The 135,989-nt window shown below is 40.7% G+C and overlaps 1 protein-coding gene across 1 annotated transcript; it reads right to left on the bottom strand.

Moving 5' to 3' along the window:
* Positions 1–52,366: 52,366 nt before the first annotated feature.
* On the bottom strand, positions 52,367–111,675 carry DNAJC15 (DnaJ heat shock protein family (Hsp40) member C15; the record flags this gene model as incomplete). Its single annotated transcript, XM_080719944.1, has 6 exons — positions 52,367–52,437; positions 63,680–63,750; positions 72,179–72,255; positions 88,196–88,269; positions 91,702–91,753; positions 111,571–111,675. 6 exons carry the CDS (start codon positions 111,673–111,675, stop codon positions 52,367–52,369), a joined length of 450 nt encoding a protein of 149 aa, XP_080576070.1.
* Between the last annotated feature and the right edge of the window lie 24,314 nt (positions 111,676–135,989).

Raw genomic sequence — 135,989 nt, forward strand, 5'->3', positions numbered from 1 at the left:
TATATGCTACAAATTAAAATTAAGTAACTAGTATCTGTCCCCTTATTCTTTTATGCAAACACACATTTCCATTAAAGGCATCCTTTCCCATATACACCATTAAATTTGAAGTAGGTAAATCTTTTTCATTATAGGCTGCTGTACCAAAAAAAAAAAAACTACATGCAGAAGGCTAAAAAATTACCTAGAAATGCAAGATTTGGTGCTGGTTACAGTAACTGGACGATTCTGAGAGTTTTTCCTCTTGAAACAATGCAAAAGACCATTGTAGCATAATGGCTATGGTCTGGCAGCCAATTACAGAGCTGGACCCTGGTCAACACCTTGGCAGATCAGCCACAGACAGGCCAAACCTTCTCTTTATGTGTGTACCTTCCATGGTGAGGACTAAAAACAGAAGCAAGTATTCACTTTATCAACTTCTTGTGCTGCTGGGACAAAGGGAAAGTATGATGTTGAGGCTTCTCGAAAGGTGTTTGCCATTCTAATAAAAGGAGAGATATACCCAGGGAGAGCTCTGATCTGCTGCAGGATATAAAACCAGGAACCACTACTTCCAGATAGCTTATTAGGGAAACAACTTGGGATTTTAGCCATTGCTACTTGGTTTTCTGTTACCTGCACCTAAATTCACACTTTTCTAAAAGAAGCATCACCGGGTCTCATGTTATTTTGGTTTTTTATAGACATGCATTGATGTTATTTTTTTTAAGAAATTTAACATATCTTCATATGGACCATATAAAATAATAGAAAATAAATCTAAATCATAATGTTGTGAAGTTTTATTTCCATAAAGTTTTGTAATCACTGGTTAAGAAATATATCATCTAAACATCAGTGCTTGGTGGTGCATGCCTGTAATTCCAGTACTTGGTAGGCTGAGACAAGAGGATCACAGGTTCGAGGACAGCCTCAGCAATGTAGTGAGACTCTCAGCAACCCCAGTCTGGGGGTATAACTCAGTATAAAATGCCCCTGAGTTCAATCCCCAGGATCACATTAAAAAAAATCATCTATGCATTCCCATGTTGTCAAATCTCAAATCACTGGTTCAGTTAAAAATCTAGGTTCTATCCAGGTTCACACATTAGCTGCAATAGAGCCAACCTGGCACCAAGATGGTTTCTTTGGCTTTACCAGCGGACGGAGATAACTAGAACCCAGCAGATTTCCCCCTGGTACTGAGAGACGGGCTCCTGCCTAAGTTAACTTTGCACTGGGTTCCCCTACCTATTTACCTCATAAGAGGGCTAGAGTTGTATAGGTACAAAATGTTATTAAGCCCTCTGGCCAAGCAGCTCTATTAATTGGGGGAATCAGCTGGAACAATGACTTTCTAACTCCAAATAATATTTTTATATCATCCAACCTAAGACCCTCACTATACAGACAATAAACTGAGGTCCAGAGCTGTGGGGTGACTCACTAAGTCACTCTGCTACTTACTGACAGAGCAGGGCTATGAAACTAAACCCAGGTCTCTTGTTGTCTTATCTGCTGGATCTTTCTTCCAGAAGGTCAAGGATAAGCACAATCTTTTCTCTTGAATGGATCCTTTCAAAATATTTTATCCAGAACTGTCATAACCATATTTAATAAGTGTTGAATAAGGGTTTATTGAATGAATTAATGAATGGCTATAATATTAAAAATGAGAGAACTGATTTATCACTGCTAAAGTCAGACTTGAGAGTCCAAACTTGTTTTTATAGACTTTTCATCCCAAATTATTCCATGCAAATGAAGCTCTCTTTCTATTGCCACAGTAGGGGCCTTGAATATCACAGGCATTTAATTAACACTTGCTGAATTAACTGAATGGCACTGAGTCTTTATGGGATCAAAAGTATCATAGTCTTACACATACTTAGACAAATGCTTTTGCTTTGCAATTACATTATTAACAGAACCATTGGAAATCAAATTTTCTGAGAATGTTATTGATGGAGCCAAGCATAGTGACACACCTGCAATCCCCAGTACTTGGAAGGCTGAGGCATGAGGATAGCAGGTTGAAGACCAGCCTCAACAATGAGATCCTCAACAACCTAGACTTTGTTTCAAAATAAAAAAAATCAAAAGGGGATGATGATACAAACTAGTCCAGCCACTATGGAGGTCAATGTGGAGAATCCTTAGAAAATTGGGAATGGATTCACCATATGATCCAGCCATACCACTACTGAGTATCTTTCCAGAGGGGTTGAAACCAGAGAACTATAGCAGTATATGCATACCCATGTTCATAGCAGCACAATTCACAATAGACAAATTATAGAACCAACCTAGGTGTCTATCAACAGATGAATGGATTGCAAAATTATGGGAAAAGCACACAATGGAATTCTACTCAACAATAAAGAAAAGTAAAATTACATCATTTGTAAGAAAATAGGAGAACCTGGAGAATATTATGTTAAGTGAGATTAGCCAACCACAGAGAGTGAAGGGTTATATGTTTTATTTAATATATACATGATAAGGAGTAATTAGGATACAAAAGAGACTCCATATCATTCAGAGAAACCTCAGGGGAGCCAGGGAGGAGATATAAGGGTAGAGGTGGAGGAAGACTTAGTTCATTAGTAGAAATACTACCATAGACTATGTGTATACACGTGCATACATACCAATGTCAATCTGGATACTCTGTTTTGGAAGAGAGGGAAGTGAGGAAGGGGCACCAAGAGTATGTGCATGTATGTCATTGTCAACATGATTTATATTATGATGTGAGACTATAATACACCAATAAAAGCATAAAAATATTTAAAGGGCTGAGAATATAGCTGAAGGTAGAATGCTCGTGGGTTCAGTCCCCAGTATCAAAAATAAACAAGTAAAATTAAATAAATAAAAATATTATTGCCGGGTGTGGTGGCGCCCGCTTTTAATCCTCGCGCTTGGGAGGTGGAGACAGGAGGATTGTGCAGGTTCGAAGCCAGCCGTGCTGGCTTAAGAGAACCTGTTTCCAGAAATAAAAAAATATAAAATAGGTCTGGGAGCATAGCCCGGAGGTAGAGGGGCTTCCAGGAACCCCAGTACCACAAAAAAAATTGATAGATGAAGAATTCCATTATTTCTCAGAATACATTAAAAATGTTTTAAAAATAACTTGCACATGACTTAGTAAATTCAATAAACTTTATTGAGCATCTCCTACCTATTAATGTATGTTTAAACATTATGAGGGTACTCAAAGGTGAAATAGGCACACATTTTGCTGTTCTCAAAGAAATTAGTCTCTAGAAATATATGTAAGGCATGAATATCTACAGCTAACTAATAATCATGTTATGAGGAATACACAGGGCCATAAATACTCGCACACACCTGAGTGCCCAGAGAGGGTAGTTCATGGGCTTGGAGGGTGAGGGTCGGAGACGCAGCACATCCCTATTCATCTCCCTAGGATGCTCACTAGCGTCATACTTTCTGCCTTTCTTCACTTGGTAGAAGTTCTGTGTAGGCAATTAAAGGACCCAGACCTCACCTAGGGACCATGAGGAGCTCGTGGGCAGAACAAGGAGTAGATCAGGGAAGATCTTTCTGTGGAGGGACCACTGAGGTGACAAGAAAGGATGTAGGAGGAAGGTGAGGGAAAATAGAATGAAGAACACTGACCTCAGAAGCAGCAGCAGGGCTCAGCGAAGAAAGAAGGGAGGTTGGGGCAGGCAGCATCCTCAGAACCAAGTCAATGATATTAGTCTTTACAGAAGAGAGGTAGAAAGCCACTGAATAATATTAATTTTTATTTAATTTAATTTTATTTTTCGGTACTGAAGATTGAACCTTGGGTCATTCTACCTCTGAGTTACACTCTCAGTCCTTATTTTTAAATTTTGAAACAGGATCTTGCTGGGTTGATGAGAGTCTCACTGAGTTGATGAATTTAGCCTCAAACCCGCAATCCTCATTGTCTCAGTCTCCCAAGTACCAGGATTTTACAGAAATGCACCACCATGCCTGGGTCCATTGAGGAATTTTAACTGAATGGTTTCTTTGGTATGTATTTAAAAGTACTATTCGTGAGTTAGGGCTAAGATTATCTACTTAACTACCTTGGCCAGATAGTAGGAGTGGGATATTGGTGAGAGACCCTGCCAATTGTTCTCAGAATTCCTTCTGTAGACTTGATGGTGGTGGAGAAATTCACAGGTCGCCTTTCTGTCAGCTGGCCTTCAGTAAAGGCTGGCAGAGCAGTGGTAGGAACCTGGCTGCTTGTCTGAGCTCAGTCAGTGCTATGTTTGTGTCACGACTTAATATATGCTGGCTCACGGCATCAACGCTTTTTATCAGAGGAATAAATGGAAAGTTATTCTGGGCTGAGAGGGTAAAGAGCTCAGTTTATGGAAAAGAGAGCCTCCTTATGCACACATTCTGTAAACTACAGATCAAAAGCCAGAGAGGAGAACCAACCATGAATAATGAAATCACGCATCCCAAGGTCTGGATGGACTCAGACATCCTGATGATTTCTTTTTAAGAAAAAAAAAGAAAGAAAAATCAAGGCTTCTGCCTTCTGCAGAATTCTTTGAAGATAAGTGCTCTAGAGGCAGAGCAAGATAGCTATCACACTTGGTAAAGCCAGGTGAACTTTCAAAACCGGGCTCATTTTAATAACGTGCCCTAGTCACAGAAAGTAAAGGGTCTTATGTTTTCTCTCATATGCGTAAGCTAGGGAGCAATTGGGATATAAGAGAGACTTTAGATAATGGGGGAGAAACCCCAGTGGGACAAAGGAGGGGGTCTAAGGGAGGCTGGAGATGGGGGAGAGAGGGAGAATTAATGCAGGAAACATTTCCTCTGTATTATGTACATACGGGAAATTACCAATGCCAATTTCTATATGGGGGAACAGAGGGAGTGGGGAGGAAAGGGAGGAGGGAAGCTCACCAAGTGCTGTGTGCATGTACCCGTCACTCTGAACTACATTAAGATGTGAGATCACAATTCATCAATCAATCAATCAATCAATAATTTGAACTTCTCTCTTGAGAGGTAATAATAAGGTTAAAGATAACAGATAAAAGAAAGAAAAAGAAAGGAAGAGAGGGAGGGAGGGAATGAGGGAGAGAGGGAGAAAGGAAGGAAGAGAGAGAATATGCCCTAGAGTGCCCCACCAGTCAGGGACAGACATAGGGGCTTTCACAGCATACGAGGAACATCTTAGTCTCCAGTAATCTGTTCACTCCATGATGTCAGGTGCTGAGGGTCTGAGCTGACCTCACCTGAACAGTTTTCTTTGGACCCATCCCCCAAGCCCACGTCCTGAGCAAGAACCTTCCAGATGTGGTTGAAGTATCGGGACAACCACCCCAACCAGAGCCCAGCCCAGTCCAGTCCAGGCCACAACTCAGCCTGCAGAGCTCAGCCCCATCTCTCCTGCCTCCACTCTCACTGGACTGCTAGCACCAGCGTAGGACCACAAACAGTTCCCTGTGCCCTGAACTGTCCCACTCAAAGTTCTACAGCCTGGGCTGCCCCTCCAGTCATGGACAGACTTCAGTGGTTGGTCACTTGCTGCACTTACCAGGACTCTGGTGGACAGGTGCAGGGACCTGCTTGCTTTCCACCCGCGTCCACGGCAGCTGCAGGTGACATTAGCCCTGTGCTGAGAGCAGACCCCTGCCCGGGACTGCTTTGCCTACTCTCCCTCCCTCTCCCTCCCTTCCTTCTCCTGTCTCTCTCTTTCTCTCTCACTTCTCTCTTGTTCCTCTCTCTTCCCCCTTCTCTGCTGTACTGCCCTTCTAACCACCAGAATACCAGGATTTCCCATGACTCTGCCCCCTAGCTTTCTTTTATTCCTCTTCACCATTGCATTGGGTTGAATAGTGACTTCCCCTCCCCTATTGTCCACTCAGAACCTTAGGATGGGGGCCTGGTTTAGAACTAGAATCTTGGCAAATGAGATTAGTGATGAGCGCATCATACTGGATCAGGGTGAACATTAAACCCAAGAATACTCAGACAGGTATAAAGACTTGGAGAAAACAGCCATAGGCTGATGGAGGCAGAGACAGGAGTGGTACAATCTGAAGCTGACAAATGCCACAGACTGCCAACAACTACTGGAAGCTGGAGAGGGCAAGGAAGATTCCTCCACAGCTTTCACCAGGAGCATGGTCACAGCAGCACTGTAGACTTCTCGCCTCCCAAGTCGTGAGACAATACATTTCTATTGTTTTGTGCCACCCAGCCTGGGGATCATAGGCTTAGAAGTATAAATGCAACCATCTTCTTCTGTAAGGAGGTTATTCAAAGCCCGGTACAGTAGTGCACACCTGTAATCCCAGTACTTGAGAGGCTGAGGCAGGAGGATCAGGTGCATGGCAGGTTTTAGGTAACTTAACAAAAGCCTGTTTCAAAATAAAAAATAAAAATAGGGCTGGGGGTGTAGCTCGGATGTAGAATGCCCCTGGGTTCTATCCCCAGTACCTCTCCACAGACACACTAAATTAAAAAAAAAAAAGAAAAAGAAATAAAAATAGTGCCGGAGTATAGCTCAGAGGTAGCATCACCCTGGGTTCAAATAAGGAGGAAGAGGAAGAGGAGATTCAACCGTTGTATTTTCAATTCTACATAAAGTCTGTACTATCCAATTCATAGGTCCTGGACTTAAGCTATTTTTCAAGTTCTATATGTACTTCCAAACACCTGCTAACATAGGGTCCCCATGTCCTGCATGCACCATCCATGTAACATCCAACTGTGAACATTTCTTTTCCATGTACTTGCTCTCCCTTGTTTATCTTCTGTCTGGCTCTGTGACCTCACTGACCACCTGCCTCTCCAACCTCAAATCTTGATATTGTCCTTGATTCTCTCTCTTCTTCTCTGGCCACAAAAGCCTCAAGTCTTCCATCAGAAATATCTGTCTGAAGAGTGTTGAGTGAGGTAGAAGGTATGTCCAGCTCAAGTGATCTTTGTGGCTTTCATATGTGTCTGAGCATGTTTGGTAGCCTGGGTGGGTCCTGGGTTGGGTGTGGAAGGTCCATCCAGGAACCAGTTTGGATAAGAGATTTGTGTGAGTTTGTAAAAGTTTACATGTTCCCAGATTCATCAGCCTAGAAATACAAAATGAGGTCATACTTCCCTTTTATCATCCAAATGGTTATGGCAGAAGCCCTCCTCTGCTTGCCTATAGAACATGAGTCTTCCTCAAAGTGTCCTTGTGTTATTTATTTCCTGAACTCCCTGAAGGAATGTCTCTTCTGTATTCACAAATCAAGCTGGCACCTGCTGGCTTCAGAAAGTGCCATAGTCGGGGCCCTTTGGGCTGTGTCCATCAGAACTCATTATAAAGTAGTTTGTATAAGACAGAAGAATAACTGTCTCCAAATCCTAAGAAGATGCTGAAGAATTTTCATATAGCTGAAGCAGCAGCAGAAGAAACTGTGGTTTCAAGGACTGTGCCACTATGGCACCTCCACAGTGCTTCTCTTTCCTTCTGTCCCTGACTTCAGTTGTCCCTGTTCCTTCTGCTCTGGCTTCATTTGCTCCTTTTCCACATGGAACACAACTTGCTCAGTGAACCCAATGGAAAGAAAGAGCTTTTTCTTTCCTGACATCCATCTCCAAATCAATTCCAGGGTCAATCCCTGATCAAATCTGGATGGGTCTTGTACCTAACCCTGGGCTGATGGCCAGGAAAAGGTGACACAATTCACAAGGCCTGGGTCAGATGTGCATCTCTGCAGCTAGGAGACAAGATCTCTTACTCGGGGAGAAAGAATGAGTGATAGAAATTAATCAATACCACAGACTACCACACCTGTGTCTAGCTTTGTCTTCCCTTCCTGCTCTAGCTCCTGTATGTCCACGCCCCACTGCCTCCAAAGTCACATGCAAAGTCTTGTCACTACTGTCATGAGACCCAGAACACGAGCAGCACGTCTAGGCTCAAGTGACAAGAGCATCGCTGAACAGGGCATTCCTCGTGCAAACCCCTGGTCTGACATCCTAGAACCCAGCGAAATCAGCAGCAATATCTAGTATAGGATATGAGAGGAAAAATGAGGAGGGAATATGATGATCGTGCCCAGGGTACTACAGAGAAGAGGTAAAGGACAAAGGACCAAGATCCGCAGTTCAGTCAGGACCAAATGAGGCTGAGAGTTGTGGACTCAGATCAAATCTGCAGTCTTGCTGACCTAGGATTTATCTTAAAGGGTAAGGAGATGTGTGTCTATGTCCTTTGGAGAGCTGAACACCTCACATCAGTAAGCCAGTGGGATCCAGAGAGATTCAAGGTTCTGTAGCATTAGAATGCCTAACTTTCTCTCTGTCTTTCTCAAAGCAACAGATCATGGAGGTTCTCCTAGAATCCCATTGCAAACATTTGCCTTCCACTTTTAATGGGCAAGAAGAGTGTGACACCATACCCTATGTGGATCAGGGCCAGCAAAGAGCCAATGAGATGGAAGCAGTGCTGTGTGAGCTGGATACCTCTCCTGGAGTGGGAGCTCTGGGTCCCCCCTGTGGCCTGTCATAGGATGTGAGGCTGACAGTCCCACTGCATCCCATTCTGGTCCAATACAAGTCCTGAGCTTTGAATGGATCAAGTCAACTGAGCCAAAGTTGGCAGCTGAGTCTGATATAAAGGGACCATTTACATTTATCCTCACTTGCAGCATAAAATACAAATGCTTGTACTCACAGAGAGAGGCTCAGGGAATAGAAGTTTATGGCTTGACAGAGTGTAATTAACACATCATCTACACAAAGCCCAAAGACGGACTCCACAGCACCACTGTGATTACTCCCAGGAAACACCCTGTAATTGTATCAGCCCATCCAGATGCACCGGGACAAGCAGCATGTGTTGGATGAAAGTCAAGGAAGATTAGGAAGTGCTTATACCAGAGGTGGCTCCCCTGACCAGCAGGAGGAGGAAAGAGGTGAGGAGAAATGGGCAGGGGGAAATAACTCCACAGCTGTATTGTAGACTGTGATGTATAACTAGAAACTACATTTTGGAAGAACAAGTAATGATGTAGAAGATGCTTATATGGAAAAAATGTTATTTCTGTGTGAGTGCTTTTGAGGTATTTCTAAAATTATGCATATGGGTTACTTGTATAAAGAAAATCTTGACTAGTGTTATTTTGCTAAAACAACCCTAAAGGACAGAAAGACTTTTCTCTAGCCAATAGACTTCATCCCATCATCCCACCCCCATTCTTTAGCACTGAATTCTGCCAAGGAGTCATGACTGAGTTGTCCTTTTCCCTTTTTTGTCCCCACCCATAGTTGGAACCATCCAAGGGGCAGAAAATCCCACAGTCTCATCTGACATGGGAGGCATGTGCTGACACATACATGGTCAGCAGGACCAAATGAGGCTGAGAGTTGTGGACTCGGATCAAATCTGCAGTCTTACTGACCTGGGATTTATCGTAAAGGGTGAGGAGATGTGTGTCTATGCCCTTTGGAGAGCTGAACACCTCACATCAATAAGCCAGTGTGATCCAAATGCACACACAGAGCCACCTCTAAGGGACCTGGAAAAGAGACTCCTTCACAAAACCCATTAAGTCCCCAAGTTTTCAATTCAGTGAACATAATATTTAAATATTATTTTGAAGTTACCATAAGTGCTATATTGGTTGCTCAATTTAAGTTTTTATAGGTGTCACACATCTGGGATGATGAGACAAAATGGGATTTGATAACGTTCTATAAAAACTGATTACTAAAGGAACTAAATCATAACAACGGCAACACTGCAAAGGGTCGCCATGCGCTGCTGAATGTTGGAAAGGAGATTCCTGCATGCAGAAGGAGTGTGAGCCTAATTAGCTTTCAGAAATCCTCTCATTCTCACATTCTATGAGCTAGCCACAATATAAGGAAGTACAGAAGAGAAAGCAACGTGAAGAAGCATGCCACTCTGGCCTGGCATGCATTCTGTGACTCCTGGCTTCATAGCCGCTCAGCCTCAGACTAGATCTTTCTTTGTGTTTTAAAAAACTCACCCGTTTCTCCTTGAAGGAAACCTGGTCTTCACCATGCGTCAGTCTGCTCTATTCCTTGGACCATTCTGGTGGCAATCCCTGTTAGCCTCCAGATGCCTGAGAGCGTCCTCTTCCACACTCCACCTAAGGGCTCACCTGAGTGCTCCTCCTTCCTCCACCCTAATCGCTCAGGCAGAGGCATCAAATACCAGGGTGCACCTGGGGGAGCTTCTCAGGGCCAGAGTGGGGAGAGAGGATGCACATGTGCTTCAGGCTGGAGGAGTTAGTGCTTCACACTGTGTGGCCTGTGATCTATTTTAGGCCAGTGTGTTTATGTGTGCTATGTGTGGCTTTGAGGAATTATTTATCAGCTCTACAATAGACCCTTCCCTCCTGTATGTTTTTTGGAAAAAAAAAAAGAAAAAGAAGTGGAGCTAATGTTGACCAAGAACTAAGAGTAAGACTTTAGGTATGGATATTATTTCCTTTTATTACTAATTTTTTATTTTTTATATTTTTGCGGTACTGGGGATGAAACCCAGGGGCATTCTACTTCTGAGTTACACCCCCAGCCCTATTTTTTATTCTTTATTTTGAAACAGGATCTCACTGAGTTGCAAAGGACCTCACTAAGTAGCTGAGTCTGTCCACAAACTGTGATCCTCCTGTCTCAGCCTCCCAAATACTGAGATTACAAGTGTGTGCCACCATGCCTGACTTTATTTTTGTTTTTTATACTGGGGATTGAATTCAGAGGCATTCTACCTCCAAGATACACCCCCACCCCTATTTTGTTTTTATTTTGAAACAAGGTCTCACTAGGTTGATGAGAATCTCACTACTTGCTGAGGCTGCCCTGGAACCTACAATCTTCTTGCCTTAGCTTCCCAAGTACTGAGATTACAGGCGTGTACCACCATACCCAGCTTTATCTCCTTCTTCTCTAGAACTCCATGGTATAGAGTAGGAATTGTGACCCTCAGAGTATTCAAACATCTTGCCCAGGGTCACAAAGCCAATAAGTGGAAAAGTAATTTGTTAGAACCAGGCTTATTGGTTTCTTACAGTTTTATTCAGCCAATTGAAAGCATAATTTTTCTAAATTTTTCTGACTGTCATGTCACTTGGAAATACATTAATGAGTGAACATAAAGGTCATGCTTGTGCCTCCAGAATATTTCCCACTTAAATTTCAAGTTATGTGTAATTAAATTGTATAATTTAGACTATAATAATGCTGCTGTATTAGCGAGATAGACACACTTAGTGATGCTTACTACTGAACACAAAAAAGCCATTTAATTTAAACAAGATAATTCAAATGTTTGATTTGCCTAACATTCATAAAATGTCATTTCATTAAATCATGTTTTCATTTATTTAAGCTGATGGTTATAGAAAAGCTACTTTATTGTTGGGGAAGTTAGAATTGTATAGCACGTCATTATTAAATTATGAACATATAAGGACAAATACTTTCTGGAATAAAATACACTTGATTGTATTAATCTGTTTATCCATTTCATAAATAATAATTGAACATCTGCCATGTGCTGGGTATGATTCTAGGCACCTGATATGCAGTAGATTTTCTCCATAGAGTTAAGTGAATGGAGGTAGAAATCGTAGGAATCTGGGTAACAGCCCCCCAAAGATGTCTGTTCCTAACCACTACATCCTGTAAATGTCACCTTACATACAAAGAGGGCTTTGCAGATGTAATTGAGTTAAGGGTCTTGACATCCTGATCTACCTGGAGCGGGGGAGGGCTCTAAATGTAGTCAAGTGTATCTTTCTCTTATTTTGTGTGTGCTTTTGTTGGTAATTATACCTAATAGTGATGTTCAAAGTAATACAAACATAGATGCACAAGGCACTCCGTGTATTTCCTTCCTCATCCCTCTAAGAGATCTTGACACAAAGAAGAAAGCAACGTGAAGATGGAGAAGAGAGAGATTTGGCCTCAAGGATCAGTGTGATGCTCACACAGCCAAGGATGCCCACAGCCACCAGAGTGGAAGAGGCAAGAAGTGAGCTCTCCCCTGGAGCCCCTGACGGCATCGTGGCCATGCTGACACCCCAATTTCTACCAAGTGATGCCAATTTCGGTTTGTGGCCTTCAGACTGTAAGAGAATAATCTTCTGTTGTCTTACGATACCAAGCCTGTGGTCATTCGTTAGCACAGCAATAAGAAATTGATATACATGCACAAAAAAACATGATTTCATCAGTAGTCATTGATAAAACTGGGAGATGTGATAAAGGACAACTGGAGGGGACACTTCAAAGGGCAGAGCTCAGGCAGGCACCTCTGTGGGTGAGCATATCAAAGGGTAGGTGGGGGTGGGGGCTGTGAGCCTGGCGTAGGGCAGAGGGAACTCGCTCACAGGGCTCCACGGGAATGGAGAACAAACAGAAAGCCAGGGAAGTTGGAGCGAGCTGAGCAGGAGAAAGGGTAGGAGACGGTGTCAAAAAGACAGGTTGGGACACCTCCTGTAAAGTTCATTGGCCACAGTAAGGGGACAAGATTATAGATTTGTTAGCTGCAAAGACATTGAAGCGTTTTAGCAGCAAATAAATATTATGTAGATTATAATTCAAAGAACAGGTGTAAGGAAAAGCCAAAGAGAAAATAAGAGGGGAGGATTCCCCGCCCAGTGCATATACATTTTCATTGTGAGAAGGAGATTTCTACTTTGCTATCAGAAAGAAGTATCAGAATGCATATTTGTGGCCCTCTTTCTCACTTTCTCTTCCCTTTCCCCAATAAGAACTGACCTTATTCATGATCCAAAAGACACAGGAATCCCTGGGATCATGTCCCACATACAAGTGGGTGGCGATGCTTGGCTATAAAAGTACAGAACAGGCTCAGCCCCTTTCTTACTCTCTTGGCCCAACTATCTTGGGAACGGTGGGTCTTTTGTTCCCAGCCTTCGTGATGAGTCACAAACCACGCAGACACTTGGTGGGAGGCCTGGCAGACTCTGCTCTCTGTTCTGCCTCCATCTGTGACTCACTGAGGAGGGCAGCTGGCCTTCACTGGGGGCCACACAGTGCCAGTTCAGGGGGAGGGAGAAGACAGCATATTCTGGCTCCAGATGCCCCACAATGCTGCAGTTCATAACTACCCCAGGCCCTGTTCTCACAATCACCAGACACTTGCTAAGCCTACAACAAAGTGGATTCTACCTTCTGTTCTGCAATGTGGAAGCTTGTACTATTAGTGAATCCATCAGAGACCAAACCAATAACCACTCAGGCAGGAGTTCCACATGGCTACATGATAACTTTATTCACTGGGCATGGTGCCGCACATCTGTAATCCCTGTCCTTAGGAGGCTGAGACAGGAGGATCATGGGTTCCAGGCCAGGCTCAGCCACTTAGCAAGACTCTTAGCAACTTAGTGAGACCCTGTTTCAAAATAAAAAAATGAAAAAGATATGGGGGTGTAGTTTGGAGGTGGAATTCCCCTGGGTTCAATCTCCAGCGCCAAAAGGGGGGTGGAGGGGGGCATTACATTTGTAGGATCTTAAGCAAGGTTGGCCCAGGAAGAAATATTGCTGGTCTTTTTGAGTGAGCTACTTCTGAGAGTTATCTGTAGAATCAACTGCATAGAAGATACTCAGGACCAAGTGATCGCAGAAAAGTCCCAGGGATGTAAGCATGTGGTTTTCAAGGATCAGCAAAGGGTTTATCCCAAAAGAAAAAAAAAATGTAGGGACCCAGCCACATCTGGCAATGTCTGAATCCCTGGAAGCCCTTCTACCTCCAGGATACACTCCCAGACCTATTTTATACTTTTTATTTGGAAACAGGGTCTCTTAAGACAGTGAGGCTGGCTTCGAATCTGCGTGATCCTTCTGTCTCCGCCTCCCAAGCGGGGAGATTACAAGCGTGCGCCACCACTCCCGGCGAGACTATAAGCTTTTTACAACCTCGAACCATCAACCCTCAAACCTAGCATAAGGTAGGAATTTCACCCATATTTATTGGACTGAATTAAAGCTGGACTGCCTATGTGAATTTCAAGATGAGGTTCAAGGGCATGGGCTCTGTCAAGGTCAAAAAGACCCTCAAAGGATGTATGAATATAATGCACCAATAAAATTTTTTTTAAAAAGACCCTCAAATATCACTGGTCATTGCATTTGGATGAGAAGTAAATGGCACCTCCAAATAAAACCAGAATCTTCAAACAAAGAATTATAAAAAGAGAGAGAAAACTTACTAAAAGAATCGAGGACCTCTCTGGTGATTCAGACATTCCTTCTGCCACCACCCAGATATTTTCCTCTTTTAACTGCATTAGAGATTCTCCATCACCCTTCAAGTGGCTGGTCCTGAACCTACCTGCGCTCTATGTACTTGCCCCTTTCAATCAAGTCTGTGCACTAAGTTGCTATTGAGAATGAAATTCAGGAAGAAATAAAGGCTCAGGGAGATTATCATCACAAACCTTATCCTGGGTACCGCCCTGTCCCGTCCCGCCCCCTGTGGCCTCTTAGATACAGAGCCATGATCCAGAGGCCAGCCGTTTCTTGGTGCCTAAGAACCAGGTAGGCTAAATTGATGACCTGAGATTCTACCTTGGGGCATTAACTTCAGTCAAGTATTGAAGTTACTGCTAGCTCTGAAATAGTGTTTGCTTTAAATCTCAAATAATGTAAATCTCACAGGCAGGAACAGTCCCTCCGCATCCATCCCAGCTCCAGTGAAAACCCAGAAAAGACATAGAGAAGTCAGGAGGTTGAGAAGACCAGGGCCCGTCATCTGACTGACATAACAATCATCTTGAGAGCGCGTGCACGAGAATGAAGCCCTGTTCCGTTCCATTCGTACTGCAGAGAGAAGCTCCTGACCTGATTTAGGTTTCAAATTATGGCATAATAGTTCATTTATACAAACCATAAACCAGCTCATAGAATGTTTTCATGAATAAAACACACACACACACACACACACACACACACACACACACCAATCTAGACAGGCATTTCTCCCTTGTTAATTCTTATATTTTGTTTGTATTTAATATACCATTAAGATCTAAAGTCCTAAAATTTGTTCATTCAACCAAAATTTACTGGCATGCACTGTGCTGCTGGACTCCAGGGAATCTTCAGAGCTTCCAGTCTATCGAGTGAGATCAGATATGCTTACAAGGAAATGCAATTACATCCTGCTGTACGGGCCAGAAGAGGGGGTATTAGTTTCTCAGAGCTTCCATAACAATACCACTGGATGGCTTAACACAACAGAAACCTATAAGCTCTGGAGGCCAGAAGTCCAACAAGAAGGCGTTGGCAGGGAGCTGCCTCAGAATGCTCTAGGGGGAGATCCTTTGTCTTCCCAGCTTCTGTTTGTCAGCAATCCATGGCTTCCTGTGGCTTGGGCCTCACCCTAACATGGCATTCTCCAACTGTGCCTTTATGTACCATGGCATTCCTGTGTGTGTGTGTGTGTGTGTGTGTGTGTGTGTGTGTGTGTGTCCTGGGGATTAAACTCAGGGGCAAAGGAGCAATCTACTGCTGAGCTACACCCCTAGCACTTTTTCCTATTTTTTTTTTAATAGAATCTCACTAAACTTCTGAGGCTGGCCTCAAACCTGCGATCCTCCTGTCTCAGCCTACCAAGTATTGGGATGACAGGCAAATGCCACCATGCCCGGTTCCCATGGCCTTTTAATAAGGACACCAGTCACACTGGACCAGGGGCCTTTCCCACTCCAGCCTGACCTCATCTTAACCGATTACATCTGCACTGACCCTATTTTCAACTAAGGTCACATCTAAGGTATGAGGGTCAGTTTCAACATACCTTTTTTTGTTTTGAGGGGGGACATAATTCAATCCATAACCAGGGGATCTTTAAAACTTGGTGCCCTCACCACAAAGCATTAAGGTTTCACTCATACTCTGTGCACAGAACTCAAGCTTTGAACCTAACACAGCTTGTCTGGCCAAGGGGGCAGCATCTCACTGGACTGGGTCACACGTTTGTCCTCCCAGTGTGGGAGCATCCCGAACCTCCACGTGCCTGAGGTCTATGACAGCAGGAAGCACACCCCTCCCCTCTCCTCCCTCTTTCATTTCCCCTTAACATCTTATTCCAAGTCCCAGTACTTCTTAGATGTGATCCAACCATTTCTCACCAGGAGTCTTGAAAGCTTTAGTGGGCTTGGTAGTTTCACTTCCTCTCATCTGTGAGATGCCGTCACAAGTCCTCTCCTGGACCTACCTGTGCTAAAGGGCTGCCTGCACATGGCCACCCAGGGCAAGCAACGCCTCGGGCCCTGTGAGCTTGTGGCACAGGCGGGGGCCACTGTCTGGCTTGCAACTACACGGCTTCTCTCAAAGGAGATCAATTTGCGAAGCCGTCAAAGAGAAAAGGACTTTGCAAACCAGATAACTCCCAAGGAGAGTTATTTGGAGAAGTTTTATTTCTTATAACAACCAGGACAAAGCCACAGTCATTGCTTGAGAAGGGTTACTGCTGGAGTTATCCTGGGGGAGCATGCAGACAGCTCTAAGGATGCAGAGGGCAGCTCCCCACAGCTCAGGTGGAAAGTTCCCCCTCCTGCTCCCTTCCCCCAGTCCAACCTGAACCTAAAGCCAGGGCAGGTGGGGAGGGCGGAAGACATGTTCTCCCCTGGCATGCTTCAGAAGTAGAGTCTGGCCTGAGCTTGGGGTTGGGGGCTTTAAAAAGGATAAGAGACTGTTCTTGTACTATCAGGTTGTTTTGCAGTTTTTAATATCTGACAATAAGAATGGACATTATTACCTAGAAGTGACCAGAAAAGCTACAGGCTATGTTTTAGATATCACCCAAGTTCAGGAAAGAGGGAGATTGAAAGACATGGTGAAGGAAATGAAGTGGTTTTCTGTGGGTGCCACACTGTGTTCAGCTGCAATGTGTATTTAACAAGAAGATTATGGTAGGGCTAGGAGGAAGTTATTTATTAATGGGTCAGGTGCAGCTTGAACTAGCGGGATCATGAGGGGAAAACAGAAGCCCTTGGTGGATCTAACCACTGAACTCCATTACGAAGAACAGACTCACACATCTGAGTCTGAGAGTGGTGGTGGTGAAGGGCTTCCTCTGGAGACATCCTCCCTGTCTTTCCCCTCCCGTGCTAACACCCTGGTCCCCCCACTCACATCAAACACCTTCAGATGCTCGGTGGACACCCCTTCCTCCATTCTATCTCTCAAAACTCCCATCCTTCCCGGGGGGATTTCAGCCATTGGTCTCTTCCCTTGTGGTGTAAACTTAGATATCCAGGTGCTAAAAAGGTAGGCAGCTCCGGTCCACCGACGCCAGAAAGAGAAGTCCAGTGTTTGTTCTCTTCCCAGGAGTGGAGAAGATGGCTCCACAGTTGGACTGTTACGGGGAAGCTTGGGAGAGGCTAGGAAGATGAATCTTAACCCCACCCAACCCACTGGACCAGGTCTTCATTCTAACAAGATCCTCCTCCAGGGATTCACGTGTGCATGAGCATCTGAGAAGTACTCTCTCTCTCTCTCTCTCTCTGGTAAAAATCAGAAAGGTGATGCTATCTGGTTTTAGCATGTGCCCTTGTTGGTGTCAAGGACCTGAGGAGAAACCACCAGGCCAGACACCGCTTACTATTGTCTCCTGTGAGGCTGGGGATTCAAGAGCCTTCCCCCTCTTGGTCATTCTTCCAAAGGCAATTTCTCAAAACCAAAACCAATCTGATATATATATTCTGATATTTATTGTGTATAATATATAAAATTTTGATGATACCATTCTACCTCTAAACTACATTCCAAGCCAACCCCCCCTCGTTTTAGAATCAGGGTCTCACTAGGTTGCTGAGAGTTTGGGTGAATGGTTGAGGCTGGTCTTCAAACTTGCAATTCTTAGCCTCCCAAGTATTTGGAGTACAGGTATATGCCACCATGCCTGGCTTATATATAAAAATTTAAAAATTCTTTCTATGGTTTCTGCAGTCATGCTCTCTCATCCCTCTTTGGCAATGCGTATGGCTACAGAAATTTACAACTAAGTCCATAGCAGGGACAACCCACATGACTGCAGAGCTGGCTTTTAGTCTTGTTTTGTGGTACTGAGGACTAAACCCAAGGGCATTTTACCTTGGGGCTACACCCCAGCCCTATTTTTTATTCTTTATTTTGAAACAGTGTCTCACTGTGCCTAGACACTGTTTGAGAGTTTAAGTAGCTGAGGCTGGCCAAACCTGCAATCCTCTTGTTTTAGCCTCCCTGGTACAAGGATTATAAGCATTCACCACTACGCTAAGCATTTTTTGTTTATTTTGAAAGAGGGTCTTGCTAGTTGCTGAGCCTGGCCTTGAACCTGCAATCCTCTGTCTCAGCCTCCCAAGTACTACGATTACGGGCATGCGCCACCCTGCTCAGCTCAGTGCTGGCTTTTGAAATCACTCTCCTGCCAGGTAACCAAATGCCATGTGCTCAGCGGCCCTCTAAGCACAGGCCTCTGGAAGCGGCAGGGTGTAAAAGAGACTTTGGGATGCCACTGTCCTTAGAGTACTGGCACCTGAAAATCCTTAACTCTTCTCAACATTCCTTAAAGAATGAATATCATAGAACTTAGTGGAACATTCCCCAGAATTCAAAATGTATACAAAATACAAATCTCTGGCTTAAAGTTTTGGAGGTCTGGTTTTGTTTTGTCTTGCAGTTAACTATCCATAAAGCTTTTAAGATGGTATTTGGGCACCACTGAGCACTTCCTTCCAGCATATTTTAACACTTTATTTTAAAATCTTGAACTTTACTGGGGCTTCCTCCCAAGCAACATGCGGCATTAAATCAATGTATCAGCAGTCCAAACTTCAAACCCTTATTAGGGATATGGAGCAAAATACATTTGAAACACTGTAAGATACAGATCATTCACGAACTAATCAAGAACACCTAGGAAGCTCACGCTCTTCTTCTCAAAATGGCTTCTAACAAAATATATGCTCAGACATAACGAGGCCATTTTTCCTCATCTGAATTGCAATTCCAGTCCAAGAAGTATATTCATTTGCATGAAATATTCTTTCCAAGAAGTTCCTTCCAGGTGAGGAATTTTAAACATGCTTTTTACAACAGAGAAGGCAGACGAATGGCTTTGGCTGGTCAAGGGTTATATTTCTCATAGCCAGGATATTCCAATTGGTTTCTCACTCTGTGGGATCAATAAACAGCCAGACTTATATGCATAAAACTGCCCCGGCCTCGCCAATGCTAACACAGGCCATTTCTTCAGCTTCCCCTGAGGTAGAGCCTTATAAAATCCTGACATCCCTGAAATATGTACAGGAACAAAAACAATAAAAGGCTGAACACGGGAGAGGAACTCGGCTCTGGGTGTGCCCTCGAGGTAGCTGTTCAGTGTGGCTCACACCTTCTTCTGCTACAGAGGAAACGCGTGCCAAATTGAACTCTGCAAGAACAAGCCCTGACTGCTGTCACGGTCATATCTGCCACAGATAGGACCAGTAAGAAAAATGGCCTGGGTGAGAAGAATTAACGTGACAGGGCAATCACTCTGAGTCATAAAACCCCTCGAAGGGCCTCAGATCTGCAGAAGAACACAGAGCTCAAATACGTTTAAATGCTGTAATCTCCCATGAGAGACTTCCTTAGCACCTCAGCTTGGGGCGAGTGGCTGGGAGTCCACACAGTTCTGGAAGCCATGCCTGACCCTGAGATCAGCCACCGGGGTCTCCACCCATTTACCCGAAGGACAGGAGACTCAAGGGAGCATGTGTTTATACCAAGAAGCAGAATCCTGGGGAAATTTGCCTATTTACCTCCTGCGAGCCATTTCACAGGAACGCAAGCTCAACTCAGAAATGCGCATGCTTGTAATCCCGGCACTTGGGAGGCTGAGACAGGAGGATCACACAGGTTCAAAGCCAGCCTCAGCAGTAGCTCACTAAGTAAGTGAGGCTCTCAGAAACTTAGTGAGACCCTGTTTCAAAATAAAATAGAAAAAAAAATGAGTCTGGGAGTATAGCCCGGAGGTAGAAAGCCTTTGGGTTCCACCCCCAGTACCACCAAAAAAAAAAAAAAAGAAAAAGAAAAAAAAGAAACAAGCAGACATTCCAAAGGAGCTTTGATGAGAAGACAGGAACCCTGCCATCCTGATACTGCTCACCATTTTTCATTGACATCCTCTTTTTCCTCCATGGAAACAGACTTAGACACAATATTGAACACCCCCTAATCTGAAACTCCTCTCAAATCCAAAACTTGCTGAGAACCACCACAACATTATAAGAAGAAAGTTTCACACCTGTTCTGATGGGACCCGCTGCAGTCAAAATGCAGGGGCAGTTGGGTATGGTGGCACATACCTGTAATTCCAATATTTAGGAGGCTGAGACAGGAAGATCACAGGTTTGAGACTAGCCATAATAACTTAGCAAGAATCTCAGTAATTTAGTGAGACCCTGTTTAAAAATAAAAAATAAAAATTCTGGGGTATAACTCAGAGGGAGAATATCCCTGGGTTCAATCCCCAGTACCACCTCTCTAAAACTGCAGGAGCACTAAAAATATTGTATGAAATTACATGCAGGCTATGCTTAAGGTGCATATGAAACAAATGAATTTTGTGTTTGGACTTGGGTCCTATCCCAGGATATCTCAATATAGATATGCAAATATTCCAGAATTGGAAAAATCTAAAATTTGAAACATTTCTGATCCCAAGAATTTCAGATAAGGGCTAATCTAACCTGTGATATCTAAGAAGGGACTTACTGTGTTTACTGTGTGCTGAGCAATATTCTAGACCCTGCAGCTCAACAGAGACACACGTGGTAGACAAAGGTTTTGACACTGCCCTTGTGGACCTTTGGACTAAGGAGGACACAGAAAGGTGAATGGTATTTTTTTTTTTTATTGCCCAGTGGGGAAGGTCTCCAGCACAGATGGGAAAGAAAGCATCTGAGAGCAGAGAGACACCCAGTACTTTCAGGGCAACCAGGGACTGTTTCTTGGAGGATGTTCATCCTTCAGGAATTTTAAAAAACAAAGACGACAACCAGCAATGTATGCAATGCATTTGGTTTACGGAGTCCTGGGTTGGAAACCAGATCCTGAGCCCATTATTTAGCCTGGTGGACCTCTTTTTCTGAATCTGCAAAATGGAGATAATAATATCTATCTCACAGATTATTATAAGGAGAAGGGCATGTTGGCACACGCTTGTAATCCCAGTATTTGTGAGGCTGAGACAGGAAGATTGCAGGTTTGAGGTCAAAATCAGCCATTTAGTAAGGCCCTCTGCAACTTAGACCCTATTTCAAATAAAAGAATAAGATCGGGCTAGGGGTGTAGCTCAGATGTAGAATGACCCTGGGATGTGCCCATTCTCTGTACCACACGCATACCAAAAAAAAAAAAAATTATAATAAGGATAAAATACCACAAAATGTACACAGTCCTCATGATATTGCCCAGTACATTTTAGGCTTTTAATAACAAGTGATATCTATGATTTTTGGTATTTTGTGCTTGGTTGTATTAATTAATTAATTTATTAATTAATTAATTTATTTATTGTGGTACTGGAGATGGAACCCAGGGGAATTCTACCTCTGACCTATACCCCAAGCCCTATTTTATTCTTTATTTGGAAACGGTCTCACTGAGTTGTGGAGGGCCTCACAAGTTGCTGGCTATGAACCTGTGATCCTTCTATCTCAGCCTTCCAAGTCCTAAAATTATGAGTGTGTACCACCATGCTCAATATGCTTGGTTTTTAAGCTGGATAACACACCTAATAGAGGCCCAAAGGAGAGGAGACAGGTGTGGTTACACTAGAAACCCTCCCAACTTGGCATTAAAAAAGAGGGATGAATAAAGACAATGTGGCCTATACACACAATAGGATTCTACTCAGCTATAAAGAAGAACAAAATCACGCCATGTGCAGGGATACGGGTGAGACTAGAGAATATTATTCTGAGATCAGCCAGTCTCAGGAAGTCAGGGCTTGTGTGTTTTCTCTCATATGTGGAAGCTAGAGAGATAACAGGGAACATAAAGGACTTTAAATAAAAATTTGGAGAGAGACCTATAGAGCAGTGGATGGGGACTGGGGGAGGGAGTTAGGGAGGGAAGGAGGGAGGATTAAGAAGGAAACATTTCATATAATCCTATGGCAATATGTGAGCGTATTACTAGCAATTTCACCATCTCATGTGGGGAGGTAGGATCTATCTCACAAATTATTATAAGGAGAAGGTGGGAAACACACCAGGATCTGTGTGCATGTACGTTCTTATCACACTGAACCTCACTACCACATATGATTATAATGCACTAATAATTTTTAAAATAGAAGAATGAAGTGGGTGTGGTGGTGCACGCTTGTAATCCCAGCATTTGGGAGGCTGAGACCGGAGGATCATGGTTCGCAGACAGCCTCAGCTACTTAGTGAGGCCCTTTGCAACTCAATCAGACCCTGTTTCAAAATAAAGAAAATAAATAGGGCTGGGGGTGTCCCTCAACAGTAGAATGTCCCTTGTTTCCATCCCCAGTCCAAAAAAAAAAGAAAGAAAGAAAGAAAGAAAGAAAGAAAGAAAGAAAGAAAGGAATGTAGTTCCCCAAGGCTTTGCAAAGCAAAGGTATAAACTTGCTGGGTTTTCCCTTCACACCTGGCAAGCCAGGGGAGGTGAAGCTTGCCTATGACATCCACTTGAGCAAGCTGCCACCAGCAGCACCAGCGGGGCCAGTGGGCTGCCTCCCGCCCCACCCCACACCTCAGGTCTGCTGTGGATTCCTAGCCCTGCTACCTTACTGCTGGAGAGTCAGGATTCTTGGTTTCACTCCAGAGCAGCAGATTTGAGGAGCAGGGCTGAGCTTTGGGGAGGCACCTGACAGTTCTCACAGATAACCCAAGAACCAAGGCTATCGAGATGCGCTGGCCAGCTCTCAGGGAGGCCAGGAAACGGGCTTCTGGTTTTCATATCTGTCCAGGCCAGTTAGTGTAACAGAAGGGGCTCCACCTTGGAATTCAGAGCCCACAGTTTTAGCAAACTGCATTTATTTAGCACCATCTACTAGAGCTAGCAGATGAGCAAACAAAAACATAGGGTGTTGAGTTAAATTTGAATTTCACATACACAGTGAATTTTTTTTAGTATAATTATGCCTCTAATATTGTACAGGACATAATTATACTGATTATATTTTATTTAAAATTCAAATTCGCCAGGCATGGTGGTACAAATTGTAACCCCAGTACTTGGGAGGCTGAGACAAGAGGAGTGTAGGTTCGTGGACAGCTTCAGCAAGTATGAGACTCTCATCCAACTAGTAAAACCCTGTTTCAAAATAAAATAAAATAGGGCAGGGAGCATAGCTCGGAGGTAAAATGCTCCTGGGCTCAATCCCCAGTACCTCAAAAAAATAAAGGAAAAAAAAACAACAACTAAAATTTAGCTAAAGAATCAAGAAACAAGAAGCCTAAATTTAACTGGGTCTCCTGCATTTTCTAGCTGGCAAGGCTAACACACACATATGCGTGTCCAAAGGAAGGGGCCAGGCTCTGCCCACACCCTGCCACCCAAAGCAGAGAACACCCTCAGCCAAAGTCCAACGTCTCCGCCCTGCCTGTCTTCTGAAATTTCCACAATCTGCCCTCTCTTTGCTTCATTCTTTCCCAACAAAACCAGGCACACGGTGCACACCTGTAATCCCAGTACTTGGGAAGCTGAGATAGAAGAATCATAGATAGGTTGGGGGCCAGCCTCAGCAACTTAAAGAGCCTCTCAGCACCCTTGTGAGACCCTGTTTCAAAATTAAAAGTGCTAGGGGTGTAGCTCAGAGGTAGAACCCAGGAGTGTTCTACACACTCTGCTAGTCTAGACATTCCTCTTTCTGAACCTCCGAAACATGCAGAAATGCCTACTGTCCCTACAGCAGGACTTGCTCTTATCTTGCTCTTACTCCTGTTCACAGACGCAGCCTCCCCCTCCTGAACACCACGATGACCCCTCGCAGCTTTCTCCATCTGCCTCCCCGTGGCCCTTCCTGCATGGAGCCTGCTCTCTCCCTCACAACTTGGGTCACCTTGCCAGGCCACTTTCTTGCTTTAAATTTTTTTTTTTGGTGCATTGTATTCATACATCATAATGGTTTTTTAAAAAAACACTTGTGTAGACATACATGCACACATCGCCCAGTTAGCCCCCACCCAACCCCCACCCCATTCCCTCTGCCTCATGCTTGGCTTAGTGATTGACTTTGATATGTTTAAGTATATCCTGTGCTTTAGAGTTTCCTTCTTTCCCCCCTCACATCCCCTCAGGTGGTCTTATTTGCTCTTCTATAGGATCTCCTTTTTCATCTAGAATTCCTCCTGTTACCCATTTCTCCTTAACTGTGGGATATGTACACAATGGAAGTTTCTTGTTTCTTTGACATGTTTTAATAGGAAACTCTCAGGTGTAAGAAATGACATGTTTCTTTATTGTCTGCATCTGCTCCGGGCTGGCAGGTGGAGCCACCCCCATCTCGGTCAGGTCCCTGCCACGGCATAACCTCTCACTGGGGAACCTAGCAGCTGTGAGGCCCAGGCTGGTGGCAAGCCCGCGTGCATGGGCCTAACTGAGAAAGGAGTAGGAGATCGGGTGCCCACCACACTGAGTCTCAGGCTGCAGACTCCTCCTGGCAGGCACATATCTCCCAAAGGACATGCGCCTGCTTCCAGGGGCGTGCTAAGAAACAAAAGCGACTCAGCCTTTGATATCCAGAGATCCGAAGCAATGTCTTTCCCGACTCCTTCAGAAGCCAAAGTTTTACAAGGACCTGGACACCCCCAGCATCCCTCCCTCTCTTCCATCTGCCCCAGCAGTGCCAACCCTTCTCTCTTCAGCCCTGACCTGAGCTGCCCCTTCTGCCCAAGTCCTCCCCTCCGCAAGGCTCAGGAGCCCCCTCCACATCCCTGACATGATGACAGTTTTTTGGGGTTTTTTTTCTTCTGCAGTACTAGGGATGGAACTCAGGGGCATTCTACCTCCGAGCTTCACCCCCAGCCCTGTTTTTTATTCTTTATTTTGAAACAGAGTCTGAGTGGCAAAGGGCCTACGTAGCTGAGGCTGATCGCGAACCCAGATCCTCCTGTCTCAGCCTCCTGAATGCTGGGATTACAAGCGTGCGCCACCATGGCGGCTTATAGCAATTTCATCTGGGTCTACCCTGGCTGCCTTTTTGTACTTAGAATTCCTCACCAGCAACCTCTGGGCCTGCTTTCCTACTTCATGTTTCTCTGCATGAAGCATACGAGATTTCCCCCCGACTTTTCTCAAGACTTGTGGATCATGACCCCACTCCCACCAAAATATAAGTTCCACTGGGCAGGAATTTTCAACTTGCTTTGTTCCCTGCAGTACCTCTGGTGCCCAAGACATAACAGGGGAATCAATATATATTTGTTGACTGAATATGTGATTTTTTTTCTTGTATATTTTCACAACACATACCCAGATCTATAACTCCACCTGGTTTATTTCCTGAGGTCTACTGACTGTATGTCCTAGCAAAAATAAACAAATAAAAGCCTAGGGAATCAGGACAAAAGAAGAATGTCAGAGTCCTTAATACCTATTAGATGGTCCGTAAATACTTGCAGATTGAATGAAAACGGAGAATTTGAAAAACACGGGCACGCATACCTTAGCATCAAACAGGTAGTCCTGAGCACTCCAGCGCTGGCCTGTGCCTTCTCCCTCGGCTGTTTCTCCAGTAGAGAGAAGGGCAGGCTCCCCATGCTGGCCTGTTCTTCCTCTCCCCCCAGGGCCCTTGGCACTGTAGAGCACAACACACAATCCAACCAGAGCCCTGGGTCACAGCCCATTTGAGGACTGTGCCCAGCTGCTGGCTTACTAGCTCTGACTGCAACCAACCCACCACGTGGGCCTCACTCTAACTGTGATCACGAGGTAGCAGGGCCACGGGCATGATAAACCCACACACCTGTGAGCAGTGGAATGCTTACAGGAGGCACAGAGTGGAAGAGGGGGATGGACTTTCTTTCCCTGGGGCAGGGAGGGCGCTGCCACCTCGGTGGGTTTTTAGATGGGCAGTAGGTCTCTCCAGTCTGACAGTATGGGCCGAGTGTGACTCCTTGGGGTGCTGATGCTATTGATAATTATTCTTTTGACTTTTCAAAGAAATTTCTGTTTTAAGGAAAACTAATTGCAAATTAAAAGAATTTTTTTCAAAGGGCTGGGGTTGTAGCTCGGAGATAGACTGCCCCTGGTTTCATTCCCCAATATCAAACAACAACAACAGCAAATTGTAAAATAGCTAAGTGCGTTGGCGGACACCAAAAATCCCAGTCTTGGGAGGCTGAGACCTGAAGATTGCAAGTTTGAGGTCAGCCACAGCCACTTAGTGAGCTCCTGTCTCAAAATAAAAAATAAGATAGGGCTGAGAGTACAGCTCCATGATAGAGTGCCCCTGGGTTCAATCCCCAGCACCTCCATAAAATTTACCAGTGTTCTGCAGAGAGGAGCCCCGCGTGGGAGCCGTGTGGGCAGAGTTCTCATCCTGGTTCTCCAAACACAGCCTGAGGCAAGCGTTAGAGTACAGCCACTTCTTTGGGAGATGAAACCCTGGAGAGGTGGAGGTGTGGATGGGAAGGAGGAAGAAAGGCAGAAAAGGCCAAAGGGATCTATTGCAACAGTGCTGGTGGGGATAACTCACCCCCACTCTCCACCTCCCATTACCTGCCTCCAGCTTCACCCCTAGGGCTGTCCCCTGGTCCCTCAGGAGCTACTCCCTTCCTAGTACCTGTGGCATTTTATCTGAATCAAGGAGGAAGGGCCGCTGGAATGAGTGTGCTCAGCACGGGGGTGTGGGTTACAGGAGTCCAGGGCTACATCTGAAATTCTGGGCAGTCCCAGAACTTGGCAAAGGTGGTGTTGCTGTTGGTTGGTGGAAGGGCTGTGAGGGGGCCGGCGGCACCTTCAAAATAAAGTGGCAGGGAAGGGCACCTGCAGAGGCTCTCAACACTTGTGTCCAATACTGTGAGTTCTGCAAGGAATTCTTACTTTCAAATTTAGTGTAAAATTGCTTCACAGACGACACTGTGAAAACTGACAGCCAAGGTGTGTGCGTTTGTGTGTGCACGCACATGCGTGTGTGTAGTTGTGCGGTATTAGGGATTGAACCCAGGGACGTTCTACCTCTGAGTTACACCTCCAATTAGTTAATTAATTTTTTGAACAGGGTCTCTAGGTTGCTAAAAATCTCGTTAAGTTACTGGAGTTGTCCTCGAAACTGCAATCCTTCTATCTCAGCCTCCCAACTACTGGGATTATAGGCATGAGCCTCTGTGCCTGGTTCAGCCATGCCTTTTGACTAGGTTTTTCTTAAATCCTAATCGGGTCAGAGACTGACCTGGAAGGTTCCTACTGGATGCTACCTCCCCTGTCAGAGGCCCCAGGGCATTCTGCTGTCTTTAAATACCCTGTTCCTAGATTCTGCTTGCCCAGGTGGTACCCCTTTTCTGCCCAACCTCTTTCCTAAACAGAGGAATGATGTTCTCTGAGTTTGGATCTTAGGTTTCAGGATTATGTCCTCAAGTGACAAGCCTCGAGAAAGACTGCTTAATTCAAGGTAGCAGTATAGGGCAGTTGGCCCCAACTGAGAAATGGATCTAAGGTAGGAAGGAGGGCAGTTCCCAGGCCAGATTTCCTTTTCCCAGTCTTCATTTCCTGTGGTCCAAGTACCACGCTTTTCACTTGCAGAGACGGGACTTAGAAGTCAGATCCAGCCGGGTATAGTGCTGCATGCTTGTAATCCCAGTACTTGGGAGGCTGAGACAGGAGGATCCAGGTTCAGGGCCGACCTCAGTTACTTAGTGAGGCCCTCCGCAACTTAATAGACTCTATTTCAAAATAAAAATAAAAAATTGGGCTGGGCTATAGTCAGGGACCCCTGGGTTCAATCCCCAGCATCACACACACAAAAAAAAGTCAGGTCCACAGCGTTAGCAGAGCACAGCACAGCACAGCACAGCTTCAAGGGCTCAGTGCGATGCTTCAGTGTCATGCCAAGTCAATGTACACAGTTCCCCGCAACATTCAATAGATGGTAGTCTGGGATCCATTTAGCAAAATATTTTTTAAAAAAGGTGATATAACATGCGTATTTTTCCAGATGGAACATGCATTTCCCCCCAGACCATATATTGATCTGTACCTCTGCATTGCTATGATGTGTGTGTATGAGGAATTGTAAGGTCAAAAAATGAGACAGGGATAAAATCTGACCCTTCCCCGCAACAACACAAAGCAAATCAATGCAATGGGCTATTTCAGTGGCAGCAGATGAATGAAATCTCTCTGCCATCACCCTGCGCTCAGAAGAGACAGGGACCCTTCTTGCCCTCTAACTGCTCTGCCTACAAGATCCATTATAATGCTTTTTTTCAAGAGGAATTCAAAATTAATTTGGTTTCCCAGCATCTTGTTCTATTTTTATATAAGTGCTAACTGTTCATTCAAAAATAAAAATAAAGGATCATATGAGATGCATGCAGCTGCCTTTTATACTTAAGGATGAAAAACTGGTTATGAAGAAGGTTAATGTTGTTATTCCAGAGAGATAACCCTGGTTGCTATGGTGAAGGATCATCTGTCAATCATCCCAATGAAGTTGGCTCCTCTTACAAAAACGGGCTCTATTAGAGTTGCAGTTGGAATATTTATTTGCCACTGAGCTTTGGCTCAAATGTTTACTGGACAGGTCTATGTTTTATCAATTGGAATACTGTAGACTTTAAAAGTAGTGTCGAAGAAATGCAGCTGGTTTTCTCCAAATGCTCTCAGATGGGGCCAGTTTCACAATCAGTCCAGGTAGTCTTTAATGTCTAGAAAAGTATGGATGGATTCAGACAAAAATAGAGCTGACCAGAACCGGCAAAGAAAAAACTCCGAGGAATACATTAATATATGAGGTGTGATTTTGTTTGTAAAGCGGGAAATCCTTTGATGGATTAGTTGATTGATTGATTTTTTTTTCTTAATTCAATGGTTCTGATCTGTGATGCTCACAACTTAATGATCTGCCATTCCGGCTGAAATTTATTCAGGCAATAATCCACAAGAAATTGGTTGTTTTCAGCAGTTTATGACTTGTTATTTAACATTTAACAGAATGGCTATTTATTTTGGAAACAACCAATTCTGAGAGGTTTATTGCCATTGTAAACCATAATCAACTGCTTGTATCATTACTAGTTTTGCAAGAGATAAAATGGGCAGCTGCAAGGGGAAAACTGTTGAGTAGCTTTAAATATGCACGTCTGTGATCGTGCAGAGGAGCGACTTCACCTTGATGTCTGCCGGCATTCAAAGCCACGAGGCACCTGCCTTTGGCGTGAAATATTCCTCGTTGTGATTAAAATTAAATCCGAATAAGATAATGCTCCTAAAGGTCTCTGAGATTTTTTTTTCCAATTTCTTAAATGGAAAAAGATGATAAGGCTCAGATGAGCTGGGACAATGCTGTAGATTACATTTTGTTTATCCCAGTATCATAGCAGAAATTAAGTTTTGCTGCTTTTGTAGAAATCCAAGTGTTTGAGTAATTTATTCTACCGAACCCTCAGAGAGCTCCTCTGTCTAGAGTTCCTGCTTTAGCACTTGCTGTGTGGCTGTAAGATTCACTGCTGGGGGCTGAGATGGGACGTGATTAGATCTCTGAGCTGCTCTTCAGCCTGGAGACAGCTGGGAAGATGATTTATAGGGATATGATGTACGTCAAAGCCACACAGGTTCTCTTGGATGTGTTTGGTCTGTGAAGCTTGGGGTTCCCGGTAGGAACCAGACAGTGCTAGAGCCAACAGGGGAATGAAGGGGGAAGCGGGGGTTGTGATCTAAAGGGTGAGCATATTGGGCTCTGGGGCAATGAATCTGGAATCTGAGGGTAAGAAAATTATCACATCTTTCTGAGCCTCAGTCCCCATTTATACAATAGAAATAATAATTATATCATCTCTCCTACTATGAAAGGAGTTACCCCAAAGAACAGAGTGGAAAAGTCAATTGTGAGATAGGATAAAGTTTAATGCTTTAATTATCAACAACTTATTCTTAATTGTTCTGCATGCCTATAAGTAGACTAAATCAACTTAATAGCTGCAAAGATTTTTGCTTGCATACTTTTAGTGTTTGAAAGTTTGATTTGCAAGCATTGCAACATGACTTCCTTGGCTAAAAGCTTTTGCAGGTGAGACCTCAAAAGAGAGAAAGAGAGAGGTGCGGGGACTGGAGTGTAGCTCACTGGTTGAGTAGTTGCTTGGCATACGATCTACTTTCTGACCACCAGGTTTCTCCAGAGCACCTCTAACAAATGCCTGCTGAGGACATGGTGGTGATCCATGAGGTCACACATCCTTCTAATTACTACCCGCTCTCCAGATCACAGTCCCCACAAGGGTCTGAAAGACTTAAAGAATACAGAGAGACAGGGAAAAAGAAAAGAACAGATGCATAGAAAGTGGAAGAAAGAAATACAGAGAGCAGGACATGGAGAGAGACAGAGAGAAATCCGATGAGAGACATGAAGAGAGAGAGAAAGATTACAAAGGCAGATAGGAAAAAAGAGAAAGAGGAAAGAAGAGACTGTCATGAAAAGGGCCAGCAGACACCAGAAAGAAAACTGGGGAGTGTCTATATTTTGTATAGATTTACTTCAAAGGGAAAGTTCATTTGCAAACATGACAGATTTGAATTAAAAAGAAAAAACCACCCCTCTAAATCCCCATGGCTGAAACCAAGAAGCATAAAAAGGTAAGAGAAGGTTAGTAACATCCTCTAGCTGGAAACAGCACTGGAGACTTGGCTAGACTGCCCTGTGGGGAGAGGCTGGCCTGACTCCAGGCCCAGAGCCTTCCCCTCCCCTCTCTACGGGAGAGGGAAACGCCATAGCAAGAGGAGGACACCAGAAGCTCCACTCTTGTCTTCACGTAGCTTTCTAGTACAATAAAATAAGAACCTTGTGCTTAGCATTTTTCCTGTGCCAAAGGCCATGCTAAATGTTTCTTGCACATTATCTCATTTAGTCCTCATGCATCCTAAAGAGGTAGATACTGTTACTGCTCCCAGTTCACAGAGCAGAACAATGCTAACCAATCTGATATAGGTATTCCTAACCACTCTGATATAGGTAACAATATTTCAGGATTTTTAAAAGAAAAAAATTGTCATAATTTCACACATCGTTTCACAGGCAACTATAATTCTAATGAAAGTCTACTCCCCATTTCCATCTTTTCACTGACATGCATTGTACTCATTAGCATCATTATAATAGTGTCTCCTTCCCTCCTTGTACTATAGCATAAGAATTATCTGACTATCCTATATCAGGTCCTCTGGAATCTATGTTAGATCCACCTCAACCCAATGACTGCTGAGTATATGGATGTGTCTAGTGCTGTGCTAGGTCCTATAATGAAGCCCCTGCTCAGCCTAGGTTGAGAGACTTGAGATTGCAAATATACTTCCCCAGTGCCATGATTTGAATGTTCCCTCCAGAGCTCAGGTTGACTGTAATCTTGGTATTTGGATGGTTGATGGAGGATCACAGGCCCAAGGCTAGCCTCATCAACTTAGCAAGGCCTTGAGCAACTTAGGAAGACCCCGTTTCAGCATTAACAAACCAAACGAACTGGGGATGTAGCCTGGGGTTGGAACACCTTTGGATTAAATATCTAGTACCCAAACCAAAATCAAACCAAAGAAAACAAAATAAACAATGGAAACAAAACCAAAATTCAAGTTGAAATTTAATCTTCAAATTCATATCTTGGCGATATTCAGAGGTGGGACCTTTGGGAAGTAATTGGGATTAAAGTCATCTCCCCGTGACGAGACTGGTGGCCTTATGAGAAGAGGAAGAGATCTGGGCTGACTATGTGTGTCTGTCTCACAATGTTATGCCCTCGACCATTACAGGATGCAGCAACAGGCCCTCCGAGATGCCAAGCAGTTGTAGTGCTATGTTTTTAGACTTCTTAGGCTTCAGAACCATGAGCTAAATACATTTCTATTTTTAAAATAAATTATCCAAGCTAGCCAGGCATGGTAGTACACTCTTGTAATTCCAGTACTTGGAAAGCTGAGACAGGAGAATTGCAGGTTTGAGGACAGCACCAGCAAGTAGTGAAACTCTCATTAACCTAGCAAGACCCTGTTTCAAAATAAAAATAAAGCCAGGTGTGGTGGCGCATGTTTATAATCAGAGCATTTGGGAGGATGAGATCAGAGGATTGTGGTTCATGGACAGCCTCAGCTACTTAATGAGGCCCTCCACAACTCAGTGAGACCCTGTTTAAAAAATAAAAAGTAAATTTGGCTGGGGGGTGTAGCTCGGAGGTAGAATGCCCCTGAGTTCCATCCCTAGTACTGCAAAATAATAAATAAATAAATAAATAAATAGATAAATAAATAAATAAATAAATAAAAATAGGGTATAGCTGGGAGGTAGAATACTCCTAGGTTCAATCCCCAGTGCCACAAAAAATAATAAAGAAAGAAACAAATCCAGGCTCAGGTATTTTGTTATTGTCACAGAAAATAAACTGTCATCTACATAGGGGGAGAGCCCATGCATTAGCTCAGGCTGCAGAGCCTGGTATAGGCCGAGGATGTTGAACATGATGGTGGGTGAGGCATCAATTTGAATTTGTTTTTCTTCTATTTCTCCTGAAGCCAGCCACAAGCTGTGCGAGGGACAGGAGAGGAAGCTGGGGCAGGTAACTGGCACCCCCCATACCTCCACCCTTTCTCTTGGGCACAGCCTCATGCGCTGTGGTCCTAAAAGCAGGTATGGACTTGAGGCCACCAGGAAAGCAGAACCCCCGCCTCACTGCCTGGACTCCCAGCCCCGTCAGCCACCAGGAATGACAGATGCGACCCCGCAAGGCAGTGAGCCTGCTGCTCTGCCTGGAATTTCTAGGTTGTAGTTGGTGCAATGAGAGAAATGTTCAGTATCTGTGCTCTGCAAGATGGTAGCCAGTAGGAGCGTCTATCTATTGAGCTCTCGATAGATGGCTAGTGTGTCTGAGGAAATAAATTTTTAATTTTATTTAATGTTGTTATCTCTGGGCTAATTTAAATAGCCACCTGCCACTACTTTCTACTTTATTGGACAACACAATTCTAGGCTTCCAGATCCCAGGTGGGCCGGCACTGAGTCTTTTTTTTATCCGAGCTTGTGCTGCAAGGTCTGTGAGTTTCTATCCACGCCCCTTAGGCACTCAGTGGGCAGACCTGGCTTGTGTCCTTACATCTTTACAGATCCTTGGTTTTCCCAGCGATCTCACTTTCCTACGCTCTGCATATTAGGTGGGCAGGAGGCAGAGAAAAACAGTGGTGTGCGTCAGGCAGGATCTTTCTTGTAATTGGAGCCAACTCTGGCTGATTTAAGCAGAAAGCAAACTCATTACAAGGATATTTAGAGATGCACAGAATTGCCAGGAGGGTAGAAGAACCAGAAGCAGGGCTCCTACAGCCAGGACCGTGGCTCAGGTTGAGTGAGGAAGCACAGTCTGTTCTTGACACTGCTAGCTCCCATCATGGGGGAACCCCAGGCGGTTCTCAGAAGGGCATCCTTCTGCAGCCACTGCCAGCTTCCTCCTCCCCATGCTGCCTCTGGGGCAGTGTGTCTGGCTGGTAGTAACTGGGTCGTCTGCCCACCCACTAGTTGCAGAGGAGGCTGGCAAAGCAAGTAGCTGCCACTTTTGGCTTCTGTCGTCAGAGGCAAGATCTGTCTTAGTTCAGGGAATTCCACAAAGCCAGGATAAGGCTCAGATGCCCAGGATAAAAAGAATGCATATTCATAGGTGATTCCTACACAACACTTATCTAAATATCTGCTGAGGCCAGGAAGAGCCGCAGCGCCTCTAGAGTCAGTAAAGCTCATTTGTGAATCCGGCCAGGCTAACAGAAAACAGGACACAGCCAAATCTCATGAGAACTGCTTATCCCAAAGGGCACCGTGATCTGACACCGTGGGTAGATGGAAAGGATATATATGACATACCCACAGGTTCAGCAACTAGAAATCAGTGTTATCCGGACCAATGGTAAAGAGTGTGAAGCAAGGAACCCAGAGAGAGGTACTATCTGCCAGAAAGTTTAGGGCAAGGGCCATGACGCACATGAAGCCTGAGGAAAACCCCAGAGTATACACAAAACTCATTCTCCTCCTCCTCCTCCTCCTCCTCCCCCTTCCCTTTTTCTCTACCCTCGTTTTTGTTTGGTATTGTTTGAACTCAGGCATTCTACTTCAGAGCTACACACCCAGCTCTTTTTATTTCGAAACAGGGTTTCACTAAATTGCTGATGGATTTCGCTAAGATATTGAGGATGGCATTGAACCTGCAATCCTGTATCAGCCTCCCAAGTACTCCATGCCACCATGCTCACCCTTTTTCTGTCTTTTTTTTCCTTTTTTGTTTGCTTTGTTGGAGGTTGAATCCAGAACTCCATTCATACAAAACATGTACTCTTCCACTAAGTTACATCTCTAGCTTTTCTTACTTTTTAACACTATTTCTTTTTGCTTTGATTTTGTCAAGTAGCTTATCTTGCCCTTTTATTGTATGTTTGTAATTAATCACCTTAACTCCTTTTAGGATCAGCTCAAAATAAAAATGCTTAATAATTTTGGCCCATAATTATGCCAAGAGGCAACTTCAACATCCCGAGGGCACACAAGGAAGGGCAGGGGCCCTGTGTGGGGAGGAGGGCAGTGTCCTCTGAAGGATGAAGTGGAAACTGTATATTGATGAAAAGGACCAGGCAAGAAAGATCCTTCTGTCAGGGTGAGAAGGGTCTATTCCTTACCTCAGGAACTCAGGATCAGCGGGGTCCTTGGCTTCTGTGGCAGAAGAGTTTTAGCACTTGCCAGTGAGAGATGAAGACAGAGGTTTATTCAGGCAAGTTGGGGATATACATTCAAGGGAGATTGAGGGTCATTTCAAGAGGAAGAAAGCAACTTTGGGGTCTTTACAGTTCTTTTTATAGGAGACCCCATGAGGGGGTGGGAAGGGGTACATGGCAGCGAGGGGGATCTGGATCCCATTTTTTTTGAATCCTCAGGTTCCTGACATTTTATTGGTGGATGCTGGGTGATGTCTGGGCTTGACCTTCTGTCAAACAATTTGGGAATCCTTTGTTTACCAAGCATCTCAGGAACTTCAGGTGGGAAGATAGGTCAGTATGATTAAAAAGTGTGGGCATATGGAGTGCCTCTGCTTAAGATCAGACAGACCAGAGAGGTCATTATGATTAAAGGTATGACTTAGCCAGGCGTGGTGGCGCACGCTTGTAATCCCAGAGGTTGGGAGGCTGAGACAGGAGGATCGCACAGGTTCAAAGCCAGCCTCAGCTACTTTGTGAGGCACTCAGCAACTTACTAAAACCCTGTTTCCAAATAAAGAATAGAATAGGTCTGGGAGTGTAGCCTGGTGGTAGAAAGCCCCTAGGTTCCATCCTAGTACCCCCCCCCACACACACACACACAACTCTAAAAGTGTGGCTTATTAAAGGCTTTTGCTGCCAGGAGTGATAGCGCACGCTTGTAATCACCGCGCTTGGGAGGCGGAGACAGGAGGATCACGCAGGTTCGAAGCCAGCCTTGCTGGCTTAAGAGACCCTGTTTAAAAAAAAAAATTTAAAAAAAGAAAAAAAAAAGGCTTTTGCCTAAGAAGCAGCAGACCCTATAAACATCATGAAGTTTCTAGATTTTCAAACTGTTTTTTCATTTTCCTTCCCAGTTTGTCTCCTTTCTACCTATATTTTATTTATCCTACTCTACCTAACTTCCAAGCAGCATGAATACAACCAACACCTATTTTTTCCCCCCTAAATTCATTGCTGTGCAGTCGGGAGGTGAGTTTTTAATACACAGGCTCCTGTATTGTTTTCTCTGGCTAGTATTTTTGCCTTCATGCTCTTCCAAATTCTAGGGGGTCCTGGGCAGGGTGGGAGAGGATGCTGGCACTCAATTAGAAGGCTCTCTGCTCACCCTGCTTCCGTTCCATTCGCCCCATTTGGCTCCTGTGTTCTCAACAGGTGGGCCTGGCCAGCAGCTCAGGCCTTTTAGTTAATTGTGGGAGGTTCTGGGGGGAAAAAAAATCTGTTCATTCGCTTTGGAAAGAAACACCCAAGTAAACCCACCGTCTTTGGTGGCTGTAGCAGTCAAAGCAGCTTTCTGGAGAGCAAATGGTGCCAAACCAATTTCCTTTCCTTGTCCGCTGGAGTGAAGGTGCGTGCAGATAAGGACACGTAGATGCAACCTCCTGGGGCTGCAGGGCAGCTCTCCACTCGCCCCAGGTGATGTTCTCATCAGCTGAGCAAAATGGTAGGGCAGAGTGGAAGGAAGAAATAGGAGAGGGTCAAGTGGCTCGACAGTCCACGTGCCAGAACCCTGGAGAGCCCAGTGTGGACCAGGCTGTGGGGCCTCGCGTGTGCAGAGACTAAAGGACTCCTTGATTTGATGACTTGGTGATCTTCGTGATGGGCTACAAGTGGGGTGCAGAGGCCTCTCTCATGAGGTGCTGCTGCTGCTGTAGTGTCCTTCAATGTTGAGAAGCTTTAGGGGGGCTGCCCCACTTGCCTGGGCATGGCATCTAATGTGGTACAGCACTTTGTTTTTTATGTTTTATTTGTGTCAACTAGTGGACTTATCTTTATTTCTGTAATTGCCAGCGCTGTGTGTTTTAAAGTTTGACAGTAAGTTCTCCAACATAACTTGTATGCACAGCATAGTCGTGGGGCCTCTTTTGCATTTTTCCAGACAGCCTAAGTCGTTTTAGGGACCTGTGAAGTTTCAGCACCTTGGTTTTTAAAGAGCCTGGCCTCTTTAAAAAAGGCCAGGTGTCAGTGTGACAGAAACTCAAGTTGCCTACCAGCTGAGAGAGTTGTCAGTTCCTATCAGCTGGGAGAAGTCAGGCAAGTCACTTTCCTTCTGCAGACCTCAATTTCCTTGTCTGTGCAATGGGCACAATTCTGCTCACCTAGCTGTACACTGAGCATAAGGAGTTAGGGTGAAAGTAACACGCCCAATGCCTGGCAGTCAGTAGGCACTCAGTAAATGTTGATTCATTCTCTCTTAACCCCAGTGCTCCCCACGTATTTTGTTGCTAATGAACCAATCACATTAGCCCCGATGTAACACTGCTGAAGGGGCCTATAGAAAAAAGTCTCTCAAGGGTCCAGCGCCCCAGAAAAGCACAAAGGAACATAAGTGGAAATAGCCAATTTGCCAGGGTTCTCCAGAGAAGCAGAATCAATAGGTGTGTGTGTGTGTGTGTGTGTGTGTGTGTGTGTGTGTGTGTAGAAAAAGAAATTTGGTTTAAGGCATTGCTCATGAAGTCATGGAGCTCAAAAGTCCAAAATCTGCTGGGTGGGCTGACAGGCTGAAGACACAGGGAAGAGGCGATACAATTGAAGTCTCAAGGCCATCTGCTGGCAAGCATTCCTTCTCTGCTTGGAGGAGCTCAGTCCTTGTTTTATTTTCAGCAGATTGACTAAGGCCCACCCACATTATGAGGACAATCTACTCAAGAGCCCTGCAATCTAGAAGCTGGGGTGCACCTCAGAGGCAGATTATATGATTGACACATACAAGGCCCTGGGTTTGATTTCCAGCACCAACTTCCAATATAAATGTTAACCTCATAAAAAAAAAAAAAAAAAAAAAAAGTCACAGTGAAGGAGGATCAAAGATGTAAAGACACCCGGAAAAGTGACATGAGGGACAAAGCAAGAGTGACCAGGGTCACAAGTCCAGATTCAAAGTTTACTCTCATATACTTTGATCAAAAACAGCACTATTAAACCAATTATTAAACCTTATGGGGAGCCGGGTGTGGTGGCGCACACTTGTAATCCCCGCGCTTGGGAGGCTGAGACAGGAGGATCGCACAGGTTCGAAGCCAGCCTCAGCTACTTAGTGAGGCTCTCAGGAACTTAATGAGACCCTGATTCCAAATAAAATATAAAATAGGTCTGGGAGTATAGCCCAGAGGTAGAAAGCCTCTGGGTTCCACCCCCAGTACCACCAAAAAAAAAAAAAAAAAAAACCTTACGGGGAGATTATCTGATTACTTAAACTGTGGGTCATACCTTTGACCAAATCCTCAATGTTACATCAACCTACTACTGTTTTTAAGTTTCCAAAAACAATTAAATATCTGATAGGGAAATTATTAGATACTTTTCATTAAGAACAAAGAAGAAAACAAGCTCTAGTAGGTATAAGTAACATATCTCACCTCCAAAACAAAGGAGAACTAAGAACACTCTCCTAGGTCATCTTCCTATACTATAGATGTTACAGTATAAATATGTCTAGCTAAGATGTAGCTGGTGCATTTCACTTCAATGCCCTGCTCTACCCTGTCTCTGTGCTTCACTGTAACTCATCCTGAAAGTCCTTTCTATTGATGATGTCAAGAATCCTCAAGACCTAAGTCAAAGGACCTCCTTGGAACCCTTGTCCCACTGACAACAGAAACATCTAGAATGTTCCACCAACCATCTAGGCACTGTGGCCCAGCCAAGTTGACATCATCGCAGAACACACCACCACAGAATGTACACTGCACCCGCGTTCACAGGGCACTTTCATTTCAGACTTCACCTTTTGCCCTGGGTTAAGGGGTTCCCCCTGTCTTTCCAGGTCACACAGGATCTTCTCAGAGGCAAGAATCAAGAGCAACCCAGCTGGGTACCCTAATGACTGACACAGGGCCAAGCACAGAGTAAGAGATTGTAGGTAAGCCAAATGAGGTAGCAATGCCTATAATCCCAGTACAGGGATGGGAGGCTGAGAGGAGGATCACAGGTTCAATACCAGCCTCAGCAACTTAGTGAGATCCTGTTTCAAAACAAAAATTATAGCTGGGCATGGTGGCGCACGCTTGTAATCCCAGCATTCAGGAGGCTGAGACTGGAGGATCACGGTTCGCAGGCAGCGTCAGCTACTTAGAGAGGCCCTCCGCAACTTAATGAGACCCTGTTTCAAAATAAAGACTAAAAAATAGGGCAGAAGGTGTAGCTCGGAGGTGAATGCCCCTGGGTTCCATCCCCAGATCCAAAAAAAAAAATTATAAAAATAAAAAAATGGGCTGAGGGTGTCTGTCACCTTCTTGAACTAGGAGAATGCAAGGATTACTAATCTCTCCACTTCCACCTGGATTTCTTAGCTACACTCAGAAGTGTGCATGGCTGTACGGAGGCTAAATACCAGCTTTCCTACTTACTAGCTGTGTGGTTCTAGATAGCTTCCTAGGGTAGGGGATGTAGCTCAGTGGTAAAGTGCTTGCCCAGCAGACATGAGCCCCAGGGTTTGAGCCCCAGCACTGCAAAATAAATAGACAGCTTCCTTCCCCTCTATAGCACAGAGCAGCTATCCAAGCACTTTTATTCAATAAAACTAGAATTAGCCAGAAAAGGCATGCAAGAAAGGTAACCAGACAGTGTTTTTGTTTGTTTGTTTGTTTATTTGTTTGTTTTTTGTTTTTTTGTTTGGTGGTACTGAGGATGGAAACCCCAGGGGGCATTCTACCACTGAGCTATACCCCGATCCCTATTTTTTATTCTTTATTTTGAGTTGCAAAGGGCTTCACTAAATAGCTGAGGCTGTCTGCGAACCCAGATCCTCCTTTCTCAGCCTCCCAAATGCTGGCATTATAGGCATATGCCACCATGCCTGGCTCACAGTATATTCTGACCCCGCCTTGGAAAACAAAGAGAAAGCTTGGGTCAGGACTTTGGACAAAGCAAGGTGTTGCAATGTAGAGGAGGACAATCAGGGCACTGCTCTTTGAATCTCCACCAAGTTTTAGACAGGAGTCCATCATTTAATCACAATAGATTACAAGGCAGAGAAGGCTTTTTTTTTTAAACACTTTTTTGTGTCTGTAAGCCTACAGATCCCTTTTCAGAATAATGTTTTCAAATGCATACTCAAAATAGTAATAATTACAAAGGAAACCAATTAGTTTAAAATGCAATTTTCATAAAATTAAAAAACCTTTGTGATACAGTATAATAGTGTACATGCCTCATTATTAATGCATTAAGTATCACGATCTAGCACCAGCTAAAAACGACTGTAATTTCAAAGTGGATGAATACAAATGGTACTTAGAGATGTCTGCAATAACTATAATACAGACATGTCTGTGAGCTCTAATGGTGACAAAGTCACAGGCTGCTAACAAATCTTGCTTGTGCTAGAATCAAAGAAAATGCTAACTTTCAAGTAGATATTAGTGAAAATAAAAAGGATTATCTTTTCTATTCCTAACCACAGTCCTCTTTTTATACCATCCACAATTTCCCTGATGATCCAGGATAAAGGAAAATCTTTCAGCCCTGATTTACAGATGAGGGAACAGGAGTTCAGGGAAGTTAAGTCACCTTAAAAAATCATTAAAAAAAAAAAAAAAGCGCCAGGGTTCAAATGTAGAATCCAACCTGCCCTCTAAGTCTATATTCTTAACTCTAGCTGCCTTCCCATGCTAGTCACTTAGGAACAGTGTTACAGCTTAGTAGGGGTCTGCAGGGCGTCTGAGGTGCTGCAATTTTGAGCAGCCCCCTAGGGCTACTGTCCTGAAGGTGCTGGGACAGCCAGAGTCAGTCACCTGGAGCACTGGGAAGGCAGCTGCCCTCCCCTGCAGCCAGGCTGCCCTGCCCACTCCTTTGACTGTCTGCTTGCCTTTGGAGGTGAAACTTCTTCAGACTTCCTTCTGATTCCAACTGAAGATGCTTTTGAGGGAGGATAGGAAAAATTAAAAAATAATAGATAAACAAGGAGAAAAACTGGAAAGGAAGATGGAATTAGTTTTAAAATCTAAACTTCATAACCTTCACCCTTTAGGGCCTGCTTCTTTCTTAGGCAGAAAATCCTCAGTAGGCCCCCACATCCTTAATCCTAATGCCCCCCCCCCCATTCCTGAGATGCTTAGTGAACAAAGGATCCACCACCCAGCTATCACCAATCCACGCTGGGAACCCGAGGATTCTGAGGAACCCCAGACCTCACACCTCCACTGTGTGTGCGGCCCTCCCCACCTTCCCAGCAGAGGCTCCTATAAAATAAGAACTGTGAGGCCTCAAAGATGCTCTCTCTCTAGAGAATGCTCGGGTTCTCCCTTGAATGTGTATCCCCCACTTTCCTAAAACCTCTGCCTTTGTCTCTGACTGGTGCATGCTAAAATTCTTTTCTGCTATGGAAGCCAAGGCCTCTGCTGATTCTGAGTCTTGAGGTGAGGAATGGACCATCACTCCTTGACACTTCCACTTGGGTAAAAGTGCTGCAGGGGAAGGAAAGGACCCAGGGCAACTCGCCCCAATCAGGCCCTTGGGACAGCCCTGCCCACAGCTCTGGTAGCCTTGGGGTCTTTCCCAGTATGCCCTGGAACACAAGCCCTGTGGCCTTAGAGCTGCGTTCCTGCAGAGCCCTGGCAGACAGGCCCAGCTCTGCACCCAGGCCTCCCTGAGCCTGAGTCCAGGGAAGGTTGGCTTGGCTGGGCAGGGAAACAATAGAGGAGCCCTGAAAAATATTGCTGCCTGGCTCCACCCCAGAAAGCTGGACAGCCTGCCGAGCACTGGGAGTTATAAAAGCTACCAGGTGATTCTGCAAAACAGGCTAAGTAGGGAATCACTGGCTTAGTGAAAGGGAATCCACTGTGCTCACGATGATGGAGCGCCAGCCCTGTGACATCTCTTCATCCTCACTGCAGTCCTGTGAAGTGGGTGACCTTATCCCTACTTTACAAGTTACGGAGAGGTCAAGTAACTTGTCCAGAGCTACACAGCAAGTAAGTGTATGACCCAGAACTGAAATCCACATAAATCTGTCACCAAAGCCTAAATTCTTAGAATTCTGCCACTTCCCAGTGGAGGTGACATAAATGTGGTAACATTCTGTTTTACGCTAAGATCTGGTGCTTTCCTTTTAACTCACAATGTCGATCGTCTTTGCTGGGGTCAGCATTTAAGAAATGTCATGGATGTGAAAAGGAGTTTTGAAGATCTACAGGTTCTTCTGTCTCCAGCTCAATCTTCTCAGGTCTGTTTGCCACAAAAGTACCTCCCGGGTGTTTCCCTGGACCAGATGCCCCCTCTGGGGTCAGAGATGCAGCATGTCAGGTGACGGATGCCCCGGGAGGTAAAGAGGTCCTTGGACCATGTTCAGTGTAAGGGTGAACAACTATCCTAAGTAGGCCTGTTAAAGTACCCAATATCTGCTTTAAACTGGAAACAAAATTTTCAGGAAATCGGAGTACAAAGTGTAAGGGCAAGGCGCGTACTCCCTCAGGAATGCTCTCTAGAAGACAGCAAAAGGACCGAAGATAGGCTTTGGGGTTAGGTGACGTTGGAGCAGACCTTACCCTCCTGCTTCTGACTGTGACTTTGTGAAAGTTAATGAAGCTCTTGAACCCCTTCCTCATACAAAATGGAGATAAAAATGATGGCTAATTGGGTCGTTAGGATTATAATATTAAAATGACACCAACATCAAGGGATTCAATACTTGACAGCTTTGAATATCATCTTGCTTTGCTATGAATCTAGCCAGAAAACTTTCTTCTTTAAATGCTTTTGGATCGCTTCAACTGTCAAACAGTATTCTCACTTAGCCCTAAGTATTGTTGATCAGTTATTTACCTAGTAGAGATGTCCAAATTTTATTACAATGTCTATGTAACATACTGTAGTGTGGTTTTGAATCTAGAGATCTGCATATTTGTCCACAGGCATTTCCTATAAGACAAATTCCCAAGGCTCTATATGAAGATGGACTGGAAGGGATCTTAGAGAAAAAGAAAATGACTGGGATGAGGATGTTGGAATTGTTGCCATTTTTTAATCTATTCTTTTAAAACTTAGCTTTCTATTATTGTAATATTTGTATAGTCCTTGAAATAAAAACAGGGATATTAAAAAGATATGCCATAAAAAGAAATATTTGTGCAAAAGCTACTGTGTTGCAGCACAAAGCAGACACATTTATTTAAATTACACAAATAACCCTGCAGGGGAGGGGGATACATGTTATTGTGGGTCAGAAAACCAAGACAGCTTAGAAAACTTTGAGATCACCGTGCTAATTCAGAGTGGATCAAGGAGTTTAGCTTATATTGGTATGATTCAGAAAGATGTGCTTCTTCTACAGACTGTCCATTAGTGAGCATCTAATTCAAGAGGCTCACAAAAGCCTGCCGCAGACACTGTGCATTAGCTGCTGAGCTCAGTGACTAGGATCCTAGTCCTCACTCCTCAGAGATGTAGGCTCTCAAGGCGTTCTTTATTATAAACTGCCATCTGTACATTCTTTAAAAAAAGAAAACACCAAATTCTCAAATAAATCTCTATTGGATAACTTAGTTGCATAGTAGTCAGAAAATGCCTGGATGATATAAAGATTTGTTGCCTCTTTCTATTTCAAAAGCACTTTGAAGGAGATGCAAGGACAGTTTCCCAGGAGGGATCAGCATAAATATTAGCATCCTGAAGAGGTAGACTGGGCCACACCATCCTCTGAAGGCAGATCAAATCGACAACATGTGTGCACGTGTCTGTCTAATGGAGTGGGGAAAGAACAAGGCCAAAGATGACTGCATCAAATGAAAACCCGCTCCATGTAGAGCTGAACATGTGTGGATCCCATTAGAACAACCAAAGTCACTTGCAGCTCTTGCCTGGAAGTTTTGTACCTGACTCTGTGAAAAGTATTAACTGGCTTCAAGGTACATTCTGACACCTGACTGACTGGGTTGCAAAAGAAAATTTCAACCTATAGATGTGGTAGGTTTGAGGCATGGCAGCTACCTAGGGCATTCTATGTACCACAGAGTATGTATGTGCTTAACCTTGGGGACCCCTTTCACAGAGGTCCAAATAGAAAACTTCAAGTGATGCAAGAGTACCCAAGACGGATTTAAGCAAACAGATGGCTTCTCTGCCGCTTGCAAAATATAGTGAAGATTCAATCCTGGAACCTGAAATAAATAAACAACCAATACAAAACTGTGAATTCTGGGTTGTTAGGCAGTAGTAAGCAAGGCACTTTTCCCATGTACAAATGAGAATGGTTCAACACTAGTGACCCTGCAAATCCAGAATGGTTCTCGGATGAAAGAGGGGAAAAAAAAATCAATGCCGCCGTGAGTTGCAAAGTTATTACAGATGCTTGGAACAAACACCTCTCTTCAAGAAATCGAGAATATGCCATATACCTCTTCTCATTACTCCCCGTGCCGTCTCTTTAGCCTCACAGTCTCACTCTGGGAAGGCAGGTAGGTGGGATCCCCAGAGGAGGAGATGAGGGAGACACCTGGGGAGCTGGACTGTGGGCCCAGCGCTCACGGGAGCCAGCAGGACCCGACCTTGTGGGTGCCTAGCAGGCGGATGCAGGTTTACCTGGTGCAAAAGTGGTAATAGGCCAAGAGTAGGAGAGGACACAGGCAGACGGGCTTCTTAGGAGAAAGGAAAGATTTCACTGCCATTGTAGATTACAACAGGCAGACAGCCAAGACCAAAAGTTCTGTCTTGGGTTAAAGTAGTCCAGAGAACAAAAAACGGTTGCTGTTGAGGGTGGCAGGAAGACAAAAACCTAAAGAAAATTAGAGTCAACTGCCACACATTTCATCATTTAGTCTCGAGAGTTGGAACCCCTGCCAGAAACCGAACAGTAAAAGTTGTTAAGCCTCTTATAGTTGATCAATTTGCGCCTTAAAGCCAACTTACACCACAGCAATTCCTACTGCTGCCAGTGAATGAGGCTCTGAACCATTACTGCCCGACCTACTGCTGACCGCCACTAGCCAGGTGCTCACGGAGCCAGATATTTCTGGTCTGCTTAGACTGGTGACAAATTTGTCAGCCAGATTGCTCTTCTTTCCCCAGGAGTAACTGTCAGTCAGTCTATGAGGGAAAACCCCCGACTCTCTTGACATTATTAAATACAAGAGGCTTCCAACCTGCTGACACTGGACACTTCACTAGAGACCTGAGGGTCAAAGCTAGAAGAACTGAGAGGATTTCTGAGCATCACACCAGACCCAATGATCTGCCTGAGGTGTTCCTGCTCTATTTAAAAATCAGCCCAAACCGGGGTGTGGTGGTGCATGCTTGTAACCCCAGCATTTAGGAGGCTGAGACCAGAGGATCATGGTTTGCAGACAGCCTTAGCTACTTAGTGAGGTCCTTTGCAACTCAGTGAGACCTTGTTTCAAAATAAAGAATAAGCCAGGCGTGGTGGCACACACTTGTAATCCCCGCGCTTGGGAGGCTGAGACAGGAGGACTGCACAGGTTCGAAGCCAGCCTCAGCTACTTAGTGAGGCTCTCAGCAACTTAGTGAGACCCTGTTTCCAAATAAAATATTAAAAAAAAGGGTCTGGGAGTATAGCCCAGAGGTAGAAGGCCTCCGGATTCCACCCCAAGTATCACCAAAAACAAAACAAAACAAACAAACAAACAAAAAACAATCAAAATAAAGAATAAAAGATAGGTCTGGGGGTGTAACTCAGAAGTAGAATGCCCCTGGGTTCCATCCCAATACTTCAAAATAAATAAATAAATAAATAAGTAAATAAATAAATAAATCACAAGGGAAAATGGTAACAGATTAAAATCATCTATTTGTATTTGCATTTCTATATAAAAGTGAATGCAGAGAATAGCTGCTTTATGAATACTCCGAACAAAAAATATTCGGCTGAAAATTCATCTGTTACACTCATTTTCAGGTTTTCTCTGGCTTTGTCGATACTTCATGACATTTCTTAAAAGAACATCTCCAATACCATACATATTCTCACATGGTTTCATATCATGGCAGTATGTATTTGATTATGTCTGTACAGACAATTGATGTCCTACACACCTACACATAAATCCCATCAACAGAGTAAATAGAACATGCTCATCATGTGATTCTGTATCTTGATCTTAATTCACCGGACTGCTGTGAAAAAACATATTTCTTCTATGAAGAATAAATCCAAGACAAGGCATGGTGGTGCATGCTTGCAATCTCAGTACTTGGGAGGCTGACAGGAGGATCACAGGTTCACAGCCAGCCTCAGCTAATTAGTGAGGACCTCCGCAACTTAGCAAGACCTTATTTCAAAATAAAAAATAAGAGTTTGGAGTGTAGCTTGGAGATAGAATGTCCCTGTATTCAATCTCCAGTACTGCCAAAAAAAAAAAAAAAAAGAATAAATTCAAGCTCTAATTTTTTAGTAGATAGACCATTTATGTTATGTTAGCCCAATAATGACACTTCTCCTTCCTGTATGGATTTGAACATAGGACACGACAGCACACATGACAACATGAGACCCCCCCACCCCAGGCCAGGTGAGACAGCAGCATATACTGAATGCCCAGTGAATGTCTTTCTGGCCTTAGTAGCTGTGATTACTAAGATGCAACCACTTTACAGGGCAAGTGTGAATGCAGGGGTGGAAATGCATGTATTTCCATACACACATATACAAGAAATGGGGACAGATTATGAACAGATGTGAGAAGAGAAACTGAGAGCACGTCTCTCTGCTTTCTCCTCTTGGAAGCCAAAAACTGAGCAATGGCCTCATTCTTCACTTATCTTTAAGTATGGGAGCCAGGCATTTGTGCAGACAAATTAAATAATATATTCTAGGGGTGACAGCTCAGTTGTATCAGCATTTCTATTACCAAGGTCTGTTTTGAATTCTTTATGCAGTTCAAAGTGCTGAAGGTCAAAAATTGAAATGAAGGTACTCAAGGCAAGAAATAAAGTAAACAAACCAAGAAACCAGGCACTTTTTTGGTATTATATTAGAAGATAAACACAAAACTCAGTTTTGAAGTATTGTTGGTATGATTTCCATTTTTCCCCTTGCTTAGTTTGATATAAAAGGTAAAAATCTGAATTTTAATAATCACTCCTGAGAAAACTTATGTCTATGATTTTGATATTTCTAACAGCTGTCTTTAGGAGTCAGTATCGTGTCTTGACGGATAACCTGGCTGAGCATCTCATGAAGAAGTAGATGTAAAAGATATAAAACACTCTACATAGTCTTTTAATAAAGAGCTTACAATGTAGATGAAATTATATAACACACAAGGTGTTCTTCCAGAGTCCTACAACAGAATACAGTTATAAATTTAGTTTTGTTAAGTCAGATTTTATTTTAACTGTATTGGGAAAATGATATAAATAAAAGGATCTTAAAGTTTATCCTTTATGATTTTAAAACAAATCAAACACACCAGCATTTCATTTCATTTCTTTAAAGTTCCATATATCCATGTTTTCACATATTGGCTTAAAAAAATCCCGGTCTATAAGAAAGAAAAAAATAAAAAAACCAAAAGAAAAAATAAAAAGTATACGAGTGAGTACAAGGTATAATAGAGTAGAAGGCAAGAATATCTAAGTATCAAGAAGCCAAGGAACTAGGCACAACCCCATCCAAGTGGGGTTAATTATGGAAAGCTGCATCTAGGTATGATGCTGCTCTCTGCAACACTGCACTCTACAACACCCTAACATAGCCTGAGATGCAAACCATGCAAATCCAGCCTTCCATTTCACCACAGAGGACAAACATTAAACTCATTCTATTTCAGAGGGATGGGAAGCAAACTGTAAACACTTTGAAAATCCACTCTTGATCATTCACATTCACAGAAGGAAAGAGCAATGTTGTCACTCATTCAGGAGGGGGTTCATACCTGGTTCTGTTTGAATGTAGGTATGCCCAATGTTTGAAGAGTGCACAAGTTTGCCATAAATATTTGTCGCACGCAGTTAGAAATCTCTTCACGTTTAATTATAGCCACCGGAGACAGTTAAGTGATAATCTCAAGACACATTCTTAAATTGGTGGCTAATGTCCTACTGATGGCATTGAACATCCCTAGAATTGTGCAACTATAAATCTGAATTTGGCAACAAAGCATAACATGAAAAAATAATCCAGATTACTATTGGGAAGCCATTTTTTTAAAGATTCTACTACGGCACTGTAATTCCCTTTCAGTTGGCGTGAGTTATCTTGTTTCGGTATTCTTACTCCTTAACCATAGTTTTTTTTTTTTTTCTCATTACATCTCTGCTCTTTTCAATAAATTCAGTCTTTTTGTTATCATTAATATGTTGAGCTATCCCTTCATTGCTCTCCCAAGATCTGCTGCTTCACTTTCATGAACCACTGTCTGAACTTTGCTCTGCATGTTCTCCTTTGAAAGCTCTTGCCCATGAATGTTTCAAGAAAAATCTCATCAAAGTTTCCTCCATCCCCTCTGAATCAGAGAAACCCACACTGCGAAACTTCAGTATTGAAATTTTGCTGTGTGCAGTTGGATGGACATCATAAGCTTCCAGGGCAGAATTAAAGACATCAGTTACCCTTGCTTGTGATGCACAATGATATTGCAGCATTCCATCAACCTACGCTCGCTTTTAGGACCCAAGGTCTCAAGCATCAAAGAATGAGCCCAAAGTGATGCAAAGCCCCATTCTATTGCTTCCCACATACTGAGAATTAGTGTAATATAACAGAAAGATAAAGAGCATATGCTTCAGTCTAGTCAAACTGAATGTGGATCCTAGTCCTACTCAAAAAAGTTACAATCTTGGAAGAGTTCCTAAACTCCATTGAGCTTTTGGGTTTTTGCCTGTAAAACAGGATAACAGTATGTATCTCTTCGGGTTGTTATGAAAATTATGAGATAATGAAGGTATAATGTCTGGCACAAGTATGCAACAAACATTAGCTATAATTACCAAAATATTAGGCTTATGAAAATTAACTATATTCTTGGTTTTTAGCACTGTAGCTTAGTAGGTGTTAGTTAACAATTACTTCAACCTGATTGGCACAATAGAAGTTTTCCACTGCTGTTTTAATTATCTGGTGGGCATCTTCTCATTTTAAGTCGAGGTACTAATTTGAAACTTATGGCCAACATCTAGCCTGAGTGATCAAATTACATCCATGTGAAATTGAACTTTCACTTAATGTTGGATACTGCATATCTGTATCTCTCTAATTTGTCTAGACTCACAATGTTGACCGGTGCTGCAAGGCACTGTTGAACAGACCAAAAGGGGAAAGGGTTATTATGGCAGGAAGAGAAATGACTACTTAATGTACTTGCATTTCAATTGAGCAGGGTTTTTAATAAAACAGAGCTTTTTATAAATTCTTTTGCTCAGCAACAATAAAAAGAGGAAAAGAGCACTCAACTGGGAACAATAGCTACTCAGCTCATAAAAGATCATTAGAAGGAACATTTTCTTTGTCTACCATGCCTAGCAATTTCGTTGGTGGGCAATGATCCAGATCACTTAGATTCCACCTATATAGATGAGCCCACAGAACTTTCTTAGCTAATAAATTATACTAACAAAAATTCTGATTTTTCTAATGTGTACAACTCCACCATAAATAAGCTTTGGCTCATAATTCATGAAATGTTTTTGAAAATTAGATGATACTGATCTAGGGTTAACAGGACATGGGTTGCTTTTCTGTCAAAAGGGAAGGAGGATGCTGACACATTTACTCACTCCCATCAAATCCTGTGTCTGGGAAGTGACTGCTGGGCGAGGTATATAGTAGGTATGGCCAGTGTGTCTTTCGTTGACCTCTCACTATAGTCTCTATAACTTACCTAAGTCAGTTGAGTCAGAGAAATACATTTTTTTTGACATTTAAGGGCCTGGCTGATTCATCTTCTCCAACAAATGTCATTTAAACTCCCTAAAGCTAATTGTGAAATGCGTTGAAGATAAGTCATTGAAAGCTCTTTCCTGTGTTCAAGGTTACCCATGACAACCAAAGATTTTTGCAAAGATAAAATATACTGTCTCTCATAGCCCTGCTGGGTAATAACAAGTAATACAACTCTTAATATTTCTTGTTAATTAAACAATATGAGGCAAAAACGTCAACTATATTTAAGAATACTTCTCTTTTTACTTTGAACATGAAATCACTCTGTATTTTTTACTGCCTGACACAGTTAAGTGATCAATTATGTACTAAGTGACTAAAATGCTTTTCAAACAAAAGAAATGCTTTAGAGACTAAATAAAACAGGATTTGCTATACTCCACATTTTTTATTCCTTACTAAACTTCTTTCCGCTTTCAACTTTATGCTGCAGATTGGCCCCAGTGACTATAATCTGAATGGCCTTTCATGCTCCCCTTTAACTGTCCATCTTACCCTCTGCAGTAATTGGTGTTTTTAAAAGGTCTTTCCTGCTCCCTCCGACTACATCTAAGATGTAAGAATAAACAAAAACTGCAGCATCAACAAAAAACTTAATTAAGCTGAATATGCAATGACAGCATATATGTAAAAGCAATCTTTACTGATGATAGGTAACAATTCAAATAAGCTTTTTACAAAGAATAAGTTGAGGGTGTGTAGCTGGTCGAGTACTACTGAATTAAGATGTGCCTAAAATAGTTGTACCATCTGAAAATTCCTGAGTATATACGCCTAGGTGAAGTTAAATATACATGACTGATTTAGAAAGTAATGCTTGCCTGATTAAGGTGAAAAACCCCCAATCTTGTCATGCTACATACCAAAGACTACCCCTGATTCCTTCACAATCCTCTTTTCTTAGACTTACTAAATGCCCCAGCAGTCTCCAGACCCAGGATGAGTTTAGCAGCTTCTACTTGCTGTCTTTGGGACAACTATCTCTCTCGCTCAGCTGCTATGGTGTGAGGAAAGCTCTAGCAGTCCCGTGAAGCTCCCGTGCAGGAGTGGAAGCTCTCAGGCAACCACCAGTTCCTACTCGCAGCCACATGAAGTGGATTCTCCAGCCTGAGTCAATGCCGCATGGGACAGAGTGAGCTGTCTCCACCATGTCCTCCCCCATCTGCAGATTCAAGGGTAAAGTAAGCGATTATAATAAAAAAAAATACCTTGAACCTTCATCCGAGGCATTCTAAAAGATAAACTAAATGGGGCAGTGAAGGAAATAACCTTCCTTTGAATGTTTGCTTCAGGACTAAATGATTTACACATCCTTATCCCCTACAACCTTACTAGAATTATTTTTTTCTACTTTATAGAAGAGGGTTATAGACTTACAAATTAAGTAACTTCTCATGACCCCATAATGGGATGACACTATTCAAACCAGACTTGTCTGACGCCAAGGCATATGCTTGGCAGGAAAACAGAAATAAAGGAAACTCCAGGCTAATGCTGGGGTGACTCAGAATCTCACTAAGTTACATGGCTGGTCTTTTGTGACAACTCTGTCCACACCTTGTTTTTGAGAAACTCGTACTCTACTTGTACTAACTGGAAAATATATTTCTGTTACTTCTGATCTCAGGAGAAATACTAACTCACCAAACATAGGGTATCCCATTTTTTTAAGGCCCAGCTCTGTATCACTTATTCCACATAGCTCCTCCCCACCATATACCTGGTTTAAAATATTCGTTTCTTTTGAACTTCTTTACCATATCACCTGTATGTACCTCTCTAACAATATTCATTGTGTATGTGATTTACCCTTTCTCTATACACAGCCTCTGGGTGAGGACCCATGGCTGACTCATACTCCTAACTCTCAGAGGACTCACCACAGTGAGTCACTTACACATCATGGGTGGTCAATAAATTCTTGTTGAATGAATAACTGACTAAATACACAGCATGGGAAGACTACCATTAAACACAAGCTCCTCAGTTTTCTCCCAGCTCCTTTCAGCCTCATAGGGCTCATTTTATAAATCTTTAATCATGTTAGTGGCTCTCCAGGTTCTCATGCTTCAGTTATAGGGTCTCAGAGAGAGAGAAAGCAGAGCTTTAACAAGTCCTAACCACTACTTTACAAATCACCCTTTAGTAAATGCCGCTACCTTTCAGATCACCTCCCCATGAGGCTGCTGCCAGTGTTTGGTCTCAAACATTTAGAGCACCTTATGTAGGCAGAGTTCCAAATTCTTCTGAAGAGACAAGGGAATGAGGGTACAAGTGTAAATAGTAAGAAAATTTCTACTCATTGATCCCAAACTCTACTTGCATCTGTAAAGGTCTTGTTTTTGTACACACAGGCACGTACTGGGGGCAGATTTAGGACTAACATAATAACAACAAAAATTTTAAACCTATGAATATTAAGGAAAATGATAAGTCAAAATATTAGCTACAGAATTTATAGCATTCCTTTAAAAGAAAATAAAATGCAAGACTATTTTCTTTTATTGTTATATAGTTTAATAATGGGAAACAGACCACTTTTTACATCAATCTGCAGGGGTTTTCTGATTTCTAAGCCACTCCTTTTGCTTTTTCATCAACTTGGCCTCTGAGCATCAATTAATGTTTGGTGGTTGCTTCTAGCAAGTCTTTTGCTTCATTGATTTTGGTTGCTAAGTAAGGAGATCCACCTGAGAGGACAAAGAAACAAATATATTAAAAAGACCTCATTATTAATATTTTTAAAAGTCCTGAGTATAGAAAAAACACTCAATTATAATTTTGGTATTTTCCATACATTCATACTCTCACAAATTATGTTATATGCTTATAAAAAATCAAACAGCACAAGTTAAACTCATTTAGTGAAGTACTGTAGATATCCAACAATCAAAAACAACTTCTGAGAAAAATGAGAGTTATGATCAGGAATAATCTGAAAAACTTTCACTAGTCAAACACCTACCATGCAGAGACTTGACTAGAGAATTTTCTCAACTTAAGTGGATGGTTAGGTAAACAGAATAACTGTTTTTCCATGGCTTTGTTAAAAAAAAAAGCGCAATATAGATTACCTTTAAAGAGATAAATCAATCCAAGAAATCTTTTAAAGTCTTAGGATTTTACAATAATAAAATCCATGTTAAAAAAGTCAACTCTGCTTAAAAATCATATTTACTTTTAATAAAGATGCACTAATACTAAAAAGGTGTGATAATAAAAATAAAAGAAAATCCTCCTTGTTCTCTGAATTGGTCCTATTAGAATATTTAGAGTGCAGACTTGGATTCACAGTGTCATAAAGTAAAATTGAGTCAATTCTTTTTTGGAATTCTTTCTAATGCAGAGCAAGAAGAAAATGGAGGTGAATTTCAAATGCAGAATCATTATAAATTACAAACAGTGTGTAATCTACATGCGAAAATATGAGCCCCAAACTGTCACATTAAAGGTATTTAAACACCATACTCCTAACTTCTAGTCCTGAATAATGCCCTTGTTTAATGCTTGAGCTAATAACCACATTATAGTTCACCAGCCTCTTTATGTTTGTTTTTACTCTGTATTCTCCCCTTATGTGCAAAGCACCCGTAGATGTTGAAAACATCAGAAGACCTCAGTAGCTTACAACAAACTAAAACATATTTAGATAGGTATAAATTGTTACGACTTTCATTAATATATGGAGGGGAAAAAAAGCAGAAAAAACAGACCAATAAACATGAGTCTGTATCAGAAAGGGCAATGCTTAGAGGAAGCTAAATTTAACTTTTTGCCCTTGAGGGAACCAATCACATTTTCACAGTAAGATCTCAATTGGACAAACACTTATGAACTATAAAATACAATGTCCTTGATTATATGATAAGAATAACAAAGAAAAGTCATAACCTACTTGATTATGAAATAAGTTGATTTCATCATTATCTTTGAAATTGACCTTGGAATAGGTCATTTAAATCTTGGTAAAGTGATTAAACTTTTAGAGTTGCAAGGAGATACCAAGCATCTTATGTATCCTCAAATATTAAAATAGAACCAGCACGGTGGTGTATGCCTATAATCTCAGTACTTAGGAGGCTGAGACAGGAAGATTGTAGGTTTGAGGACAGCGTCAGCAACCTAGCAAGACCTTGTTTCCAAAAAAAAAAAAAAAAAAAAAATAGAGCTAGGGTTTAGAATACCCCTGAATTTAATCCCAAGTACCAAAAAGAGTTAAAATATTAATTGATCTTAAACATAATCTTTAATTGACAGGCATTCTGAATACATAAATCACAAGCCATAGTATCTTAATTTAATGTTGGAAAAAAATCAATGTCTTATTAAACAATATATTCACTGATGACAGTGTTAGAGGGGGAAAATGACTGTTTATTCAGAATACTGTTGAATTCTCTCCTACTTGACCTCCTTTAGCAGGGTACAGGACTTGTAATTCATGTGCATGTAGAAAGTTTAGATTGGCTCTGTGACTCCCATTCTACCTCCTAATATTTGGAAAAACTTCTAAACCAAAAACTGTAAGTGCTATATTCCCTTCGAGTGCGGTTGACTGAGATCAGCCTCCACTGCCGAGTGGCGCTCTGAGAGCCCTGAAGACTGCGGCGAGGGCGAGGCTTTCTTGCTGGGCCTGGTTAGTTCTGCTGCCAGCAGGTACGAGTGTGGTGCCGCGGCTGCTTCTCACACAGTGTGAGTGCCGGTGTCTTTGAGGCAGAAGCTTCCCTGACAAGCAGTTCTGTAACTGGGGACTCATGCTCGAGGCCAAGTGTAGAACTTGTTCCTTCATATCCTTCAAACAACTTAGAACCTGTACTAAATGCTTTCCTGCTTTTGTTCTAGTTTCTGGCACTGAAACCTGACTGATAGCATAAAATAGGATAAATATCATATATAAAAATACGTGTACTTTGGTACTGGGGATTTAACCTAGTGGCATTCTACCTCCAAGCTATACCCCCAACCTGATGTATTTTTATTTTTATTTTGAAACAGGATCTCACCAGGTTAATGAGAGTCTCACTACTTGCTGAGGCTGCCCTTGAATCTGTGATCCTCCTGTCTCAGCCTCCCAAGTACTGGGATTACAGGTGTGCGCCACCATGCCTGGCCATATCCTATATTTAAGAAAATCAATATGCTCTTAAATTTTTCAGTCCTTCTCAGTTTTCTGGAGGGATCTCCTGGATTCCATTTACTTGGAACACTCACCTACACCCTTGATATCTCTGCACCTTTATACTTCTAAATATTGCTAAAATTCTTCTACTTCTGGCTATGATAAACTAGCATGTTTAAGACTAATTAATCCTTCTACTGACACCAACTTAAAGAGCTGAATAAAATACAAACATCAAAATGAAAACACTGAAAAGCTGCCAAGTTAAGCAGGTCTTGAGGGTATCTTGGAGATAAGGGAATATACTGTGTGAACCCAACATTCTGCAATGCTTTTTCCTCAAAGAAATCACACATTAAACTTATACAATTCCACTTAAATGAGATTTTAGAAAAGCATGTCTAACCTCCAGTGGTAGAGAGCAGAATGTGATAACCCAAGCAGTGGAGGGACTGGCTATGGGAAAAAGCACTAGCGAACCTTGGAATTCATGGAAAAGGACTTGACTATGTCGGTGACTACATGGGTGTTAGCATTTGTCAAAACTCATCAAACTGAGAATTTAAATGAATGTGCCTTATTTTATATAAATTATTTCAAATAGTTGATTCATAAACACCAGCAAATGATGTTGGTTATAATAAATTATTTTTTAATAATAGAAAAACATTCTAATGTAAATAAAGTACAGAAGAAACTTTCTTTTAAATTGCAAACGGAACACTTTCTAAAATTGACTATGTGCTTGAGCTAGACAACAAGTCTTGATGAACTTCAAAGATTAGAACGACAGTGAACAGGGCTACTTGGAGTGAATTCCATGGACTAATGTACTCTACAACTGCTACTGGACTAAAACCAGGTAGATTTAGAAACTAAGTGTTTAAACAATATTATAGCTTCCTTAGCAGGGCATGGTGGTGCACACCTGTACTGAACAGGAGGATTGAAGGTTCGAGGACAGCCTCAGCAAGTACGAAGACTCTCATCAACCTAGTAGGAATCTGTTTCCAAATAAGAAATAAAATCGGTCTGGGGGTATAGCTCCAAGTTAGAATGACTCTGGGTGCAATTCCTAGTATCACAAAAGGAAAATATTATAACTTCTTGATATAGTAGAATATTTTTATAGAATCTAATAATGTAACTTGGTGTCCTAGGTCATATATACTATATAAATTGTATAATGAATTTATTTTTATTGTATTTCTGTGTGTGTTTGGGTATTAGAAGGGATTGAACCTACGAGTATTCTACCTTTGAGATACAGCCCAGCTCCTTTTATTTTGAAACAGGGTCTCACTAAATTAGTGTGCTCTGGCCTCAAACCTATCCTCCTGTCTCAGCCTCGCAAGTACTAGGATTTGAGGCGGGTGTCACCAGACCCAGCTCATTGTATTATGTTTTACAAAAGATGTCAGTCCACTAAAAATCGAGGAGAAAAAAAAAAGCCTTCCACCATAGAGAGTTTCAGCAGTACTTATAAAGACTATGTTAACTGACTATTGTAAAATTATTCTAGAATCAATAACACATTTAAGGTATCAGGATGTTTGGCAATAAATTTAATATACTTGTAAATAACTCATTTATCAAGGAAGATACCACAAAAGGAATTTGCAACAAAAAAATCTATAAAGTCAAAGATTAGTTTTTTGTTTTTTTTTTGGTAGCACTGGGGATGGAACCCAGGGGCATTCTACCTCTGAGCTATACCCTATTTTGAAACAGGGTCTCACTGAGTTGCAAAGGGCCTCACTAAGTAGCTGAAGCTGGCCGAAGCTGGCCGTGAACCATGCTCCTGTCTTAACCTCCTGAATGCTGGGATTTCAAGTGCGCGCCACCACTCCCAGCTCAAAGATTACTTTCTTAAAAGAAAAAGAATCAACTCAACTTTATGTCAAAGCTGAAATTGTAGATGAGAGATAAATTCTAGAAAAACACAACCCATCAAAACAAACACAGGAAAAATAGAAAATTAAAAGCATTGCATCTATTTGAGAAACTTATATGTAATTAAAAACCTTCCCACAAATGAAATTCCTAGCCAGGATTTTATCAGTGAATTTTTCAAAAGATAAGAAAAATAAAAACAGATTTTATATATTTTTTAATGTGGCCAGCATATCCTTAATAACAAGCCCTAATGAAGATAGCATAAGAAAGGAAAGTACAGGCCCATATCTTTCATTATCATAGATATAAAACAAAATGCTCTTATTAAATCATATTAAATATCATGACCAAGTTAAGCTTCTATCAAAAATAAAATACTAGTTTTAAAATTAAGATATTAATCAATGTAATTAATCACATAAACACAATGAAGATAAGTATATCATCTCAATAACTGAAAATATACTTATAAAAATACCTTCAGTAATCTAAGAACACAAGGAAACCGATTTGATAAAAGATATAAAAATTAACACATATCATCATTAATAGCAAAATGTTGAATACTATGGCTCTGAAATCAGCAACAAGAAAAAGATACCATCAGGGCTTTAACACTAATTAGAGGTTCAAGCTATTGTAATAAGTGTTCCCTCTCCCAACCTTAATACAAAAGAAATAAGAATTGGAAATAAATTGTCATTGGTCATAAATGACATAATGTAAAAAATCCAAAATAATCTAAAGACAAAAATCACAAAATGTATAAATAAATTTAACAAGTTGTTAGATATAATATATAAAAAACCAATATAACTATGACTTAGCAATAGTATAAATAGCATTAAATCATATTTAATATTGATAATAACAATAGTATAAATAATAGTACTGGAGATTGAACCCAGAGACATTCTACCTCCAAGCTATACTTCCAGCCCTATTTTATTCTTTATATTTGAAACAAGGTCTCACAGAGTTGCAGAGGGCCTCACATGTTGCTGAGGCTGACTGTGAACCTGAAATCCTCCTGTCTTAGACTCCCAAGTACTGGGATTACAAGTGTGCACCACCAAGCCCAGCTTAATGACAAATTTTACAACAACACAACTTATAATAACACTTAAAAGCTGGTACCTAGGATATAAATTATGTATGTGATTTTGACCTAGAAAGCTATAAATCCTTGTTGAAATAAAGACAACTTAAATAAAAGGAAGGATGTATCTTCTTCATGGGTTGGAAAATTCAATATTGTAAAGGTGTGATTCCCCCCATCTACACATTCATAGTAATTTCAACCCAAATCCCAGACATGTGTATGAATATGTATGCTGTGTTTATGTGTATATATGCAAACTGACAATTCTTAATTTATGTTAAAATGCAAAGGGCCAAACATAGCTAAAAAACTTTAACAGAAACTTTGAAGGTTTATACTATCAGAAAGAAACTTTCTGTGAAGTTACACAAATTAATGCAGTGTGGTACTGGCATAAGCATAAAGAAAATGGAGCCTGACTTGTGGCTGAGTTTTCCCTCTAAATATGAAGCAAACTCTGAACTTGCACAAAGAAGAAGGCTCAGAATCAAAGGAGATTGTTTCTGAAAGAAGTGGGAAACCTCTGACAAGAAAAGCCAAGTTGGTGGAAGTTTCAAAAAACTAAGCCAGCAAACGGAGGACAGAACCTACCCCAGTGACCTCGAGGACCTCAGTCAGACCCCTGGAGCAGTGGTTCCCAAACACTGTGTCCCTGAGGATCTCCTAGAGGGTTTGGGAAAATACAGACTGCTGAATCCCAACCCCAGAATTTCTGATTTAGTGAGTCTGGTGAGCCCAAGAGTATGCCAATCTAACACGTTCTCAGGGGATGCTGCTAGTCTGGGGATTATATCTTGAGAAATATTGGGCTGGGCGTGGTGGCGCACACTTGTAATGCCCGCACTTGGGAGGCTGAGACAGGAGGATCGCACAGGTTCGAAGCCAGCCTCAGCTATTTAGTGAGACTCTCAGCAACTGAGTGAGACCCTGTTTCCAAATCAAATATAAAATAGGTCTGGGAGTATAGCCCGGAGGTAGAAAAGCCCCTGGGTTCCACCCCGTACCACCAAAAAAAAAAAAAAAAAAAAGAAAGAAAGAAAGAAAGAAAGAAAGAAAGAAAGGGAAATATTGGCACAATGAAATGCATTAACATTTGGATGACCTAACATTTGGATGCTCAGTGAAGCAATAGTCTACAAATGACCAATGAACGATCTTACAAAATCCTGCTTGGGTAAATTAACAACAACGACGATGACAATGATGATAATTCTTTAAAGTATATGTCAGACCAGTAGATTTTATTGTAACAGACTTTAAAATTGTTTAAAAACCAATTGGTATGACTGAAGATTCCACAGCTACCACACTAACATGGCACCACCCCGCCCAGCTCTCACACTAGTCTTTCTTTAAGTCCTTAACCACACTAACTTCCTTCCTCCCCAAAGCCTTTGAACATGGGAGCCCCTTACTGTCTTACCACTCTTCACACAGTTAACTCCTTGGTATCCTGTGGGTTTCTGCAGAAGCCTTCCCAGTCATTCTATGTAAAGGGGCGTCTCCCAGACCATTATCACTAAGTGCAGGTCAACTCAAAATAGGTTTTCTTGTCTTTATATGCCCTTTCATTACAATGTATGTTTTATGAAGAGAGAACTCTAGTTGTCTTGTGCCACAGTTGTAGTCTTGAGATTTAGTAGCACAATATCTAACACATAATGGATGCTAAAAAACTAATGCTTGGAAAAAAAAAACCTAAAAGGACAGTTTTATTTAATCAAGTTGTTTGATATCAACTTAATAAGCCTTTTAAAATTCTGACATAATCATTAAATGAATTAATTTTCACTCCCCATTCTGTTTTATCCACACATTTGCATGCCTTCATTTTTTTCCATTTGTTTATTTATTCAGTCATCCAAAAAACAAGAGTTTTTATGTGTGAGCTATACAAATTATCAACATGAATAAGCTATGTTCTTCACTTTTAATAATCTCACCATTTATCAAAGAAAATCAGTACATGATAAAAACAAGATGATGTCTTAAGAAAAACTCTCAAATACAAAGCCTTAAATCTAATGAAAATATAAAAACAAATAGGCGGGAAGAGATGAGTCTTCTGAAAAAAGTAGTCCAGTACATTTCTCAGAAAAGAAAATCAAGGCCAGGCGTAGTGTTGTACATTTGTAATTCCAGTACTTGGGAGGCTGAGACAGGAGGATGGCAGGTTCATGACCAGCCTCAGCTACTTAGTAAGACCCTGTTTCAAAATGAAGAATAAGCCGGGCGTAGTGGCGCACGATTGTAATCTCAGTATTCAAGAGGCTGAGACCGGAGGGAGGATCGCAGTTTGTGGATAGCCTCAGCTACTTAGCGAGGCCCTCTGCAACTCAGTGAGACCTAGTTTCAAAATAAAGAATAAAAAATAGGGCAGGAGGTGTAGCTCAGAGGTAGAATGCCCCTGGGTTCCATCCCCAGACCAGCAAAATAAATAAAAATAAAAATAAAAAAGAATAAAAAATAGGGCTAGGAGTATAGCTCAGAGTTAGAATGCTCCTGGGTTCCATCCCCAATACTGAAAACAATAACAACAAAAACAAAAACAATAACATCAACAACACTGAGAAGCTCTCCACCACAGGCAGGAAGGTTTCATCTAAATATAAAGAAGAGAGTTGGCCTGGTGGTGCAAGCTTGTAATCCCAGTACTTGGGATGCCGAGACAGGAGGATCACAGGGTTGTGGCCAGCCTCAGATACTTAGTGAGGCCCTCTGCAACTTAGTGAGTTCCCATTTTCAAAATAAAGAATAAAAAAATAGGGCTGGGGGTGTAGCTCAGAGATAGAAAGCTCCTGGGCTCTATCCCCAGTATAGCAAATATATGTGTGTGTGTGTGTGTGTGTGTGTGTGTGTGTGTGTGTGTGTGTATAAATAAATATATATATATGCATATGTAAGTAAATATACATATGTATAGATATACATATACATATATAATGTATTTTATGTATGTATAATATATATACAGAGAGAGAGCAGAGCAGAGCAGAGGTTTTGAGTAGGCAGAGCTGCTCCCAGTGGTGTGGGTAGCCTTGCAAACCAGGAAGCCCTTCACTAAATTATTAAGGAAGGAGGCAGCACTAATGAGATCAGTGTCTCTCAAACTGTAATGAAGTACCTTTTTTCAAAATTTACCTAGTCTTTCCTCCTCTATGTGCATAGGGTATTAATATCTACTGATTTTAAAGTCGGGCGTGGTGGCACATGCTTGTAATCCCAGTACTTGGGAAGCTGAGACAGGAGAATCGTACAGGTTCGAAGCCAGACTCAGCTACTCAGTGAGGCTCTCAGCAACTTAGTGAGATCCTGTTTCCAATTAAAATATAAAATAGGTCTGGGAGTATAACCTGGAGGTAGAAAAGCCCCTGGGTTTCACCCCCAGTACCACACACACACAAAAATTATCTACTGATTTTATAACATGTAACCTCTTTCTCCTCTTTCTACACCAATGTAAGAAAAGCAACAATTTAAAATATATTATCATAAAATAATTCGATTAAGGACTTGACACTTTACTGCATTTATCCTTTATCTTATTAAATTGGAATAATAAAATTTACTTTTGACCAAAACACATCTGAATGCTCATTTAAAACTAGTTACAAAAATTTTATTTTCAGCCCTTTCCCACACTTAATTTTCTGGTGTCAATTTCATTGCACAACCTGATAATGAAATGTGTAACAAATTATAGTTGATCACACATTTGAAGTTAAAAATTTATTCTACCAGCTGGAAGCAAAACCAACAGAGAAGTTACTTAGGGAAGAGGTGGGGGAATATTTCATGCATTTTATAGTCACTGGGTAGAACTTTTAAGTATTTGCAACTTTTAATACCCAACAGTGACACAACCAAAACAAATGTAGTTAAGAATTACTTTAGAAGGGGCACGACATTAAGATTTGCCCATTCTCAATACTCCGGGGATTTCTGTATCCAAGGGCAGTGAGATCTTTTTGTCTGAAATGTTATCTACTTCCCGTATGAAATAAAACAAATCTTCTGAGATAATTTTCAGATTTACAAGCTATCATTCCAACTCTCTCATACACAGTAGGTTTTAATACTCCTTAATCCACTGTACTTCCACTAAAACAGGATCCCTGTGAGTATGAATGAGTTTTAGAAAATCCGTGAGTTCTCCAAAACTCCAATATTTTAAACTTTGGATGAATAAGCAATTACATGGATAAAATATCAACACTGTCAACACATTCTTAGAGTATACAATACTATGAAAAGGTTAAGAATGTCACCCTTAAGTTAGAAATGTGAGTAGAAACAGAAGATACAAGTTCTTCATTAACCGAGTAGGCATAAAAGATTATTACATTAAATTATGTAACTAAAAGAACTTTAAAAAATAAGTCTCTTTATTTTATAGATGACAACAATGGCATTTGGAGAGGCTCTGAACATTCAAGGCCATATGCTAACTGGAAGGCAAAACTCAGAGAAAAGTGCTGGCCTCCTGCTTGCAGGTCTATTCCCCCACCCAGCTGCCCACAGGAGGCCAGATGCGAAGAAACTAATAAGCAAACTAGAGTCAACAGCCCCATCTCTGAAAAATATACAATCTCAGAATAAAACAAGGAAGCCTTTAAACACCACTAACTGGGAAGATATACAAGCTTTTTTATGCATGATGTCTAAAGATACATATTCTCTTAGATACATTTTAGAACTTGCTTCCTTGCTAGCAGGCACAATCAACTTGTCAATCATCTGAAAGACAGAGTGCTGGATCCTACTGCAATCAACTGGAGCCAAGGGCATTCACTTGACCTGGATGGGACAGAGGATGCTGAAGAGACAGAGGGCTTCAAGGACGCACTTAAACTCTTTCCTTTATCAATTACTCGGAAATTACACAATGCAAAGTAAATGAGAAGAGTGGATCTTTCAGTAACTGGAGAAGCTGTTTAAAAAATTTAAGCAAACCCACTTTTCAAAGTTTATTCTCTTGTTTATTCACACTAAAGAACAGCAAGTGCAAAAACCAACAGAGATGATGTTCAGTGATAATTTTTATAGTAATTAAGTTTAGAAAGCAGAAAACGAATGCTTTGTTTTGGTGTCAGGATGAAGAGGAATCCAAAATTTGCTTTTAATTTTTTTCTAAATAATCACAAATCTGAAAGTCTGTAAATAATCCAAGGAACTCTTCACTGCTTTCCCCCCTTTGACTTCTGAAATACAGTGCAACTTTCTACCATCTGTTATTTTAAAGCAGAAACAGTAATGAACATATGGGCTTTCTCTACCAAGCAGCTGTAGTGTAGTTAAAGTTATAATAATTGTCTTTCTGTAAGATAAATTTACATTAAAAACCTGGACGGTTAAAAACAAATGGCTCAGCCTCAGAGCCTTTCAGGATAAAATACAAAAACTCAGAATCATCTATAATATATTACATTCAAAGATGTAGGGAAACACTCCCAATCTTGTGCTTTTATGCTTAAAGATAAAAGAATACAATCCATGACACCCAAATCAGTTTATTCCACCAGAGTCCACAACTATGTTTTCTTTATTTTTCAAAATGGTAGGAGCATCATCCAGGTTCAAGTACCTATGTGTAAAAGGCAATTAAGAGGGTCCTGAAAGCTAATATGAACCCAGTATTCTGGGAGTCATTGATCTACAACTTAGAAGGCCCACTTACTTATCAGGAAGCTCTCAGTACAATGGAGCACATCAATTTCCAAGTCAACTACGTTATTTGTAATGAGTTTAAGTAAATTGAAAGAAATCCACAGCATATTATGACCCATATATTATGAAAAATGCAAATTCTACCAACCTTTATCTGGATGGTTCAAAATCATGATTCTCCTATGAGCCATTCTAATCTTGGCTTTGCCAGCAGATGGGCTGTAAAAAGAAATCAAGTTGCTTATAATAAATAGCGCCAAATGCAGATGATAAATTAGTGATTTATATGAGTTTGAAGAAATTAAAAACTAATGAGAATTTCACCATCTTGTGGACAAATACAAAATTACAGCTCGCCACTTAATTTCACTAACCAAAATAAGTAATTGATTAAACATTCTATGTGCTTTTCTTCAGTTCTTTGTAATCTTAGTCCTTGTTCTCAGTTTAAAAGTAAAAACACAAACCAGGGGTGGTAGCAAAGGCCTATAATCCTAGTATTTGGGAGGCTAAGACAGGAGGGTTGCAAGTTCTAGGACAGCCTCAGCAACCTGAAAAGACCCTCAGCCAACTTAGTAGTAGAGACCCTGTTTCAGCCTCAGAAAATCAAGTCTCAATGTTTTCTCTCAAAAGTAGAAGCTAGAGAGAAAATTGGAAACAAAAGGAAGAATTAGTGAAAGAAACAATTCACATTACACTATATCCATATACAAAAGTATCACTACCAGTCTCACTATTATGTGTGGGGAAGAGTAGGTAGCAGAGGAGATCTGATAGGAAACATAGTTTGTAATCCCAGGATTTGGGAGGCTGAAAGAGGAGGATCCAGGTTCAAGGACAGCCTCAGCTACTACTTGGTGAGGCACTTTGCAACTCAGAGAGTCCCTGTTTCAAAATAAAGAAGGGTGTAGCTCAGAGGTAGAATGCCCCTGGGTTGTATCCCTAGTAACACACACACACACACACACAAAGACCTGTGCCCATATGTTTGTATAACTTGGAACCTCACTAGGATATATAATTACAATGCACCTATAAAGTATATAAACACACACACATTAAAAAATAAAAAAAGAGCCGGGCATAGTGGTGCACACTTGTAATCACAGCATTCGGGAGGCTGAAACTGGAGGCTCGTGGTTCACAAGACAGCCTCAGCTACTTAGTGAGGCCCTCTGCAACTTAGTGAGACCCTGTTTCAAAATAAAGAATAAAAAAATAGGGCAGGGGATGTGGCTCGGAGGTCAAATGCCCCTGGTTCCATCCCCAGACCTGCAAAAAAAGTAAAAATAAAAAAAATAAAAAATAAAAAAATAAAAAATAAAAAAAGGGCTACAGGGGTAGAATGTCCCTGGATTCAATCTCCAGTACTACCAAACAAACCAGCAAAATATATTATGTTAGGACAGTTATAAGTTTCAAAACTTAGGCTTCCATGTTATTTTACGAGAAGGCAGACATCTGGATTCCAGAGAGCTGGATTTAATCCCAGTATTGCTACCTATAAATGGGAAACCTTGGTCAAGTTTTTAATCTTTTTGTGTTCAGTTTCATCACACAAATAAGGCTAGTAACAAAAAATTCCTGATAGAGCAGATTTAAGAACTAAAGGAATCCATGCCTACAGAGTGCTAGAACAGCGCCTGGCAGGCAGCACGTGCTCTGTACTAGGTAGGTCTCATTATCTTCCAACAGAGGATCTCAAAACCACTTATATTTCATTATTCATTTAACTTTATGAGAAACTTATGGGGAAAGCTAGGCTGCTGGAGCCTATTCTGTACACAAAAGTTAAAGCAGAAAGTCAGATAAACCTAAAAATGTCTTGGTAAAAGCTAATTTATCCAGTATTGAAAATATTTTTCATTAGTACATTTTCTAGGCATGAAAAAATGAATACAAACAACAAAATCCTATTATAGCTACTTAATAGTTACACTATCTTATTTAAGCTACTTAACTTTTCTGGACCTCAAACAGGATAATAATAGTTGACTTACAGTACAGGGTGGTAGTTGTGAAGCTCAAAATAATCTGATTTGTATGGATGAATCATATTGTAGTGGCTAAAAGCATGTACTTTTAGAGCTACCCCATATAAATTCACAATCCTAATTCCAGCCACTCATTTGCCATGAAGTATGTCTTGCTTACCTAAACTGAACTACAATTTCTCACAAGTAAAATTCACATAATAAAATTTACCTCACAGATGAAAGAAGAATTAGAGAATACAAATGGAAAGATCAGCAGGACCCAGCATTCGGTGAGTGACCCAACAGTAGCTATATTAGTGAAATATATATTCATGCTTTTAGAAATGGGGTGTAAGTAATCCAGTTTAACATTTCTTGAATGACTCAGAAGCATTATCATGAGTGTCAATTAAATGTAAAGGCTCAAGGCTAAAGGTTCAAGGTCTGAGGTGTTGGCTTGCCTTCTTCTAAAGGACCTAGAACTTCTGTGTAACAGCTTCTGTTTTGGGCAGTGCCCTCTTCTTGTTATCAGTTGACAATCCTTGATTCTGCTAGTTTTCCTTGATTCTCTAGCAGTTTTTAGCAATTACTTGCTACCTCTAACCTTCTATAGATAAATAACTGGCCCCTAAATATGTTTAAATGTACTATCATATTCTCCCATGCCTAAAATGAGTAAGTCTTTTCATATAAACACTTTATAAAGTCCTTTTGGCTACTTACAGAAGTCTTTTGGGGGATCATTCACTTCAAATTCATTTTGGTTTGTTGGTACCTCCCAGGTAGATAATCAGATACTGCTTTATTACAAAGACTACAGAATTTTGAGGAAGTAACTAACAGGTGTTATAGAAGAGATCTAAACACTATACTATATAATTGCCCATGTGGAAATGAAAAACATATTACTCTATAAAATTCCAGTATAGTTTCCTGTAACTAATCTATATTTATCATTTTTTTTTGTATTCTCCAATACTTCTTTCATTTATTAGTTGATTTTTTAGTTCAGTATATATTTAACTTGTCTCCTTAGGTTAATTCTAAATTAATTAAGGGAAGAGCTATGACTTATAGCTTAAAGTAGTATCTAGGATTGAACCCAACACAATGGGTAATTATTAACGTATTTTACACCACTCTCCAAAGAAGATGTAAAAAGGTAAAGTTCTTAAAAGAACAAAGTTTCTATATTAATAAATATTAACATTATAAAAGACTATTAATTATAAAAATTTTGAAGTTAAGCATTAGAGAGCCGGGCGTGGTGGTGCACATTTGTAATCCCAGCATTGGGGAGGCTGAGACAGGAGGATTGCAGTTCACGGGAAACCTCAGCTACTTAGTGAGACCCTCTGCAACTTAGTGAGACCCTATTTCAAAATAAAGAATAAAAAAATACAGCAGGGGGTGTAGCTTGGAGGTCGAATGCCCCTGGGTTCCATCCCCGGGCCCGCAAAAAAAAAAAAAAAAAAAAAAAAAGAGCATTAGAAACCTTATTTCATAAAGCTAATCATAGATAATAAAGATACAAATTCAGTAAAACCCAAATCTCCACTGTGCATTTTTGTTGACACTACATGGAATGTTGCTTCTTACTCTGGATATTAAGTTTTAATTGAGCACATACACAAATTCTGAAAAATCACTTCAGTCAAAATTATCCTTGAAAATCAGTTTACACTGCCTGTAAAAACAGTACATATAGCTATGTACTTAAAACTCCATGAGGCTGGGCATGGTGGCACATGACTACATTCCCAGCTACATGGGAGGCTAAAGCAGGAGAATCACAAGTTTGAGGCCAGCCTGTGCAATTAGTGACACTGTCTCAAAGTAAAAAAATAAAAAGGGCTGGAGATGGGCTGGGGGATAGCTCAGTGGTAGTGTTTGCCTAGCATGCAAAAGGCCTGGGGTTCAACTCCCAGTGCCACATACCAAAATAAAACTTTCCATGAATTATATATACATTGAGATCTGCCATCTCAATTAAACTACCAAACTAAATTCAAGTAAAAACACAAGGATGGAAAATTCATGTGCACAAGTAAGGCCATTCCAAATATTCTGCCTTTAAGATAAGAATTATCATTCTTTGTAGCAAGCTTTGAGGAAGAGGGAATTATTTCCATTTGCCTGCAGAGTTTATTCCCTTTTTATTATTGCTATCTTAAGTCTCTAGGACTTTACTACATTTCAATACGTTTTTTGCTATAAAGATTAAAGATGGGAGAATCTTAGTTTTTAAACATAGCATAAAAATTAAACATAGCTGTGATATAGCTCTGGTATACAACTTCACTGTGAAACTGAAATGTAATTCTCAGTGTTATGTTACCTAGACTAGGGGATTTCAAACTGCTCCCTGGAATACACCGGCTGACAGTGGGAGAGTGTGGAGCTGAGGGTGTTTCCCAACCCAGTAGCAAATGCAGCAGTTCTAGTTTCGTCTCCCCCACCTCTCCAATATTGTTTTTTTTTTTTTTTTTTTTTTGAGTAACATTTAGTTTAAAGGGTTCCACAGACATTTTTAGAAAGTTTGGAGATCACATCTGTGTACCATTTCAGGTAATATCAAATATAATAACAATTTTCCTGGGCAGCCCAGTAAACTTTAGGCTTTTTGTTATAGACATGAGTGTAGTCCAGAAAACTATTTTTTTTTTTTGCAAAGGAAAACAGAGACTCAAATATACATCTTATGAAAGATTCACCACTAAATATAATGGGAAGAATGTGAAGAATCTTTCAGTGGTACACAGTACTTTTCTTCTTCTTTTTTTTTCTTATGGTAGTAGAGGTTGAACCCAGAGGGATTCTATCTCCGAGCTATCCCCCCAGCCCTACTTTTTTATTCTTTATTTTGACAAGGGCTCACTAAGTTGTGGAGGGGCTCACTAAGTTGCTGAGGCTGGGGCTGGCCACGAACCCATGGTCCTCTTGTCTTGTCACAGTGTACCACCAAGCCCGGCTCACTGTGTTTTTCTTTAAAGGAGTATCAACAGGATCAACTCCATTTTGCCTCTACCTACTCTATCTACTCTACCACATAGTTTAGAACCAATGACCAGAGAAAACAGAAGCACAGCAATGCAGTCACATCTTGAAGATGTGACCTGAAGTTATAATCAACACTGCCTGATAGAAGAAAGAGCTAGAGGAAATCAGGCATGTTTCACCTTTTCATTTAATGTGTTAAGTACAGATATTTAGATTCCGCATTTATGATAGAGAAAAGCTAACATTTATTCAGCACCTTTTAATTGGGAGGCACTTTTATAAAACAGTATCACTATATCATTCTCATTTTAACAAAGTATTATTAATTACAATTCCAAAATGAGGTATAAAAAGCTGAAACTAGCTTGACCAATGGACCAAGATTGTCCAACTGGCAGAATCTGAATAAGGGGCTGTTTTGCTAAGTTGACATTTATAGACTAGTTACTAAGTGCAGCATATTGTGTTAAGAATTGCATGATGTGATCTAATCTTCACAGCAACTCTATGCAATAATAATCTAATATTAGCTCTACTTCACAGATGATGAAGCTGAAGTCATAATTTAATAAATGGTAGAACTGGTAAAATTAACACCAAGATCTACTTGACACCAGAGACTCTGCTCTTTATTAATAGGCTTCCCTTGTACATTCTGTATGGTTTTCAGTTCAATGGGATAAAAATGTATAAACACATATCTTAAATGAACTCAACAATATAATCAAGTCTTATCATCTGTCCCAACAACAGAGATGCCTTGGATAGCATTAAATCAACTATCCTTAAAAACCTTTATGTTTAGATTTATAACGTTTCATAATCACATTTTGAGACTATCAATGGGATGCCATGAGAAACCATGAATTAAAGACAAAATAACTGATATTCTGAATATTATTAAGCAAGGAATAGTTTAGGATATAGCTAACTTTCTAATCTGGCTCCCATGTTTGATATTATCCCCTATTTTTATTTTTTGAAGATTTAAAGAAGTTTATTAGGAAGATAGAAATATAGAAAATAGAAATAAAGCCCCATGCCAAAATGGCATGGATGGGGGGGTGACTCGAAATGAATACACCCATATTATCCCCTATTTTTTAAATTCTCTGATAAGGAAAAATTCTGTCTGACTTAAATAAAGCACCAAGCACACATCCCGTTTTTTCCTAGGTCATAAAAAGGAAGTAAAATATTTTGGCCTTTTTTTTTTTTTTTTGGAAGTACCAGGGATTGAGCCCAGGGGCATTCTACCTCCAAGCTACACCCCTAGGCCTATATTTTGTTCTTTACTTTTGAAACAAGGTCTAAGTTTTGAAGGGCCTCACTAAGTAACTGAGGCTGGCTGTGAACCTGCGATCCTCCTGTCTCATCCTCCCAAGTACTGGGATTGCAAGGGTGCACCACCACACTCAGCCTATATTCTGACTTAAAAGTTGTATTGAGCTGGGTGTGGTGGTGCACCCTTGTAATCCCCACGCTTGGGAGGCGGAGACAGGAGGATCACGCAGGTTCAAAGCCAGCGTTGGTGGCTTAAGAGACCCTGTTTCCAAATAAAAATATAAAAAAATGGGTCTGGGAGTGTAGCCCGGAAGTAGAAGGGTTTCCAGGAACCCCAGTACCACACACACACACACACACACAAAAGAGGTGTATTGAAGCCAGGCCAGGAGTGGCGCATTTTTTAATCCCAGCATTGGAAGGCTGAGACTGGAGGATCACAGTTTGTGGACAGCCTCAACTGAGGCCCTTCGCAATAAAGAATAAAAAATAGGCCTCGGGGTGTAGCTCGGAGGTAGAATGCCCCTGAGTTCCATCCCCAGTACCCTAAGAAAAGAAAAGAAAGAAAGAAAAAAATAGAAAAAAAGAAAAAGAAAAGAAAAAGTTGTACTGATCAGCCAGGGTAGGTTCAAGGATAATCAGAGCAACTCAGTAAGGCCCACAGCAACTTAGATCCTGTTTCAAAATAAAAAATAAAATGAGGCTAAATGTGTAGCTCAAAGGTGGTATGTCCCTGCATTCAATCCCCAGCGCGCGCACGCGCGCGCGCACACACACACACACACACACACTGATCTGTAATAGGATAAATTTTTTTTCAATCTAAGACTTTAAATATCTGTCCTGCCTAATCACAATGACTAAATAACCAGAAGATATGTTGTAGATGCCATTCTATAATAAAATCCAACAAAAACTTCAGAGTGGGCTCTAAAGAAATCCACGGAAACAAATCAATAAAGCTGCTCATAAATCTCTGGTCAGAAAAAAATAGTATTAACAAGTTTTAAATGATAATCACACAGCAATCATTAATTTTCTCCTATACTGTCCAAAATTAGACAAAAAATGGATACTAAGGTAAAAAAGTACAATAAAATGTTAAATGTCAAACTGCAGAAGCACAAAAGAACCGTGTAAAGGAACCCACATTATAATTAAAAATATGATACCATCAAATTGTAAACGTGAGTCCAAAGAGAATTCAGTGTTGTAATGAGGATATTTTTATTGGTTTGAAACTTTAATATTAAAATATAATAGGTAATTGTTTAAAAACAAAGAGCATCACAATCTTAGCTGATTTTTTTAGGGGGAGAGGAATTCTCTCTTAGAACTAAAATTTTATTTTATTTATTTATTTTGTAGTACTGGGTGGGGATTGCACACAGAGGAGCTTTACAACTGAACAACATCTTTAGCCCTTTTATTTTTTCAATTTTGAAAGCTGGGTGTGGTAGCACACACTTGTAATCTCAGTACTTGGTAGGCTGAGACAAGAGAATCACAGGTTCAAAACAGCCTCAGCAACTTAGCAAGGCTTTCAGCAACTTGCTGAGACCCTGTTTCCAAATAAGAAATACAATTGGGCTGGGGATGTAGCTTGGATGCAGAATGCCTCTGCGTTACATCTCCAGTGCCAATTAAGAAAAAAAGAAAGAAAGAAAAAAATTTGAGATTACGTCTTGCTGAGTTGCCAGTGTGGGTCATGAACCTACAATGCTCATGCCTCAGCCTACCAAATTTCTGAGATTACAGGCTACATTTTACATTATATTTTTTCTTTTTTGTGTGTGTGTGTGGTACTGGGGATGGAACCCAGGTGCATTCTACCTCTGACTGACACCCCCAGACCTATTTTTTATTCTTTATATTGAAACAGGGTCTCACTAAGTTGCAGAGGGCCTCATTAAGTAGCTGAGCCTGGCTGCGAAACAGGCTCCTCCTGTCTCAGTCTCTCAAATGCTGGGATTACAAATGTGCGCCACCACGCCCAGCTTACATTACGTTTAAAATGTAAAAATTTGCCAGGCATGTTGGCTCATGTCTGTAATCTCAATACTTGGAAGGCTGAGATAGGAGGATCACAGCCTCAGCAATTTAGTGAGATCCTATTTCAAAATAAAAAATAAGTAGGGCTGGGTGTACAGCTTGAAGGTAGAATACCCTGGGTTCAATCCTCAGTTAAAAAAAAAAAAGGATGGGAATGTAGCTCAGAGGTAGACTGCCCCTAGGTTCAACCTCTAGTACCACACACACAAAAAAAGTTGAAAATTTGATTTCTTCTCCTCTGCCTTCTACTTGTAATTTTAAATATAACTTTATTGTAACTCTCCCTTCAAGATAAGCTTAGCCACAAAACAAAAACACTTACGCAGCACACCTACCTTACACCTAAAATGAGACTGGCTTCTCGCCTACTCATTTTCTGTTCAAATCCTCCTTTATAGTAAGATGAAAGGCTCTGCGCAGGAAAGAAAGAGCAAGAAATAATTAGTTCCATGCATGAAGTGGCATGACCTCAATCCTTTAACATAGCTGCAGCCAGAGTGATGAAGTTCACTAGAAACAAACTTGAAATTGTGGAGGAAAAAAAGCAACAAACAATGTCCTTTGCAAGAAACTCTTAACGGGGATGAACACTAGAAATTTTTTTTTACTTTAAAATATATGAATATAACTGGAGCAAAAGATAGGCAGAAATAAAACACCTCAATTCTCGTAGAGCTCTGTCGTACTCTTCAGTGGACACCTCGAGCGAGGCATTTACAGTAAGGTGGCAGACATATTTTTTTTTTTGTCTGACAAAGGAGGAGAGCAAATCATGACAGCAGACAAGCAAGCCAAGCCAGGCCAAGAAAAAGGCCTGAGTGGTCAATGGAGCTGAAGGAGTGCCACCTAGGAGGGGAGGAGGATTGGAGAAGTAACGGGGAATGACTGTGAAAGGACCTAGAGGCAATGAAAGACAGGACTTGAAATTAAGTGGAAGGAAGAGCCATAGCCCTGGAGTAACACAGCCTGCCTTTATTCTGAAAGAATTACTCTAATTGCTGTATGGACAACAGAGAGAAGAGGGGTGGAAGCTGGCAAGAGCAGGCTGAAGGAACATGTCAGTAAAGCAGGCAAGAGATGACGTAGTATGGACCAAAGTGGTAGAGCAGGTGGTGAAAAGTAGGCAGAATCTGGGTGTACTCTGAAAGCAGAACTAACATCTGCTTGACAGATTGAACAGGGGAGATGACAAAAAGAAGAATTTTGCATGGTGTAGAAGACAGTGAGGCTGGGACAGGAGGATTGTAGGTTCATGGCCAGCCTGGGATACTTAGTGAGGCTCTCAGTAACTTAATGAAACTCTGTTTCAAAATAAAAAATAGAGTTGGGGTATAACTCAGAGGTAGAACTCTCCTGAGTTCAATCCCCAGTTCTGCAAAAAAAAAAAAAAAAAAAAAAAAAAAGGGTTTAGAATGCTGCTAAATGTTTCTAATAGATAAAGAAAAAGCTGAGAATTGACTCCTGGAATTAGCATGGAGGACATCAAAGACTGTAACAGAGGATGAGGGTGAGAGTATGATTAAAATGAGGTTAAGCCAGGTGCAGCGGTGCACGCTCGTAATCCCAGCACTTGGGAGACTGAGACAGGAGGATCGAAGGTCTTCCTTCTCAGCTAGTGTCATCACAAGTTGCTGAGGCTGGTGGTGAACCTGCAATCCTCTTGTTTCAGTCAAGTACAGGGACTGCAAGTGTGTACCACCAAACCCGCCTCCCGCATATTTTAAATCATCTCTAGATAAAGTATAGTATCTAATACAATGTAGATGCTTTGTAACACTATAGTTTTGGAAATAACTACAAGATTTAAAAAGTCTGTATATAGTCAGCACAGATAAATTTTCACCCAATATTTTTGATCTGTGGTTGACTAAATCCACAGATTTGGACTCCTCAGATACAGAGGGCTGATTGCATAAAATAAAATCCAAAAGCATTATATACCAAAATGTTTACATAAAAATGTTATTTTGGGATGGTGGGATTATGAATAATTTTCTTCTTTTTTCTAAATTTTCAATGAATATATGATACTTACGCAGTTTTAAAAAGGAAGAATAAGAGAAAGCAAGAAAATGAGTGGAGCTTAAAAACTGAGCCCTATGGAGACTGACCTGGCCATTTATAAAAAGTATTCTTTTTGAACAGCTTCTTAAATTCTTACTTTGATAACAATTCCTAGCAATTCATTCATTCAACAAGGACTTTGGTAACTATGGGTACCATGCGCTTTTCAAGTGAGATAGGCTAAGGCCTGTTCTGCATCACATAGCTCTGAATCTATCTGCCTACCAGTACACGGAAGAATATGACACACTTACTATTCCAAGTTTCAAGTAACTGGAGAATATGATACACTTACTATGAAGAACATGATACAGTAACTATTCCAAGGGTCAAGTAATTTACAATACAGTATGAAAACAAAAATATCCTTCCACCCCTGACACAGGTATTGAAGGAGGAAAGGAATCAAAATGGTTAAGTACATATACTAACTAACCTGGACAAACTTTATCTTCCTAAACATACATAGAAAGAATATGTATTATAGATGTATAAACAAGAATACATAGGTAGAATTACTGCTAGAGCTGGAAAAGAACAGGGGACTTGGAAGGAGTGCAGCTGGCTGGTTTAAGGTCTATCTTTAGGTGCAAACCTTACTTCCTAAATGAAAGCTGATTATCTAATTTAGATATGGCAAAATAATATCACAAACTAGATCCAGAGTAGTCATTTCTACAAAAGCATATTACTTCTTATTTTGTTTTAAATCATGCTTGAGACTAATGCATAGAGTAATTCTTTATTCAGGATAGAAACATATATATGAGTCTTTATTTAACTTAGGGAGCTCTAAGATTCTGAATCAGCATAATAAAGAAGAAAAATTGATATAGTTTCTTGAACTTTCATTTTCCTTATAATCAAAAACCCATTAACCTTAAAAATAAGTAATGGTCTTTGAGCATTATTTTCTTTTAATCGTTAATTTTGCCCAGATGAAAATGTAGTCCCAAAAAAGGGTCGTTAAATAAAGTGTCTGAAGGAAACAACCTAGGTGTCCATCAAGAGATGAACGGATTACAAAAGTATGGGAGATGCACACACGGAATACTGAGCAATTTTCAGAACAATGAATGGACCTGGAGAACATTATATTAAGTGAGATTAGCCAGTCACTGCAAGTGAAGGGTCATATGTTTTCTCTAATATGTGGAAGCTGGGGAGTCATCCAGATACCAGGGAGACTTTAGATAATGGAGGAGAAACACCAGTGGAGCCAGGGAGGGGTCGAGGGGAGGGGGGGAGGGAAAATGAATGAAGCAAACACTTCCATTGATGTATGTACATATGTGAGAATACAATGCCAATCTCAGTATCATGTACAAGGAAGGGGAGGAAAGGGAGGATTGATACATATATAGCCCACCAAGTGCTATGTGTATATATGCCCCTATCACTCGGAACTACATTATAATGTGAGTCTACAATGCACCAATACACATATAAATAAATAAATAAATAAATTATACACACACACACACACACACACACACACACACACACACACATATATAGTGTCTGGAAGAAGTTCATATCTTAGGACATTGACTATTACAAGTAAATAATTGTTTATATAGATAGTTATCCTAAGTCCTCTAAAGAACTAGATCATTTTGAGGACAGACACTTAACTATGTGGAGGCTATATACAGAAAAGTACATGACAAAAAAGCCAGCCTTGCTGGCTTAAGAGACCCTGTTTCCAAATAAAAATGTAAAATAGGTCTGCGAGTATAGCCTGGAGGTAGAAGGGTTTCCAGGAACCCCAGTACCACAAAAATAAAAATAAATAAATAAATAAATAAATAAATAAATTAGCATCTGTGTTATAAGCAGGTATAAAAATGCAACTCTGTATCTCTCCCACCTAATAACAAAGCACAGCAAAAAGGCTGTTTTAAGCTTGACAGTAAAATATCCAACAGGGCATAGTAGTACACACCTATAATCCTAGTACTTGGGAGGCTCAAACAGAAAGATTGCAGATTAAAGGGCAGCCTCAGCAACTTAGCAAGACCCTCTTTCAAAATAAAAACTAAAAGCCGGGAGTGATGGCGCACGCTTGTAATCCCATCATTTGGGAGGCTGAGATTGGAGGATCACGATTGCAGACAGCCTCAGCTACTTAGTGAGGCCCTCCATAACTTAGACCCTGTTTAAAAAAAATAAAGAATAAAAATAGGGCAGGGGCTGTAGCTCGGAGGTCGAATGATCCTGGGTTCCATATTCAGACCTGCAATAAATAAATAAGTAAATAAATATAAAAATAAAAACTAAAAAGGGTATAGCTCAGATGTAGAATGTCCCTGAGTATAATTCCCAGTACAAAAATTTTAAAACCCACACTGTATTATTTAGGATATAAAGACTTCAAGACATGGCAAATTTTCTGAGAGTACTGTGTAAGGCCAAAGGAAATACTTAGGTTTATAAAAAATAGTGTTTTCACATACTCATATAATTCTATGAAACTATTCTATCATCAAATAGATGGTTATGCTTTTCTAACAGGATTTCTAAGAACAGAAACAATGGGATTTTACTAGTTTTACATTATCTATTAGAAATATACTCTGGATCTTCCCAATTATTATTTTGTATTATTCTACTCATGAAGCATTATAAATATCAGAAATCAAAATAATTTCATTCTAAAATTATCATTAAATGCTGCCATACCATATATTGTCAAAGGAGAGACAAAATAATTCAAGTTAAACCAGTCTTTGTTAGCTAATTCAGTCAGTCAATAGCTTCAAACACAAAAGTCCTCCAGACAACCAGGTAAGAACTATCATTTTATTGTCTTAAAGGAAGAAATACATTTACCACAAACTATCAACTTTTATTACTTATAATAATCTATTTGACTTATAAAGCTGTAGAAGAATGATTTTAATCAGTACATTTTCCCATGACTTTCTCTTGACCATAAGACAACGTAAGTTCAATTAAAAAAAAAAAACTATATTCAAATACAAGAAAAAAATTACAAACAGAAAATTAAAAGCCTCATCAGGCATGGTGGTACATGTATGTAATCCCAGTACTTAAACAAAACAAAACAAAACAAAACAAAACAAAACACTGAGACAAGAAGATCACAGGTTCATGGCCAGCTACAGCAACTCTGCCCCACACAGGAGTTATAATAGAGATTGGCAAAGCCAATTATATACATTATTACATTGAAAAGTAAGCAAAAGGGCACAAGTTCTAGAGAACAGACTGAGCCAAAGAGGTCTTTTGCTTTCCAAAGTGTCTTTGAAATAGGAAAGAAAAAAATCTCTATTAAAAAAAAAAAAAATCAGCCGGGCGTGGTGGCACACACTTGTAATCCCAGCATTCGGGAGGCTGAGACTGGAGGATCGTGGTCCATGGACAGCTTCAGCTACTTAGTGAGGTCCTCTGCAACTCAGTGAGACCCGGTTTCAAAATAAAGAATAAAAAATAGGGCAGGGGGGTGTAGCTCGGAGGTCGAAAGCCCCTAGGTTCCATCCCCAGACCCGGAAAAAAAAAAAAAAAAATCAGTAATAGGCCTGGAAAACAAGAAATAAATAGAAAACCAGAAAGTTTAAACAAATCCTGGAAAATGAAAAAAAGATAAGACTGCCTATACATAAAAATCACAGCCCGAAACACCAGAAAAGAAACACTAGGGAAGAAGAAACTCTTCCCAGGAAACCAAGAAGAAACCACTAATTCAGAGTTTAAAAAATAAAATACCATCGGGGTAACTTATTATTAAGCCAAAACAGCAAAAAGAAACCACTGTTGTCAGAGCACTAATCCACAGCACGCGAGGCCTGGCACCTGTCACTTTTGCCCTCAGGCTAAGAAAGGGAACCACATCCCAGAGATGCATCTTACTCTGAATCTACCTTTTGGGTAGACCCAAAAGGAAGTAAAAGGGAGTAGCAGCAGATCCCACTTCAGAACCCAGAAGACCTGCAAGGGTCATCTCTGTAAAGGAGAACATATCATGCCCAACCTTTCCTGGATTCTGAAGATCTTAAGCCTGCCTCTGGTCTTGTTGCTTTGAAGGACATGTCTAAATCCCACGTATGTATTCACAGCCACTGTCAACACTCTCATTCAATTAAGCTATTGAAATAAGCCTGCCAAACTGCTAAAAATTCCAGCAACATTAATCAATTTAGACCTGACAAATATAAACCAATAACCAAGGATCATCAGACATTTTCAACAAACCTACTATCATGGAGGGAAGAAAACAAAAGAATCAAAATGAACAAATAATTGGCTTTGGGAGGAGATAAATTAGAAAACAGAAAAGAATTTTGTCAAATTCTAATTAGTGTCATTAGAGATGTTCAAAAGGCTGTCACATCCATTAGAAAATGGGTTGTGAAAAATACAAGCAAGAATTGATGAAAATTAAAATTACTAATGTACAAAATTCAGATAAACTGGCCGGGCATGGTGGCGCACGCTTGTAATCCCCGCGCTTGGGAGGCGGAGACAGGAGGATGGCGCAGGTTCGAAGCCAGCCACGCTGGCTTAAGAGACCCTGTTTCCAAAAATAAAAAAGTATAATATAGGTCTGGGAGTGTATCCCGGAGGTAGAAGGGCTTCCAGGAACCCCAGTACCTCCAAAAAAATTCAGATAAACTGAACAACAGAATGGCCACTAAGGGTCAACGCAGTGATTTGAAATAGAAGCCACGGAAATAACTGTAGGATATAGAGCAAAAAAAAAAAAAAAAAAAGGAATAGAAAAGAAGATAAAATGGTAAGCAAAGAAGAAAGATAATAGAGGGAATAACTAAAGAAAAAGTAGGGAAATATTACAGAACAAAAGACAAATGACTTTAAAATAAGTTATATTTCACTTAGAATTCTGAAGAAATTTCAGAACATTACTAGAAAGAGAGAAAATCCCCAAAACTTTAAGAGCTAAAAAACAAACAGGCACCACAAAAAAAATTTAAGTCCAAAACAAAAAAAGTAAATCAGAACAATAGGTTGTCTACAATGGAATAAGAAAGAGAATTTAGAGGACTTCCGGGAAGATGGCGACGGAGGAAAGCGGCACTTACAAGTCCCGCTAACAATCGATCTCTATTACCACAAAACCAGCGCCTTTCAGAGCCAGAAAACACCACCAGCAAAGAAATTAAAACGGCAAATACAAGGGACAGAGAAAAAGGGCTGGAAAAACAAGACACCAGAAAAAAACCAGCCCGAAGTGCCGCGCCCACCGCGGCGCAGAGCGGCCAGAACGGCCAGAGCCACAGTGCTGAGCAGCGGAGCCGCGGCGCGGAGCGGCCAGAGCAGCCGGAGCGGAGCGGCCGGAGCAGCCGGAGCGGAGCGGCCAGAGCAGCTAAGCAGAGCGGCCAAAGCAGCCAGAGCGGAGCGGCCAGAACAGGCGGAGCAGCCAGAGCCGTGTCGCTGAACGGCCAGAGTGGCCAGACCCGCGGTGCAGAGCAACCGGAGCCGCGGTGCAGAGCGGCCAGAGCGGCCGGAGCAGCCAGAGCCGTGGTGCGGAGCAGCCAGAGCCGCGGCGTAGAGCGGTCGGAGCGGCACGGCCTACATCTCCCTTAGCAGCACCAGGCTCCAGAGAGGAGGGAGACTCAAAACAGAGCTCAAATCCAGAGAGGAGGTACTCTGGCCTCGCGGCCTAGGATGCAGAAGCAGTGTCTTACCGCTGGCGGCAGCAGCGAGTTCACCGCGGCCCTAGACCAATCCACTCAATCAGCCACCAGGCGCCTGAGAGGCGGGGTGGACAGCGAGCCGAGGTGAGCAGGTGCTGAACAGCCGGGCAGCAGTCAGCACTTTTGTTGGCGCAGGGAACATTTAAAGCTCCCAAGGGCCGGGCACAGCACAACTGGCAAGGACTCAGAGCAGAGCTCAAAACCAGAGAAGAAATACGCCGCATCACGGCCGAGGGCGTGGCAGTGGTGCCATATTGCCAGTGGCAACAGCAGCGAATCCACCGAGTTCACTACAGCTTCATCAGCGCACTCAACAACCGTGAGTCAAATTGTGGCCCCTAGGGGAGAAATCCCAGTACTGTACTCCCAGGGACTTACGCAGATAGTCTCCCTGGGTCAGAGATTTTACCAGTGCAGCCCAGTGGGAGAGTGGTAGTGGCAGAGATATCATACCATAGTCACAACTCCCCGCTGGAGAACGCCCAACTTGGCACCCCCCACAGTCTAAGCAGCCTTGATTGACTCCCTGGGTCTGAGACTTTGTGATACAACCCAGTAAAGGAGTAGTGGTGACTGAGATACCACAGACTCGAGATCCAGAGCATCTTTAGTGAACTCGTAGTGACTCAGGGAAGAACCCAGAGAAGGCACAAACTTCCAAAATCATGGGAAAGAGAAATAACAATGGAGCAGTGAATGCCCACAACCCCACAACATCAGAATCTGATAACACAGAAGTCCAAAGATCTCTAGAAGATCAAATTAGGAAAATAACTTTAGAAATAATAGAGGACTTTCGAAAAGAATTTAGAGAGAGTCAAAAAGAGATAAAGGATGCAATTAATGAAGTAAAGGCTTCAATTCAAAGTATAAACAACAGATTAGACCACATGGAGAATAGAATCTTGCTTCTTGAAGATGATCATTCCAAAAATGAACGCATAGTTTCTAATTTAGAAAAAAAAAAAAAACCCGACAGCAGGAATCTGACATTGAAGAAATATGGGCAAATTTCAAGAGAGCTAACCTAAGAATAATTGGAATAGAGGAGGAAAAAGAAGGTGAAAGCAAAGGGATCAACAATCTCTTCAAGGAAGTAATAGCAGAAAATTTTCCAAACATAGAGCAAGAGGTCGATACACAGGTCCAGGAAACTTATAGAACTCCCTTTAGACAGGATCAGAGAAGAGGATCCCCACACCACATAATTGTCAAAATGACTAATGTGGAAGCCAAGGAGAGAATCTTAAAGGCGACAAAAACAAAAGGCCACATGACATACAGAGGCAAACCAATTAGAATCACTCCAGACTTCCCAAACCAAGTTATGAAAGCCAGAAGGGCATGGAGTAACATATTCCAAACTCTGAAAGAAAACAACTTCCAGCCAAAAATTTCCTACCCAGCAAAACTATCCATCAAATTAGATGGGGAAATAAGAAGCTTCCATGACAAACAGCAACTGAAGGAATTTATGTCTTCAAAACCAGCGCTAGAGAAAATACTTAAGGAGATTAACTGCAAAGAGGAAATGGGTAATACACGCCAGAATCAAAGAAACAAGAATTCCCATCCAGCAGACAACTAAGCAAAGAAGAATAAACAGTATCTCAAACAGAAATAAGATCTTAACATGTTGGGAATTAAAAATTATCTCTCTATAATCACACTGAATGTAAACGGCCTCAACTCCCCAATAAAAAGACATAAAGTGGCAAAATGGATTAAAAGCCAGAATCCATCCATCTGCTGCTTACAAGAAACACGCCTTACAAGTAAAGATAGGAACAAACTCAAGGTAAAGGGCTGGAGCAAGGTAATCCATGCTAATGGTACTCGAAGACAAGCAGGAGTAGCAACTATGATATCAGACAAGTTAGACTTCAAACCCAAACTTATTAGAAGAGACAAAGAAGGTCACATTTTACTGGTAAAAGGAATAGTCCAGCAAGAGGAAATAACAATAATCAACATCTATGCCCCAAACATAGGGGCAGCTACTTTCATAAATCAAACTCTTTGTGACATGAAGTCACACATAAATCCCAACACAATAATACTGGGAGACTTCAACACACCTCTCACAATACTAGACCGATCTTCCAGACAAAGGGTCGGTAAAGATGTCTCAGAACTAAAGAACACCATTAACTGAATATTTCACCCAACTACAGCAGAGTTTACATTTTTCTCAGCTGCTCACGGAACCTTCTCCAAAATTGATTACATCCTGGGACACAAAATCAGCACTAGCAAATTTAAAAAATGTTACATACTTCCCTGTGTCATTTCAGACCATACTGGAATGAAACTAGAAATCAACTATAAAAAGACCCAGAGAAACAAGATAAACATGTGGAGACTGAACACCACACTTCTGAATGAAGAATGGGTTATAGAAGATGTAAGAGGTGAAATCAAGAAATTTCTAGAAACAAATGAAAATAAAGAAACAACATATCAAAACCTCTGGGACACTTTGAAGGCAGTATTAAGAGGAAAATTTATAGCACTGAGTGCTCACATAAGAAAAACAGAAAATCTTCAAATAAATAGCCTTATGACACACCTCAAAGCCCTTGAAAAGCAGGAACAATTGAACCCCAAAGCCAGCAGGAGACGGGAAATTATTAAAATTAGAGCAGAAATTAACGAAATAGAGAATAAAAAAACAATACAGAAAATCAACAAAACCAAAAGCTGGTTTCTTGAAAAAATTAACAAGATTGATAAACCACTAGCCAACCTAACTAAAAAAAAGAGAGAAACAACCCAAATTATGAAGATAAGGGATGAAAAAGGAGACATTACTACTCACAGTGTAGAAATCCAGAGGATTATCAGAAACTACTTTGAAAAACTATACTCCAACAAAATGGAAAATCTGGAGGAAATCGACAACTTCCTAGATAAATACAACCTTCCTAAACTGAGTCAAGAAGATATAGAACATTTAAACCAACCAATAACAATCAAAGAGATTGAAACAGCAATAAAGAGCTTACCATCAAAGAAAAGCCCAGGACCAGATGGCTTCCCAAGTGAATTCTATAAAACCTTTATAGGAGAACTAATCCCAATACTACTCAAACTATTTCGGGAAATAGAAAAAACCGAGACTCTCCCAAATACATTCTATGAAGCCAACATCACACTAATACCCAAACTGAATAAAGACAGTTCAAGGAAGGAAAACTACAGGCCTATATCTCTGATGAACTTGGATGCAAAACTATTAAACAAAATACTAGCAACACGCATTCAAAACCACATCAAGAAAATCATTCACCATGACCAGGTAGGGTTCATCCCAGGGATGCAAGGCTGGTTCAATATACAAAAATCAATCCATGTAATTCATCATATAAACAGAATCAAAGACAAAAACCACATGATCATCTCAATAGATGCTGAAAAAGCATTTGATAAAATTCAACATCCATTTATGATAAAAACACTGCAGAGAATTGGGATAGAAGGAACATATCTCAACATTATTAAGGCAATCTACAATAAGCCCACGCCAACATCATGTTAAATGCGGAAAAACTTCAAGAATTCCCCCTAAAAACTGGAACGAGACAAGGATGTCCACTATCACCACTTCTCTTCAATATAGTACTAGAGACTCTAGCCAGAGCAATAAGGCAAGAAAAGGAAATCAAAGGAGTACAAATAGGAAAAGAAGAACTTAAGCTTTCACTATTTGCTGATGACATGATACTATATTTAGAAAACCCAACAAACTCAACCAAAAGGCTTATAGAACTGATCAACAAATTCAGCAAGGTATCTGGATACAAAATCAATCTTAAAAAATCAGAAGCTTTCCTGTACAACAACCATAAATACACTGAAAAAGAAATTCAGAAAACACTTCCACTCAGGATCTCCCACAAAAAAATAAAATACCTAGGAATAAACTTGACCAAGGAGGTAAAAGATCTCTACAAAGAAAATTATAAAACACTGAAAAAAGAAATCGAAGAAGATCTTAGAAGATGGAAAGATCTTCCATGTTCATGGATTGGCAGAATAAATATCATTAAAATGGCCATCCTCCCAAAAGTGATCTACAGATTTAATGCAATGCCCATTAAACTACCAAGATCATTCCTCACAGACATAGAAAAATCAGTCCTTAAATTTATCTGGAATAACAAAAAGCCCAGAATAGGCCAAGGTAGTTCTCAGCAACAAAAACCACGCAGGAGGAATCACAATATCTGATTTTAAACTATACTACAAAGCCATTGTAATAAAAACAGCATGGTACTGGCAAAAGAACAGATATATAGACCAATGGAGCAGAACAGAAGACCCAGAGACAAGCCCACACACTCTCAGCCAATTGATTTTTGACAAAGGGGCCAAAAACATACACTGGAGAAAAGATAGCCTCTTCAACAAATGGTGTTGGCAAAACTGGTTAACCATATGCAGAAAATTGGATGTTAATCCCACTTTTTCACCCTGTACAAAAGTCAACTCACGATGGATCAAAGACTTGGAAATTAAACCAGAGACTTTGAAGCTCCTTGAAGAGGGCATAGGTCCAACACTACAACACATAGGCACAGACAAACATTTCCTCAACAAGATCCCAAAGGCACAACAAATTAAAAGGAGAATCTATACATGGGATTGCATGAAACTGAAGAGCTTCTGTTCAGCAAAGAAAACTATCAAGAATCTCAATCGAGAGCCAACAGAATGGGAGAAGATTTTTGCCACCTACACCACTGATAGAGGACTAATATCTAGAATATACAGAGAACTCAAGAAACTCAACACTAAGAAAACAAAGCATCCAATAACAAAATGGACAAATGAACTAAATAGACACTTCACAAAAGAAGAAATTCAAATGGCCAATAAATGCATGAAAAAATGCTCAACATCACTGGCAATCAGAGAGATGCAAATCAAAACTACCCTGAGATTTCACCTAACTCCAACTAGAATGGCCATCATTCAAAACACAAACAACAACAGATGCTGGCAAGGATGTGGAGAAGTGGGAACTCTAAGACATTGTTGGTGGGATTGCAAATTAGTGCAACCACTTTGGAAAACAGTATGGAGAATCCTCAGAAGAATGGGAACATATCTACCATTTGATCCAGCAATACCACTGTTGGGTATCTACCCAAAAGAAAAGAAACCAAACTACCAAACTAATGCATGTGTATCTATGTTCATAGCTGCACAATTCACCATAGCCAAACTATGGAACCAGCCAAGATGTCCATCAACAGATGAATGGATTACAAAACTGTGGGATATGTACACAATGGAATTTTACTCAGCCATCAAAAAAAAAACTCAATTACATCATTTTCAGGGAAATGGATGGAACTGGAGGACATTATGCTAAGTGAGATTAGTCAGGCACAAAAAATAAGAAATCAGATGCTTTCCCTAATATGTGAGAGTTAGGGAGAAAAGAGGAGCAAACAAGACAACCTAAAGGAGGAGAAAGGAGGGGGAAGAGAAAAATCTCTAAAGCACACAATGTACTTAAACATATCGAAGTCAATCACTAAGCCAAGCAAGGGAGGGAGGGGCGGGGAGGGAATGGGGTGGGATTTGGGTAGGGGTTAAATCAGCGATGAGTACATGTTTGTACACACAAGTTTTTTTACCCTAATAAGTTGTATGAATATAATGCACCAATAAAAAAAATTAAAAAAAAGAGAGAATTTAAAAGAAAATAAACCTGTACCTTCACTGAGGTGTAATTATGATGATCGTAAGTTTATTGCAAACTTTTAAGAGTAATACTTTGTGAAGAAGGAGCTAGATTGATTATTTTTTTAAAAAATCATATTTCTTAATAGAGAAGCCTGGAAGAGAGAAAGAAAGGAGGAGTGGCTGTACATCATTTTCTTTTTGTTAAGAAATAATAGGTTCCGAGCTGGGTGAAGTGGCACACACTAGTAATCCTAGTATTTGGGAGGCCAAGACAGGTGGATCATGGGTTCGAAGTCAGCCTTAGCAACTTAGCTAGGCTCTCAGCAACTTTTTTAGACCGTTTCTAAATTAATAAAACAAACCTAAAAAAGGAGGAGGAGGCTTAGGATATAGCTCAAGGCTCATAAGTGGAATGCTCCTGGGTTCCATTCCTAGCAGCACACACACACACACACACAAAAAAAAACGTAGGTTCCAGGCTCAGTACACTATTACAATCTTTCCTGCCTTATCCGTAAGCTTCTACTGAAAGTAAAATTTTTTCTCATTTTCTTGCTCACTCTTCCTTTACAATGTTAAATAATATAGTTGTTCCACAAATATCAGGAGTTTTAGATTTACAGTGTATGTATGTGTGTGTATATATATCATTACCATAAGAGAAATAATTCCCAAAATTCTCTCCATTTATTACTGGTAAACATGGAAGGACATAACTAACACTCACTTAAACTACTGTCATTACTATACTCTTTCAAATTACCACCACCTATTACCATTCCCTCCTAATTGGTCTTACAGATTCTACTCACTCTATGCAGCAAGCAATGATAACATAAACTGCAAATCACACTGGGCCCCCTGCCCCTCTCCCATTTTCCAAAGGCCTGACACTCAGAGTAAAACCTCAAGTTTTTTTCAGTCTATTAGTTCCTAAAGGATCTGGGCTCACGTTACTACTATGCCCTTCATAGACTCCACTGGAGTTACTCTTACTCTTGTTGCTAAGTCCATTCCCACCTCAAGACTTCTGTAATGTTCCCTTCTTGTAGAAAGCTCTTTCTTCAGAGGCTCACATGGCCTGCTTTCTCATCTTCTCAGAGGCCTCACCTGGCCAATTTGATATAAAAATCTATTCTTCTGATATTCTTGAATCTTTTACCCTGTTTTTTTTTTTTTTTTTTTTTTTTTTTGCCGGTCTGGGGATGAAACCCAGGGGCATTCTACCACTGAGCTACACCCTCTGCCCTATTTTTTTATTTTTTATTTTGAAACCGGGTCTCACTGAGTTGCAGAGGGCCTTACTAAGTAGCTGAGGCTGTCCGCAAACCACGATCCTCCGGTCTCAGCCTCCCGAATGCTGGGATTACAAGCGTGCGCCACCATGCCCGGCTCTAACTGGTTTTCTTAAAAGCACAACACTTCCAGATATTACTTACCTTACCCCATTTGTTAATGGTTCATCTGCACTAAAATGTAAAATATAAGCTCCTAGAAGAAAACGATTTTTGTTTGGCCCATTACTATATCCCATTGCCTACAATGTGTGGCATGCAGTAGGTAATCAATGAATATTTACAGAAAGAATGATGAGTACCTATCAATACCTTACTCAAATAAATAGGAAAAGGAAAAATGAACATATACTCCCTGGCATCATAGACATGCATTTATGTATCTGTAAAGTGTCACAGTTCTTTTGAATCTGGGATTAATTATTTGTCAGTCTATCATCCTTCGGAAAAGCTGGCATTGTTCTTGGCTAAGGCCCACAAGCCTGTAATTCCTTTGCTAAAACAAGCCATTCATCTCAAACTGCTCTAAACCAAGTGGATCTCTTCCAGATCTGCTTCTACTTCCCAGAAGTAAATGTTTAAGCTGCAGTGCTTCAGTGAGTTCCCTTTGTATTGTCTTCAGTGGTCATAAGACACAGTTCATAGGGTAGCTTTTTAGATACTTACTATCATTCATTCCTCCCTTATATTAAGCTCACCAGGGTATCTATGGTGCTAGTAGATGAATATAGGCACTACAGGGTTTCATTTTGGAATCTCTTTTGAGGTGCTGGGGATGGAACCAAGGGGCCATTCTACCTCCAGACTACCTCTATTTTCCATTCTTTATTTTGGTGGTACTGGGGGTGGAACCCAGGGGCTTTTCTACCTCTGGACTATACTCCCAGACCTATTTTCTATTTTATTTGGAAACAGGGTCTCACTAAGTTGCTGAGAGCCTCACTCAATAGCTGAGGCTGGCTTTGAACCTGTGCGATCCTCCTGTCTCAGCCTCCCAAGCGCAGGGATTACAAGCGTTCGCCACCACGCCTGGCTCCATTCTTTATTTTGAAACAGGGTCTCTCTGAGTGCTAGGCTGTCCATGAACTGTGATCCTCCTGTCTCAGCCTCCCAAATGCTGGGATTACAAGCATGGACCATCATGCCCAGCTTCATCTTGGAATCTTGTGATGTTATAGTTGACTGTAGTGGTACAAGAGGACTAGTTTCAAACTCCAGGATAAAATAAAACCTTGGGGAGGCTCTATCAGGGCAGGGACTCTGTGCTTTGTTCACCAGCTATCCCTAGCTACCAGTAAAGGGATTTGTATATGGTGGACATTAGTAAAAAGTTTACTTAATGAATGAACAGTAGTTAGGGAAAATAAGTTATCTAAAACCTGATGTAATAATTAGTTTTCAAAATGACAAATAAGGTTTATATATAATAATAAGACCAAGAGATTTAAACTAAATCAATTAATTAGACAAACTTACAAATATATAATAAAGGCTATAATGATATAATGAAAGCAGTAAATTACAATGGTTGGAAAATTCAAGGTACTGTTTGAGTTAATTTAAAATGAGATGCAAATACAAATCAAAATGAATTTTCTAACCAAAGTTGCATGCAACTTACTGGAGATGAAATCTTCCTTGCAGTTTCTGTGATTATTTGTTCTAGAGGTTTCCAGATTTGAAATGCATAGCGACCTAAACAGTAAAAAGAAGACATGCAAATATCACTGTCAATCACAACCTTTAATGTTCTTATTATGTTGTTTATTGACAGTTTATTTATATTTCAGGAAATATTTCAAAAGGTACCAGACAGTAATATTTTTTCAAATTTTTAAATTATTGAATAGAGGACAGAATTTTATTTTAATATCATTTTCATCACCATTAAATTTATCAAGTTCGCCGGGGTGGTGGCGCACACTTGTAATCCCCACGCTTGGTAGGGGGAGACAGGAGGATCACACAGGTTCGAAGCCAGCTGCACTGGCTTAAGAGACTCTGTTTCCAAATAAAAAGTATAAAATAGGTCTGGGAGTGTAGCCCGGAGGTAGAAGGGCTTCCAGGAACCCCAGTACCACACACACACACACAAAATCAAGTTCTAGTTCATATAATTAAGAAATTTTTAATGTTTACATATAATATCTTACATTATAATGGTTTGGTTACAGAAACAGCATCTTGGTACTCTTTTTACAACAGTCCATTTATGTATGAAAGATAAATATACTAAAATGACTATCACTTTTTACAATGATAATCACTTTGAAATATATAGAAAGCAAATTCTATTTATGATACACATGAAATAGGAGTCCATTCAATGGAGTTACCTCTAAATTAAAAACACAATTATGCATGAAATACCAAGGATATAAATTATTGATTTCTCACTGAAAATGGTATTCTCTGAAAACTTGCTTCAGGGTTCCATTTCTTAGGCATCCAAAGGTTCAAAACTTTCCTGAATATTGACAACTAAGAGCCTACACTCAAACAAGTACTACATTGTTTTGAGGATATCAAACAAGAAGAAAATATTATCAGGCACAGTGACTAAATTCCTGTCTCAGTGAAGGAGGTGACGGCTTTGAGAAGTGCTACCTGAAGATTTACATTAACCATAAACTAGATATAATCTATTTCCAACAAATTAAAGTGAACTTTCTTCTAAGTCCTATTATTCACTTATCTGGCTCTAGAAGAAATGTTATTCTAACTAGTAACATAAATTCAACAATAGTATAGTCTGTATAGAATACACACATGAATTCTTGTTTTTTTTTTTTTTTAAAGATCTGGGAAAAGCATCTTTCTTTAAAATGAAAGTATTACATTTGAACTTATAATAACTATGCCTTCTCCTGTATAAATTAATACTAAGAATGTGCTATTTTTACGAACAAGTTTGTCAGTATCCCTTTTGAGACATGATACTCTTCTTGCAAGACCTCATCATTAGCTAACAGTTATATAATTGGCATAAGGCCCTGCTGGCAAAAAGATCAAGAGGATCTGAACCACTGATCTTCTTGATTTTAAGGTTCTGATCATTAAAGTGCTTTAAATGAGAATTTTGTGAAAATAAGTACAATATAAGACAAAAAACCACCCTTTTTGTCATTTTTCCACTGAAGTTTAATTCCATAAAACAACAATGGAATATAGTTTCACCTAAAAATATCCACTTAACAAGATCAAATCCATACAATGAAGAAACAAAACAGTAAATACCAAAATGGAAATATTCTCAGATTAATATTTAATTGGGGAATAGCTACACAATTTAAAACTGATAATTAATGACTGAATTAGCAATTCTACTTTTAATATTTATAACTATTTTTTCTTTTTTGTGTGTGGTACCGGGGGTGGAACCCAGAGGCTTTCTGCCTCTGGGCTATACTCCCAGACCTTTTTTTATATATATATTTTTATTTGGAAACAGGGTCTCACTAAGTTGCCGAGAGCCTCACTAAGCAGCTGAGGCTGGCTTCGAACCTGTGCGATCCTCCTGTCTCAGCCTCCCAAGTGCGGGGATTACAAGCGTGCACCACCACGCCCGGCTTATAACTATTTTTTCTAAGAAGATAAATTTGGCAGTAAAAGAAAGTCTCCTTGGTTTATCAAAAAATTATATCAATATGTTAAAAAGATGAAGTAAGCCAGGCGTGGTAGCACACGCTTGTAATCCCAACACTTGGGAGGCTGAGAAAGGAGGATTGCATGGGTTTGAAGCCAGCCTCAGCTACTTAGTGAGGCTCTTGGCAACTTAGTGAGACCCTGTTTCCAAATAAAATATAAAATAGGTCTGGGAGTATAGCCTGTAGGTAGAAAGCCCCTGGGTTCCATCCCCAGTACCACAAAAAAAAATAAATAAATAAAAAATAAAAGAAGCAATAAATCAAAGAACTATGTTCATAAAAAAAATAAAAAACCTGACAGCTTCAAGCGTGTAAACTGTTTGCAAGAAACAGTAAGAATGAATGAAGGGAATGCCCATCACTTAGACTGCACAGGGACACAGGGAGGAATTAGGGACATGGAGAACACTGTGTCTCAAAGGGAAATGCCCAGGAATTATCAGAATGCAAAAGAAAAAGAAAAAAAAAAAATTGCCAAGCAACCCTGTCCTTGCTTGAAGCCTGGCCTATGAAAAAGGAAACAAACTTGAAGATAACCACAAGGCATCTGGAGGAACTAAGTAGCAGGATTAAAACACGCAAGGGCAATGCACGAACACAAGGACATCCCCCTGCCCTGATTCCACCAGTCCCCTGTACACTCTGCAATGTTAGAGCCCCAGACAGCAGGATTCTGCACTCCTGGAGACCTGCACATGTCTTCCTCTTTCCTGAGGGTGTACTTTTTCCTTTCTATAAGGCTCTCCCTTCTTAAACTCTTCTGTGGCAGAGTCAAGGACCTGGAAGGAAGCAGAACAGGACTCCTCTTGCTCTGGAAAGACCTCCTTGGGCCCTCTTATAGTGATAGCATAATGTTATTTTTCTATTATATACTATAGTGAAAAATTAAAAAAAAAATTAGGAACATCGGCTATTATTGGGGCTAGTTCTCCTAGCTCATGCATCATTAATTTTCTTTCCTATAAAGTTTACCGAGATTTTGCTTCACTAAGTAACTATGGATGGTGAAAGGAATGGCAATATATAATGTCTGAAAACCAAAAATTTTGAAATACAAAGGATCTACTCTTGAATTACTACAGCAGCTATTTGAAAACACTTCTCTTAAAACACGTATAGATAAGTATCCCTTTTGTGTGTCTGTGTAACATCATGGACTGAACTCAGGGGCATTTACCACTGAGCTACAACTGCAACCCCATGTATGTATGTATGTATGTATGTATGTATGTATGTATGTATATGTATGTATATATGTATACAGACATACGTATTTTGGTGCTGCTGGGATTAAACCCAGGGGTATTCTACCTCAGAGATACACCCCAAATCTCATTTTATTATGTTTCCAACTGGGAAATAGGGTGTCACTAAGTTGCTAAGGCTAGCCTCAAACCTGATCCTCCTGTCTTAGCCTCCCCAAGTACTGGAATTACAAGCATCTGCCATTATTCCCCGGGGATATTTATATTTGTCTTACCTGCAAATGCAAAAGCTGCAACACCCAATCCTACAGCTATCAAACTTCTTGCCTATAGAGGAAAATATATTTAAAAGTAAGTTCTTTTTTATTAGTGAGAATAATCATATTAAATCTTACATTTCTCTTTAAGCTTTACTGTGAAGAAAAGAATTTAAAATCTATATCTGCTGCTAATTTTATCAGCTAATTTTCAGTGAACCAAAATAATTCTATAATTCACTTATTTTCATTCCAAGAGCTTTTATATTACCTATTGCTAAAATATTTTCTATAGGCTATATTAACTGTGTATTCAGGGAGAGAGTACTGAGGATTGAACCCAGAGTCATTTTACCTCCAAGCTATACCACTACCACCCCCTCTTTTGTTTTGTTTGTTTCTGAATGGGGTCTTACTAGGTTGCTGAGAGTCTTGCTAAGATGCTGAGAATACCAGTCTTGGGAATGGCCTAGGAACATTTGAGAAAGCTATGATTATTAATATATTCCAAAAATTGGGTGAGGGGTAAATCTGTGAAAGGACTTGGTTTCTGCCTAGAAGCAGGTAATTATTTCAATATAAATTAACCTAGCTAAAGGTAATTAGCAAGTCTATAGGAGAGGGGAACTAGGACTGCCTCATCCTCATTCTAAAGACAGGTTTACATAATAATTGGATAATCTAGCTAGGATGGGAGGAGGGGTCATCCTTGTGAAAGGAAACACCTTGCCATACCTTGCTGCGGGATGAACCTTACAGGGAAATTTGCTAAATCAGAATTATGTATATAAGGTGGAGGTCATGGGTATAAAAAGTCAGGTCCACATGTTGTATCTTTGGTGGGGCATTCATTTGAACCACCCTCCCCCCCATGCCATTTTGGCATGGGGGCTGTAACTATCTTCTATATTTCTATCTTTTCCTCTTTCTCTCTCTCTTTTTTTTTTTCTTCTGTTTTTCTATTTTGGGGTTTCTTTCTTTTTTTTGGTGGTGGTACTGGGGTTCCTGGAAGCCCTTCTACCTCCAGGATACACTCCCACGGGCTACACTCCCAGACCTATTTTTTTTACTTTTTTATGTGGAAAAGGTGTCTCTTAAGCCAGCAAGGCTGGCTCTGAACCAGCGTGATCCTCCTGTCTCCGCCTCCCAAGTGCGGGGATTACAAGCGTCCGCCACCATGCCCGGCTTTGTTTTGGGATTTCTTTGGGGAGTTTTCGGGAATTTATTTCCAGGGGTCTAACAAAGATCCCTGGGGACAGTTTCCCAAACCATAACACTAAGGTCTTAACCCTGTTATCCTCCTGTCTCAGCCTACCAAGTACTGGGATTACAGGTATGCACCACTATGACTAGCTTCTATAGATTATTCTTAATAGTGGGTTTAATGTATTTATCTTCTGTGAAAACAAAAGGTGTATATTTCCTCCTTAATGTTTTATATTTGTGATGCTCAGTTGCATTTGTTTATTTAGAATTTTAATAAAACCTCTGATGTACTTTTAGGAAAGAAGAAAACTTCAAAAATTACTAAAAATGATAATTTAGAAAATTAGTCAATTTCTTACCCTTCATCCAAGAATTCAGAATGTTGGAGTCTAAAAATTTATAGTCAAGCATGGTAGCACATGCTTGTAATCCCAGTACTCGGGAGGCTGAGAGAGTGAGACACTGTTTCAAAATAAAGAATAAAAATAGGGCTGGGGATGTAGCTCAGAGGTAGAAAGCTCCTGGGTTCAATCCCCAGTACTACAAACAAACAAACATACATAGAAAAAACCCACAAAAATTGTAATTCAATTCTAATAAAAATTTTTTGATCTTTTGGTCACAACAGAAAAAGGCAATGTGGCAGAAATCAGTAGTTTTCTGCTTACATCCATTCTCCTTTTTTTCTATAGGGTCAGACATTGTTATTTTTAGTCAGACATGTTTTGTAAGCCTCCCTAAGAGTTTTGATGACTATCTTAACTAACTGTTGGCCTACAGGACCTAAGTAGAGTGGTGTGTGCAACTTTTAAGAAACCCTAGGAGAGCCGGGCGTGGTGGCGCACGCTTGTAATCCCCGAGCTTGGGAGGCAGAGACAGGAGGATCGCGCAGGTTCGAAGCCAGCTGCGCGCGCTGGCTTAGGAGACCCTGTTTCAAAAATATAAAATAGGTCTGGGAGTGTAGCCCGGAGGTAGAAGGGCTTCCAGGAACCCCAGTACCACCAAAAAAAAAAAAAAAAAAGAAACCCTAGGAGAAGGAATGTCCTTCTTTTCCCTCCTTCCTTCTGGCTGGAACACAAAAATTACACCAGAAGGTGTAAAAAAAATAAGACAGTGAGATGGGAGGAAGCTGTCCCCACAGTCACAGAGGTGCCTCAGCCTGCAGACTGCTTCTACTTACAAGATAAATAACTTTTATCTTCCTGAACTACTATAGTTTCAGTTTTTAGATACTTGCAGCCAAAATGAAGAAATGAAACCATAGAGATGTTTCTGCCAGCAGGGCATGGTGGTGCACACTTGTAATCCAAGTACTTGGGAGGCTGAGACTGGAGGATCTTAGGTTCATGGTCAACCTCAGTTACTTAGTGAGGCCCTCTGCAACTTAGTGAGACCTTGTTTCAAAATAAAGAATAAAAATAAATAAATAAATAGGGCTGGGGGTGTAGCTCAGAGGTAGAATGCCGCTGGGTTCCATTCTCAGTAGCACACACACACAAAAAAAGAATGGTTTTGTCCTAGTTTGTGGTGAAACAAGTAAATTGATAAGATTCAGCAATGATTTTTAAAAAGCTAGAAAAATCTCCCTAGAAAACAAAATGGAGCCGGGCATGGTGGCGCACGCTTGTAATCCCAGTATTCAGGAGGCTGAGACAGGAGGATCACAGTTCGCGGACAGCCTCAGCTACTTAGTGAGGCCCCCTGCAACTTAGTGAGACTCTGTTTCAAAAAAAAAAGAATAAAAAACAGGGCAGGGGTATAGCTCAGAGGTCAAATGCCCTGGGTTTCGTCCTCAAACCCGAAAAAAAAAAAAAAAAAAAAAAAGGGATAGTTTTCATACTGGTGCAGGTATTCTTAAGGAGGCTGAGGCTGGAGATGTAAAAGCCCTCTGGCCATTGGTCTTCAAGTTCTATGAGAAAAGACACACCAAGTCTTGGGAAATTAAATCTTCAAAGAGGACTCTATAATGATAAACATTAGCTCAGAAAGGGCAGCTACACAAAAGTGCTCTAACTTTAATATCCATAACGGAGAAATCTAGCGCTCTTTAGAGACCAATGAAGAAATTGCAACAGGGGCCCTCCTTTGAGCCTTTTGCAAGTTCACAACTCCTCCCTTTTGCCAGGCATTCTACATTCTAAAGAGAAGCCACACCTAAAGGATTAAGATGTTAACTGCTAATTAATTTTTCTTTAGATTCATAGAGCCATCTGGTGACCTTCAGATAATATCAGAAGGTGCAATGTCCCTCTCATTCTTTAGTTCTGTGCATCAATTAACACAAAGCATGTAAATTGCTATGAGGTTTACTTGATAGAAAAGTAGTGTGTCTTTCTAAAATGTAAGAACAGGCCCTAGAATCTAGCTCAGTGGTATAGTGCTGCCAGCATGAGGCACTGGGTTCAATCTCCAGTATTACAAAAATAAAACAGTTCAATCTCCAGTACTGAAATAACAGAACAAAGCAACAAACTATAGGAACTAGCCCCAAGAGGAGGTCAACTGATCTTCCAACCAGTAGACCTCTGCTCTGGATGAAGACGGAGCTGCCCTGCAATCTTCCCACCCAATGTCACGGTACCTCCTTTGCCTCCATGGAAAAGCTTTTTCAGGTGCCTAACTGGAGCTTTGGGAACAGCTCCCTTCATTTTCCAGGGTGATGACTCTTGAATAAAACTGATTTTCTTCCAACCAACTTTTGTTCTCCAAACTACTGGCTTTGAGCAAAGCCAGAAGTTCCTCTAGGCTTCCCCCACTCAAGTCTCGCTCTAAACATTTTCAACAGACAGTGACAGTCGGGCAACTTCAGTAAAGGAAGACTCATTCCCTGGAAGACGAGGAAAAGCCAGAGAGGCAGGACAGTCTTTAAGGCTCCTTTCAGGTTGTCAACCCTTAAATATTCCTCAACAGATAAGAGGTAAATATTGTTAAAAATCCCCACGCTTGGGAGGCTGAGACAGGAGGATTGTGCAGGTTCAAAGCCAGCCTCAGCTACTTAGTGAGGTTCTCAGCAACTTATCAAGACCCTGTTTCCAAATAAAATATAAAAATAGGACTGGGAGTGTAGCCCAGAGGTAGAAAGCTCCTGGGTTCCATCCCCAGTACTACCAAAAAACAAACAAACAAAAAAAACAAACAAACAGCTAAAACATAATGGGGCTTTTTGAATACCCATGGTTCATTTAACATAACTGTATAAATGTCACAGGTTTTTCTCGGTTTGGGGGGACACAGATAGGGTAGGCATGAAAAGCTTTATTAGGTAGTAGGTTTCCCAGGAGGGTTACTGAGTCCCTAGTTCAGGAATGGAAAAGAAGGGGAAGGGGTGAGGCTGCCCCTGGTGAGGTGGTCATACTGTCCAGAAATCTCAGCCCTCCTAATGCATAGTCATTTGAGGCGGCTACTGCTTAGTGTGACCACATTAAATTCACCATGCCAGATTTCCCGCTGATACTGAAGCTGCAATGTAATGAATGGCTCCAAGTCTCGCACAGCTGGGGGGGGGGGGGGAATCCCCATCTCTTCTCAGGAGGGCTCTTCCCTGATCCATTTCTTTCCTGGCTCTGCTTTTAACTACCTAACATAAACATCAAAGGATTCCATCAACATGTTCTTCATTTTACTTCCTACTGAAAAAAAAAATCACATATGCTTTATCACTATGGTATTTCTTATTTACTTAAACTTCAGTATTGATCCTCAGGCTAAGAGGATCTATTGTGTTTCCTTTATATACCCAACATCATCTTCGATCCAGTTGCAAGCACGAAGATGTACTTCAATTTTATTTTGAGTGTTTTTTAAACAATGATGCTTTAAAACTAAATTGCCAGTAACGGAATGAGAAAATGACATTGAAAAGACAATATAAAGGCAAAATTGTGAATTGGGCATAGTGTTAGTACCTGAAGCACAATCATTTTCTACCAGCTAGGCAATAGTCAGGTTAAATGTCTAAAATTGCTCAGGTGATTAGATACACACCATAATACATTTGAGAATTTAACAGAAATAGAGAAATGTTGCTATCTGTTTGACTCAGGAAAATTAGGATTTGTGTTGAAAATGAAAATCAGGTAATGTAATTTAAAAAGAAAGGTAGATATATTCCTGTACCCTAGCAAGGGCTAAATGGCCATAGGTGTCAAGCATGTGTAGGAGGCAGTGCATGGTAAATACGGATGCCAGATAAGGCTTTTCTCTTCTCCCCCACCCTTTTCTAAATGTCTACCAGGCTGCCTTGGATAACATTTTGTACATGTTCTATAGCTAATAACACAATACCACCGACTGGGTAAGTTACTAAGGATGCTTATTTTGGCTCACCATTCTGGTCCAAAAGTGAGGGGCCACTTTTGGTGAAGAACATTTTGCTGGCAAGAGCCTTGAGTCCTCACAGGAATTTAAAGGGCAAGAGTCAGGGAGTATGTGTCTATGTATCCTTTTTCTCTCATTTCTTATAACCACCCCTAGGCAATCATGGGGCTCCACCCTGGTGACTTTATCTTATCTAACCACCTCCCAAAGGCCATACCCTTAAACACCACAGTCAGATTAAGTTCCCACCTTCTTAATACATCACAAGGGGGATTAAATTTCAACAGGAGTTTCCGAGGAAGGGCAAAAACCTTGCCATAGCAGGCAAGTTTTAGTTTTGAACATTTCTTTGAAGATTTAGGTGTTAATGATTCAAAGAAGTCCCTAACATTTTCTAAGCCTGCAGAAGATCTAAGTAAATTCTAAGGGCTGGGGATGCAGTTCAGTGGTAGAGTGCTTGAACAGCATGTGTGAGGTCCAAGGATAGATCCTCAGTGCCACAAACAATAAAATAAGATAAAACCTATGACACATTCTCTTGTTACACACAATTAGATTCACACATACTACTATTAGTAGGACAAACTAATCCTTCATTATGCCTGGGTACATTTATACCTGTAAAACCAGATACACGTTCTACTAAAAAACTCCTTGACAACTGATCCTATCAGACTGGTTTTAGGAACACTGGTCTACATAATAAAAGCAGAAAGCCTAAGATCCTGCTTAGAGCAAATTTAGAAATTTGAGTTTTAACAATCTTGTCATGGTTGCCCTGAAAAACAAAGATGTTATATACTCACAAAAAATGTATATGTTTAGTCAATAGTATTTAAGTATTAAAATTTATGGCTTCAAGTTATATATATGTCAAAAATGCCAGAAAGCATAATTTTGATTGAATTTCCTTTGGCCATACATAATGCATGAATATTTTGCTATTTATTTTTTATTTGTTTTGGTACTGGGGGTTGAACCCTGAGCCATACTATTTCTAAACTACATGCCGTAGCCCAATTATATTTCTTATTTGAAAACAGGGTGTCACTGAATTGCTGAGAGCCTCTCAAAGTTGCTGAGGCTGGCTTTGAACATGCAATCTTCCTGTCTAGCCTCCAATCATGTGCCACCATGCCCAGCTATGCATGAATATTTTGGATTTAAATTTTTCAGACATATATATATAATACTGCAAAAACTAAGAAATGGAAATCCTCAATAAAATCAATGGATTGATTTCAAAAGTCCTATGTCCATTTTAAATAGCATCATTATACAATTACAATTCCTGATGGCTGTCAGTCCTTTATTGCTCCTCAATATCACCTTCTTAATGATTAATTAGTACTCTTTCCCATTCCTCATGACTCATTTAAAACGTTCATGGTTTTCATCCATGAAAAGAAGCAAACAATAATCCCACCCTCAGCCTTCCACCCCTTTGTCTCTGAATGCAGGGTGGGCATGCTATGGAAAATCCACGGGCCTCAAAGTGAGCCCGGCCTGGGCTCCAATTCCAGCTCAACATTTACCAGCTCTGTGATCCTGAGCTACTCTGTATGGACCTACTTCCTCATGTATAAAATGGGGATGTAATGCCGGGCGTGGTGGCACACAGGCTTGTAATCCCCGCCCTTGTGAGGCGGAGACAGGAGGATCGCACAGGTTAGAAGCCATTCTCTCTGGCATAAGAGACCCTGTTTCCAAATAAAAATATAAAAATAGGTCTGGGAGTATAGCCCCGAGGTAGAAGGGCTTCCAGGAACCCCAGTACCACACACACACACAAAAACAAAACTAACACTAATAAAATAAAATGGGGATGTAAATAACTGTATCCTAAGATGCTCGTTAAGACTTGATATAATTATGGTCAGGAAACATGACCTGTCGCCAAGCGAACACGGCAGATACTGTTAGCTCTTCCCTCACTCTCACATCTTTGGCCCACTCTTTTCCTGTCTGCCTGATTCTCCTTCAAATTTTCATCTCAAAAGCAACTTTAAGGCGTCCTCAGTGAAGTTCTTTGTTCTCACCTCCTAATCCAAGCAAAACGTTTTAGTAACTCCATACAGTCAGCAGAACTCTACTAGAATAGACACATATGCACGGTTTAAAAATGGCTTACCTATCTAGAATCTCTTCCAGCACATGACCTTTTGAAGGCAGGGACTGTGTTATCTTTTTAGATTTCCAAAATCTACACTTGGCACATCATGATTTTTTGTGTGCATGGGGGGTTGGCACACTGGGGATTGAGCCCCAGGGCATTCTACCTCAGACCTATACCTGTGGCCCTATTTTTTTTAATTTTAAAACAGGGTCTCACTAAGTTGCTGAGGCTGGCTATGAACCTGCAATCCTCCTGTCTCAGCCTCCCAAGTACTGGGATTACAAACGTATATCACTATACTTGGCTACATCACGTTTTCAAAAGATTTGCAAAATGGAATAAAAAATTACATCACCATCTAGATGACTCTAATAGCTTTTATTATCTATGTATTATATGAGTGACTAACATTTTTAAATGGGGATATAAAATGGATAATATCAGTAAATTTTAATTAAGAAAGTAACAATTGTTATGGTGAAATATGTTATGGTTTTGGGAATGTTATGGTTGTGGGGAAACTGTTCCTGGGGACCCCTGTTAGGGTCTCAGGCACAATTTCCCTCAAACCACAACAAAACCCAAAACAACCAAAAACAGAAAAACCGCGGGTTCTTGTCCTGAGCTAAGGATAAGTATACATAGCTCGGACACTTGCCAAAGATTTAAAGAAATTTATTAAAAATATAGAAATACATAAGATAGTTACAGTTCCATGCCAGAATGGCATGGGGGGGGGGGGTCCAAGCCAATTTACCACCCAAAGATACAGCACGGGGACCAGACTTTTTATGCCCATGACCTCCATCTTGTTTATGTAATTCTGACATAGTAAACGTCCCTGTAAGGTTCCTCCCCCAGCAAGGTGTGGCAGGGTGTCTCCTTTCGTGAAGGTCAACCCCTCCTCCCATCCTAGCTAGCTTATCTAATCATGTAGATCTGTCTTTAGACAGAGAAAGGCCTAGTTCACCTCTCCTATTGACTTGCTAACTACTTTTAGCTCAGTCAATCTAAGTTTCAATAGCTGTTTGCTTCCTGACCAAGCCAAGCCTTTCTCTCTCTGGGTCTGCCATTTTGACACAATTATTTCTGAAATATATCTACTAATAATCAGAGCTTTCTCAAATCTTCCTAAGCCATTCCCAATACTGGTACAACAATCAAACCTCAAAATATCCTGGACTAGGTAAATACATCTTTATTTCATCTGAGACAAAGATATGACATTATGGGCTTTGTTTCAAGTACATTTCCTTACAAGAGTGAAATGAATAATCTACTGGTCATGTAGGAAAACAAAGAAATAACTTTAAAAAAAATAAAAGAAAAATAAAAAAAGGGACTCAATTTTTGAAAGGGTTAAGAAATTGGTCAAAACAGTCCTTTGAATGCTACCTCCTTATCTCTGACTGGCTGACTGATTATTAGTTAATTTAAAAATTATTCAACCAGTTTTTATGATGTACCAGTTATGATTCTAAATTCCTGGGATCTATCCGACAAAATCTCTGTCCTTGTAAAGCTATATTTTAGCAAGAGAGGCAGACAATAAACAGAAATAAAGAGAAATCAGTTTACACAGGGATATGTGTACCAGTATTGGGAATGGCCTAGGAAAATTTGAGGAAGTTATGATTATTAATATATTTCAAAAATTGGGCGAGGGGCAAATCTGTGCAAGGACTTGGTTTCTGCCTAAAAGCAGGCAACTATTCCAATGTAAATTAACCTAGCTAAAAGCAATTAACCAGTCAATAGGAGAGGAGAACTAGGCCTTTCTCTTAAGGCAGATCTACATGATTGGATAAGTTAGCTAAGATGGTAGGAGGGGTCGACCTTCATGAAAGGAGACACCTCACCACAACTTGCTGGGGGAGGTACCTTATAAGGTAAGGGGAGGTACCTTACAGGGACATTCGCTACATCAGAATTACGTAAACAAGATGGAGGTCATGGGCATAAAAGTCTAGTCCATGTGAGATCCCTTTGGTGTATTCTAGTCACCCACCCGGGCCATTTTGGCATGGGGCTGTGTTTCTATTCTCTGTATTTCTATCTTTCTAATAAACTTCTTTAAATCTTCAGCAACTGTCCAAGCTATGCATATTTATTCTTAGCTTAGGACAAGAACCCGCAGTAATTTTCTGTTTTTTGGTCCTTTTGGGTTTTGTTGTGGTTTGAGAGAAATTGTGTCTGGGACCCTAGCAGGGGTCGCCGGGGAATGGTTTCCCCACAACCATATTCTCCCAATCCGTAACAACATGTGTCACAGAGAAAAGTAAGGAAGAATTATGCATATGCTGTTACATGTCAATCTATCATATTTCTAGTATAATACTTGTTAATATTGGAAGGCACACATTTTAGCCAATAACTTGGGTCTTAGAGTTATCAGGAGAGTGGTTCAAGCAACAATCTTCTGAAGTGATGCTGGAAATTCAAATGGGAACAATGTGTCTTGAGAGTAATTTCATTTTAAGAATCAACAACCTTAAATATATTGTGTCCTGCCAAGTGTGGTGGTGCATGCTTGTAATCCCAGCATTTGGGAGTAGAGACCAGCTACTTAGTGAAGCCCTTTGCAACTTAGTGCGACCCTGTTTCAAAATAAAAAAGACTAAAAAATAGGGCTGGGGGGTGTAGCTCGGAGACAGAATGGCCCTGGGTTCCATCCCCAGTACTGCAAGAAAAAAATATTATATATATATGGTGTCCTTAGACGCAGTAACTACAAATCAAAACATTTATCCTAAAAAAAATCAGAAAGGTGCATAAAAACATGAGAATAATCTATGCTGTATTATTACTGATTATATAAAATGAGAATTTGAATACTCAACAATAAGGGAATAATTAAAACAAATTAAAACATATTCAAAGTATATATCAACTAAATCCATTAAATAGTGTATTATTAAGGAATGCTTATAAATTATGTATTAGGTATAGAATAAAAGCAGGTTGTAGAAAAGTATACAGAGAAACAGAACAGAGCTAGGGTTGGAGCACGAGGTCGAGCCCTTGCCTACTAGCATGCCCTAGGCCCTTGGTTGCACCCCCAGGACTACAACAACAAAAACAAACCAGAATGAAGTTAACCAAAACACTAACAGTACTTATATATGACTAGATCTACCTGTTTTCAATAAAACAAAGTCCGAGGGACACTCACTTTGGAATAAAAAAATGCAGCTTTCTACTTCTCAACTTCATGACCTTGGTCAAGTTACTTGACCTCTACGTGTTTCCTCATCTGTCTTCTCATGGTCTACCCTCATCTAAGATGAGGATAATGATACCTAATTCTTAGGGTTGGCAGAAATTTTCATGAATTAGAACACTCATAGACATGATAAACAAATGACAGCTATTATAATTACGATATGATAGCATCATATAATTGCTTATTTCTGAATCAGGAAGAAAGCCAGGCATGTTGGCACACACTTATAATTCCAGTACTTGAGAGGTTAAGGCAGGAGGATCACAGACTTATGGTCAGCCTCAGCTACTTAGTGAGGCCCTCTGCAATTTAGTGAGACCCTGTTTCAAAATAATGAATAAAAAATAGGGCTGGGCATGTAGCTCAGAGGTAGAATGCCCCTACGTTCAATTCCCAGTACCACAATAAATAAATAAATAAATAAATAAATAAATAAATAAATAAATAAATAAATAAATAAAATTTAAAAAAGAAAAATCTTAGGAAGACCCCAGCTGGTCAGAAGGGTTTAACAACTTTTTACTTCTTATGTCAGAGGATACTCTGGCCTGTCTACTTTAATATAAACTTCAAATGAATTTTGTTTCACATTCTCCAATAAAAACAAGTGCACTGATCTTTGCTATCTCCATTTCTATCCCTGCACTTAGATTCACACCATGATCATAAAGATGATCTTGCAGTGTGTATATCTACCTCCTTCCTATCAAGTACTCCTGTAAGTTTATTACACCTGTAACATTTCTTAGGGTCTAACTAAATTGCTGAGGCTGGCCTTGAACCTATCATTCTCCTGACTCAGTCTCCCAAGAACTGAGAATACAGACATGTGCCACTGCACCTGGCTTGGAAAGCTGTTATTCCCTTACAGCAGCCTATTTTACTTTAAGCAATTTCTTAGCCTGTTAAGATTAAATTTCCATTACACATTATTTTTTCCTTCCATTGCCTTACACATTTCCTTCCATTTTGAGTTAAGGTGAAATAAATATCAATTCTGCTTTAAAACTGAAGACTTTTTAAACACATCTTGAGCCATCTTAAGACTGACCCTGAAAATTACTATAAAAATCAAGACTTTAAATAATTTCTTGAAATTGGATTTCATCAATATCTGGTATCTTAATGATAAATGCCAATGCAGTACAGTAAAAAGTCAAGGGCCTTTGGAGTTAAAACTGGTTTCATATTTTAGTCTGCTAAGTACTAGCAGTATGACCTTGAGATAGTTAGTTAGCATCTTTGAGCCTCAATGTTCTTATGTGTAAAATGGTGAAAGTAACATCAAACGTCACAGGATTATGAGAAAACGATTATCACATACACGGTACATAATAGACATTCACCAAATTCTTCCTCCTTATCTACTTGCTTGTATATAATGAGTTCAATACATTCATGCATCTTACTTTTATATCTTCAATGAATTAAAAGTAGAAAGTGCCACTGATATTATGGGGCAGGAGACAGATGTGAAAATTTTCAACTTATAAAAAGACCTTATATTTGAAAAGATTGAGTAGAACTGTTTTAGGGCAAAGTCAGAGAAAAACTTATATTCGCTAAAAGTGAATTTATATTGCAAGAACCTAAAAACAATTTTCTCTAGAAATCTCAGTCAAAAATCCTTATCAAGTTGGGTGTGTCTGCTAGAGCATAAGTTTTCCTAAGCAAAGGTGTACTGGAACACTCACATGTATATATTCTCTAAGGCTGCATTCACTTTACAGGAGCAGAGTACGTATAAGTGAGGCTAGATGGGCCAGAGCCTACAGTGTTTACTACTTACCCCTTTACAAATAGGCCTCTGCCCTCTGTCCTTGGGAGTGACACTCCTGGCTTAGTCACATCCTCCAGATACACACCTGGTTTATAGCTTCCACATATTTGCTGTGTCCCCCCCCCCACCAAATTATTAAAATAGATGAGATTAACAAACTTTAAACCCAAAAATTGTTTCTAAGTTGGAGAGTGCCTATGTTATTGGAGATATTTATTAAAAATCAATAAAATGGCCGGGCGTGGTGGCGCACGCTTGTAATCCCCGCGCTTGGGAGGCAGAGACAGGAGGATCGCGCAGGTTCGAAGCTAGCCGCGCGCGCTGGCTTAGGAGACCCTGTTTCCAATTTTAAAAATGTAAAAATAGGTCTGGGAGTGTAGCCCGGAGGTAGAAGGAACCCCAATACCACCAAAAAAATAAAATAAAATAAAATAAAATAAATAAAAAATAAAAATCAATAAAATGGCCCAAACTTGGAAAATCATAGCAGGAATCAGAGTCTTATATATATTCCAATTACAAATATTTATTAGATGCCCATATTTAAAGTTTTTCTTGATGATTAAAAGCGTGGTGGTGCACGCTTGCAATCCCAGCACTCGGGAGACTGAGACAGGATCACGGTTCATGGCCAGCCTCGGCTACTGAGTGGGCCCTCCGCAACTTAGTGAGACCATGTTTCAAAATGAAGAACAAAAAATAGGGCAGGGGGTGTAGCTCAGAGGGAGAATGCCCCTAGGTTCCATCCCCAGACCTGCAAAAAAAAAAAAAAAAAAGACCTTTAAAGCTATCAGCTCATCATTCTATAAAACTCTTTATAATTCTCTATTTTTCTAATCCTCTATTTTTCTCCAACCCAGTTTTTTTTCATTCATTTGTTAATGTAAGCATTCATCAAATACTTATGGGGCGGCAACTCTGTGCCTGGCACTATTGTGGAGCTGACAGAAGATTCGCAAAACTTAGTAGCTGCCTATAAAGATTTATCTAATTTCAGTTAAAAATAGGCATATTCAAAAAGGAAAAAAAAACTACTTTAAATAATGCCAGCAAATCAACTAGTGGGCCAAGTCAGACCTGTTACCCCCAACTAGTAGTTTTAAATATACACATGGAAGAGAAAAAGTACTTTAAATGTTCGACTATCATGAATCAAAAAATTTTGGAAAAGAGCCCACTTAATCATAGCTGCCACTGCTGAAGAGAAGAAAAAAGGCGTCAAAACTGTTTACAAATTCCCCAAGGCATTTTATTCTCCCCAAACAGCAAAGCAATAAATAACCTGCTAGATAAAATAAATTGCCTAAAAGTGTTATAAAATGCTAAAATGTTTGCTTTGAGACTGCAACATTTGAGTTCAAGACGGACAATAGTTATACCAGAGGGAAATTAGAAAGGAAAAAATTATTCTTCCTCAAACAGGGGTGGTAGTTATTATGGCCAGAAGAATGCGATTACTCATCAATCAATTAATACTTAGCATTTGCCATAAAAACATATAAACACTTATTTGGCATATGCCAGGCTTTGTGCTAAGTTCTGGGGGGAAAGTAGACGTTAATAAATTTTTAAGAGACCCAAACTTTTGTTCCTGTTCTCCTTTAGAAGCTATCATGTGCCGGGCATGGTGGCGCACGCTTGTAATCCCCGCACTTGGGAGGCGGAGATAGGAGGATCTCCAGGTTCAAAGCCAGTCACGCTGGCTTAAGAGACCCTAGACCCTGTTTCCAAATAAAAAAATAAAAATAAAAAATAGGTCTGGGAGTGTAGCCTAGAGGTAGAAGGGTTTCCAGACACCCTCCCCCCCAAAAAAAAAAAATAAAAGAAGCTAACATGTAAGAGAAATCTAGAGGAAAAAAAATATGTGTATCAATAGGATATCAGAATCAACATCTCCATTTACTAAGTCACTGCATAGTAAAATAAATTAGTGAGTGTTTAATAAGCAATTAAGTATTCAACATGGTCCAATTACCAACGCCTACCATATAAGTGTTTTTGCCCCAAGACTTCAAATTCTAAGTGCTTACACATATATACATATAAGTAATCTTGATACATTGTAATACACACTATACTAAAAGCTTGTATAATTTTCTAAGAGAATGCATAGGATGAAACAACTCTCTTCTTCTAGGGAAGAAGAATGGGGTCAGAGAAGGCTGTGAGTCAATAAGAGCTGGGTCTTTAGAAAGGCAAAGTATTTCAGTCAGAGAGAAAGCCACAGAAATGCGAGATTTCATGGGGAAACCGGGAGCTCAATGTCACTACAGCATAGGGTGCACAGTACCTAAAGCAAAGAGACTGTCTTTAAAAGCTATTAAAATAGGCTAGAGGAGAAGACTAAGATAAAAGCAATGGGAAAGGAGGGCTAGAAAGAGAGTAGAGCGCAGGCTGACTGGGTGTTGGAAGGGAAGGAGAAAGTGGAGCTGATGATGGCATTATTCTTTGGTATGCTAGAGAAGAGATGATATGTACTGAGCCACATTTTAGATAAGCTGAATTATATGTTTTTGTTTGTAGGACTCATTGGTAGGTAACTGAAAATTATTATTACTTATGGGCTGCTATACCTTTAAGGTTCAGTCAGTAGCAGACTCCTAACTTCATTGTATCTGGTTCTATACTTAAGATTCACACCTAAATTGGCTCAGTTTTTGTCCATCAGAAAAACCCATATCCTGCTATTTCCCTTTTAAAGCTCACACAATAGCTCAGAGGCAGAATGTCTCTGGGTTCAATCCCCAGCCGTAACACACACACAGACACACACAGAGACACACACACAGAGACACACACACACACGCAAATCCAATACCCTCCCAACAAACACAAGAACAGTTTCCTAAAAGCAAGTTCAGAAACTTGAAAAGAAGCTGGGTGTGGTGGCACACGCTTATAATCTTAGTACTTGGGAGGCCGAGACAGGAGGATCACAGGTTCATGGCCAGCCTCAGCTACTGAGGCCCTCTGCAACTTAGTGAGACCCTGCTTCAAAATAAAGAATAAAAAGCAGAGTTGCAGGTAGCTTAGAGGTAGAATGCCTTTGGGATCTATCCCCAGTTCTGAAAAAACAAAACAAAACAAAACACAAAACAAAACAAATAAGACAATGTAAAAAGTTGCATTTAAGATGCTTCAAAAAAAAAGTGGTAGAGCCAGGCGTGATGGCGCATGGTTGTAATCCCCATGCTTGGGAGGCTGAGACAGGAGGATCACGCAGGTTCGAAGCCAGCCTCAGCTGGCTTAAGAGACCCTATTTCCAAATAAAAATAAAAATATAAAATAGGTTGAGGAGTGTAGCCTGGAGGTGGAAGGCCCCTGGGTTTCATCCCCAGTACCACCAAAAAAAAAAAAAAAAAAAAAAAAAGTGGTAGAAAAATTTTTCTTTAACTTCTCAATAAACATTATTTTCTATTATTTAAGCCCATATTTTTTTTCCTAACAATCCCTTTGTCGGCTTCCTGTTGCTTTCAGTACTTCCAAGTTCCCTAAAGTGATTATCAATAATCTTAATCTTCTACCTCCCTGGTCATTGCCTAGACTAGCGATTCCCAACAGAAGCAGAACAGCCCACTGGAGACATCTGAAAATCAATGAGGCCCTTGTTGGCTGCACAATCATTTGGATAGGAGAGAGGGCCCTTTGTGGACGGGGGACTACTGATCTTAGAAGTCCTACAATGCACAGATGAGCCACACAACGAACAACTATCTGCAACCATCAAGATTTATTTTGTGTGTGTAGTACTGGGGATGAACCCAGAGGCATTTAACCTCTGAGCTACACCTCCAGGCCCTATTTTTTTTTTTTTTTTCATTTTAAAACAAGGTCTCTAAGTTGATGAGAATTTCACTACTTACTGAGGCTGTCCTCAAACCTGTGATCCTCCTGTCTCAGCCTTCCAAATACTAGGATTACAAATGTCTGCCACCACATCTGGCTTATCCCACAAGATTTTAAAACATCCCACCGGGCATTAATACCCTGTCTTTATTATATATAAATATATCAGTTTTATAGTTTTCATATAGACTGAACATTTGTAGCTGGGCATGCCTGTAATCCCAGTATCTGGGATTACACATATATAAAATCCACTTACCTACTTTTGTTCAATTTGCAATTTTGAGAAAAATCAACTTGTTGATGACAATGGATGGCCCTTATGACACTTGAAATGCCAATATAATACATCTGGTAGTTTGCATTTTTTTATAGCTGTTGCATATACAGTGATTCTTTGTCCTGCTGCAAAAGCCAGACTCATGATTATATTTCATTACGTTCCTAATATACTCATGCCTGAGCATTTATTTAATCACATGTTATCTGCTAATAAAATACTTATTTTGCCTTTATGTTTCTTTTCTTTTTTTCCCTGTAGTATTAGGGATTAAACCCAGGCCTTAATAAGCACTCTACTACTGAGCGACATGCCCAACTCTCACCCTATGTTTCAACTGGAATGTTGTATTAATTATTCTTTTTTTGTAGTACTGGGAATGGAAGCCAGGAGCAGTCTATCTCCAAGCTACACTCCTAGCCCTATTTTTTATTCTTTATTTTGAAAGAGGGTCTCACTGAGCTGCAGAGGGCCTCACTAAATAGCTGAGGCTGTCTGCGAACCACGATTCTCCTGTCTCAGCCTCCCAAATTCTGGGGTTACCATGCCCGGCTGCTTGTATTTATTTTTAAGAATATATGTATGCCGGGAATGGTGGTGCATGATTATAATCCCCGCACTTGGGAGGTGGAGACAGGAGGATCATGCAGGTTCGAAACCAACCTTGCTGGCTTAAGAGACTCTGTTTCCAAATAAAAATATAAAAAATAGGTCTGGGAATGTAGCCCAAAGTTAGAAGGGTTTCCAGGAACCCCAGTACCACCAAAAAAAAAAAAAAAAAAAAAAAAAATTTATATTTAATATCATTTCAGGGGTTCAGGGGAATCACTAGCCCACAGTTTAGCTTTTATGTGCCTGAACTAGTAAAGAGACCTCTTAACCAATATCTAGGATTCTACACACTAGCTCCTTTTCCAAGTAAAATACCTACAGATGTGGAAATCACCAACATTAGTTCTATCTTCAAACTACCAAGGAGCTCCCAACAGCCTCACCTATCAGCTTGCTACTGAGATTTTTACAACTCCCAATAAAGAGATTCCTTCCACCTAATCTTATCCAGCTTGATCACAGACTGATCCAGAAAGCCTTATTTCTAAGTCAGCAAGTCACAGAGGAAAAAGTGGAGGATTTGGAGTCCTGGGTCTGCCACTTATTAGAGGCATGATCCTGTACCCTGCACAAGTTTACACGTGTGGAGCCTCTTTTCCTCATTTCTGAAGTGAGGATTATAAAGGGCATTCTTCACCAGCGATTGCAGGGAACGACCCAGACATAGCAGGAAGCCAGTCTGCTACTTCAAACTTTTATCGGTTTTGTTCACTTACATATTCCGAGGCCCTGGATGGTACCCGGCACCTAGCAGTGTTCAAGAAATGTTTGCTGTACACACCTATAATCCCAGTAACAAGAGACCGAGGGAGGCAGGAGGATGACAAGCTCCAGGCCAGCTAAGGCAACTTACTAACACCCTGTCTCAAAAAAAAAAAAAAAAAAAAAAAAGTGAGGAGGGTTGTCTGGGAATGTAGCTCAGTGGCAGAGAGAGAGAGAGAGAGAGAAAAGACAGACAAAGACAGAGACAGACAGGGTCAGACAGACAAAGGCAGATAGAATGTTGCTGAAAGCATACTTATTTTCCAAAACCTTTCTAGGCAAACACACCTGACTCTACTGGAAATCCGTCACTAATGTATCAAGTATTGATAACTGAGTGCTCACAATTGAGTACTTTTTAGAATATCTCATCTCTGCTCTTAGGAAACAGAAAAATGTTGAAAAATGCCAAATCAAAATAAACAGTATCACAAGATTATAATGTAAACCAATGGTATGGACTATCAGGGCTGTGCATTTAAAGGCAAAACATATCACTGTAAGCTGGAATTGCAGGGACTGTGGGGTAGAAAAAGACAAAACAGCTACATTTACAAACTTTCTCAATCTGAGTCATTTTTCTTACACACGGTCTAAAAGAACCGTATAATATCCCAGCCTGCCATTCTAGGCATCAAAAAGGCACCCAAAGCAGAATGTGGTGGTGCACACCTGCAATCCCAGTACTAGGGATGCTGGGACAGAAGGATCACCGGTTCCAAGCTGGCTTCGGTGACTTAGGCTGTCAGCAATTTAGCAAGACCTTGTTTTCAGATAAAAAATAAAACAGGGCTGAGGGTGTAGCTCGGTGGTAGAATGCCCCTTGGTTCTTTACACAGTATACACACACACACAGTCCCAAAACCCTGAAAATGTGTGGCTCACAGTTTCCAATTAGACCCAAATTCTCTTCTGAGATTTTGCAACTACTACCTGGGGCACTTTTTCCTCTTCACTGGGCAACTGTTCTTAGTCTTCAAATTGTAGTTTTGGAGGGTTTTGTTTTAGTTGTTGGCTTGTTACTGGGGCCTGAATCCAGGGGAGTTCTACCTCCAAGCCACACTCTGAGCCCCCCCCCCTTTATTGTTGGGTTTTTTTTGTGTGTGTTGTGTGGTACTGGTGGTGGAACCCAGGGGCTTTCTACCTCTGGGCTACACTCCCAGACCTATTTTATACTTTATTTGGAAACAGGGTCTCACTAAGTAGCTGAGGCTGGCTTCCAACCTGTGCGATCCTACTGTCTCAGCCTCCCAAGCGCTGGGATTACAAGCGTGCGCCACCACGACCGGCTTTTATTCTTTATTTTGAAAACAGGGTCTCATTGAGTTGTGGAGGCTGTCCTTGAATCACGATCCTCTGGTCTCAGCCTCCCAGATGCTGGGGTTACAAGCGTGCGCCTCCACGCCAGGCTAATGTCGTTGTTTTGAAACAGATTCTCACTAGGTTGCTGAGTCTCGCTAACTGTTGAGGCTGGCTTCGAACCTGCGATTCTCCTGACTCAGCCACCCAAGGGCTGGGCTTACACGGCGTGCACCACCACGCCCGTGCCCAGGCGGTAGTTTTTAAGCACCCTTCTTCCCCACAAGCGACTTTAACCCCGCCGTATCCTCCACGTGACCCCCCCCCCCCGTGCCGGAGCAATCCCACGAGGAGCCTCCTCCGCCGCGGCTGCAATTGCCTGTTTCCTGGTCCTTAAAGAGATAGAGGCCCTCCGAGCCCGGGCCGAGCGGGCGCGGCGGACTCACCAGTCCGTGGTCGAGGTCGGCGTCGGACCGTTTGCTCGAGGGCGGCGAGTACTCGGCGTAGCGAAGCCCCTCGCCGGCCGAGGCGACGCCGCCGCGGGCAGCCATGGCAATGGGGCGCGGAGCCGCGTCTACGGGGCGGCCGCAGGGACAAACTAGTGAGGACGCGCCGCCTCCGCGGTGGGAAGGGATGCTGCGCGTGCAGCAGTAGGAGGCGGCTGGTTACAGATGCTCTGGCTTCAGCTCGCCGATCATTAGCACCGCGGGGCGGGTTGAGGGTAGGCTCCAGCCCTTTGCAAAGTTTGATGCGGGTCTGATCGGGGGCCTGGAGAGCTCAGGAAGTCTGCTGTAGAACACGGAGTGGGGCTCCGCCTTGCTTCTGCTGAGAGCCAGCTGGGCAGTCAGTCTGCTCACTCCGCCCCAAAATGAATGAATGAATGAATGAATGGCAATATTTAAGGTGAAATTACAGAAAGTAAACTTGTGAGTAAATAAATCTCACGCCCCGAAAATGGCTCTGTGCTAATGTGGATATAGAAGGGGCTCGCTTTATGACATTTTTTTTTTTCAGGTCTGGGGATGGAACCCAGGGGCATTCGACCTCCGAGCTACACCCACTGCCCTATTTTTTATTCTTTATTTTGAAACCGGGTCTCACTGAGTTGCAGAGGGCCTCACTGAGTAGCTGAGGCTGTCCGCGAACTGCAATCTTCTAGTGTCAGCCTCCCAAATGCTGGGATTACAAGCGTGCGCCACCACGTCTGGCTTCGCTTTATGATTTTTAACCAAAGGGTTTGGGATCAAAAATTTTTACTAGCCGGACGTGGTGATGATGCATGCTTGTAATCCCAGCATTTGGGAGGCTAAGAAAGGAGGGTCGCGGTTCGCGACCAGCCTCAGCTGTTTAGTGAGGACCTAAGAATAAAAAATATATATATAGGGCTGGGGGTGTAGCTCCAAGGTAGAATCTGGGTTTCATCCCCAGTACCAAAAAAAAAAAAAAAAAGTTACAAACATTTGAAGCTTGTCTAGTGTTTTTTAGTCCCTATACCCACTTGGGAGCTCTTTTGCCTTTTACACAAATTGCAAAATTGGTTTACAGGGGAAGTTTTTTTTTTTTCTATTCTTAAATTAAAAGTTCTAAGGGTCAATTAACTTATTTATGCAGTTAAATTATTAGCATGCCTTAGTGGTTAGAACATGGAGGAATTCACAGTCTAGTGGGGAATATAACACTGGCAGAACGATAATATATACCAGAGCTTGAAAACCTTGCGCTCTTCTGCAAGTATAGAGAGACCTAGAGAGGGAGAAAGGAAGAAATCTGAGTTCAAGTGAGTCATTATTTTTCAGGCCTGATCCCTCAATATGCCTGTTAATCTCTCTAAATCTCTTCTTTATCCGTAGAAGGAAAGTAATATTTTCCCAACATTTAGACTCAGAAAAGTTGCAAGAATAAAACAAAACAGAACAGGGAACTGGAAGCAACAACCACAATATTTTTGGAATTTACAGGAGGGAATGGCTGCTTTTTACAGGAGTTCATAGAAGTTTGGTGGAGGCTCAGCCATCGAGATGGTCAGGAGAGACTGGGGAAGATATTTTTAGATGGAAGAGGAAAAGTTAACAAAAATTTCAACAAATTTGCAAACAGATGCAAAGAAACAAAGAATAAAAGATATCATGTAAGACTGGGTAAAAATACTCTGAATCTTCAGAGACAATCTTGCTACAGAAACTAATTTTATTTAACTAATTCACAAGTATAAAGGACACAGAGATAATAATACATACCAGAGCAAAGCAAATGAATTCGATTGGGGCCTACGGGTCATTTATTCACTCATCCATTCATTCAGTAAGTTTTTATTGGACATCTGTTAGATATCAGGCACTGTGCTGGACACTGGGCCTTTAACATCAAGCAAATAAATAAGGTCTCTGAGTCCTTGGCATTTGTAGCCACTCAGAGGCTTAGGGCATACCCTCGCAGCTGGGCCCCAGCGCTCACAGGCTGCTAGCTTGGAGCAAATGAGCAATTTGAGCAAGACCCAGGTGAGCCACGACTCTTCAGGACAGCTTTCCTTGCTCAAGAACTGGAGAGAAGCTTCCAGAGCAAAAGCCCGGATAGGAAGGAAAGGAAAAAGAACCAGGCAAGGAGGAGCTAACAAGGTAGGATGGGCTATGGGCTCATCAGGGTTTTATCTCAGAGGGGCCCTACCCTATGGAGAGCACATTGTTGGCTGCTTAGACACTTGACTGATCCCTCATCCACTGCTGCCTGAGGTAACTGTTACAGATTAGGAGAATATGGTTTGGGGAAACTGTTTGCCGGGACCCCTGCTAGGGTCCTGGACACAATTTCCTCCAACCCATAACAAAATCCAAAACGACCAAAAACAGAAAATTACTGCGGGTTCTTATCCTAAGCTAAGAATAAATATGCATAGCTTGGACAGTTGCTGAAGATTTAAAGAAGTTTATTAGAAAGATAGAAATACAGAAAATAGAAATACAGCCCCATGCCAAAATGGCATGGGGGGGGGTGTGACTCGAAATGAATACACAAAAGGGATCGCAAGTGGACCGGACTTTGATACCCATGACCTCCATCTTGTTTATGTAATTCTGACTAGTGAACTTCCCTGTAAGGTGTAGCGAGGTGTCTCCTTTCGTGAAGGTCGACCCCTCCTACCATCTTAGCTAGCTTATCCAATCATGTAGATTGGTCTTTAGATAGAGAAAGGCCTAATTCTCCTCTCCTATTGACTTGCTAATTACATGTAGCTAAGTCAATCTAAGTTTCAATAGCTGTTTGCTTCCTGACCAAAGCCAAGCCTTTCTCTCTCCAGGTCTGCCGCCATTTTGACACAATTATTTTTGAAATATATTAATAATCAGAGCTTTCTCAAATCTTCCTAGGCCATTCCCAATACTGGTACAGTAACTACTTCTACAGAAGTAGCCAAATTTTACCTTTTTTTTTTTGGTGGTACTGAGGGTAGAACCCAGAGGCTTTCTACCTTCGGGATATACTCCTAGACCTATTTTATATTTTATTTGGAAACAGGGTCTCATTAAATTGCTGAGAGCCTCACTAAGTAGTTGAGGCTGGCTTCAAACTTGTGCGATCCTCCTGTCTCAGCCTCCCAAGTGCTGGGATTACAAAGGTGCCCGCCACCACGCCCAGATAGAAGTAGCCAAATTTTAAAGAAAAATCTCACTCACAAAGACTACTCAGCCTTCAACCTTTGGCTCTTTCATAGGCTTGCCCTCACCAGCAAAGAAAGAGTAAAAACAAGAACAATGGAGTCCTTTTTTCTCCCCACAAGAATAGAATCTCTTCCTGATTAAGCTAAACTCACTTTTCTGGCTTCCATGAGAAGGAAAAACTCATGCTTTTGGTGAAACCAAAAGGGAAGCCACATTCAATTTTTATTGGCTTACCTATTATTAGTTTCACTATTTCAAAGTTGAGCCATTTTAAAGACAGATTACATTATGTTCAATAAACTTCATAAAAGAAAGGTACATTTTTTCTGGTTTTTGCTTTTTTTTTTTCCCTTTGTGGTACTAGGGATGGTACCCAAGGACACTACCTCTGAGCTGTACCCCCAGCCCTATTTTTTATTCTTTATTTTGAAACAGGGTCTTACTAAGTTGTGGAGAGTCTCACTAAGTAGCTGAAGCTGGTCGCAAACCCATGATCCTCCTGTTTCAGCCTCCCAAGTACTGGTATTACAAGTGTATGCCACCATGCCTAACCAACAATACATTTTGTAAACATCTCAGTGAAAGTGTTTTAAAATTTTGTTATTTGGAAGAACTTTTAGCAAACAAAAATAATTGACTTCTCTCTGTGCCTGTTTCCTAATCAGTGAAGTGGGTAGTCATAGCACCTCCATTGTGAGGATTAAATTAGTTGGCTTTGTAAAACTCATAGAAGAGTGCTTGGTTTATAACTGATGTTTAAAAATACTATGTAATGTATTATCATTAGTATTATAATCTCAGATTAAACCGGTTCATTTAGCCCACCAATCACTATCCTGGTCTGGTCATAAAAGAGATTGTACTATATGACCGTGTGCAGTGGGCACAAAGAGAGGTTCTGGAATGTTTGAGGAAAAAGTAAGATGAACTAGTTCTCAAAATGACATTGGAAGGATGAATATGGATTTGTTGCATTGATAAGAATAAGGCAGGCTTGGGGAAACCAGGTATAAGGCAGCATTGTACGTGAACAGTACCATATGTCTTTCTGTTTTAATGAAGCTAAAATTGTTAAAAAAAAAAAAAAAGAAGAACAAAAATGGGTGACGGTAAATAGATAACTAAAAGCCAGATGATGAACATCTTATATAGTAAAGGCACTTAGAATTTATTTTTTATAAGTAAAGGTTGGACTTAAAAAATTTTTTTGAATCTAGTAGTGACAGGATCAAATCTACATGCCAGGAAGATTATTCTGGTAATCATCTAGTGATGAGCGTAAACTAAGGACAGAGATCAGCAGGAAAATTATTATAATATTCTGAGTAAGAGATATTGAGACCCAGGTGTGGTGGTACACACCACTTGCAATCCAGTACTTGGGAGTCTGAGACAGGAGGATCACAGGGGCAAGGACAGCCTCACCAAGTAGTGAGACTCTCATCAATCTAGAGAGACCCTGTTTCAAAATAAAAATAAGTTGATTCTGTCAGTTAATTTGTCACGATGATGGAAAGTTGACTAATACACAGGCAAACCAGATGGCAAAAAGATGGCACCAGGAACACTTAGGATTGAGCAGATAGGAGGATAAAGAAGAGAAAAGAAGCCAAAGCGATTCTTACAGTGCTGCTATTGGCAACTATTGATCTAGAAACAATAGAGTAAGATAGTGAAGTAGTTAGTCTGTGCACACCAAGACTAATGGAGTAAAAAGTGAGGGGACCAGGTGTGGTGACAGAAACTGTAAGTAAAAAGCCTAAGCAATAGAAGACAGGAGAGGTGGGGTCGTGGAAACCAAGGAAGTTTCTGAAAGGATGCAACAGTGAGGAATGTCACGTACTTTTATCTTACTTGATGAATCAAGTAAGATAAAAGTAAAATACTCCCAATAGGTTTGGCAACTACACTGTCACTGGCGACCTGAGCAAGAAGAGTTTCCCCATATTAAAGAGATACGGTTCACCTGTTCCCATTCTAGAAAATATATTTTTAAGAAAGTACATGAGCCAGGCATGGTGGCACACACTTGTAATCTCAGTACTTGAAAGGCTTAGACAGGAGGGTCACAGGTTCTCGCCAGCCTCAGCTACTTAGTGAGGCCCTTGGCAATTTAGTGAGACCCTGTTTCAAAATAAAGAATAAAAAATAGGGCTGGGGCTATACCTCGGGGGTGGAATGCCCCTGGGTTCAATCCCCAGTACTGGGGGAAAAGAAAAGTACAAGAAGAGTAATGTACAACTCTATTTTTCTGCATACTAATGTCAGTCAGTTTATAGAGAAAAAATGGATAGCTATCTGGATTTTATCATCTAATTACATTTTTTCTTTTTGGTGGTACTGGGGTTCCTGGAAGCCCTTCTACCTCCGGGCTACACTCCCAGACCTATTTTTGCATTTTTATTTGGAAACAGGGTCTCCTAAGCCAGCACGCGGGGCTAGCTTCGAACCTGCGCGATCCTCCTGTCTCCGCCTCCCAAGCGCAGGGATTACAAGCGTGCACCACCACGCCCGGCACTAATTACATTTTTTAAAAATACTTATCTTAGCCGGGCGTGGTGGCGCACGCTTGTAATCCCCATGCTTGGGAGGCTGAGACAGGAGGATCGCACATATTTGAAGCTGGCCTCAGCTACTTAGTGAGGCTCTCAGCAACTTAGTGAGACCCTGTTTCCAAATATAATATAACATAGGTCTGGGAGTGTAGCCCGGAGGTAGAAAGCCCCTGAGTTCCACCCCCAGTACCACCAAAAAAGAAAAAAAATAAATACTTATGATTGTTTGGGTATTTGCTAAAATATTTATCTCTTGGAACACTATCAATAGTACCATAAAGTAGGAAGACGGTGAAACACTTTGCCTTCTCTCCTTTAATATCTCACCAAACTACCTACAACAAGAAAATATAGCTGAGGGGTGGTTTCAGGGAATTTTCTTCTCCTCCTCCTCCTCCTCCTCCTTCTCCTCCTTCTCCTCGTCCTCCTCCTTCTTCTTCTTCTCCTCCTCCTCCTCCTCCTCCTCCTCCTCCCCCTCCCCCTCCTCCTTCTCCTCATCCTCCTCCTTCTCCTCCTCCTCCTCCTCCTCCTCCTCCTCCTCCTCCTCCTTCTCCTCCTTCTCCTCGTCCTCCTCCTCCTCCTCCTCCTCCTCCTCCTCCTCCTCCTCCTCCTCCTCCTCCTCCTTCTTCTTCTTCTTCTTCTTCTTCTTCTTCTTCTTGCTTTATTTCTAACCTTAAAAACAATGGAAAAAATAAGAAATGAAGCTAAAGGAACTCACCAGGGTATAAACTAAACAAAAATGTATGTTTATTTTTTAACTTCAACATGCACTTTCAGTTGACTGACAGCCAATAGTTGGCAAGCTAGTTTTAGCCTATGTCAAAGGCAGTAAAATAAGTGCCCTTCATGGAGGTGTCCACTGCCTAATGGAGGAAAATGGGTACCTACATCATGTAGATTTGTGTAATGGTCACCCGGAGCAGCATCTGCTGCTCAGGTGCCAGTTTGAGATAATCCCCTGAAAGAAGAGCTGGCACCAGTACACACATGTTGTTTTCTGGAGCCAATTTGCATTTTCTGCTTTTGTATATCTGAGCCAAAACAGCATAAACAATGCCAAACCTGGTTTTCGGTTTATTTTCAGGCTGATTGAATCTGGCACATGACATGGTTTTATCTAATTAACCCACATGCGGTACAAAACAAAACAAATTTGAAATGGAAAGCTCTTTCTGTCTTCATTGAAAGATGGAGGTGAATATACAATTATTTTGCCTTTGTCTGTCAGCCAAATTTATTGTTGAGGAAGGAGGTCTTTTTCTACTAGATAGCAAAACAAATTCTTTGTATTACCTGTCTCTTATAATTAAAATTTATTATGTTTTACACTTTTCCAAATCCAGTCCTCTTTTCCTTTTCTCTGTCCTAAAGGGAGAAGAAATGTGTGAAGGGTATGTTCCTAATTAAACACAAGGATTGCAAAAAGAAATGTTTCCTGTCTATATATACACACACTTCTGACACCACATGTGTGAAAGTTTTTCTCATACCAACTGATTCTCCAACTCTCTGGACACCATGTCTTATAATTCAATTCTGACACTAATTACCCTAGAATTAACACAGACCCCACAGGGTTTAGTCCCACAAGATTGTCCTCAGTGCAGTGCCAAATGTAGGTCCCAGACCAATCTTTCTTTTCTTTTCTTTCTCTCTTTCTCTCTCTCTCTCTCTCTCTCTCTCTCTCTCTCTCTCTCTCTCTCTCTCTCCCTCCCTCCCTCCCTCCCTCTCCCTCCCTTCCTTCCTTCCTTTCTTTCTCCTTGTTTCTTGACTCTCTCTCTTTCTCTCTTTCTCTCTCTCTCTCTCTCTCTCTCTCTCTCTCTCTCTCTCTCTCTCTCTGTCCTCTTTCATACTTTTATTGGTGCACTAGAGTTTCACATCACAATGCAGTTCGTAATGATAGTGACATACATGTACATCTTGTCCCAGATTTCTAATTATACTGACTGGCTATAAATTGGGGGTTCCCAGGCATTTCTTCCTCAGGTTTAATAATTTGCTATAATGGCACACAGAACTCAGGAAATGTTTTACTTACTATGACTAATTATAAAGGAAGCCATTCAGGAATAGCCAAGTGGAAAAAAAAAATGCACAGGGCTGGGCATGGGGGAGTGGAGCGCAGGAAATTTTCTTGTCCTCCTAGGACATTGATGAGTTTGCCAGCCTGGAAGTACTCCAAACTCCACTGTTCAGGTTTATATGGAGGTTTCGTGACATAAGCCTGGTGGGCTAAATCATTGACCCTTGGTGACTGAACTCAATCTTTAGCTTTTTTCCCCTCCAGGAGGCCAGGCTGCAAACTCTAGTTCCTTACTAGTGTTTGATTCCTCTGGCAACTAGCTCCCATTCTCCAAAAATACGCATTAACATAAACTCAGGTATGGTTGAAAAGGGCACCTTATAAATAATAAGATTCCCTTCTCATTCCGGATCACTCAGGAAATTTCATTATAATTATATCATCTCATTATAATTGTATCCATGTCTATCTGTATTAGTTTTACATTGCTATGACAAATTACCACCAGTGTAGTAGCTTAGAACAGACCTATTTGTTAGCACATAGTTTTGTAGGTCAGATATGCAAGAGGGCTTGGGAGGGTTATTGGACACGGTATCATAAGACCAAAGTCAAGGTGCCAGTTTGGTGATCTCAGAATTCAGTTCTTTGTGGCTGTAGGACTGAGTTCTTGTTTTCTTTTTGGCTATTATTTGGAACTATTTTAAGTTCCTTGTGACCATTTGATTTCTTTGTCCCCATTGCCCCTGCCCATTTTCAAGCCAGCAACAGTATGTCAGACCTCTTCTTGAGCTTCAAATCTCTATGACTTCCCTTTTCTTCCTGATATAAGACAAGAAAATTTTATCTATTTAGTTATTTATTTTGGTGGTATTGGAGGCAGAACCCAGAGGCTTTCTACCTCCAGGCTATACTCCCAAGACCTATTTTATATTTTATTTGGAAACAGGGTCTCACTAAGTTGCTGAGAACCTCACTAAGTAGCTGAGGCTGGTTCCGAACCTGTGCGATCCTCCTGTCTCAGCCTCCCAAGCATGCACCACAATGCCTGGCTTAAGATAAGGAAATTTAAAAATAGGCTAAAAAAAAGACGAAAGGAGGAAAAGGAGACGATAACCCTAGTTTGAATGCCTTGTGCTAAAATTCTTCAGACCTCTTCTCCCCAAATAGTTTTCTTCTCAAGTCTATGTCACTCTCCCAGTTTGTGAGAAGTCTAAACATCTTTACTCACAATCTTATTTATTTACTTACTTACTTACTAGGAATTGAACCCGGGACATTCCACCTCCAAGCTACACTCTGACCCCTTTTTGTTCTTTGTTTTGAAATGGGGTCTCCCTAGGTTGCTGAGGCTAGCCTGGAACCTGCAATCCTCCTGTCTCAGCCTCCCAAGTACTGAGATTACAGGTGTGGACCACCATTTCTTGACTTCATAATCTTAAAGTTACTAGCAGTTCACCCACTTATACAAATTTCCCTCTACACTTTAATTAGCCCACCAATAGGTATAATTTTAGAACAAAGGGAGATAGAAAACCTATAATGTAGGATACTTTGCTAATGTTATCTCTTGATCAGATACTGGAGAAGATGTCAAGCCAGGGATCCTGAAAATTGCTAGACCACCATAAACCATCTGGTGGTCACCAGACTGAGGCATGTCACACCTTTCCATGATACCCCTCACAGCATTTCTTTTAAAAGAAGAACCCAAGATCTTTGAAGGCTTTTCTCTCTCTTAAGGTAGATTGCGTTCTCCCTTTGTTAGAAATCCATTTTTATGGTACTCTAAGAAATGACATGTGTTCAAAAATAGCTTGGCAAGGTGATTTTACTTTTTGCAAAAAAGGTTTGTTACCAACAAAATGCTGGCAATCAAATGAATGGAAAGTCTGCCCAGTTTTTATCCCTAATGTAGAGTTGTTTATGTTATTTATATTTATTTATTTATTTGGTGGTATTGGGGTTACTGGAAACCCTTCTACCTCCGGGCTACACTCCCAGACCTATTTTATATTTTTATTTGGAAGCAGGATCTCTTAAGCCAGCGAGGCTGCCTTCGAACCTGCATGATCCTCCTGTCTCCGCCTCCCAAGCGCGGGGATTACAAGTGTGGGCCACCACACCTGGCTTATTTATTTATTTTTGTGTGTGTGGTATGGGAGAGTGAACATAGAGGCATTCTATTTTCAAGGTACACCCCTCAGCCCAATTTTATTTCTTATTTGGAAACAGGGTTTTGCTAGGTTGATGAGAGTGTCACTACTTGCAGAGGCTCTTCTTGATCCTGAGATCCTTCTGTCTCAGCCTCCCAAGTATAGAGATTACAATCATATGCCACCATGGCCAGCCCCATAAGGCAGATATCTGCACTGTATTCCTTTTGGTGGGAGGGTGGTTTCACAGTCTTATGCAGTTGGCTGATTCATCTAGAATTAGCTTGAAAGTTTTCAGGAAATGAAATTCACAGAGAAATGGAAATTTATAAAAGGTTACAAAATGGTGGTTTTACAAAATGGAGTTACTTTAAATTAAGGTAATCCTTTGACAGAAGAGACTTAATTATACTCTCATACCTCAATGTGTAATCTTTCTTTTCCTGAGTGAATCTCTTATATTCTATTTGATGGGTCTTGAAATTTCTTTCTGTGACATTTGTCAAGAACCTTGTAATTCTGAATTGAGGTCCCTCTCTCAATTGTCAATCCTCTGGTGACAGTCCCAGCTGGAGAAAATTCTCTCTTTTTAAAGGACCCAAATAAAGCTGGGTATGGTGGCACATGCTTGTAATCCCAGTACTTGAGAGGCTGAGACAGGAGGATCACAGGTTTGGTGCAGCCTCAGCAGCTTAGTAAGGCTCTCAGCAACTTAGTTAGAACCTGTTTCCAAATAAAATATAAAATAGGTCTGGGAGTATAGCCTGGAAGTAAAGTCCCCTGGGTTCCATCTCCAGTACCACACACACACACACACACACACACACACACACACACACACGACCTGAATAGGCTTACCTGAATAATGTTAAATTCAATTTAATCAAGAATTTAATTATATTTTCAAAGGGACTTTGATGTTTGACTGAAGACGAAAAGACAAGAATCTTAGGGAATCCACCTTTATAATTCTGTCTGCTATATTATCTATTTTCCTATTTATGGAATAATAGATGTTTATTTGGAAAGATAGATATATAATAGAGATATATGTTTGTGTACATGTATGTGTATATACATACATATTTCCTACACATATACATTTCAATTGCTTCTGAAAGAGCCCACGAACAATGATACTCAGTAAAAATGGATATACCTTGTACCCAAATCTTGTTTTCTAAGTACTGTTCTTCACTAAAAGAAAACCTGGCTCTCTGGATAAATGGATAATTCTATAACTGAGGCAGGGCAAGTATAAGATATGTCCGGAACAATTTACTGTACCAGAAAATAAATAAGTGCTCAAAGAATGATAGAGATGTTTCAAAAGGATGTGAAGGATGGAAGGGCTCTCACTGGCCAAATTTAACAATAAAAATAAATGAAAGTAAGAGATTATAATCCATTGAATTGAACACATATCCTTGAATTCATATTTGTATAAATGAATACTAAAAGAAATGGAGAAATCTCTTTGTAGCAGAATGTCAGTTCATAAGTTTAGAAGGAATGATGAAGTTAGAAATTACTACTTTACATTCATAAATGATTCAGGCAGAAAATATCCATGGATGCTAAAACCAGTGGGTAAAAGTTTGATGAGGAGCGGATATTTACATAGCCTCAAAGTATCTGCTCACAAATTGCATATCAACTGCTTATTCATTATTCAGAAACCACATAGTGAAGAAACCCAGCATGCACCATCTTAACCAAGTGATAACAGTAAACACTGCCAGTGGTGGGACAAACCAGTTTCATGAACAGAGAAAAACACAACATCTCTTTTGTGAAATTCCTGCCAAAGTGCACAGCTTTGAGTCTTGAGGAAACATCAGACAATCTCAAATTAGAGGACACTCTACAAAGTTACTGGCCTGTACTCTTCAAAAAACATTAAAGTCATTACAGACTAGGGAAAACTGGGGACTCTTCCAGCTTGAAAGAGATCAAAGAGATGCAGGAACTAAATAATACTAGATTGGATCCTCAGAGAACAAAAGGGGAAAAAAAGAACTTCTTTTTGTTTATTTTGTTATGAAGAATTTATTAGGACAATTGGCAAAATTTGAATGGAAACCATGGATTAGATTTAATTATGTATCACTGTAAATTCCTTGATTTTTTTGGGGGGGGCAGTACTAGGGATGAAACTCAGGGACATTCTGCCTCCCAGCTACACCCTAGCCTTATTTTTTATTCTTTATTTTGAAACAGGGTCTCACTGAGTTGCAAAGAGCCTTACTAAGTAGCTGAGGCTGGCTGAGAACTGAGATCTTCCTGTCTCAGCCTCCCAAATGCAGGGATTACGAGTGTGCACCACCACTCCTGACATCCTTGATTTTTTTTTTATGAGTATATTTTTATGTAGAAGGGTGTCCTGATTTTTTAGGAAATGTACACTGAAGTATTACTGGATAATATGTCTACAACTTACATTCAAATGTTTCTGCCAGTTTTTTTTTTTAATCCTCTCTGGGTTGAATTGTGCCCCTCAAAAAGATACCCTGAAGACTGAGTAGCCTTGGTGCCTGCGAAGTTCACATTATTTGGAAGTAGGGTCTTTGCATATTTAGTCAAGTTCATGGATATCAAACTGAATTAGGGTAAAAGCTAAGTCAAATGGCCTGTGCTTTTTCATAAGGAGACAGAAATGTGGAGACAAACACTGGGGAAAAGGCCAAGCAGTGGCAGAGGGCGAGATTGCAGAGACACAGTTGGCAAGCCAAGGAACGCCAGTTGACTTCTGGCAAGCCCCAGGATCTAGAAACCCCAGGTCTCTCACGCCTTAAACCTCTAGCCTCCAGAACAGTGACAGAATGGCTTTCTGTGGTCTTAAGCTATCTAGTTTGTGATACTTTGCTCTGGCCACCCTAGAAAAATAATACAAACTCTTTGTTTGTTGTAAACATAACGTTTTATGTATATGATTTTTTGAAGTCAATAATTCTAAAAGATCACTTGTATCAGATATATAAGGCTGTGTTGTCATGAACGTGTAAGAAATATTTTATCATTTTTCTATGCACATAACTTTAATCCACATAGTCCACATACCATGGGGGCTGTGTTATATAAAGTCACTATGTCTTTTGATTCTCCTTTCCTCACTGGATGATTTCTCTGTCTCTCTCTTATGGTACTGAGGATTGAACCTAGGGGCCTTCTACCTCTGAACTATACCTCAGCCCTATTTTATTTTATTTTTTTGAAACAAGATCTCACTAGGTTGATGGGGAGTCTATTTACTGAGGCTGTTCTGGAACTTGTGATTCTTCTATCTCAAGTGTTGGGATAGCCTCCCAAGTGTTGGGATTACAGGTGTGTACCATCATGCCTTGCTTGACAGCTCTTTTAAAGAATGATAAAACAGAGAGGTATGTAGTGAAGAAAGTGGTAGAGAATTTAGCGAGTTAGATTTGAAGCCTTCTTTGGAACTAACACAACATAGATAAAAATGACTAACAATGTCTGACATACAAAAGTAATCCCATGAATATATATACAAATACACGTGTGCACATTGATTATTACATAATAATTCATCATCATTAAAACTGAGAAACTAACATTCTTTACAGATTATACCAGAATAAATAATATGACAATAAATATAAAATTTCTTTTTAAACTCTAGACCCTTCTATTAAGAACATACACATTATCTCTAAAAATGTCATTGAGATAGCAATTTAGGGATACAGAGAGAATCTTGAGTCTCAAAAGAGAGAGGACCATAAGTCACTGAAATATAGAACAACTCATGAGCAACCCAGCCTGCCAGCCTGCGTCCTTGCACACAAGTCCTTGCCAACTGCCTGATTTAAAAAAAAGAACCCAAACTGCAAGATAACCACAAAGCATATGGAAGAGCTACTCCTTTTGGGGAGCACACACATTAGACTTTGGAGACAGAAATGATCCTAGCCTCATTATAATAGTAGGACACACCACAGGTAGAGATTGAAGATGCTAATGAGATATGTGATGCAGGAAATAGCATGATTAGAACATGCAAGGGCAATGCACACATGCAAGGGAAACTGGTATGAAATTGTGTGTCACCCTCCCTCCCCCCCCACACTCACTCTACCTCTACTTCAATCTCCTAGCTACTGTCTCTGGATACTTGTTAACTCATCCATATTCATCCTCTCTCTCTCTCTCTCTCTCTCTCTCTCTCTCTCTCTCTCTCTCTCTCTCTCTCTCTCTCCTCTCTCTCTCTCTCCCCCCCCCCCCTCTCTCTCCACCTGTACTCCATTCTCAAGTTGTACTTTCACTTCGTAATGAATCTCTTGCCCTGCTACTCCTACCTGACAGGTCTGTACAATTTTTTTTCTGTGACATGGTCAAGAACCTGGAAGGTGAGGCAGAGGTTTCCTCTGCTCCTGGAGATCTCCTTGATCACCATGTGGTGACATCTTCCCTTCAATGATTCATGCTTTGATACTATTTGTGAACACTGATGATAGGTATATCAATTTAACTTATTGGGCAGTAAATATTAAAAGCACCTTATAATTTTCCATGTAGAATGATCACATTTTTCCCTGAAAATATGTAGAAGCAAATAGTAGGAGGGGTTTTGCAGAGAAGGAAACCAAATCCCCAAGTAGTAATTTGCCCAAGGGCATGTACTTTTTTTATTTTTGTACTGGAACTTGAATCAAGGAGTATCCTACTTTTGAATTACACCCCAGCTTTTTTAAATTTTATTTTATTTTATTTTGTACTGGGGTTCCTAGAAACCCTTCTACCTCTGGGCTAGACTCCCAGACCTATTTTATATTTTTATTTGGAAACAGGGTCTCTTAAGCCAGAGTGGCTGGCTTTGAACCAGCGTGATCCTCCTGTCTCTGCCTCCCAAGAGCGGGGATTACAAGCATGCGCCACCACGCCTGGCTTTTTTAAAATTTTGAAACAAGATTTCACTAAGTGCCTGAGGCTGGCCTTGAATCTGGGATCTTCCTATCTCAGCCTCCCAAGTACCGGGATTACAGGCATGTACCACTATGCCTGGCTAGGGTATCTAGGGCATGTTGCTTTTAAGAAGAGCAATAGGGAAAATTTATTGCTTAAATTTCTAAAATATTGGTGTCAGTCTTCTCTCTAGAACAGAGTTTACCATTCCAGCCAGAATTACACATCTGATTTGAAACACAGACTGCTGATGGTACCCAAGACCTAATTCACCTATTGCTGTTCATGACAAGATATGTTGGATTACACCATTTGTTTTTCCAGTAGGTTTAAAATTCTACCTTAGCACTCTATAACTCAGAAGCATGTTTTTCCTGGGATAAATGCACCCTAAAAAGGATCAACAGCATGATGATCCAAGGGTTTTTGTCTCAGAAAAAGCATTTCTATCAAACACAACTAGAAAACAGAAAATGTGTTTTCATTTGGGTCTCAAGTCTGTTTTTGTGGCCTGATTCTATGTGACTATGTGAGCTTTAAGACAAAGTCTACTGGATTGTCTTAATCTAAATTAAATGCCCAAACCTCTATTTAATGTGGACATAGTATAAACCATACTATTTTTCTAGCATTTTACTTGTTCTCCCTACATTATCACTATGGTAATTTATTGAGAGCAAAAGGGACTTAGGGTGATGTGGGTTTTCTTTTCAAAATACTTTCATTTTTTTCACAATTCTGTGCCACAAAACCTATTTCATCCACACAGTGTCCTTGTATTCTAGCCACAAGAACAGTGTGACCTTTGGAGTGTCAGCTGCATGGAGTTCAAATCAAACTACACTCTGGCAAACATACCAGAAATATATTTGGAAGGGATTTTGAAAGCACTGTCTAAGTGGTTAGAAGTTTCTTACATCAATAAATAGTTTTAAGTCCTTCTCTTTTTATCTTCTTCTGAAAAAAAAAAGTCAAGTATTCACTCCCATAGCCTGTTTTAGCATACTCTGCATACATATTTTATTATCATCATTCCCTTATAGACAGCTGATGACACAGATGATATTATTATATACCACTTACTTAACATAAATGTCAAAAAGAAGCCCGAATTAGTGTTCTTCTTGTACCTATTCTTGAGGTCTTAGCCCAATATTCTGAGAAATTATGGTAGGGTTACCCCAGTTCTCCCTGCTTCCTTTCTGGATCCCGACTGAAAGATTAGAGTGCCTTGACTTTGATGTCACCCAGCGAGCTGTGCTTGAGCCAAAACCTGGGCCCTAACCATCCCCTGGCACTAATAAAGGTATCTAGGTGGTTGCTCCAAATACTAAAAGAAACTGGTCTCCACCAAATTCCTTAAACTCTCATATGAATTTTATACCCTAACTGTTACAGTTTGACATAGAATGTCCCCTGAAGAGCCCATTTATTGGTGTTTGGAGTTGATGTAATTGAGTCATGAAGGTTGTAATCTCATCAGTAAATCTATTACAGTGGATTTATCTGGGTGCCAACTAGGCTGGTGGGTGTGGCTGGGGAAAGTGAGTCCTGGGGGTGTGGACCTCCGGACTGTGGTTTTATCTTTGATTTCCTTTGCACTCTCTTGGCTTCCAGCCTCCACGATGTGAGAGTGAAGACTTGTATTCTCCCTCTCTCTGCTGCTGCTGCCATGCCTTAAGGTTCGTGGTCCCTTCTCTTACATGGAATGAACCCAATTTTTTTTTGGGGGGGAGTACTGGAACCCAGGGGCATTCTACCTCTGGACTATACCTCCAGCCCCTTTTTTAATTTTTTATTTTGAAATAAGGTCTCGCTGAGTTGCAAAAAGCCTCACTAAGTAACTGAGGTTGTCTGCAAACTTCAATCCTCCTGTCTCAGCCTTCTGGAATGCTGGGAGTACAAGCATGTGCCACCACACCCGGCTGAACCCAACTTTCCAAGGCAACCATAAACAAATGAATCTCTCTTCTTCTAAGTTGTATGGTCAGTTCTTTATATGATAGAAGTGAAAATGCTGACTAAGCCACTAATTCTTTAGTTGTGGAAATATGGGTAGAATGTCTGATTTTCTCTTTGTCCATCCTGTATTCACAAGGAGACATTGCTCTCTCTAGCCTCAAAAAAAGGTCAGCAATCCTATTATGAGGGTTTCACTCTCAAATTAATTAATTAATTCCCAAAGGCCTCACTTCTGAACACTATCACCTTGAATCAACATACGACTTCCCCAGCTTGTGAATTTGGGGTGTACACATTCAGTCTATACAATTTTGCTTCAACCCAGATTCACTATATCAACCAGAGTGATCTCATTCAAACATGTTGCTCCTCTTTACATTTGCCATTTTATGCAGAGTAAAAGTCAAAGAAAGCCTAATTAACTTAAAGAACACTCATACCCTCTGGCCCCACACAGGCTTCTTTGTTTCCTCCTATTCTATCTCTTCGTGGGTTTTCGACAGGCGCCATCTCCCGCCTCATGGTCTTTGACTTCTATTCCCTTTGCTCCTGGCAGATATGCAGCCTGGATTACACAAGGTCCTAGTGAGTGTTTATGATCTACACTATTGCTTATTTGTTTGGGTGTGTATTCAGATTGGTCAGTGTCTGTGTCCTGCTGGTTGTTAAACACTTTGACTATCAGTAGGCCTTTACCTGATATGTTCTTCCTGCACCTTTTAGCTACTTACTTAGAGGTCACATTAAAACTTCCTCCTCTGTGTACTACCTAAAATTGTTTACACACATTCACTTCCCATTCTCTTTCCCCTCTAATTTTTCTCTTTGGTACTTATCTTAGTTATCTATTGCTGTATAACAAATTACCACCTCTTCTACATGCAGTGGCTGAAAATAAGATCAAGCATTTACTTTCTCCAACAATTTCTATGGGTCAAAGATTCAGGAACAGCTCAGCTGCATGTTCCTGGCTCAGGTTGCAATGGAGACATCAGCTAGTTCCAACATCACAAACAAAACACAGCAGAGCAAAATGGAACAAAACAAAACAAAATGAAGTGTCAGCTAGGGTTGTGGTCATACTGATAATGGCTAAACCAGACAGTCCTAGTCCAAATTAGAGGGAACTGCTTAGGGACATGAGAACTACTCTACAAAAATCACTGGAGTCACCTTCAGGTCTATCGACTACAGGATGCCTAGATCTAAGTAAGACTACATTTCTTGGCCTCTTGTTATTAATTTTGGCCATGTAACTAACTTTTGGCTGGTAAAATAGAAGCAAAAGTTATACATGAAAAAAAAAAAAAAACTGGATTGGTCCAAGGCCACCAGAGAACTATCCTGCATTGGTAGATAGGCTAGGACTCCCACTTTCTTCACTGTATGTAACACCATTCTCCTGTTTCTATTACCCTCCCCTTGCCAGGAACTTTTTCTTTTTCATTTCTCTTTTAATACTGGAGACTAAATTCTGGGGCATGAGAGCTACACCCCCCAGCCCTATTTTATTTTTATTTGGAAACAGTCTAACTAAGTTGCAGAAGGTCTCATGAAGTTGGCCTTGAACTTGTGATCCTCCAGTCTCAACCTCACAAGTATTATGATTACTGGTGTGCACCAGCGTGCCAGGCACCAGAGATTATCTTATTGGTAACTCAAGAAAAGGAGCCATGTGGCTGGTGTATTGCTGAGGACTCTTCAGAAGAGTCTTTAATTCTAACCCGTGTAATGTGCCTGTGAGGAATCCCAACTTCAAATCACAAACCTGAAAACATTCAAAGGTTGTGGGAATTCCTAACATGAGTCCTTCTCTAAGTCAAGTCAAGCAGGAGAACACTAGGTCTCATCTATAGCATTGGGATTTTCGTTAACCTCCAGGGGTTGTGAGGAGGTTGTCACCAAATGTCCATGGAGTGCTCAGTGCCTTCCAGTTATGAGAGCAGAGTTCCAGCTTCGCTGGAAACTGGACTCCTATTCCAGGCATTTATATGTCGGTAAATAAAATTATAAATACGACTTTATTTCTATTATCAGAGGAATTTCAAGGTAAAGTACACCATGATATAGCTCTATTAGGTTTTAGAAATTGAAAACCATGGTGGCACATGCCTATAATTTTAGTACTGGGGACGCTGCGACAGGAAGATTGAAAGTTCAAGCCTAGGCTGCTCAACTTATTAAGATCTTGTTTCAGAATAATGAATAAAAAGGGCTATGAATGTTGCTCAGAAGTAGAACGCCCCTGGGTTCAATCCCCAAAATGAAAGAAAGAAAGAAAGAAAGAAGGAAAGAAAGAAAGAAAGAAAGAAAGAAAGAAAAGAAAAGAAAGAAATAAGGAAGGAAAGAAGGAAGGACGGAAGGAAGGAAGGAAAGAAAGAAAGAAAGAAAGAAAGAAAGAAAGAAAGAAAGAACCAAAAGCCATGAACTGAAATTAAGAATTCTCTGAGGACAAATTTTAAGTATTACTAGGACAAAAAAAGTTCTTTCACTGACAGCACAAAGATAATAACGTCCATTTGTATGGCATCCAAGTGCAATTTACATGGCATTTTCATGTGTTATTCCATTTGGCCCTCATAAATTCCTAAAAGGTAGATAGGACAAGTGGAATGATGATGGTTAACATTTCCATCCTGCAAATGAAACAACCAAAGTGCAGAGTTCAGTGGTTGCCTTAGGTCACAAAGTCAAATGGCTTTGCCGGGTCTCAAGTTCAGGTCTTCTGTCTTTGTGTTCACTACCCTTTCCCCAGCACCAAAAGTCTTCAGACAGCCCTAGAGATATTTATAAAGGACTGTGAAAACTGCTTTCTTGGAGATAAAACATCTGAACAATGAGGATTTCCCTAAGAAGGGGTATTTTTGGAAAAGGCACAGCTGTTGGGTAAAAAATGGACAGTCCTTTGGGGAGTTTCTGTTTGATTCATTCATCCTGCAGAAAATCTCCCTGCTAATGCTGAAGGCAGAGTCTACAGAAGTTTCCCCAGAGTTAGGGGAAATTCCTTTGGTGCCTGCAGCCAGCGGAGGTCTTGTGACAGCTGCTACACAGCCAAGTGTGAGAAGCCAGAGATGGCAGTTGATAACTACTCTTTAGATCTGAATTTACAAACAAGGACATTCAGCCACCTACCAGAGGATAGGAGATATCATTCAATGCACGTTTTTCTTTCTTCGTTTTTTCCAGGTGACAGTATTCATTGTCATCTGTAAATTAGAAAAAATAGATGTCTTTATATTCTTAAGTAGAATTTTTCTGTGCTATGCCACAAAGCTATTTTGACTGTTACAGAAAAGGCATTTTAACCCAAATTTAATAATCTGCTTATCATGAAATTTTGGCAAGTTTTATAAAACTGTCATGGAGAGATCATATGATCAAGTAATTAAAGAAGCTAACACTGGAGTGTTAGGGTTTTTATTAGTGTCTAATTTATTAGGTTTAGCAACTTTGACATAACTGTTTTGCTTTTAGAAAATAATACATAGCTGTTCATTGGGAAAATTATAATTGAGCGAAAATATTTTAAATTCTGGGAGGCTGAGACAGGAGGATCGCACAGGTTCGAAGCCAGCCTCAGCTACTTAGTGAGGCTCTTGGCAACTTAGTGAGACTCTGTTTCCAAATAAAATATAAAATAGGTCTGGGAGTATAGCCCAAAGGTAGAAAGCCACTGGGTTCCACCCCCAGTACCACCAAAAAAAAAAAAAAATTAAATTCCAAACTTTGTCAAAAGATATATTTTGTCACAATCATCTTCCAAAATGTAAAATGTTATACTTGGACTCAGAAGGCCTAAATTCAAGTTTTGGCTCTGCTACTAATAATATGTACATGACCTGGAAAGTCACTTGGCTTCTTCAAGTTTCTGCTTCCTTGTCTTTAAAATGAAGTGGTTAGGCTGGATGTGGTAGCATAAGCCTGTAATTTCAGCACTTGGGAGACTGAGAGAGGAGGATCCCAAGTTCCAGGCCAGCTTCAGCAACTTAGCAAGGCCCTCTGCAACTTTGTGAGATCCTGTTTCAAAGTAAAAAGTAAAATAGAGCTGGAAGTATAGCTCAGAGGTAGAACTCTCCTGGGTTCAATCCACAGTAATAAAGGAAAATAAAATATAGTGAAGTGGTTAGATGATCTTGAACATGAAGTCAGAATAAAATAAGGTTCTATTGCAACTATAAATAGTTGTCTATTTACAACTCCAGGTTCTTGAAACAGTCATATATGTGTATCATTCAAGAAATGTTTCTTGCATAAATGTATGGTGACTTTTCATTGGAGCATTCCACAATTCTGTGGTAGAAAGGTTTGAACATATAAAATCATAACAATAAAAACATGTATGTATGCTGCATTCACACAAACATACACATTAAAAATGAGGAGATGCCAATAACTAGGTGAACTTCTGTAAATCTTTTATTAGAAAGAAAAAAACAATGAAAATGACTGCTATCCTAAATATATTGGAATAATCTAACTTCACAATGAAAAATCATATTTAAGGAAGAATGACAGAATTTTTAGAAACTGAGAGTTTTCATTGAGACATGTTATGAAAAGAAAGAGGCTTAGAGCGTATGTATCTTTATACATATTCATACCTACTAATGAAGGAGCAATCTAAGGCAACTAATTTAAAATCAGATATGTGTTTCCATTTATTTTCTTGGAAGGTAAAGATATGTTAGCAGTAGACCAAATTGATGAAGATTACTTTTGATTTGATCTTATCTCATAAAGCATATTGGGCTGGATAAAATTGTTCATTTTGTTCCTGAATTTCCACTTCTCAATAATACCTCGTTTTACATTTTCCTTTGCACAATTTATTGAATTCTCCTTTTCTTTTCACTCAGCTTTCCTTCTGCTCAACCTAAAAAGTCTTTTGCTCAGATTAAACTCACTTACCTAAAGGAATGAATATGGTTATTTCTCAGAGGTAGTTATATTTTAAAAGAAAACCACTTTCTTAAATGAATCTCTAATTGGCCGAATTTCAGGAAATATAACACTCTCACTGAATTTCAGGTCCTCTCAAGTCCCTTAAAACGTATTTTTAGGTAATTGTCGAGTACAGTGGTTTTCCCAACCTGAAAAGTCATAGAAATCTCTCACAAAGGAAAATTAGGCAGCAGCCCCGTGTGCAGAAGAATAAGGGTTTGTTCAAATTTTGGGTGTGAAGGAACGGCGAGGACCCCCAAACCTTCTGCCCTCAGTCCTGCTTCCTTCCCACAGCCACCTCTGCAGAGGTACACACTGCAGAAAAGCCCTGGGAAGAAGCCAGCCCATATTCTCACCCAAACGCACACAATTAAAGGTAGAAGGATGGGTGATACACACACGGATAACCCGTTCTTGAAGATGCCTGTGTTGCCCGTAGATGTCTATTGCAATCATGAATCACATACACACATTTTGAGAATGTGGTAAAACAAGGACTGAACAGAGTCAGAAATTTAGATTTAGTCAATTATCCTCTACTTCTTTCTCATGTTTGGAACTTTGGTGTGGGACATGGTTGTATTGTATGACAAATACGATCTGCGAGGTACGTACTTGAAGTCAAGTTAGCTCCTTTAGGAGATTTGGATTTTCCCTAACTTGGCCTTTCCCTTGCTCAAATGTCAAATGTAACCCAACCATCTCTGAATCTGAAGCCAATCTTCCAGTGGTATTTCCCCAGCAGAAATGATGTTGAAGAAGATGTCTGCAGCAAGACCACGCTGGTCCTCTCTTGGCTGGGCTTCATCCCTGCACTTCCCACCATTCAGGCATCTCAAACCATGTAGTCCCTAGACAAACTTTCCCCTTCCCCCCGAACTTGTCCCTCTTCTGAGTTAAATGGTTCTCTCACCTTCCTTGACACAAAGCTAAAACCTAGAGTCACCATGAAAACAACCACCATTAAAATTTTGGACTTTAAGATAGATGTTCTCAACATTTTTGGCCTGGATAACTTTTACTGTGGTGGACTTCTGGGCATTGTAGGGTGTATAGCAGCATCCATGACCTTGTCTCACTACTGCCAGTGGTCCCATCCCTTGCAGGCTTTACAACGAAAAATGTCTCCTGGCATTGCCCAATGTCTACTGGAGGCAAAATCAACTCTATTTGCCTCTGAAACCTCTAGTGTTCAATTTTCTCCTCCTCCTCCTCCTCCTCCTCCTCCTCCTCCTCCTCCTCCTCCTCCTCCTCCTTTACTCTTTTGCAGGTGGTAGTGAGAATTAAACCCAGGGGCAGTTTATCTCCGAATTACACTCCCAGACCTTTTTACATTTTGTTTTAAAATAGGGTCTCTCTAGGTAGGTAAGAGTCTCACTATTTGCTGAGGTTGTCCTTGAACCTGCAATCCTCTTGTCTCAGCCTCTCAAGTACTAGGATTACAGGTGTATGTCATCATGCCCAGCTTAATCTATCTATGTTACTCTTTCATTTGGAAAGTCTTGATTTGCCCTCAGCCTTCTATTTCTCATGCAATTGCCTTAGTTCATATCTTCCTTCCTTTCTTGCTTCTTTTTCACACTGGGGAATGAAATCAGAGGTATTCTACCTCTGAGTTACACTCCCAGTCTCCCCCCTCCTCTTTCTTTATGTATTTTGAAACAAGGTCTATCTAAGTTTCTGAGAGTTTTGCTAAGTTGCTGAGGCTGGCCTCAAACTTGTGATTCTTCTGTCTTAGCCTCCCCAAAACTTGGATTACAGGCCTGTGCCATCACATTTAGCTTCAGATTTGAATTTCTTAATTTTGTTATAAGAATTAGACTCTTAGCTTATTTCCCTGATTTCAGTCTTTTCATCTTTCAATCTCCTTTCACACTGCTAGGAGCTAACTTTCACAAACAGATACTATTATGTAGCTGCTCTATTGAAAAACTTTCTTTGCCTTCCATATACCTACAGCAAGGGTTCCCAAAGGATGGTCCTGGGATGAGCAGCACTGGTATCACCTAGAAACTTGTTGGGAATGCAGATCCCTGGGCCTCACTACAGACCCATCAAGTCAGAGACTCTAAGTTCGTGGCTACTTTTTTTTTTTTTTTAACATACCCAACCACTTGCTTCTGATGCTGACTGAGCTTGGAGTGCCTCTGGTCCATTGATGAGCTCTAAAACCTTAGGGTGCAGAAACACTGGCTCCATTCCTACCTGTTCCTTGCCACTGCCTTCTCCCTCCTCCCTCCTCTACACACTTGCCACCTTTCACTTTTCATTAGCTATCGAACATGAGTCTGCCTTTCTGTTCTAAATGCCAATAATAAGACAAGACAGTTCAGCTCCTAAGTGGCTCTGGTGCCTGGGGCTGGGTGGTCCTGTCACGTCACACTACCTCAAGTTAGGTACACAGCATGGCATCTGACTCCACATCCCCTGCAATAGAGTCTTCATGCCAATGCCCATGTCTTTTGTGGTTCATTCCTGTGTGTGTATGTGTGTTCTGTTGTTATTGTTAATGGGAATTAAACCTAGGGGTGGGCTACCTTTTACAACCTTACAAGTCTACCTATCATTTCTCTTACCCCAGGGTGCCATAACCATTGGTTTACCTGTCTCTTGGAATACAGGAAGAGCCTTCTAGCATATTTGTATAGT

Source organism: Muscardinus avellanarius (genome assembly GCF_963383645.1).
Source record: "Muscardinus avellanarius genome assembly, chromosome: 2".
Lineage (NCBI taxonomy): Eukaryota > Metazoa > Chordata > Mammalia > Rodentia > Gliridae > Muscardinus > Muscardinus avellanarius.